The 144,179-nt window shown below is 43.6% G+C and overlaps 4 protein-coding genes across 8 annotated transcripts; all 4 read left to right on the top strand.

Annotated features, from left to right (window-relative positions):
* Nucleotides 1-26,956: 26,956 nt before the first annotated feature.
* Nucleotides 26,957-110,828, top strand: LOC144700041 (coiled-coil protein). Of its 2 annotated transcripts, XM_078571418.1 has the most exons (25): nucleotides 26,957-27,413; nucleotides 31,428-31,595; nucleotides 33,752-33,826; nucleotides 45,414-45,492; nucleotides 47,215-47,279; nucleotides 58,811-58,900; nucleotides 59,107-59,196; nucleotides 59,302-59,388; nucleotides 59,677-59,760; nucleotides 61,930-62,049; nucleotides 95,909-95,937; nucleotides 102,835-102,967; nucleotides 103,488-104,027; nucleotides 104,384-104,913; nucleotides 104,982-105,045; nucleotides 105,155-105,251; nucleotides 105,344-105,516; nucleotides 108,341-108,466; nucleotides 108,610-108,680; nucleotides 109,422-109,484; nucleotides 109,574-109,646; nucleotides 109,970-110,089; nucleotides 110,189-110,266; nucleotides 110,407-110,457; nucleotides 110,550-110,828. In XM_078571418.1, exons 1-25 carry the CDS (start codon nucleotides 27,207-27,209, stop codon nucleotides 110,658-110,660), a joined length of 3,324 nt encoding a protein of 1,107 aa, XP_078427544.1. In that variant the 5' UTR covers nucleotides 26,957-27,206; the 3' UTR covers nucleotides 110,661-110,828. The 2 variants fall into 2 exon arrangements, with proteins under 2 accessions (XP_078427544.1, XP_078427545.1); XM_078571419.1 differs by lacking the exons at nucleotides 26,957-27,413; nucleotides 31,428-31,595; nucleotides 33,752-33,826 and having other exon boundaries at nucleotides 45,447-45,492; nucleotides 47,215-47,292.
* Nucleotides 110,829-118,541: 7,713 nt separating this feature from the next.
* Nucleotides 118,542-119,731, top strand: LOC144715586 (uncharacterized). Its single transcript, XM_078590531.1, has one exon. It carries the CDS (start codon nucleotides 118,655-118,657, stop codon nucleotides 119,555-119,557), a length of 903 nt encoding a protein of 300 aa, XP_078446657.1. The 5' UTR covers nucleotides 118,542-118,654; the 3' UTR covers nucleotides 119,558-119,731.
* Nucleotides 119,732-130,255: 10,524 nt separating this feature from the next.
* LOC144700039 (uncharacterized) lies at nucleotides 130,256-134,213 on the top strand. Of its 2 annotated transcripts, none has more exons than XM_078571413.1 (8): nucleotides 130,256-130,632; nucleotides 130,813-130,998; nucleotides 131,071-131,193; nucleotides 131,274-131,311; nucleotides 131,396-131,567; nucleotides 131,713-133,578; nucleotides 133,677-133,771; nucleotides 133,845-134,213. In XM_078571413.1, exons 1-8 carry the CDS (start codon nucleotides 130,552-130,554, stop codon nucleotides 134,026-134,028), a joined length of 2,745 nt encoding a protein of 914 aa, XP_078427539.1. In that variant the 5' UTR covers nucleotides 130,256-130,551; the 3' UTR covers nucleotides 134,029-134,213. The 2 variants fall into 2 exon arrangements, with proteins under 2 accessions (XP_078427539.1, XP_078427540.1); XM_078571414.1 differs by lacking the exon at nucleotides 130,256-130,632 and having other exon boundaries at nucleotides 130,981-130,998; nucleotides 131,396-131,436; nucleotides 131,496-131,567.
* A 57-nt stretch (nucleotides 134,214-134,270) lies between these two features.
* On the top strand, nucleotides 134,271-139,888 carry LOC144700040 (uncharacterized). 3 transcript variants are annotated; one of them, XM_078571415.1, is made up of 7 exons: nucleotides 134,272-135,422; nucleotides 136,412-136,527; nucleotides 136,909-137,526; nucleotides 137,593-137,866; nucleotides 137,939-138,122; nucleotides 139,267-139,369; nucleotides 139,435-139,888. In XM_078571415.1, the coding sequence occupies exons 1-7, from the start codon at nucleotides 134,481-134,483 to the stop codon at nucleotides 139,550-139,552; spliced, it is 2,355 nt and encodes a 784-aa protein (XP_078427541.1). In that variant the 5' UTR covers nucleotides 134,272-134,480; the 3' UTR covers nucleotides 139,553-139,888. The 3 variants fall into 3 exon arrangements, with proteins under 3 accessions (XP_078427543.1, XP_078427541.1, XP_078427542.1); XM_078571416.1 differs by having other exon boundaries at nucleotides 134,276-135,422; nucleotides 137,957-138,122; XM_078571417.1 differs by lacking the exons at nucleotides 139,267-139,369; nucleotides 139,435-139,888 and having other exon boundaries at nucleotides 134,271-135,422; nucleotides 137,928-138,067.
* Nucleotides 139,889-144,179: the final 4,291 nt, after the last annotated feature.

The raw sequence follows: 144,179 nt of genomic DNA, 5'->3' as shown, positions 1-144,179 counted from the left end.
TGAGAGCCCTCCAATTTCGCATCTCTCGTCGCATGAACGAAACAAAAGGCAGAGGTCCCTTTTGAGCTTGGAAGCAAGACGACGGTGTTGTGACAACGCTGGTAGCGGTGGAAGGCTCTGGAAGGCTTCGGAGAAAGTCGAAGATTGCTTGATTCTGTGCCAGCAAGGGAGAGAAGAAAAAGGGAAAACGCATACCGAAGCTAGGCAGCGGCGATCGGCGGCCGCCATCCCTGTTCTTTGATCCACGGCAGGATCTGGTAAGTCTGATTCCTTCTCAGTTGACAATTGGATATTCTGATACTTTAAATTGATTTAAGTTTGGTTCAGATTGAAATTTAGGCACGTTGCTCTGAAGATTTATACCACATTTTTTGTCGGGCATTTCATCGAACACCTCACGTGTTCGATGAATATGTCTTGATTTACCTAAGTTTTATCCCTCAAAACTTTATAAAAATACAAAACAAATATATCTTCTTTTGGGCATTCTGTCGAACACCTTCCAGGCGTTCGACAGAATCCACCCTCTCATCTTCTTTCGGGAATTCTGTCGAACACTTTTACAGCGTTCGACAGAATCACCCTGCTAACCTTCGATTTCCTCTACAAAGGCTATATAAAATACTTAAGAAAAATCATATTATAAGTAATTACTATATATATCTCTCTTTCTTTGATCTCTTAACGGGCATTTGGTCGAACACCTCTCAGGTGTTCGACTGAATCGTCCCTTTTCTTTCTTGACTCTTATAGTCTATAAGTCCATAAGTAGTACTCTATAAGTCTCACCTATCATATCGTTATATAAACCCTTCTTCACTTCTAGTAGTATCCTCCATATCTTCCTAATATCTCTTTACACTGCTTAAGTTCTTACTTAGCATATTAAAGTTAGATACTATTAGATACCTACTTCTTCATCAATCTCATTAATATATATATCTTGCTCTCTTCCCTCTAACCTCTCTCAGTTTATATACATATATATATTGATCTACATAATTCATCTTCATTCTTCTATCCTCTTACTACTAATTAATCTTATTAAGTACTCTATATCTCTTCACTAGTTACCTAGTATCTTAATTCCTTATTACTCATAGTAACTATAAAAGATATAACAATATACTCTCTTCTCCCATATTCTTATTAAACTAATATTCTCTATACTCTTTAATTGCTTATCTCGTCTTATTCTTATTATCTTTAGTATTATTACTACATTTTAGTAAAGATAACTCAATTATTGAACTTAATCCTAAAGGCTAGTCCTTATTGAAACGACCTTACTCACACTATACATGAGTAAGTTTCTATACATTTTATAAATTTATTTGATTTTAGGCAAATTAAAATCACAACGACCATTAAAATTAACACCCTAATTTGCCTTCATCACATCCCTAATAGGGTTTCATAATTAGGACGAGCTCTATGAGAAATCGAGGCATGAAAGAAATGTGTGTTTCTGTCGACTTCTCATAGTCATTGGATACAAAATTTTTGGAGGTAGAAAATCTCATGCCGTCGCATGGCCTCCTCAAGGTATTCACTAAGCATAAGCTTGCACTCCCCCACTTCATATGTTTAAGCATCTTGTAGCCGTCACTCGAGAGTTGCAAGCTCCGCATTGAGCTCTTCGATCTGTGTACGCACGTCCCCAAATACATGTCTATACCACCATTTTAGGTGGAACTTGAGGTTCCTTAGTTTGTAACTGAGGTTCTCCATGGAAGATTTAGAGATCACACCATGCCAGTAGTGATGCAGAAAGCTTTGAAAAGCTTAATATTCCAGCCAAATAGATTGGAATCGGAAAGGCGGCTTGCAGACATGAATACCTGCGTTTGGGAGAAGACGAATTGGTGAATGATCAGAGTGATATCACAATAGTGCAATACTATTTGTGATGCAGCAGGCAAGTCATTCATACATATGTGCGTCAGCCTAGCGCTTATTGCACCACGTCCATCTCTTGCCTATAGTGGGGGGCTCCAATAGTGAAGTTTGATGAGGAAAGTCGTTGAACATTTGCATGGATCTGAACCTAGGCGGCCGACCTCCCTGGCATTCAGTGATTGCTCAAACGTAGACACGTATGAGTGTGTATATGTTGGGCAAGTTCCTCCTAGAGGGCCTCTTGCTGGAGATATCTATGCAAGGCAAAGACTACGGTGAGCGTGTATGGCACCGGGAAGAGCTGAACGACAAAGGTGACATATTGGGTCCCTTCGTCAAGGAGCTACAATGAATAGTCTCGTGTCCAAAATAGCTATAGCTTATTCGAGGAGGACAATAGACATGATCTATTCTTAGTTTCCTCATAATGGATTGTGTGTGATCCGAGGTAGTCATAAATTCAATAAGCCCAACTATTCCTAGTTTGTGCTTATAGATGAGTGACACATGTGAGACTGCGCAAGATGGTCGCCTATCCCTTGACAATTCCAAATGATACTTGGAATCATAAAACTATCGTATCGCGTGGTGCACCATCGATCTGGTGTTATATATGCAACGAGTCTGAGGTATATTTGAGTGATGCCCATGAGGTGGTGGGGTGTTCGTATCCGAGTCCTCATATATGGAGGCATCGTCCTCCTCGCCCATGGAAGCAAGTCCACTAGTGTCCCCACATGTGTCATCGCTAGGGAGAGAGGCTTGACTTTTAGTCAAGCATTCCTCCATAGTCATTGGTATGTGGGATGGGCGGGGATCAAGGAAAGTGGATGTGTCAAGTGGGTGGGCGAGTGGATCGAGGAGTGAGGGTGAGTGGGAAGGTGGGTGGTGAGAATAGGGAGAGTCTTGGGAGGTGGGTGACGAGGAAGGCATGGGCTGGCTAGGAGGCATGGGCTGGCTGGGAGATGGGTAGCGAGGGGTACGTGTTGTGGAGGACGTTGGGACACGTCGGGGAGAGGGGGGACAAGGTGGGGAAAGTGGAGAAAGAGAATGGCTAACAGGAACCGGGGATTGGGGTAAAGGGCAGGGGGATGGATGCTGAGTAGGGGGTGGTTAGGCATGGTTGTTCTGTTCGCTTTGTGCAAATTTGTGCGATTTGTGCATTCTATTTGGATTTCCGAACTGAACAAAAACGAAAACGAACAGAACTTTGCATAGACCCCTGTAGGGTTCATTTGTCCGAATTGTTTTTTCCTTTTTTGAAGTATCCAGCCTCTTCGGCTCTTCCTCCACTGGTCTCCTTCTCGATTTTTAGGTCTTCTTCAATCTACAGCTCCCTTCCTCTCTTCGACGCTCTCCCAGCCCCTACTTAGCTGCTCACCTTCTCCCTCCATCCATCGTGCCATCGTTCTCTTTCTCCGTTCCTCGTCGAGCGTCGCTCTCCCATTCCCCCGCTGCACTCGTTGTTTCGGCTGTTGGCTCACCATCTGCAAGGTACACACTCTCCCGTTCTCCCCCTCTTCCTCTCCCTCTCCTTCTCCCTCTTCTTCTCTCTCACATTCCCTCTTCCTCTCGCTCTCGTCCCTCCCCCTCTCTCTAATCTTCTTTCTTCTCATCGATGTCCACTCATTCTCTCCTTCTCCCTCTCCCTCTTCTTCTCCAATGCTCTGTCTCCCCCTCTCTCAATCGCTCTATCTCTCCCTCAACCTGTTCCTCTCCAATGCTGTCTCTGCCTCTCTCAATCAGTCTATCTCTCCCTCTCCCTCTTCGTCTCGATGTGTCTTTCCCTCTCACGGTCTCTCCTCTCCTGAAGATCTCTGTATCCTCCCCTATGAATCACTCTAGCTCTCACTCTTCCTCTCCCTCTCCAATGCTGTCTCCCCCTCTCTCAATCAGTCTGTCTCTCCCTCTCCCTCTTCATCTCGATGTGTCTCTCCCTCTCATGGTCTCTCCTCTCTTGAAGATCTCTGTATCCCCCCCCCCTGAATCACTCTAGCTCTCACTCTTCCTCTCCCTCTCCAATTCTATTTCTTTCCCTCTCCCGCGCCCCGTTCCTCTCCAACGCTGTCTCCCCCTCTCTCAATCAGTCTGTCTCTCCCTCTCCCTCTTCATCTTGATGTGTCTCTCCCTCTCACGGTCTCTCTTCTTCTGCAATTCTCAGTCTCCCCCTCTCTCAATGACTCTATCTCTCACTCTTCCTCTCCCTCTCCATTTCTTTATCTTTCCCTCTCCCTCCCCATCTTCCTCTCCAATTCTCTATCTCCCCCTCGCTCATTTACTCTATCTCTCTTTCTCCCTCTTCATTTCTATGTCTCTCCCTCTCTCCCTTCCTCTTCCTCTCCAATGCTCCTTCTCCCTTGCTCTCATTCACTCTATTTCTCCCTATCCCTCTCCATTGCTATGTCTCTCCATCTCACGGATCCTCTCCTTCTCCAATTCTCTGTCTCCCCCCTCTCAATCACTCTTCCTCCCACTCTTCCCCGCCCTTTCCATTTCTATATCTCTCCCTCTCCCTCTTCGTCTTCCTGTCCAATGCTCTTTCTCTCCCCCTCTCAGTCACTCTATCTCTCCCTCTCCCTCCCCCTCTCCGTATTCTTCTTTCTTCACACGCATCGTCTCCCCTTCCCTCTCCCTCTCTCTTGATGTCTCCACACTCTCACTCTCGCTATGTGGTTTGCGTTGGCGCCCAGCATACTCACTGTTCTTAGGGAGCATTTCTGAAGTCCTCCATAATTCGGGTTGCTTAGTTCTTGGTAAGTGTTCCTCCTTCAATTTGATTTTATTTCGTGTTGATTTGCCTATTTTTTTCATAATAATTTCATCTGCTCTAATTTTTTGGTGGTATTGATCATCACTTAATAAGGCGTCTTAATCTGAAAAGGATAATATGGCACAAACGATGCTTAAAGTAAGTTATTTGTTCTTGATTCTACTTTTGTGTTGTCTTGAAGTCATTCAATACTGATGTTTGACCCATCAAGTAATGATCTCTTGGATGAAGCAAAGTGTTTGTCCTGCATTACATAAATTAAATCAGATAATGTCTTCCAAACGTTTATGCTGCTTTCTCTCTATCGTTGTCTCCCAGTTGATTTATCTACCTTTATCGTCATTTAGGATAAACTTGTAATTGAAGATGCCCAGAACACATCGATCGCATACCTCTGCTTCATCCGAGAGCTTTGCATCGATAGAGGGGAGTGTTGGCCATGGCAAAAAAAAGAGGAAGAGAAAGAACGAATGCATTGCCGGGATACACTGCACAGAGGTGGTGCCTAGGGTTTTCACATGCAATTTATGTGCGACTCGGACTAGGGGTCGTGCAGCGACAGTAGAGCAGAACAAGTATAGCTGCAATACAGTGCTATGGCGACATTTGCTAAATGTGCATCGTAAAGAGTATAACAAACTGAAGGTTCAAGAAGGGAGCTCTTCCATCCAATCGTAAGTGGCGAACATTTTTGATCGACCAAGTACAGAAAAATTGTACTTCACTGGTCGACGTCGGAGACGACAAAAGAGGAGCTCGTACGGTTCAACTGTCTGTCAGCCGCACCATAAAACATTGTATGCATGAAATACTTCATACGACTACTGTGATACATCGCACAGGAGGAGATTTTGATTCCATCGACAAGGGGTGTGAAGGAAAAAGCTTTCAAGCTTTACACTGAGTTGAAGATTGGTATTCGTGACCGACTAGAGGGTGTTGAAAAAGTGGCCATTACTTTAGAATGTTGGACTTCTACCAATCGAATCTCATTTTTAGGACTCACCGTTCATTGGATTGATACAGAATGGAAGATGCGTGAATGTGTCCTCGCTATACATCAGTTGGAGGGCTCGCATAGTGGGGAGTGCTTGAACGAGATTGTGTTGGAGATTCTCGCCAATTTTAAGTTGAGCGCAAAGGTCTGCGCGGTGACGACGGACAATGCGTCGAATAATTCAACAATGATGGCGACATTAGAACGAGAGTTGCGCTCAGTGAACATCTGTTTTACTGCAAAGAGACACGTGTTCTGTATTACGCACGTGATCAACTTAGTTATGCAGGCCAGACTTAAGGCGCTCGATGTCGTCGACGATGGCCCCAAGGCAACCTTCATTGACGAAGTAGACTTTGCAAACATTGACAACGTCTTCGATGCAGAGGAGTCGGCTACTCCTATAATTTCCTTAGGTGACGTTGTTTGGCGCCTGAGAGAGGTGGTTGTCGCTATACGAGGATCGTCGAAGAAAGAGGGAAAATATTTTTCCTACTGCCGACAGTTGAATATGGCAAACATGAGAAGGATCTCGATAGATTGCCCTACAAGGTGGAGCTCAACTTTCAAAATGCTCCGCGGATGCATTGAGAAGAAATTAGTCATCGATATGATGATGTCAAATGTGCTTCGCAAACGTTCTTTACTTGACGTAGAGTGGGACCTCATTGAAAAATTTGTCGACTTACTCAAACCACTCCAGCACGGTACTTTTGTCGCTATTCAGAGCAAGTCATCGACGTCAAATGAGGGTATAGTCATTATTAAGGGTTTGATGAGGCACCTTGAGCGTATTAGAGTGGGAGTTATGGACTCCTCCATGCTTCCTGTTGGACACGCTATGTCTGCTAGGCAAAGGAACACTTTATCTAATGTATGTTCCACTATGCCGGCGAAGTTAGATAAATATGTCTCCTTACTGACACAAAATGAGGCTTTCACTATTGCCTCTCTACTCGACCCATCCATGAAGCTTCGCTTGATTGATCCACATGCGAATAATGATGTTCTCTCTACTGTTCGCAATATCATGGAGTCCCATTCGGTATCTAGGAATGTTGGGAGTCGATCCACCGAACGATCTGCTCTATCAACGACGAGTGATTTCATACAAATGGAGCTATAAGAACTACTAGATCCCTCTGAACTACCACAAAGAGTTGATCCTATTGAAGAGCTCGGTGTATATGCGACATCCCCCCCACCTTTCGGCACAGAGGTGTTGCATTGGTGGAAGACGACAGGTACCATTAAATTTGCATTTTTCATATTCTTATTCTCTTGCCTCCCTGATTGCATATCAAATTAATTTTACTCTCATAACAGGTCAGCTTTCTTACCCAATGTTAGCGTTGGTTGCGAAGGAATTCCTAGTTGTGCAAGCGACGAGTGCGGGATGTGAGCGTCTGTTCTGAGAAGGTCGCCGTGTAATCAACTACAGGCGATCACGGCTCACAATAGAGAGCGTAGAAGTCCTAATGATGTTGAAGTCATGGTACAGCAATGACGATTTGAGAGCGGATGAGGACAACGATGGTGATGAAGATGATGGGCCATTCGACACTCGTGTCGACGCACCCTAGAAGAGCAACATGAGTGTTTCTAACTCAAGAACTTCCCTCTAACAGAAAGTATGCCACAAATCTCATCTATGTACATCAATGATACATTGACTATTGATGTTCTAGCTCAGAATGTTCCTCAATAGTTATTGCTGCTCCAACTGAGAATGTTCATATATCCTCATTTATTTCTCCTTTAAATGCTCCTCGACTATTATGTTTGTCTGTTAAGGTGTGGTCCACTCTCTTTTAGTCTCCCTATTTGTTTCAAGCACAATTATTTCTGAATATTTTTTAGTGACATCAATAGTCATCATTCATCACATACATATTATGACGTCTCCCACAAAATGCAGGTACATCCACAGCGACGCAGAGGCAATGGAGGGCGCAGGAACCAGATATAGGGCGTAGGAGCCAGATATAGGGGCGCCCCACGGAGAAGTGTGCGACTTCAATGACGACAACTGCAGAAGCAACCCCAAGACCCGACTATTACTGGCATCAGCTCGTACTCTGAACAGACGGTGATGATGTCAATACACACACAAACAATACAAATGGGGGAAACGCAGAACAGTTTTTCCCCATTCAAGAAATATTTATTATGATAGGTACTCAGTGCATGCTTACAGATATTGTTGTTGTCCTAACAAAAGACTTCAACCCTACGACAAATGTAAAAAGAGTTTTGAATACTCAATGGGACGACAACGAATTTCGTAAGGCTGCAATTTCATTCCAGCAATGATTGATGCGGTGAAGAAAAACATCAGTCATTTTGCCTCCCAGCTTTGATGTTTATGAAACTAATTTGGCAGAACATCTTTTACGTTTCCTAAATGCACTTGGACTTTTCCATCTATAATCGTTTCCTAAATGCACTTGGACATCTTTTACGTACCAATTGTTGTTGTTCGTAGACTTATTAATCTTGTCATTTTAACTTCCAATGAGTAATAACAAGTGTAAAGTGAACTACTTTAAGCTTAAAAATAAAAACTCAAAAATGCCACATTTAATTTTTTCAATTAAACAACTGTGGTGAATTTGCAAGTACCAGATATCTGTAAAAAGAATTTTTCCGCTTCTTTATCATTTTACTCATTTTTAGTTATAACTCTCAATTTTTTAAAAAATAAATTATCACTCACTTATAAATTAATACTTCCTCTACCACTAAAATTTCTATTCTTCTTATTGTAATGTTAATTAAAATTTCCCTTTGCACTTGTCATCTTTGAGAATTTGCCACCATCTTAGATAATTAATTCATCATGACAACAAACATACCGTACTAACTATCCATTTAAATTATTATCCCCCTCTTTTGTATATTAGTAAAATATACAATAACTTTGAATATTTTTAGCTCATTATACTCTCCTACATACAGAGCAATGTTTTCCCAACTCTGTGCAATTTTATGCATTTTACAAGCAAAATATGCTATTTTTTCACTTCATGTGCGAATTGTGTTTGTTTTGTGCGAATTTGTTCCTTTGTGCGAATTGTGTTCGTTTTGTGCAAATTTGTTCCTTTGTGCAAATTTGTGCAGATTATGTGATTTTGTGCGGATTGTGCAAATTTTTTCGAACATCTGTTCTTATTTTCGCACATAAAACGAACAAAACAGCGAACAGACCCCTGTGCAGTTTGTTTGTGCAAATTTTTTGTTCGTTTTAAATGAACATAACAGAACAACCATGTCTAGGGGTGGTATGGAGGGCTGAGAGGATATATGCCGAGAGGAGCTAGAGGAAGGAGAAGTCGGAGTATGTGGAGCACTAATGTGACTCACCCCTACCTTAGTGCGGCTGTGAGTGCCAATCCATCTACTACCTCTAGAAGGGCAAATACATTCGAGGTTAGTGTAGGGGACTGAACCTCTTTCCTTTTGCCCGATAAGTGGCTAGTAAATGGGTCATCTCGTGCCCTAGGTGGGGTTTTGGGGAACTTATCAACACCCTTCTTCACCCATTGTGCAGCTGTAGGTGTAGGCCGAACACAAGTAGGTTTGATCAACACGGGTCACCGGCCTAGGGAGGGCGGCACACTCGACACACCCTGTAGTTTGGTAGGGGGCATGCAATAGGCGGTGGTCGTTGGTTAGGGTGATGCCCCTAGGTAATATAATCATGCCTCTGCTATATAATCATCATAGGGAAATGGGGGAAGTTATTCCGTCTAGGGGGCTGAGGTGGCATGCGTCGCCTTTTGGCAATACGTGTAGATATTGTGTCCCAAAAGTATGCAGTCTGTATAGAATTTTGAGAGATTCTCATATACTACGGATTGGATAAGTATCATGTAATGAATAGGGGCTAGTAGATCAATCTCCACATAAACTCGCGCATATCCTGGTCGGTTGAACAGATGTTCGTCTTTGTCAAGACGTATAAATGTTCATACAAAGCTGGCTAATGACTGCAAGGGGGGGGGGCTTGAAGAGATGAGGCTGTAGTCCTAGGAAGCCTATCCACACTAGAACAGAGTGAGTGTAATGATCAAGTGAGGTGCTCGTCTGCTTTGCCATCCATCATTACGTATGCATAGTGGAACCAATAATATTATTGGTGGTACGGCTCCAAGTTGTCCTAAAATTGGCTTCTAGTTAGAAGAGAATATACACACTCAGATGGTTGCGCGCGCCAATGACCACCGGTTTGAGGAAGTGCCTTGGTGCCAAGTATATGCATATGATGTCATCTGTACCGGGCCACTTGGTAGCGAATCTCCCTATTAGGGTGTAGGCGAATGGCGCTACAATTCTCATAACCTCCTCTATGGAAAATGCAACAAATTGCACTCCCTCAAATTTGGTATAACCTCGCATCGGGGTCCTCTCATCATAATGTGGGGGAAGTATAGACTTCGGAGTGGTTGTGCAGTAGTCGTGCTTGTAGGTACAGCAACCCTCACGTCCCATCACATCGGTGGTGTTGGTCTGTGTGTCTGTCAGTGTCTCCCTATCCCAGCACGTGCGAGTCCAAGTTGTACAACTCGTTAACTCATAGTCTAACTAGGTCTACTCGTATGTTTGACCGGATCAGCATAGGCAACATCGGTCTCGGGGTCAACCTATACAGTCGCGTCGGACCTGATCGAGCCTTGCAGGTCGACCCGGTTAGGATCGGCTAATTCGACCGGATTAGACCCGGTCGAGCCGGTTGGGTTGACTCTGGTTGGGTCGACTGGGTTGGCCAGATCAGGCCCAACAATTTTGGTTAGGTCAATTTGGACGAGGTCGGTAGGGTTGATTGGGTCGGCCGGGTTGACTGGGTTGATTGGGTCAACTTAGTTGACTGGGTCAATTCGGTTGGCTGAGTTGACCAGGTCAGAACTGGTTGATTCGACCGGGTCAACCTTGGCTAAGTCAACTGAGATGACCAGTTCTACCATGTCTAACTCAACCAGGTCAACTAGTAGCTGAGTGTCTACCAACCACATGTCTGCCACTTCGGGCAGCCAGTTGGAAGGTCCTTCGATTTCAGCAGCCTGCATTGGATTGCAGGCTGTCAAAAACTCTATTGCAATGCATAATATAAAGAATAAAAATCATGTTCATGAAATCAAAATCTGGCAAAGAAATGGGTACCTATGATTCAGCTCAAAGAAGCGATTGATTCAAGCCCATATATGACGAAGTTTGGGCTCCAAAATCGTGATCTTTTTGCAAAATAAATTTTGAAGATGAAAACCTACCTTGGATCTTTGATCCCCTCCAAAACGAGCCATATTACAATGTTTGAGATCATTCTTGGGTCATTTCTAATAGATTTCAACCTTCCAAATCCAACAGGAGTAGTTTCAGATTGATCTGAGCTCAAAAAAGTTATGACAAAATCATCAAATTTTGTCGTGCTCCTTGCATTCATACAGAAGGCGTCCCATGTTCCTTTACAAATAGAGTAAAAGGTCCTGGAATTTGTCCCTTATTAGACTATCCACCATAATACTTGCCTCCTTTATTAGATCGAACTAATTTGATGGATTTATGTTGTTTTTCTACCTCTGATTTGAAATCTTTAAACATCGTGAAGACTTCAAATTTCTCACGGATGAGGCATAGATATATGGATTTGGAGTAATAATCTATGAAGGTAACAAAGTAGTTTTGGCTGGTGAAGCGAGGGTCGAAAGGTCTGCACCAATTAGTGTGAATCAAATCTAGAAGATTTTGGCTTCTATTAGCAGATTTCTCGAGGGCATTAATTGTCTTAGCCTTTATACAGTCAACACAAGTGTGCAACTTAATGAAATCTAAGGAACTTAAGAGTCCATCCTTCACCAGTCTTTCTACTTGGGATATATGTCCCAACCTCCTATGCCATAGAATAGTAGAATCTTGTATAATTCTTGTCTTCTTAAGCAAGCTAATCAAAGAAGTGGGTGATTCAATTGAAGCTATGTTAAGCTTGAAAAATCCATCTAGTATTAATGTACCAATAGGAGTATTTCCCCTCATTAAATATTTCCAGATGATTCAAAAGATACTTTATAATTTTCTTTAACTAGATTAGTTACATAAATCAAAATCAGCACTTTTCTAGTGTCCCGAGTGAGGCGATAATCTTTCACAAATTTGACATGCGACCAGGTCCTTTTGCTAGAGATGACGAATGCTTCGCTTTCATTTGGGGTTCGCCTCTTCTGGAATCCTTGAAAGGTGGTTAAAATGTGCAAAGTGGCTCCAAAGTCAATCCATCAACTGGATCGAGAAACAAGTGTTAGATTTGATTAATGCGTAGTAACATAGTCAATATTACCTGACTAACGCTTGGCCAACCATGCCTTTCTCTTAGTGTAGTCTTTCTTGGTGTGACCGAGTTTTCTGCAAAAGCGGATTTCACTTTAGGGGCCACCCTCTTGGCTTTTGTGTGTTCCTTTGTTGCATGGTTCTTAGTCTACAAGGTTCTTGACTGCAAGGTTCTCGCTGTTCATCTTAGACTCAAGAATACTAGCTACTGGATGTTCCTCTTTTAGGCATTTGACACTTAACTTGTTAAGTGACCATAGTTCCTTGACCGCATTGTAGGAGATTTTGAAAACGCCAAAGGTTGCTGGTAGCATTTGTAAGACGTAGTGAACCACATATTTCTGTAGCATGTGCATATCAAGCTCAACCATTTGCCCGACGATGTCACAAATTTGCATAATGTGTTCACGAACGCTTCCCTATCCAATGTAGCGAGTGTTGTTGAACCTTTGAATTAGCTCTCTGGCTTTAGCTTTCTCATTTCCAATTAATTTTTGTTTTATCATGTTTAGATATGTAGAAACCAGACAACCCTTAGAAACAAGACCCCTAATGTCTCCTGGAACGTGTTGCAACATAAAGGATATGGACAATTTGTTGGATTTGACCCATTTGATATGATGTGTCTGAGACTCTACATCGCCCTCCTTAGTGGGATTACTTGGCTTAGTCTCATTGAAACATAATTCTAAGTACGTGAATTCTGATTGAAAGAGCAACATGAGAACCTGAATGCCAATGTGCTATGTATAAGGTGATAAACAAAATACAATTTACAATGTAATATTCAACACGATAAATTGTAACTCCATGTAGATGGATGACAGGAATAACTCATTATTAAATTTAATATGGATCTATTGAGTTATGCACAATAAATTTGTAAAGCATAGTACCGTAGGATACATTATACTTTATATTTAATGCACATGCTCAATAGTCCATCTATGTTAATACAAGCATAGAAGTCTCACCTAGGTGAGTACTTATTAATCTCAATTATTAACAGACAAGTTTTAAAGCCTTTTTTTGTAGATTAAAATCAACTATATGTAACTTACTAAATAACTGCTCTTCTATGGTGCCATGTATGTGATTGCGCCCAATTGTCTTGATTAAATTTGAGATTACTTGGCATTATAATTTGCAATCACACATGTTCGAATATTGCAGCATGAATTAAAATTTAACACGTAGAAAAATTCATCATAATAATTGTGGAATTAGAAGATTACAAGCCCATGTATGGAAACAAACAATTGGAATTACTTAATAGGTAATTATGCTAAATCCAAAGAAATTTCGGTAAACATACATGAAAGCAGTATGATTTGATTTAGGGTGCAAATAATTGGGCTGTAAAATTAAATTGTTAGGACTCCTTAAAAATTCTAATGATTTTAAGGACCCAACAGTTAGTGGGACGCACTAAGTGGCAGCTCAAATGGGTTGCCCAGCGTAGGCCATATGGAGCTTATGCTTAGCAAGCCCCGTAGGGCATAAGCTTAGCAGGCCACGCTAAGCGACAACCTAGTTGGGCTGCCCAGGTCCAGGCCCTATGGGCCTGTGTTAGGTTCTAGAGGCCTTGACATGGATGAAGATGAGGATTCCACGCAGCGAAAGACACGTAACAAAATCATAACGTCATTGATAAAACCATGAAACAAAGTACCTTTGCACGGGTCACATCTGTGATTTCTTGGATCCTAGAGTGAGACGAGGCGAGTTGCTTAAGTGTACAGCCTCTAGACGTATCCACACGATCCTCGTCACGTCGAATCTCCTCCTTGTTGACGAACCCCGTTCTACATCCACCATCGTCGTTATGTCGTTTCGATGGCATCGGGTATAGAAAGGGATGTTGGGAGACGGGAGAAGAAGGGGAAGGCCCCTGAACAATTCTGGCCTGGGTGAATTTTGTTTAGGGCCTTTCCCTTATTTATACTAAGTGGGTATTTTTCATAAAAACCCCCAAAAATTAAGTATATCTTTTGACGTCCAAAAGACCATTTGTGTGTGACCCTCTAGGCCCATGTATCAGGCTAGTTAACGACTCTAGTGTTCCAATAACCTTTATTGGCTTCCAAATTAATTAACTTTATTATCATATAGATTAATTAATGTTGAATCCATTTAACCCAATCGATAGGTCGAGTTTCTAACACGTGGGGTGCCAAGCTATACCTCGTGTTCTAGGAGATACAAAGGAGTGTGTATCAACTAAGTTCATGGAACCTGTTCATCATTTGGTTACCGTGTATATATTATCCCTTATCCACTTGACACTCCTTGGATGACTTAGGGTATGGTCAAGTGTCAAACCCTAATCAGTCATCCGAGTTAGCAGTGATGCATTTAGAAATCATCGGAGAACTCTTCTCCAATATTTCACTGCCTTCGCCAAAGATTTTATCACAACATCTTCCTAGAGTTGTCACCTCTTATACCGAGGGTGAACGATCCCATCTTGACCACTCGATCGTCTTCGTGAACGTCTTAATGTACCCAAATAAAGACCGTTCAGAATCCCACGATTAGAGACTCGTTGGCCACAACCAAAGTACAACCCTCTATCCACAGGATGCCTTTGGTGTCCTAGGTCTAAGGACCACGTACACAACCGTGACGTAAATCTACCTCATTGACAGTTCGGTATAACACCATTCAGGGATTTGTACGGATCAATTCAGTGAACTCTTTCCACTAAAGAGCACCCATTATCTATCCTTAGTGTTGCCACACTAATGGCTATGGGACCAGCCATACTCATCATATGAGTGAGGATAGATAGTGCTATTCTATTCATGATTGTTCGATATCCTTCTCACGTATCCGTCAAATAAGAATGTTTATAACACATGATTAAAGATTAGTGATCTGCATATTACGATCTCATCATAATTCACTAAGTCCGATCATGTATTCATCGACTTTATTTTAAGCATCACACATGCACTATAATGAATATGTTCTATTAAAGAACATGGAACGAGATGTGGAATGTGTGATTGGCATGCCGGCCACATATATTTCCATCATCCCATAAAGCGGAAGTCTCATAGGGCGTGTGCGTAGTGGCAGCCCAATTATGCCGCCTAGTCACAGGTCTATGAAACCGCGCTTATCAGGCCGCGCTAGGCGCGATTCAGCTCGGCTGCCCAAGCACTAGCCCCTTAAGGGGATTGTGCTTAGGCACACCTGATACATGTCCAAGGAAATTCCCGAACAAGGTTGTCATCGCCAAAACAGCAACAACGACATGTAGGGTTCCTCAAACTTCTTCCAGATATGAACGCATGGCTTTGATACCAATTAATGAGACATGGAGCATGCATGTAGGTAACATGACAGCTAAATATGTCTACATAAACTCCTTGGATTATCTCTAGAAGCTATGGACTATCTCCAGCAAGCATGCGGCTCCCTCTATGGTTTAGAGCCCTAGAATACCAAGTAAGCAGCTCGAGAACACGACGCCGGTAGCCCTATTTTGTATGCCTTTTATAGGGACGAACCATAACACTCTTTAGCATACTAAACCCTATTGTGTTATCATCTTCTATGGAAAGACAATGATGCCCTAACATGAGGCTAGTCAATAAGGTCAACATTCAACAAATCTTGATCGAGATGGTTGATTGAGAAGCCATGAATGTAAGGAAGGATAGAATCTGACAGAAGTTTTAGCAGACCAGACTGAACTTGAAATCAGTTTGCTTTTTTAGGACTGACTGGACACTCTGGCTCGGGTTTGCATTTTGAACTGGACCAAAGACCAGAAACAAATAAAATATATTAATAGTATAGTAATGCAACAGTTTGCAGGCCAGCCAGCCTCAACTGGTTCGCACACCGCACATTATTCCTCACCTGTCGCGATCCATCCATTCACACATCCAATACAGCCACCACTGCTGCCACCAATAGTTGCCGCCAACACCAACGCCATGCCCAACTTGATCATGCCACCACCTTCCTTTCTTTCTCCCTCTCGCTCTCCCTCAATCTTGCCCCATGACTCTCCCCCTCTCACTCTCTCACTCTCGCCCTTTCACACTCTTCCTTGTACACTCTCAGTCTTGCCCTCTAGCTCCCCCACCCTCACTCTCACTCTCTCCCACCCTCCTTATCACGCTCACTCCCTTTCACACTCTCTCCCTATCTCACTATCTCAGTCTCTCCATTTCACTCTCCCTCTCTTCCTCTCGCTTTGTCCCTCTCGCACTCTTTCATGTACTCTTTCCCCCTCGCACTCGCTTAGCCTCACCCTCTCACTCTCCCTCTCCCTTGCACACCCTCCCTCTTGCACTCCCTCTCTCATTCTCTTCCCTCTCCCTCTCCCCCTCCCCCCCCCCCCCCCCTCTCTCCCTCTCGTCCTCTCTCTCATTCCCCCCCCCCCCTCACGCTCTCTCCCTCTCCCTCTCTCTCACTCCATCTAGCACTCTCTCTGTATTGCAGTCTCTCCCTCTCTCTCTCACTCTCTCCCTATCTCCCTCTCCTCACTCTCAACCCCTCTCTCCCTTCCTCCCACTCTCTCTCTCTCCTTCTCTCCCTCTCTTCCTCTCACAGTCTGTCGGTCTCGCCCTCTAACTCTCACACTCTCCCTATCACCCTCTCCTTCTTCACTCTCACCCCCTCTCTCCCTTCCTCCCACAGTCTCTCTCTCCCTCCCTCTCTCCCTCTCAGAGTCTGTCGGTCTTGCCCTCTAACTCTCACACTCTCCCTATCACACTCTCTGTCTCACCCTCTCGCACTCTCCTCCTCTCACTCTCACCCCTTCCCTCACTCCCTCCATCTCCCACTCTCCCCCCCTCTCCCTCTCTTAGTCTCTCAGTCTCACCCTCTAACTCTCACTCTCACTCTCCCTATCACACTCTCTGCCTCACCCTCTCTCACTCTCCTTCTCTTACTCTCACCCCCCCTCTCCCTTCCTCCCTCTCTCTCCCTCTCTCCCTCTCACAGTCTGTCGATCTTGCTCTCTAACTCTCACACTCTCCCAATCGCACTCTCTGTCTCACCCTCTTGCACTCTCCTTCTCTCACTCTCACCCCTCTCTCACTCCCTCTTCCTCTCATGTCTCTCAGTCTTGCCCTCTCACTCTCACTCTCTCCCCCTGTCACTTCACTCTCTTCCACTCCATACCTTTCTCTCTCCCTCTCTCCCTCTCCTCCCTCTCTTCCTCTTACATTCTCCCCATCTCACCCTCTCACTCTCACACTCTCCATCTCACCCTCTGGCACTCTCCCTCTCTCCCTCCCTCCCCTCTCACTCTTTCCCACTCTCCCTCTCACAGTTCTTTATTTCTCACAATCTCACCCCCCCTCTCTCACTCCAACTCTCTCTCATACACTCCCCCTCTCACTCTCTCCCTCTCCCTGATTGCCTCTCCCTCTCAACACTCCCATTTTGCACTCTTTTAGTCCTACTCTATGTCTTACCCTCTCACTCTCCCTCTCTCCATCTCACACTCTATCTCTCACACTCTTACCTTCTATCTCACTCTCTCCCCCTCTCACACTATCCCACTCTTACTCTTCCCTCTCGCACACACTCTCCCACTCTCACTATCTCCCTATATCACTCTTTCAGTCTTGCACTCCCTCAGTCTCGCCCTCTAATTCTCCCACTGTCTCTCACCCTCCTCCTCTCCCTCTCTCACTCTCACTCTCTCTCACTCCCTCCATCTTACTTTATCTGTCTCTCTCCCTCTCCCTCTCTCATCCTCTCCTCTGACTCTCACCCTCTCTTCCTCTCTCAATCCTTCCATCTCACTCTCGCCCTCTCTCCCTTTCTCACTCCCTCCATCTCACACTATCTTCATCTTGCCCTCTCACTCTCTACTCCTGAGTCTCTCCTTCTCTCGCCCTCCCCATCTTAATCCCTCAGTCTCACCCTCTCACTCATCCTCTCTCCCTCTCCCCTTATGACCCTCTCACTCTCCTTCTCTCACTCTCTCACTCTCTCATTACTTCCCTCTTTGTATGTCACACTTTCACTCTATCTCTTTCTCATTCCCCCACTCATTCACTCTCTCTCTTTCTCCTTCTCTCACTCTCTCACAAGGCAACGTTCAGATGAAGTCTAGTTAGATGCAGTGAGACGACCAAGAGGAGCAAGGACAAGTTAAGTAGGAGAAACAGATATCAATTTCAATGGATACCTATAAATAGGAACATCATATTTTCCAAGTTTTCACTTAAATTATTTCCCAAGATTGATATTGACTTGTCAAGTTGACTGGACAGGACCAATACCTGACCAAGATCGAGACTAGATTGAACTTCTAGTCTTGGTTTATGTTTTATCTAAAACCAGAACGAGAACATACCATATTATTCCCTTGCCATGATCAAGATAGTTTGTCACTAGGCATATTCCCATTGGATGAATCTACCATCTGGATTGGATCATCCAACGAGCACAAGAAAGATTCACACCCCATGATCGATTCACTAACTTGACTAGATCAACTTCATGGATTGTAGGATACATCAGGCTAAATCGACCATTTATGGAAATTAATGAAAAGTTCTTCTTTGATTAAAGAACAAAGACTGACTTTTAGAACCTCACTCTAACCCAGTACAAGCCTCAAACAAAACAGAGCATCTCAAACAAAGAATCTTATGGGACCAGGCCTTATTTTCATGTTCGGCACCCATCTTCATTTACTACATCTAGGGAGCTTTACTGGTACCTAGTTTGTGATGTGTCTCTACTGTTACTTATCCGTCAAGAGATGTCTATTGTTTATGCACATCCACATGCATAATACATAGCCAAACACGAAGGAGAAAATCATTTGATAGAAAGAAGAGGAGATCAAGTGCTCTAAAGATTTCATGGATACATCTAGATGTTGGATCTTTCAACGGCTTGAAGATGCTCTTTTCAAGAACCAATAATCATGAATACTCAACTATATTTTGGTGTTCAGACCTATTTTTGCAATCGAGAATTTGGAATTTGGTTGTGCAATCGAGTTGGAATCATGTCAGTTGAGCCTTGAAAGATTCCCTAAATTTACAACTCTCTTAAGTAATAATAGCCATCTCAACCCTAAATCTCAGACTCTTCTCGGGTTGAACCAAGTTCATTAATACTCGACTGACCCAAAAACCCTCATCACAGATTTTTAGTTGATTTTCCTTGATAATACTTTTACATTTAATTTGTGTTTCAATATGACTAATATGCATAATCAGAATTCTGGGTCATGCTGAATGTTAGGTTTAGGTTAAAAAAAACTTTAAAAATATCTCCATTCCTTAGCTAAAATCGGTTTCCTATAAAATTCTATCCAGTTTCAAGATGAAACCTAATCAAATTTCAGTGCAGGTATGTTTTTAAAAGCATATTGGTTCTAAAGAGACCTAAGAGATCCGATAGGTTTAATCATTTTATTGATCAGATCAAGCATTGTATTCATCAAATTTGATTTATGATTGTTACTCCACTACACAATGGGTCAGGTCATGGATTATGATCACACTTAACGGATTAATCAATATGTTGATCAATATAGATTATGATCTGCAGACAATGCAACTATATATGAATAAAAATTATAAGGTTAAAGATTATGAAAATAACAGATCAATAAATTGCCCCTGAACTTGCCAAGGAGATGGAATTCAATCCATGCAGCTCACCACACTAGTGTAGATATATGTTTTGTACAACCCTTTTTTGGATGAACTTATCATAAATTCTGAAGGCATCTTTTTTCGTCAACAGAGGAGTGATTGCTAAATAACTTCTTGATAAAAAAATTGGTATGAGTGACCTACATATTAGGAATACTAATAACAAAATTATTACATAAATATCATGAATTTTGTATCTTTATTTTCATTAAATATGCATCCTATCCGGCATAAGGTGTTTTAATTTATTTTTGAGAATGATATTCTAATTTATATAATTTTTTGGATTTCCTATCATTGTATCCATAAAGAAAAAAATAGTCAAAGTATGTTTTAGAATTTTATGCTTAATTCATAGACATTGTTGTTTGTAAGTCCAGATATATTTTCTTAGAATTTATCATAAATTATATTTGACTTTTCAATGGATTTTTCCATTGTTTAATGCTTTGATGCATTTTTCCATCTGATTATTTCAACTCTGAATAATCCATGATTTTTTCAGACTAGCTCTGCTGGTCATTGAAAAAAAGAAAGAGTAGAATAAAAAACCATTACGCCATAATTGAGCAAATTCATGATGCTTCATGAAAAAATTAAGTAAATTCAAGAATTATGTGAATTTTAGGGGGTATTCTATTGTCGTATATTGTGTTGATCTTGGTAGAATACAAGAAGATGAAATGAGTTCCTTGCACTTACTTTCCCATCTTCTCAACTTACATTCATATCTATCCTTCTATCAACATCTATCCATATAATATTCACATTTGATCATTGATGGAAATATATGTGGCCGGCAAGCCAATCATGCATTCAATATCTCGTTGCTCTCTCATTTATGATTTAAACTTTTCTAATACAATATATTTAAACTTATTACCAGTAACTCTAACTCCTATACACCATTTTAGAAAAATGGCTAATTTCTTACGAATTTCTTCGTTAAATGGCTGATTTTAGACAGTCGTTATCACTATGTCTAAAATCCTGGTTCTAAGGGTTTTTTTGCTCTTACAGAACCGTTCTTACCTACCTATGATGCGAGGGGTTACTAGGGCTGAGAACACACTTATTTTCTGTTCTCATAAATTTTACCCCTTATTAGAAGTCGATTATAGGGGTAAAATTTATGAGAACAGAAAATAAGTGTGTTCTCAACCCTAGTAACCCCTCGCATCATAGGTAGGTAAGAACGGTTCTGCAAGAGCAAAAAAACCCTTAGAACCTGGATTTTAGACATAGTGATAACGACTGTCTAAAATCAGCCATTTAACGAAGAAATTCGTAAGAAATTAGCCATTTTTCTAAAATGGTGTATAGGAGTTAGAGTGACTGGTAATAAGTTTAAATATATTATATTAGAAAGGTTTAAATTATAAATGAGAGAGCAAGGATTGGCTGTGAGGCTTCGCCAATTGAGAAATCCTAAGCTTAGTGCTTGGAGGCTTCGCCGATTTAGAACTCCTCAGCTAAGTCCAAGGAGGCTTCGCCGATTGAGAACTCCTCAGCTCAGTCCAAGGAGGCTTTGCCGATTGAGAACACCTCAGCCAAAAGGCAAAGGAGGCTTCGCCGATTGAGAACACCTTAGAGGCTTCCCCGATTGAGAACACCTAGAGGCATCGCCGATTGAGATCACCTCAGGCTTCGACAAGGTGTCGGGGATCCAACTACGCGGTCAGTTGGCGGGGGGTCAAGGGGGGAGTCGCCCCCTTGCGGGGTGCGGGGCAGCGCCCCGACACCTAAATGGTATGTGCGGCGACCTGTGGCCACGAGGGCATCGGGGGGCACAACAGGCACAAGCAAACGGGGGGCGGCCGACGCAGGCGGCCAGGTGAGCAGCGGGCACGGGCGGCCGGACGTGCAGCGGGCGCGGGCGGCCTGGCGCGAGGCGCGCGGGGGTGGCTGGACGCGTGCTGGGCGCGGGTGGCCTGCGCAGGGCCGGCGCTTGTGGGGACGAGCGCCTTCATGGGGCAAGCGCTTGTGTTGGCTGGCCTGGCGCACGGCAGCGGCCTAGGGCACGGGCCGGCTTGGGCGTGGGCACGGGCCGGCTTGGGCTAGGGCACGGGCCGGCTTGGGCTTGGGCCAAGGGCACACGTGGCCAAGGAATAGGGGCGCCAAGGCCAGAGCGCTGGGCACGGGCGGCCGAGGCGTAGGGCGGTGGCCTAGGGCGTAGTGGCGATCAGCGGGACGGGGAGGATGGGGCGAGTCTTCAAAGAAGAAAAAACTTCAATTCTTGAAATAAACTTGCTAAGTGTTTCTTGCAACATTGACCTTCATGTAGGCCTTGGAGGAAATAAAATATGAGAAATAACATAAAATAAAAGTGGATGACGTGTAATCGTGTCACGTCAAAGGGCAGTTCTGGATCTATCGTTGACGACGTGTCATGATGCGGGATGTCTCGAGAGGCGGTGGTGGCACATCCAAAGATGGTGCATTCGTCGTCGGTGCGCTGATTTGCTCGTCATTCTGGCGATTCTTTAGTTGATGTCGATGACGAGTCGGCATGTGAGGCGTGTCGGATGATGTTGGTGACGCGTCCAAGGTTGGTGCGTTGACGTCGTCACCACCAAATTTTTGGCCTCTTACATAGGGGGAGATTGACTTGAGGAATAGAGTTAGATCCCTCCACAAGGTAGTGGAGGTGCTAGAAAAGATTTATCCAATGATTCCCATTGTATGTAAGTTTTTTTTATAAAATATGGGTTAATCAATGATTAACCATACCCTAACTATTAAAGAGGATGAATTGGATGAATTATTATACATATATCGTAACCAGTTATGAAAAATATCCATCAAGAGAGCCTAAACACTACTATGCATCTTCTAAAGTAAGAGGTATAGTTTGGTCCCTCACATACTTGATACTTAAATCATCAATTGGGTTAAATTAGATTTTTAGTTTATTAATCTATGTATATATTAATCAATATAATTAATAATCATTTTGGACCATAGAAGTTACTATATCATTAAAATATTAACTAGACTGATAAATTAGTCATAATGGTCACACACATAGTATCTATGGACATTGGTTTATATACTCAAAATATAAGCAATTCTTTTGAAAACGCCTTGAATAAGTATAAATAAATGAAAACACCCATTTTAGGTGCCCATGCAAACCAAATCCGGGTGACCCTTTTATTCTCTTTTGTTCCTTCTACTCGGTCCAAAAGGAGATCCATAGTCGCATCTATTGCATAAATGGTGGATTTTGTTTCCAACAAGGTAAAATAAAAATTTGTGGTTTTATAGAAAAAAATTTAGATGAATTAAACATTTGATTGCATGAAAATTTTATTTTAAGAAATCAATCAAAGTCATATAACCTAACACCTATAACTAGTTAATCATATTTTAGGAGTTTGTTTATAAATTTTATTATTTTAACTCAATCATCAATGACCTGTTAAACTACAAATCTATAAAGATACATTAAGAATTGTTGGGAATCAGCAATATAGAAGATGAGTTCACTTACATTATTGATGGAGATATATTTGACTGTGAAAGTAATCACACATTCTATATCTGATTATATGTTCATTATAATATTGTACTCATTATAACACACACTTGATGCTTATAATGAAGTACATTAATGGATGGTGAGACTTAGTGAATTATGATAAGATCAAAATATGGAGATCACTAGTCTTTGAGCGTGTGTTTTAAATATTTTCTATTCAAACAATATCCCAAAAGGACATTGAAGTATTTGGATAGAATAACACTATCTATTCTCAGTCATTTGATAAAGATAGTTGGTCCCCTAAATATAGTGGGCTATCTTTAGTAGTAAGTGGTCCTTAGACTTGAGACACCAACGACGTCTTGTGGACAAAATGTAGTACTTTGACTATGGACAATGGATTCCTAATCATAGAATTCTAAATGGTCTTAGTTGGGGTGCATCAAGAAGTTCATTGAGATGATTGAGTGGTCAAAATGGGATCGTCCGGCCTATGTATAATAGGAGACAACTCAAAGAATATGATGCAATGAAGTCCTTTGCCAAGTCATTAAAATATTAAAAAGGAAATCTTAATGATTTTCAAACACATCATTACTGACCTGGATGATTGATTATGATTTAATAATTGACCATACCTAAAGTCATTCTAAAGGCATCGAGTGGATGGGGACTATATGTAGACAATAACCAATGACGAACATGCTCCATAAGTGAGTCGATGCACACTCCCTTGAATCTTTGATTGCACGAGGTGTGGGTTGGCACCCCACAGGCTGCACAGAAACTCGACCTTTTGATTCGGTCAAATAAATTCCTTATTAATTAATAGATACAATGATATTGTGAATTAATTTGAAAGGTCCATAAATTTTATTGTGCCATAAGAGTCCTTACCTTGACTGATACATGGGACTAGAGGTCTTCACGACATTGGAATATACAATTAATTTTGGTGATTTCATTAAAAATAACCTCTTAGTATAAATAAAGGGAAGTCCCTAAAGAATTATTTAGGGTTCTTCCCCATCTTCTCCCTTAAACTCAAAGATCTTCCTCATTTATGAAGTGATTTGGATAATGTAATGGTGGCGGAGCACGTCAAGGTGAAGGAGGAGATTCAACATGTCAGGGAATACATGGATACATCTAGGTGTTCTACACATGAGCAGTGATAAACCACAATTTGGGTTAAATATGTCATTTTAAGGAAGAGTAAAATCCCATTATAAATATATTTTAAAATTATTCTTTTAGGTGAATTTATATTTTTTATGCATTTTTAAGTTTTGTTTTATATATGTTCTAATAATTAAGTGCGATTTTTTAAAGGAATTTTGGGATAATTTTAAGGTCAAGAAAGAAGTTTTAACTTTAAAGAAAACCTTCACCATATATTGTGGGCGGTAGTGCTTTGCTGGGCAAGTAATAGACTAAAAACACCACAACTTTTGCTATAGGAGGAGTTTTGGTTGCTGTTTGATGTGTTGGAAAGCTTGATGTCTAGGCTATCAACTAGAATGTTTGTCTAGAGAAAAAGGTGAAAAAAATTAGATGAAACATTATGGGGATCACACGAGCCTTGTTACCACTTCCCCATGGCCAAGTGAGTAATTTCCGCAAGAATCTTGATCACCCTTGACCTCTCTCTGCCACACTCTTACACAAGAAGAATGATCAAAGAAATATGATTCAGAGAAGATAATAAATAGAAGTTCACTAACTCCCCAAGTTGTTGGATTTAATGACAAGGGTTTGGGGGGCTAGGAATTTTGGATTTCTAGCCCGGACCCACGTTCCCCCCACCATATTTTAAAATAGGCCTTTCAAATTCAAATTGTTGGTTTGTTCCACAATTCTTGCCTTTAGTTGACCTGGTCTCTAAGGATGTTTGAATGAACTTCTAGACTAGGCTTTTTGTGTGTTGGCTTCCTCTTATTATCTATTACATTGCTTAGGTTTCTACTTTCCTCCCATTTGTATATCAAATTCACTACTGTTTTTACCTAAGTATTGTTTTTCAAATAAAACTCAAAGAAGATGTAAGAAATATACCTGACTCGGAGTCAAGTGGGGTTAGTCTAAAAAAACTATAAAATATATACAAATAGATATTATAAAAATAAATCATAAATTTCTCATTTATCCTTAAATGGTGAATAATGCTAATGTAAATTCTAAACGTGCCAAAAATGAAGTAAAAAAACAAATATTTATTGATTTAACTTGATGTTATCAAGCAGCTCGACTTGTTTTGCTCCAAGATCCAAGAAATCATGAATGTGATTCATGGAATTTTTACCATCATTGGTTGATGTACGTGTATAGGCTCCCAAGTGACTAGGAGCATAGTTGAAGCCTAATTAATCATTCTTGTGATTATTAATGTATGATGTCAATCATTAGATAATATCTCTGATATTTCTACAACACTAGCTAGGGATTTAATTGTACCTTATTGTTTGAGCCAATCTCCTCTAACATCAAGGGGATAGTCAAAACATAACCGTCCATCCATCCATTATATATCTTTGGTATCTCAAGACTGAAGACTGAAAACATAAGTTTGTTGTGAACGAACTTGATTGACAGCTACACATAATACAATTCAAGGACTCATACAAATCAATTCATAGAACTCCACCAAAGATCATTCACTATCATTCCTTAGTGTCTCCACACTAATGACAACATGATCATGCTTACTCCCCATATGAGTGTGATATTTAAGACACACGTTTAAGTTATAGAGGTCAGTTTAAAATGATATTGTTATAATTCACTCGGTCATTGTATGTGGATGAACATAAATCAGACACCGAAGGAGCTTGCATGCCATATATTATCCATTAATGTCTAAGGGTATCATTCACTTATTGTCCCTCATCTATCAAATCTTTACCTAATCTGAACATGGGATAGCCATTTGCAGCCACGAAATAGTCAATGTTTTGTAATTTCTAACGTCCTATCAGAATACTAAATGTGTCCATGTGTGGAATCCCTTGGGCTAACTATCATGGTAAAACTTTAGCTTCTTTTTTCAATCTATCCTTAACAAATGATCTCGAATAAAGTTTCAATCATGTCATCAAAATTTCATAACAATCATCCAAATAAGCATCAAGCTCTAATCATATAAAGTTAACAAATAATCTAAATAAGGAGACATGACGCTTAAATTTACATCCATACCACGGTATGGCTAAATGAAAGAAAGTATATGCCAATAATAGTAAAAAACCGAAGAAGTCTACTCTGGCTTTCACTAAATTCTACTCTCAAGAGTAAAACCCATGGATTAACCTTCAGAACAAGTTAAAAGAAAGGCCAATGCAAAATATCAAGTCTGATCCAAGCCTACTGTAAAAACTTTAGCCTATTTCACGAAAGCATTTTGCACACATTGTTATTGTGGGCTAGATTGTCGATCTTCTGTAACGACCAATCTGACCCCCTAGTGTGATCACGATTAAGTCATCGATTGATCAAGAAAATCAATGATCCAATCTTTGGATCAACTGATGAAGGTATTATCATAATTTAATCATCTGATCCAATCAATTATGGCTCCCAGATAATCCAAGGTTCAACTCCATATAATGGGCCTGGTGCCCAATAACAACACACGCCCATTAGTGAGCTGTAATGGGCCAAAACAGAGTATCCAAGGACTTCAGTTGACTCTATCAGTTGACCAATTAAAACAAACACAAAATTTCCAGAAATTTTCTTCCTTTGGTAGCAAGAAAATGAGATTTAAAATACTCTTCAGTGTTTTTTTTTTAAATTTAAAGCTCGCCACTCGACACTGCTCTTTTTTATATTTCTCAGGAAATCTCTCTGTCTCTCAACTATCTCTTTCTCTCTTCTTTTGGGCGGCCGGAACTCGGAAGATCATTCAACGCCAGAGACCGAACTCCCAACGATAAATCTTAATCCGGACGGAGAAATTGGAGATGGATTTGATGCGATGATCCTCCTCGGTCCGTGTTTGTGATTGTTCAATGAGCGGAGAGAAATGCCGATGTTCGTGGTTCTAACGGAAGGAACTTCGGGCGATGGATCTCTTCGCTGTTTTATGCTGAAATGCGGCCTGATCTGCGATATGCACCGTCGGTGATCGGAGGTAGCACGGTCGAGGGGTTTGGGAGCCCGGGGGTTCTGTTTTATCTTTCTTTGTTCGTACTGCAAGAAGGAGGTATGGATCTGTCCAAGGTCGGCGGGAAGATTATGAACTCCGTGCGGTCAGCGAGATCCCTCGGATTTCTGCCTACTACATCCGACCGGCCTGAGGTAACGAGATAGTAATTTTAGGGAGGAGATCTCGATCGAGGCTTCGTTAATTTTAGTTTTCTTCTTACGAGCGTTGTAACCGCTGGGCGGATCAACTCTAATTTAGCTCGAATTGTTCTGTCGTACGATTTGTACGCCGTTGTACGCCGATTACTTTGCGAAGAGACTGGCCGTGATTCACTGATTGCGGCAGCTGGAAACATGAACCGTTACTTCCAAACTTGGCTTGAAATATATATAAATAATAATGCTGCATTGTTTCGTCATTTGGGTATATATATCTAGTGTCTTCAGTGTGTATCGTTGTAATGTGTCATTCTGAGTAATTTATTTTTTAGTTTATTGCCAGCCTTTTAGATTCTGTTCTTGATACATGTCTTTGAAAGCCTTTATTTGATTTCTCCCCTAACTATAATTTCGTTATTTTGTATGCTGAGTTTTTCTACCATGGCCCATGGCTAGGTTCCCATGTCATGTGTAATTAGGCTTCAGACAGTGCTTGATATCTATGTGTATCAAAATAACAAGAATCTATGAAGAGAATTGAACTCACAGTATGGAGTTTCCACTCCACTTAATGTTGCAAGCTCTTCTATGTCTTCAAAATACCACAAAGCCAAGAGGTGTGGTTGAACTCTAATGCCAAATGCAACCGCCGAACTCCAGAGACTGCTGAGCCCTTCAAGTTGACCACATGCCAACTGAACCCCCTGGGTGTGGGACTTTTTCTGTGCCAAGTTAAGCGATGGATCAGTATTTCAGTATTGGTTGCATGCATGGCCACTGTAAGGCATGTTGCTTGAAGCATTGCCTCACTTATATGGGCTCACATGGAGCCCTAATGCCAAGTTTCGGGACTGTTGGGATGGAGTGTGGAATCTGATCTTAGTTGGTGCCCTGTTGGACCAGAGGGTTGCCAAATTCTTGGACATACAACAGTTCCTAGCCAACAAGATGCAGCCAACAAGATGGCTGGACATGATTCAACGGGCCTTTTTCAGTCTGAAAGTCTTTCATGAGGATCCGAGAGGGGCAAGAAGGGGGCCTGAAGTATTGCTGAAGATGCAGATTTTTTCCTGACTTCTATTATGGAGAGGACTAATGTCCCTTGCCTTTCACAAAAGGCTATACTCAGATTCATCTTCAGCATGTGTGTTATACTCAAGAGGGGAAGAAGACTACCAACACCTATTTTTCGAGTGCCCCTCATGATCTGGGGTAGCCAAAAGATATCAATGGTGGGCGTGAAGTCTGATGAGGCTTTTTGGGGCTTAATCCAGAGCTGCGGGTGCAGAAGGAAAGAAGAAGGAGGGTGGGTCCATGCAGCACTTCGGGACATATGGCCTCATAGGAACGAGGTGCTGTTCAGGAGAAGGAAAACTTCTGTGGATGGGGTTATCCATGAGTTGGAGGGACTTGAATCGTGGAGTGAGGAGGGTTTCAGCATCTTTGGATAGACCGAGATGGGATTATAAGGCTCTACTGGGAGGGTCACTGACTCGTCAGATGATTGTCCCTTTTAATGTTTTAAAAAACCATCCCCTGTTCTCTCCTCTTTATTTATAGCCTTCCTTCATACCCTCTCTTTATCAGTGGTCAAGAACTGGTAGTTACATTGTCAGGTCAGTGTCATCAGAGCCATCTGGACCTGTGTCTCCCTTTTCCGTGGTCTTGTCCCTTCTTTCATAAACTCGTGTCATGATCGTATCAGTGCACTTGGGTTTTATTGAAAAAACTCATAATTAAAATGGCTTTGTCTGATACCCTGGTCTCTCAGTGTAGTACTGTGGTCCCTGTCTTGTTTGTTCTGACACCCTGCTGTACTTCTCCAAATGGGAGCATGTGATCATCTCTGTTATCCTCTTGTAAACATGGTTTCTAAGGTTTTCAAAACTCGTGCTGGATGATGAGCGAAGGTGAAAATTAGCTTAGTGATCCCTAATAAAGTCCCTATTCTGCTTCTTGGTGGTGGCAGGGTAGATACCTCAACTTGCGTAATTCAGTGGTAAATAATTTCAGAGGTATATTCGACGGAAACTTTACATTAAAAGTATCTGTTACATAAATGAGATATGTTAAATCATCATGCTGTTTTTCTTGATGAAATAATTATTATGGGTATGTCTCCCGTTTCTTCTATCTCTTCTGTGAGAGTACTGGTTTTTTTTTTGAACTATAAAAAGGGATGAACACCCAACGAATAGGTGAACCTCCCGTCAGGACCTCACAGGCCCTTTACATGCTTATCAGTCACCATCAAAACCTCCCTTCACTTCCCGTCGCTCGCAAGGATCATGCTGCCTTAAGTCCTGCTTCACGTATAGCTCCATCGGTAGACGCCCTTCTGTCTCTGAACACCACCTCGTTTCGATGTAGCCAGATGGCCCACAACACCGCTAGTGCTCGGCTCCCTTCCTTGTTTCTTCTTCCCACGTAATTCTGTGCCGACTACGAAAAGGCCTGTTCAGATGTCACCTTTATCCTTGAAAGTAACTGGCTGGCCCAAACTGTGCGAGCAAAGGAGCATTCAAAGAAAAGATGGTTGCAATCTTATTCCCCATTCAAACACAGCACGCATGGCAACGAAGTATCTGGGTATAACTTTTTGTGAAGGACTCCTGTCATTAATCTTTTCCTTGCTAGCAGCCACCCAAAAACCGCACCTTCACTGGGACTTTTTGGTGCCATATGAACCTGAATGCGCTGACTAGTGTCATGTCTTCCTCTTGTCCTTCTCGGATCATTGTATAAGCCTTATGGACCTAGAAGAGGCCATTTGTCCATGTCCAACTATCTCTTTCTCCATCTTCTGTCGTAGCTGAAATAGGGATTGTTGCATATCTGTGAGGGTACTGGTGTGAAAGAAAAAAGAATCACATTAATGAACCATGTGTGTTTTTGAAAATTATTGGGGAAGCCATTGGAGCTAGAAAGATCCTCCAGAAGTGGTTGGTGCATGGTCTGAGACTTGAGCATGTATGAACAATGCCCAATAAAATGGTTAGCATCAGTCGGAGTACTGGCTGGATTCTAGTTACCCATACTAGAAAATTCCAATATGACCATTGTTCAAAAAAAAAATAAAATCCAATACGGCCATTTCTGGTGGCTTGCTGTGTGGTTTCCACTTTCAAGTCTCTTTTGTGAGTCTTGAGACTGGAGTTTTAACACTAAAGAGCAGTTGACTGACTGTTCTTCTCTTTTGGGCGACCTGTTAAACTTCCAAGGTGGTGTATTTGTTCCTGAATGCACTGAGGGTATCATTCTGGTACGTTCCCTACCAGATCAAGAACTGATTTGTGAAAGAAAAGAAATACTTGCAGGAAATGGTAAAAATGTCGATCCTCAGACGGGTGGAAATTCTTACCCAGACTATAGGTGGATACTGACTTCAAGAGTGGACCTGGCGTACTGGTCTCGATCGATGAATTGCAGAGAGTCTTTGATCACAGGATGCCAATCAAAGATAGGCTAACCTGTGCGTGCAGCACAATTTGGAGAAGATGGCCTTTTAATTCGGCATGCCTGGCTTGAATACCATGTAATGATTCTCCTGTAAGAAGTGGCTGATGCTTATGCTGATACTGATGCTGTGGCACAAGCTGATTGATTTGCATGCAAAAAACATTATTGATGTATAGATTTAGGGGAAGTTACCTACCAGCTGACAGGGGATTTAAAGGGCAAAAAGTATATCAGACATCTCTCTTAGAACATATTTCGACGATAATATTTTATTTGTAGTCTGGCCACCATCTAAATAGTTATGAGATTCTTACGGTGGAATAGTATTTTATGGAAATCTCTCCCTATGAAGACAAAGGTTCCGGTGCCTTTTCAAAGAGTATGATACTTTTCTGTACACCTAAGCTTTTCTTGTATTTAGTTATTTGTGTTTGGAGAGCACAAACCATTTTATTTTATTCTTTTACCTGACTATAATGGATCTTTCAACGAAATGCAGAAATCAGAGACCTTAAAATTTCAGTGTTGGAATTTTCAATTTTATGCCAGGTTCCCGATCGTGCAGCAGCGGCAGCTATTGTTGCTCGTGCTCTTGCTGGAATTCCTCCTCATCAAAGACAGAACATATCATCTAGCTCTAAAGAGTTGGTTTCAATATATGGTGGTCGACCTCCTGGTGAAGTCACTATTGATCTCGAGGAGGAATTCTATGAAGAGGTAATCTTGTTTCTTTGATCAATAACATTACCCTGGGTCTCTTAGATATCAGATCTAATGATTTATTTGCTTTAAGTTGTTTCCTTTAAAATGCTTATCTTTCAATTTCTTGATACTTGGTTTATGACTACGTTCTCTTTACTACTACATGAATTCATCGCTTCTTCTTTTAAAGAGATAGTAGGATCATGCAACAGATTGTGTGAAAGAAACATTTTACTTCCTTCAAAGTGGTCAACACTAAATTTATTAAGAATCAGTTTATGTCAATGTTGTCTTTACTGCTACATAAAGATGTTGCCTTTTCTTTTAAAAGATAGCTGAATCATGCTATGAATTGTGTGATATTACAAGTTGTGGGATACTTTTTCTATATTTTGTTAAGATCAGTTAGATGGGACTACACATTTCAGAAGTTTTTAAAAGGGGTTTCTATATATCTCATTTGTATCAGTTGGAAATCAAGTTGGTGAAGTAACATTTGTTTTTTGTGAAAGAGTAAATCCCCAACTAGGGGAAAATGTATCTCATTTATTATCTCCACTACAAACCAAAAAATTTAGCTGTAACCATTATTTATGTTGTGAAGGTTGATGTAGCTTTAGCTGGGAGGGAAGACTTCAGACAGCAGGGCAAGCCTTCACATCACAGTTGGACCAGGAACAATGTGCCCCCGAACTTGGTGGCATAGTCTTTTGCTGGTCCACTTGTGATGTGAAGGCTTGCCCTGCTCTCTGAAGTCTTCTCTCCAATCTATAGGTACATCAACCTTCACTACAAAAATAATGGTCACAGTTACATTTTTTGGATTGTAGTCGAGATAATAAATGAAAGTAATTTTCTGCTAGTCTTTGCTGGTCAGCCTAGTCTTTTGACGAGACATCAGAATGGAAGGGATGCCTATATGAAGATTAGAGAGGGAGTTGCAGAGGACTTGAATCAGGCACCACATGTGCGTTGCTGTAGAAACAGAGAGTCCATCCCATGGTACGGACCTCCAGTTGGCTGTTGAGGGGTGGCTACTGGTGACCCAAGACTTCTGAAAAAGACTGGTCCTGGTGGCCTCAATAGAATGCCGTCTGTGCACAATGGGCGACGAAGACTGTTCACACCTCTTCTTCACATGTCAGTTCGCCCAAGGAGTATGAACATCATAGCAGATTTCAGGTGTGGATGTCTCTTCTGATGAGGCCTTGTCGGACTCTGTCAGGGTCGACATATAAAGGAGCAAGCTGGAGTGGGGGACGCTTCTCTCGGTGCCATGGGCAATCTGACTGCACCCCAATGAGGCGGTGTTTAGGGGAGGATGGTCTCAAAGGATATTGTCATTCACAACGTGAAGAAGCTAATGTCCTACTTGTTTCGAAAGGGGTGAAGAGAGGACCAATTCAGTCACTATGTGTATGGATTGTTAATATATTTTAATAGCATCAGGTTGATCATCGGTCTCAGGTAGTCGTGAATGGCATTATTCAAGACAAATTATTCAAGAAAAACGACTAGGCCACCACATGAGTATTCAAGAGAATCACACGGGAGAAGAGAATGAAGAACCGATTCGTCTATTCCATGGGTTCACACCCTAGCTTTGTACAATGTAGTCAGTTTCGCTATCCGTTAGTGAGACCCCTTAGGTTTATGATGGTAAAAGAGGGCAAAAAGACATAGGAGCAATTATCCTAACTTCTAGGGTAAAATAGAAAAAGGCCAAAACAAGTATCTTTGTGAACATGTTGCCGGTTCAATTTTTTTGACTAGTCAAGAGTTGAAAATAAGAATTATTTCTATTCCTTAATTTCACCATTTAAGAATATCATTTAACTCATTTCCTAGAGAGTATTAGTTGCAGGGCGACAAAGCACATCTTTTTGTAAGTATAATGTGAACATCTGCTGAACTGCTGTTCGTGCCTTCTTTGGATGGAAGACTGCCTTCTATTCTCCATACTTTAGGTGTTGAATCATGGATTTGTGTTCTTTTATAGTTTTGAAATTTTCATTTTTGGGTAGCTTTCACTTGATCTTGTTTCTTTGATTGAGATTCTTTCTTGCCTTCTTTGGATGCTTCAGTATGGACCCCGCGGTGTCCATAAGGCATTAAATCTACGGAGAACCTGATATCTTTTATTTTAATGGTTATCTTGTTGTGGTTCGCAGAAATTTGATCCAGTGAAGCATGTTCTAGAAAGAATTCCTTCTGAAGAGACAGATGTAAAGTATTTTGAGGATGAGGTAAGTATGGCCACAGAATGCTTGGTTTCATTTGATTTTTGGTATAGATATAAACCTCATGTCTTTTACACCGCTTGTGAAATTAATATTACAATCATCCTTATTTTAAGTATTTTTAACATGCACTTCATGAGAACCTACAATTGAGGCTTCCTAGCTTTTGACTGAGTCAGTTGAGTCTTTCTAGAAACTTGAGTTTTGGTTTTCCCCAGAATGTTGAACATTTCGTTATATCTCTTGACTAGCTTAATAAACACTTGACTCCACGTGCTGCATGCACATTATCAAGAATCAGCCGAAAAAATGATAAACTATGACCCATTACCTCCAGACCCTAAGACTGTTCCGGGTTTTGTAAATGCTGATTCATGGGCTGCTTTAGATTCCAGCATTAGAAGTTAGTTGGCCAAGGTTGTCATCTTGCTCCATGGCTGATCGGCATTTGACCTAGCCGCCAGTCAAAATGAGAGAAGGAAGCAAGAGAGAAAGAAAACTTCGTTAATTCATTCCTAGGATTTCTCTGGTTTAAAAACGAGAGACTTACAAGTAAATGGGCCGGGCCCACATATAAATGCGCTAGCAGATTGGTGAGTTTGTGGGCCTCTTAAATATGGGGCCCACATTTACAGATAAACAAAAAACGGTAAATGAAAACATAAATGTAAGTTTGATTATTCTTCTGCTAACATTATAAGTTAGTTGGCCAAGGTCCAGTAATTTTTAGTGTCTTATTGTGGAACTATTAGCACATATGACTGGTTGTGGAAGCAGAAAGTTTGCAAAAAGGTGCAGAGTTTTAGTTGATTGTTGATGAGGCAGCAACTAGTGACACGAAACATCTAAAAGAGAATGTTTCCAGGGACCTCGGCATAATACGTATGTGCAGAAAAGTCGAGGAGGGCAGTTCTGATGAGGTAATATGGGCTTCACGACAGATCCTAGGGGTGGATGTCTCTTCTTACGAGGCCTTCTGGGCTTGGGTCATGGAAGGCAGATCCAGTGTGGAAGGCTTCTTGTGGTGCTGTGGGCAATCTGGCTGTGCTGCAATGATGTGGTGTTTCAGAGGAGGATGGTCTCAATGGAGAACATTATTCATAATGTGGAGTCTCTTTTGGCATATTGGTTTGAAGAGGGAACCATTTTGGTCTTTGTGCGTATTAATTCCTCATCTAAGTTAATAGCATCAGGTGATCATCAATCTCGGGTGGTCTTCCTTTCTTTCTTCAAAAAAAAAATTTCTCCCATGTGAGAATAAGGGACTACAAGAAAAGACATGTAGGCCATTTACAGCACGTGGCCTGCTTAAAAAATCCAAAAAAATCTGTCTCATGCCTCACCAAATGGTAGATTCTGACACAGCCTTAGAACACAAACAGTGCAGGAACAGGACTTGAATCCACAAGTCATGCTCTACTTGAAAGAGCCAAGTCCTGAATCCACATAACTAGCTTCTCCAACCATTGAGTCCACAAGGGGTTTGCTTGAATCCACAAGCAGCTAAGCACTCTCTAGCAAAGAGAACACTCAGAGGAGAGAAACAACAGTTTCAACAGGACAATAGATTTCAATAATACTCATTCAGGGGTACATGGGAGCCTTATATAGGCTACACCAAGTGCAGGGTCATTCATAATGACTGTAACCATGAAAAGATAAGTCAAAAATTGAGAAAAACAATTTTGACGAGCTAAAACAGAGGATAAGCAGCCTGACAGGCCTGAGCAGAGATATCCTGCAGATTCTAGGGCCTCTAGAAGCTGTGAGGAGATATTTGTGTGCCCCAAGAAGATCCTGATAGGACAAAACAGAAGATATGCAGCTCTAACAAGTTAGAGCGGAGATTTTCTTCAAAAAAAAAAAGTTAGAGCAGAGATCCAGGCAGAAGAAGAATCTGACAGAGGGTTCTGTCAGAAGATCTTGTCAGAGAAAATGTTGTCAGAGAAAATCCTGTCAGAGGATTTTGAGGGGCTCTAGGTAATTTTCTGTAGGTCCTGTCAGTTCTAGAAGAATCTCCTTCTTGGGTCACAAGTTGCCAATGGGCCTCAGAAAATGGGCCTCTGGGCTACATCAGATTCCCATCAGACTAGAACCACACGGTTCTCCCAAATCAGCCCCGTGCCATAACTGTCCTTTAGGACATACATGGTCAGATCATCCAACCACAATTCTGTCCGGCATTTTTGTCACCAGTGCCAGGTTCATGGAGTGTAATTGGATAACCCCAACCTCTAATCCACGGGTCTTTAAACCACGTCTGAGGAAACCAAATACATCCCATTGTCATTCCTTGACAGGAACCTTTTTGAAAAAAATCCTCACGAAGCCTCAGAGACGCTTTTGAACACTTGTAGGCATATTAAAGATTGAGAGGTAGAAGATCGTATTGGCGAAAAGGCCAACTGCAGCAGCACCACGTGGCCCCCTTGTACAACTCTGTTCTGCCTCTCAAATCTCCTCTCCACCTTCTCAATCTCGGGCTACTAATCAATGATGTTGAGTCTTCTGCCATCAATGGCAGGCCAAGATAACACGTAGCTTGATTTCGGGTAATCTTTCCTCTTTTCATTAAAAAAAAAGAAGATAGCACCTAGCTATGATCCGATGGGTGTCCTCAGGGCTCTAGAGCATAGTGCCTCATTTGATGATTTGACTCGATTGATCTGTAGGCTGAATTATTTGCAAATAGGTTTATAATGTGGATAGTGTTAATTTTCAAAAAAAATAAAATAATGTGGATAGTGTTGAATGAGATTCTTTCTTTTTCTCTTCTCAATCTCTAAGTAATAGCCCACTAAAATGGACCCATTTCGGACTCTCTCTCCTCTCCACTATAAGTACCATGTAATGAACCCTAAATTAGACTTAGGAGGTTGATCCTCTTTCAATTCTAGGTTTCTTAATGGTATCAAAGCCACATCTAGGAGTTTTCCTCCATATTTGATCTTCTATCAGGTCGCTCAGGATCCGCCACGGTTCACGTAGGCTCTGCCTCAGCTCCGCCTCAGCTCAGGCCGTCTCCATGGCCATCCATTTCAGTTCACGACCATTTGAGCCTTCTTCATTGCCGTTCGTTCTGGCTCTGCCTCCGCTCGTGCTGGCTTCGCCGCCATTCGCGCCATCCTCGACAACATTCACGATGGCATTGCCTCTGCTCGCTCCAGCTCCGCTGGGGCTCTCATCAGCTTGGTCGTCGCTCACATTGGCTCGACCGTTGCTCATGTCGGCTCGCCGATACTCCGTCGGCTCCGCGGGCATTGACCGTGTCGTTTTGCCTTCGGATCTTGTAGTTGATCATCTTTAAGCTGCTGCTAGGTTATCTCATGGCTCATAACGACTCCACTTCTTCCGCTGCTAATCTGCCGCCGGCGCCGCCTACTCTCTCAACGCTAGAATTGAGTCATTGGCATTATCCTCTGCCTCTTATACCTCCTAAATTTCGTTTTACAGGATTGAATCTTCTTCAGTGGTGTTAATATGTTTAAATCACTTGAAAGGAAAGCTCATGAAGCATCTTGTAGAAGAACCGCCGTTCCCATTGCATCCCATTATGGTCATTGGCTTGAGGTCAAGGACATTGTTCATTGTTGGCTCCTTGACAGTATCAGTCCATCTTTTGGTGCTGAATTCTTATCTCTTGAATCCACCAAGGAGATATGGGACGCTGCTCAAGAATCTGACTCGAAGAGGAACAACGTGGGCATTGTCTAGGATCTTGTGACTTGCTCCACCAATTTGGTCCGAGGTCCGCAATCTGTTTGGGAGTATCACATCGAATTGACTTTTGTGGGCTGAGCTGGATCCCTGCATGCCTCCAAACCCCCACTCTATTGATCGTCGGTGCGTACTTCAACTTTTTGTGTTCAAATTTCTCAAGGGATTGAATCCCCAGTATGAGCCTCTATGGTGTCAGCTCATCCATCAAGAGCAAGCTCTGACCTATCAGTAGGCCCTTCAAATTGTTCAAATTGAGGAGTCACGTCATGGCATGTTCTACCCATAATTCTCATCTGCAATGGCTCTCCAACAGCTTGGGAACTCAGATCCTCCACATCTAGGGAGGGCCATCTCATATGCCCTTTGCTGCAGTGACACACCCTCACATGGCCACCAGTCTTGAAGTCTGTGCCACCGGGTCAGGGGACTTATGGAGTTCCTTCTCTCTTCTTGAAGTATTGCAAGAAACGTGATCATTCCAAGGACACTTGCTACAAGTTGCAACCGAAGAATGCTCAACAAAGCCTCTTGGTCAGCATTCCAATGTCTCTTGCCTCATATCGGACACTCTCCTGCTGTACCAATACCGGACACTCTCCAGCTATGCTGCATCATCTTCTTGCAGGGGTACCCCAACCAACAGTTGCTGATGCATAATCTTCTATGGGAATTCAGCTCAGGAATGACGAAACCCACCAACTCTGCCTCTCACTTCAGTCTAATGTGGTGAGCTCTACTTCATTGGTTTATGGAAGTAAAATTTTTGTCCCTTCCTCTCTTTTGTCTTCATGGATGCCATGGATCGTTGACTCGGTGCCACTGCCCACATGATCCCTGGGTCCTAGTGTTTCCTCACCTATAACCCTCTCCTAGTTCTCTTAAAGTTTGTACTGCGTTCGGTGACCTCCTCACTGTCTCCGGGGTGGGGTGCATCCAATTCTCCTCCCACCTTACTCTCACCCATGTCCTTCATGTTCCACGTCTTACTATTAACCTCCTTTCACTTTGTCACCTTGTTCAAGACTTGGGCCAAGATTTATCCTTCATACCTAATACCTGTTTCTATCGCGATAATGTGTCGGGGCAGATGACTACACTTGTTGAGTAAAGAGGTGGTCTCTACTTCCTCCATCGTTCTCCTTCGGTCCCTGCTGTTGGAGCTGCTCTCTCCTCTGTGACGCATGACAACCTTTGGTTTCTTCACTGTCGTTTGGGTCCTCTACTCTGAAATTGATGTTTCCTTGTTTGTTTCATGGACGTCCTGTGGAGGGGTTTGTTTGTGAACAATGTCGTTTGGTTAAGCATACTCGGACAACATATCCTCCTTCTGATCCATCTTCTCGTTCACCTTTTCCTCTCTCTCACTCGTTCATAGTGATCTATAGGGTCCTACCCTCATCCCTAGCATGCAGGGCCTGCGATGGTTGGCAATATTTGTTGATGGTTCCTCCCGCTTCGCGTGGGTTTATATTCTAAAAAATTAATCCTACCTTTGTCAAACTATCATTTCATTTCATGCCCTCATCCAAAATTAGTTTGCTATGTCCTTATAATGCTTCCGCTCCGATAGTGTGCGTGATTACATTAGCTCTACCATTTCCACCTTCAACTCACATTGCATCGGTACAAAATATAATGTCCATATACTCCTCAATAGAACGGTCTTGCTGAAAGCAAGTTTTGTCACATCTTTGATACCACCCATGTTTTTTTCTTAACATGTACATGCCCAAATATTTCTGGGGTGAGGCTTCTCTTAGCGCAGTAATCTCATCAGCCGCCTTCCCTCCAGCGTCCTTTCCCACATTCCTTCCCTTGATGTCCAACATCGAGCCTATCCCTTGGTTTCCTTGAAAACTAATATTATTCCTTGCATTTTTGGGTGCATTTTCTATGTCGCTAACTGTTGAGAAATATGTGCCACATAAGTCCAAGCCCAGAGAGAATGGCCCAAATCCAATAGGAGATCTATTGGGCCCACTAAAAAGGAAGAACCAGGAGATAGTGGGGCCCACCGCAAAAGCTAACGGCTAGTGAAAACTAGCCGTTAAATAGCCGTTGGGCGACTGCCCAAACGGCTGCTATAAGTACTGATGAAAAACCTTATTTCTCGTACTATTTTTGTGTGAAATAAAATTATCTTTTCTTACTTTTCTCAACTACTGCACTTCGACGATCTTCAGCATCTTGACACCAACCATCACCTTTCTCGAGATAAGTGCAATGCTGAAGCGCTCCATTGTGTCCTTGTGGGTTACACTTCTCAGTAAAAGGGTTACAAATGCTAACATCCGTCTACTTATTGCTTCATTATGAGTAAAGATGTCATTTTTGATGAGTCTACTCCCTTCTACTCTGCTAGCCCTTCCTCATCCTCTTCCCCTCCTTTTCTACTTGTCAAATCTTTTGATTATTTTGTTCCTCCTATACCTTCGTCCATACATCCCCCCTGCTGCTCCTCTGTCCGCTATCCCTCCCTCTGTTACTCTACATAAATTTGATGGGATCACTAACTATCGGCACGCACGTCCTCCATTGGTAGTCTCTACCCCGCCACCTACACCTACCCTTGAGTACAATCGGCGCGCCCGTCCTCCATTGGTAGTCTCTGCCCCGCCACCTGTACTTACCCCTGAACCACCTAAACCTCTCCCCGCCACCTACACATACCCCTGAACCACCTAACCCTCTCCCCGCCAATGTTGATCTTCCAATTGCTCTCCGTAAAGTCCCTCAGTCATGTACCTCCAAACCACTTTATCTTTTGGCCAATTATGTTTCCTCCCAGTTGTCTCTCCCCTTTTTACTGTTCCTTTCTCATGACTCTTGATTCCATTGTCATTCCAAAGACTGTGGATGCTGCATTAGCTTCTCCTAAGTGGCGTCACACCATGGAAGAGAAACTTGCTGCCTTGGAGAAAAATCAGACTTGGGATCTTGTTCCCTTGCCTTTTGAGACATTTGGCCCTGTTGCTAAGATGAACACTGTTTGTCTCCTTATTGCGTCTGTGGCTCATCATGATTGGTCTCTTCAGCAATTTGATGTCAAGGATGCCATTCTTCATGGTGGTCTGCATGATGAGGTTTATATGTCCGTGCCTCCAGGCTATGCGGCCCCTTCTTCGGTGTGCCCTTTGGTATGTCGTCTCAAGAAGGCCCTCTATGGCTTGAAGCTCCTTGGGCTTGGTTTGGTCTCTTTACACACTATATTAAATTATTTGGCTATTCTCAGTGCAATGATGATTATACCCTTTTCTATCGTCATTTCCCATCTGGGGTAGACACTTCTTCTTGTGTACTTGGATGACATTATAATTATGGGGAATGACTCTCAGGCGGCAACTCAGTTGGTTTCACATCTTGATGGAGAATTTGACATCAAACATCTTGGCCAACATTGATTCTTGGCATTGAGGTGGCATATTTTGCTACTGGTATTTTTCTTTGCCAGTGGATATATATTGCTGACCTTCTTCAAGAGCTCAAAAAGGAGGATTCACAACCCCTTACCACTCTTTTTGAAGTTAGCCATCGGCTATCTCTGGCAGAGTAGGAGTATGTTGATCAAGGAAGGTACCAAAGATTTGTTGGTAGGCTGATATATTGCACTCACACTCGCCCCGACATCGCTTATGCAGTGGGTGTGTTGAGCCAATTTATGCATCATCCGAAGATGTGTCATATGCATACTACCAACCGTGTGCTATCTCAAAGGTACTGTTGGACTTGGTCTTCAGTTCAATCGTAATGGTGATCTCCATTTGGATGTTAATATGGATGGTGATCATGTGGGTTCTCATGTTGATTGATGCTCAACTTCAGGGTATTGCACTTTTCTTGGAGGCAACCTTATAGCGTGGTGCAGTAAGCAGCAATCCATCGTTTCTCGATCCAGTGCTGAAGCAGAGTTACAGGCCCTTGCACAAGGTCTCTGTGAGGCATTATGGCTCACCAATCTTCTTGTGGAGTTGAAGTTATCGTGTGATCAACCTACTCAAATTTTTTGTGACAATAAGTCTGCTATCAGCATAGCCCATGATACAGTGCAGCACAGCAGCACTAAACATGTTGAAGCTGATTGACTCTTCATTAAAGAGAAGCTGGAATCAGGATGACTTTGCACTCCGTACATCCCTTCCGCTCGTCAGCAAGCTGATATCTTCACTGAAGGCCTATCTGCAGTCCACTTTCAAGAGTGGGGGAGAATTCTCGCAATACTGTGGGCGGTATGGTTGCACCGAAACAAAGCGGTGTTCAAGGGAGGAAAGGCTTCAGTCGAGAGTGCCATATTTGATGTTGAGGCGCTAATATCTTTTTGGGGGGTGGGGGGATAAAAGTAGGATGTACAGTCATAACTGTAAATGATGTGTACATGACTTTGTTTTTTTAATAGTATCATGTGTTCCACTGGTTTCGGGTGGTCTGCCCTATTTTCTTCAAAAAAAAAAAATATTGTAAATATTTTTACTTTGATTTGAAAATGGGGGGCGTATATACTTCTTGTGTTTGATCTGTTGAAAAGACACACAAAACATAAATATTAGTCACTCTTAATGTCTCAGGCTCTCCAAGGGTGCACTTTTAGATATATATTCATAGGCTGTTTCATAACATCTGGACCTGGGTCTCTGAGTCGCTGGTTCTTTTTACCTGAGAATCCAGAATAGGCGACACACACATACCTATATACTTCCATCATCCAGAGAAACTCCAGCATAAAATTCACATGGTAGTACTGATATCAGATTGGTATGTGCCTGGATGAGCTCCGATGTTTCTTTCAAAGACCAGTGATGTGTTGTGGACAAAGTTACACTTGGAAGAAAGGGGAGGGATAAATGAGAGACTAAAGTAAGTAATCACATAACCTTATGGAGGGAAAGGGATCCAACACAGCTAAGATTGTATTTGTCCCATGGTATAGGGACCATACCTTACCGGATTCTTAAAATAAGAGCAAGAAAGGAGGGTTAAACATAAAAATTCAATCGAATGGAGGGAGTATGGTGACTCAGCCTATCTTAGAACAGATTACACCATAGAAAGTTTTTGATTTATTTGGAATATGAAAAATAACTGTCAAGAGAGGAAGGAAGAAGATAATGACATAACTCAATAGAGTACATGGCTGGGTATACATATACCCTAGGAGGGAGAGAATGATAAGAGGGCTAATGGGCTTATAGAATAGGGCCCATTAGCCCATAAGGCTGACTATCTCACTAACAATAACTATTACAGTTCTTTTTTTTTGAAATATAAAAGGGTGAACACCCGATGAATTGATGAACCCCCCGTCAGAACCTTACAGTCTCTTCACCATCATTCTGATCATATTCAAACCCTCCCCTCTCCGCCTGTCACCTTCTGGAGCCATGTCGCCTTTAAACCCTTCGTTTCGTGTATGGCTCCATTAGTAGAAGCCATTTCCCCTGAGCAGCACCTTGTATCGGTGCAACCAGATGGCCCACAACACTGCCAATGCTCGACCACCTTCTTCATTTTCTCTGACATCTACAATTATGGATTGAGTCCCATAAAGTCTTTTCAGATGTAACCTTCACCTTGATAATACCTGGGTGGCCCAAATCGTGCGAGCAAATGAGCATTCAAAGAAGAGATGATTGCCGTCTTCTTCCACATTAGAGTACAGTAGGTATTCTGACGTTATGTCCGGATATAGCCTTTTGCAACAGACTCTTGTCATTAGTCTTCTTCGTGCTATCAGCCAATCAAAGTTTCCTCACCTTCAGGGGGACTCTTTGTTGCCATATGAATCTGTATGCTTGGATTAGCAATCTGTCTTCCTCTCGCCCCTCTCGGATCCTCGCGTTGGCCTTCTGGACTGAGAAAGGGCCATTTTTTCTTACCCAACCATCCCTCTCTCTGTCATTCGGTTTTAATTGGATTACGTATTGTCGCATGTCCATGAGTTCAAATCCTTGCTGGTCAGATAAGGCACCCTGTATAATTAGTGCTCATGCTCCATCCCAATTGTCCCGAACATTAGCATTTTGATTGTATGCGAGCACGTACAGACAGGGGAAAATGTCTCACTCAAGATGCCTCTGCCAACCATGCATCCCTCCAATATTAAAAAGTTGCTTCGTCTCTTACTTGGTAGAAAAGAATCCTCGTACTCATGGAAAGATCTGTCTAAGCCCTTGCTAGGATGGTGATGCCCCATAATATGGATCTGCCTCTCTGTCCCAATTCAGTCCCCTGCCGTGGATGCCTCGCAGTAATTTGATGACAAGATCATCTTGTGGATTCATAATTTTCTCCACCCATAATTTTTTTTGGAACTATAACAAGGGATGAACACCCGACAAATCGGTAAACCTCCCGTCGGGGCCTTACAGGCCTTTTACCCCCTTTTTCACTCATCTTCAACATCTCCCTTCACCACCCATCGCTTGCGAGGACCATGTTGCCTTAAGACCTTCCACTTCATGTATAGCTCCATCTGTAGAAGCCCTTCTTCCTCTGAAAAACACCACATTTCTATGCAATCAGATGGCCCACAACACCGCTAGTGCTCGGCCACCTTCCTTGTTTCCTCTTCCCTCGCAATTCTGAGCCGAGTCCCAAAAAGCCAGTTTCGATCCCATTTGGATAATAATGCCATGTCCATACTCGGCATGCGCAGGAACCCTAGCCTACCACTTTGTTGGACGCCATACCTTGTCCCAAGCCACCATTTCAAGTCCCTTGCTTTGTTCGGGCCCAAATGATCTACATAGAAAGCGCATTATCTAATATCTTCCTGACTCCTGTTGGCATTTTGAATACTGAGAAGTAGAATATCGGAATGGATGAGAGTACAAACCGCAGCAACACCAATCGACCCCCTCTTGATAACACCTTAGCTTGCCACCCCTCTAGTCGTCTTTCCACCTTCTCAATAACTGGTTGCCAATCTATTCTTGCCATCCTCCCCTTTGTCAGTGGTAGGCCCAAGTATTTCATTGAGAGTCCCCCAATCAGTGTTCTCATTATTTCTGCACTCTGTGTCTCCTCTTCTGGAGATAGGCTGTTGCAGGAAAAGGCTGATTTGCTCCAGTTGATTTGTAGTCGGGAGAAATCTACGAATAGATCAGGTTATGCTATTTAGATTTTTTGTTTCCCTTGTTGAACCTTCGAAGAAGAAGGTGGTGTCATGAACGTACTTGAGCAGCGAATCCCATTTTGGTGGCTGGATAGTTGATAGCCTCGCAACAATCCTTGTGCGCATGCCTGATCAGTACAGCGTTACTTGTCTATTAGAATTACTAGTCTAAATAATAGAACATCCCTTTACATTCTCAATGGTGAGGGGATACACGAATATCACAGAATACAGACAGAGATCTTGGCTCAACAGAGAACCTTCAAAATTTAAAAAATGTCAAAACAAGAGTTATTACACTGGACACTCATAAGATGTGTTGCTTTGAAAGTAAAAGAGGGATGTGCAAGAGAATGAACAAGCAAAAATTATTTATTTTGTGTTTAAAATCCTTAAAGATCAGGCATTTCTCTACATCCACGTCATAAATTCATACAAGTTAGTTTGTTTAAAATCAATGTTATATCATGTTAGTTCGTAATTTTGATCTGAGTTGTAGTCCATTATTAAAGTTCAATTTGTTGATTGTCACTATCCGTAGTGCAGTGGTTCTGGAACATGTTAAATGTGCTTCCTTGTTATGGGTAACATGATCACTTTATTCATTATTTTGATAGTTTAGATGATAGAGTTTTTGAATGTGCATGGAAACTGACAAAAATATGACCTAGTTGGCATAAAAATGGGTGTGTCAGGGTCTCTACTAATTAAAAGTGATAGGTATTGAATTTTCCTTTTGATAATTTTCTCCATTGAGTTTCACAGGCAACTGTCCGCCTTTCACAGCTGGATAGGATCACGGAACGCCTTTCACGGCATGTTATGGAAAATCATGAGCAAATGGGTAAGCTTTTTTCTGGAACAGTTGAAACATCTCTTTCTTTAAAATGTGTAAAAGTTTGATTGAGTGGTTTACCTTTAAGTTTAGTTATTATGGGCAATGGTGGTGTCCATCAATTTCATATTCTTAACTATGCGGAGCATGTTTTGTGCGTGGACCTGTCAACTGTTTTGTAGTGGATGGATGTTTCCTGTATTGGCATAAGACTTTATCGAGAAATAAAAGTGGTCTTGCTACTTATATCTTAGGGTTAATACATTGTTACATAAGCTGTACAAAAGACTGTCACGTCCTGTAATCGGAAGTATGTCAATGGCCATATTTTCTCAGATTGTGTGCTACATGTGGGTATGACATGTAGGCCCTTCATTGACAGTTGCCATTCCAAAATCAAAACATGCTGAGGAATGGGCTTGGGGTTGAAGCAAACAGGCCAATGTTTGCTCTTGTTGGGAAAAGGCAGTACACGTGAGAAGGAATGCTTCAAAATGATTCTGATATGCTTCTCCTCGCGGTGAATTGTAATACGACTGTTCATGGACTAGATGATATTATATTATTTTACTGTCATGGATTCCTATGTACCACATTGTGCTTATAAGATTATTGTCCATGCTGATTTCAAATGATATTAATTTTTGTAGTACGTAATGAAAAGATCTATGATCCTTAATGAGGAGAGGTATTTTGTATAAGAATCCTCCTATAAAATTTCCTCCAACAATTTTGGATGAGGCAGATTCTTTTGTTTTTGAAGAAAAAAAGAACATCACCCGGAATTGATGATCAACACTGATAAGGTAGATTCTGGAAATTTGTATTGAAAATTTCCATACGGGGTTTGTTAAAAAAATCTATATAGGAGTTTCCTTGGATGTACAAGACATGTCAAAGGGCAAGATTGTTAAAGTCAACTTGCAAATTCTTCATGTTCATTTCCCTAAAGTTATCAATCTACTTGTTAATTGTCACCAACAGTGCAGCTCCAATGCTTTCCCCGATGATGTTTCACCAAAATTTTTTAACATGGAGATGAAGGAAAAAAACTCTTTCTTTCTTTCCTTACAGAATTATGTTGGCCTACAGTGTGGGCCACTCTTATTGAGTGGTTCTTACTTGGCCTTCTCAAAAAGGCCTTTACATGTGATACTCATAAGGTGATAGGTTTCCCGTGTCTCTCGAGGGCATTCTCGTCATAATTTCCTTTGTGTTCCTTTAAATAGCACAGCCCTCCTTCGGGGGAGGGCAGACTTGGATTTGGTTATGAAGTGTAGTGGTTTCCCTTCCCCACTCGTCTCTCCTACGTCTACGCGCTTTCTCCCTCCACGATTCCCGTCCTCGTGATCGTTTCTACTTCACCGCGTCTCCAGGCGGCTCGCCCCTCAGCCGGTCCCTATCTCCCCAGCTCGGCCTCCTCTCCTACCCTTCCCGTTTCACCTCGCAACCCTGGGAATTCCCTTCTCGTCTCACCCTCTTCCACCTTCAGATACGGACCTTGACCAAGGATCTTATCATAAGGGTACATATACCATTGTTAAAAAAAAGGGTACATATACAAATACGAAAAATATAAGGTATGGGAATTCGTCTGAGACTAATATGGGTTTGTGAAATTTAAAAAATCAGGATGAATTATACTGTGAAGAGATTTCGTCCTCCACATTTTATGATGAACTTATTTTGGTAAATTCTTCGGCAATGATGTTCATAATCTTCCCTTAACAGTTAAGGGAATGCAGCTGGTGACAGAACTGGAGCAAGATTTAAAGGTTGCAAATGTCATATGCATGGTAAGAATAACAAGTAAGCATCTACAGTAGAATAGCTTAGCTTGTAGATTTTCCCAAAAGTTGTGTTTGACTTTAATCTTTCATTGTTAGAATTGAGTCTTTTATCTTACTGTAATGGGTTTTTATTTAAAACATCTTGGTTGATCTGCATTTAGTTAAATTAATGTGTGGATCCAAAATTTGCTACAAGTGGTTAGTCACAAATTTATATTCTTCAGTGTTTTGCGTTCGGACTATATCATGGTTATCCTTTCAAGTCTATCTTATGCTTTCTGTGTAATTTTTTCCAGTCACTTTTGAACTTGTGAAATTGTACTATTTACTTTCAGTAGATTCATTTGGTGTCCAGCCAACACCCTACTTTATTTGTAAATGGCGACCCTGGCCCCTTAAGTTTTTATAACCCATATTTTAGGTGGGAAAAGCATAATGAATGACTGAGTTTCGTTCTTGAAACTCACTCATTTCAAAGTTGGATAAAGTTGGATATAGTAAAAGAATCTTGTGATCCTACTGAAATTATGGTTGGTGGGAGGACAGAGGGCTGACCTAATCTATCAGCATCTAGAGAGTGTGAAGAAGGAATCTTCCAGGTCTAATGCAGCTGAGGGATCTTCATCTATGATCAATGCTCTCTTCAGTTACACCTGAATGAAACATGGGCCGTGTGATACCTTTATGAATAATCCAGAAAATTTGTGATTTAGAGGGACGGATCTCCATCGGTTGTATTGATTCGTGTTGTTAAAACTCATCAAATGAGGATTGACAGGTCATATGACTGACGAACCTACGGCTTGCACCGGTCCAAGGTCTAAAGCATGGAAAACCGAGTAGGTGAGTTATCCATATTTGTCTTCTGAGTCTTGTGACTTCAGAGATTAATGAAATCTTCATTAATCTCTGAAGTATTATGAGCTTCTCAAAGAAAAGCTAACAGATGAAGTTATTATGAGCTTCTCAAATATTCCCAATGATAGGATGACCGATGTATTTATAGCCAGGGTAATGCATCTATCTCAAGAGAGTTGTCCATCACAAAGTATGCCAGTTATATCGTAAAAAGTTAACTGCTTTGATCTGTCAATAACCCAACTCTGTTGGGTTGGATGCAAACACTGAAGCACTGGTTATAAACATTTTATGGACTGAAATTCTGGATGTGCTAGTTTCAAGAGTCAGGTATTGCATGGCGAGAAAGTATCAGATATGATACAGTGAGAAAATAGTTTGAACCTGGGGACATTGTGCCCTTTTCAAAGAAATCTAATCATCTTTCTTAAATAAGAGTAAAAAGGTGTAATCTTTTGTTTTTGGAAGAAAGAGGGAAGATCGCCCGATAATGGTGATCAACCCGAAATCAATAATATAAATGAATCTGAAATATACAGTCAACTGAAATGTTCGTCTCTCTCCCCATCCCTGCCTGTGAAACCAGTATGAAATGAAGCAATCTAGATCATGTAGAATGTTATCCTCCAATATTACCCTGCCCTTCAACACCACTACATTGAGGTGCAGCCATATAGTCCAGATTATTGCGAGGACTCTTCCCCAGTCCCTACGTCCCCTGCATGCGCCTTCCCAGATCAATCCCCAGCTGGATCATTGAATGCCGCATCCACTTCGGTGAGTTTCTGCAGTCTCCAGATTGTCTGTGCAAACGAGCCCTTGAAGAAAAGGTGAGAGCAGTCTTCCTCACCGTGTGTGCTCATGGACAAACTACCGATGAATGTGGGAACATAATTCTTTCGGAAGACTCTAGTCATAATTCTTCTCCTCATCTGTAGCCAACGAAAAATCTTCACTTTTAGGGTACCTTTTGCTTCCAAAGGAGTTTACATGTACTGACAATAGGTTCCCTTTTGTTGGGCCTTATAAGTCTTCTTGTATGCATCCCTCACCAAAAAACTGTGTCTTTCCACCCCCATCCATCACGTGTTCTGTTCAAGGGCAATAAGTGTAGTAATACCTGCTGTGTGCTTATCACTTCCTCTACCCACTGGTCTGAGAGGATGCCCTCCAGGATTGGGTTCCATGTGTCATCCCAGCATTCACTAACCGTTGCATGAGGTTTCCTTGCCAGGTGGAAGAGGGGTGGAATATCCTCCCATAGCCTCCCTTGAGTCGACCAGTCATCCTTCCAATATCAAAATAGGGAACCGTTCCCAATTCTGGCTTCAAAGGACCTCTAGAGGTGGGGAAAAATCTTTCGCATGCTTTACCACAATGAAGATGCCCCTCTAAATGAGGCAGACTGCTACTCCCAGTTCATCTCTGTACCATAGGTGTCACACATGACCTGCATGACCATATCCTTGTCTGGCCCCATAATCCTGACCACCCATTTTGCAAGCTGTGCCTTATTCATGTTATACAGGTTTAACATGCCCAACCCCCTTGCTCCATAGCCCAGAAAACCACCTCCCAGGAGAACCTAGCGGAGCCTCTGTTGTTCTTGTTGCAGTTCCTTTCTGGATAGAATTTCCTCATCATGGTCCCCGGGCGCCTTTTGATTCCCAGCGGCAACTTATATACCGATAGATAGAATAATGGAATCGTGGAGAGCACCGATCGAAGCAATACCAAATAGGCCCCCTCTCGTCGCCATGTGCCTTTGCCAGCCTCCAGCCTCCTCTCCACCATCTCAATCGCTGGGTTCCAATCTGTGTTCTAAAGTCTGCCCCTCGCCAGTTGTAATCCCAAGTAACACATAGATAACATCCCAATGGGTGTCCCTAGTATCTCGGGGCACGAATCTCTTCCTCTGATAGGCCAAAACCAATACAGGCAGATTTTGCTTAGTTTTTTTTTTGAAACAAAATTATGGCGGTCACCCGACAAAGTGACCACCACACGAGAAGTACATGTATCGAGCCCCGTGGCCCTATTCATGCATGATCAACCTCTTCCCCCTATGTACACACCTTGAGGGAACCATGCCCCAAGTGGAACCTTGATCTCATGGGCGAGGCCATCTATTGAAGCTTTCCTCCCCCTAAAGAGTACTTCATTGCGATGTAACGATATTCCCCAAAGCACTGTTAGTGCTCGGACCCCTTCTTCTCTTTGACTAGGACAGGCTCTCTGCATGGAATCCCAGAAGGCCTCAGCTGATGTCGCATACATGCCCAGGTGTGCTTGGGAGGGCCAAATCGTGCGTGCGAAGGGGCGCTTGAAAAATAGGTGATTACAGTCCTCATCACCTTGTGTACCCAAAGGACATGTGGCCGAAGTATCTGGGTACATCCTCTTGTTGAAAGCTTGAGCCACTAGTCTCCAACAGCGAAAGAGCCACCCGAAAATATTTAACTTTAGTGGGACCTGTAGGCATCAAATGGCTCGACATGCCTGAGTAGTTGTTTGGTCCTCCTCATTTCCTTGGCAGATCCCTGCATAGACTTTTCGAACTGAGAAAGGAGTGATATTCCAAAATCAACTATCTGTTTCTACAGGTCTTGGACGGATCTGCTTCAAAGCTTGTTGCATGCTCAAGAATTCCGCTATTCTTTGGTTTGAAAAAGGCACCCTCAAACCTCGGGTTCCATGTGTTGTCCCTACATTGTCCCACTATTGCCTCGGGACATGAGTCGAGTGCAATCCAGATAAAGAGAAGTGGGGGGCATAGTGCTGACAGTGCTTTAGGGAATTTGGTGCCACAGAAATGAAGTGATATTTCGAGGTGAGACCGCCTCTACGAACGGGCTAGCCCGCGAGGTGGAGGGACTCATGGCGTCATGGTTCCCCTTAGGTGGGGATGAAGGGGAAAGCAGATGAATACCTATGTAAAGGAGCCTTAGGGCTCGAGGCATGTAAATGTTGGGTGGTTACCGATCTTTTCAGGTGACTGCCTATTTGTTTTTTCAAAAAAATAAAACATCGGGCGTGCGCAAATAGCCACTGGAATGCCTGCAAAGGGCCGCTCAACGACCAGTGACTTGCCCAGAACGGAAATATAGAACCGTCTCCTACTTGAGCTGAGTAGAACTCACGGACTTGGGGGAAAATCTGTCTAAGGCCTTGCCAGAATGGTGACACCCTTTTGAATGGGGATGACTAGGTCCTCACTAGGTTGCATGATCCTTGTCACCCATTTTGTAAATAGTGGTGTACTCATGCTTTTTATATGCAAGACGCCAAGACCTCCTTGTTTAGTTGGCCTGCAGACAGTATCCTATGCCACTAGTGCCAATCCTCGATTGTGGTCATTTCCGGTGCCTTTCCATAAAAATTTTCTCATCAAGTCTCAGACCAATTCCAATAGGCAGCTTGAACACTAGAAGGTGAAATATGGGAATTGCTGACAATACTGACCTCAGTTACGCCAGTCGGCCGCCTTTGGACCACCGGTGCCTCTCCACCTTCTCTCCCACCGGTTCCCAGTCCACCTTAACCATTCTCCCTCTAGTCAGTGGCAGGCCCAGGTATCTCATTGGAAGTCCTCTGATCGGTGTTCCCTACACCTCTGCACATTGCCTCTCCGCCTCTTGAGATAGACTGCTGCTCACAAAAGCTGACTTTTCCCAGGTGATTTGTAAGCCAGAGAAATCTGAAAACATGTCAAGTAACATGGATAGATTTATCGCTTGAGACCCATTTCCCAGACCATCTGTCGACCATCTGGCTATCTCCTCCTTGAAACCCTTTTGCAGCTAAGATATGTCCATCTTAAAGTATGTGGGTTGTAGGTTCCTCTCTCGTTAATGCCATATTATTGAGGTGTGGTCTAATAGAGGTCGAGGAAGTGACTGCACATTGACCAGAGAAAATTGCTCTCAGACCTCCACTGAGCATTGGAAGCGGTTCAACCGAAATAGAGTCATAGGCCTCGCTGAGCTCCTCCATATGCATGTACAATCAACTGGCCCCATTTCCTTCAGAGACGCCTTTATGATGAGTTCACAAAATTCTTTGGTTTCCGAATCACATCCACCCTCACCATTAGGTCTTTCTTTTGCCTCCTATGTTATGTTGAAGTGGCCGCCAAAAAAGGGAAACCTTGGAATTTAGTAACTACAACTGCCAACACTGATAGAGATGTCCTGAGAATTGGGTTCATCTGCTCATAAACTGAGATGACAATCACCTGAGCACCGTCCCATGTCCCTGTGTCCCTTCCAACACTTTTCTTTAAAGAGAAGGGTCTCATTCCAGGCCACCATCAATCCACTGGATCTTCCACCTGCATTCATGAACACGTTGTTGGTGAGGAAGTCCTGACTTGTAATTTCTCAGTCCCTGGCCTCACATCGTTCCAACATGGACTCCTGCAAGCATAACACTTTGGCTCCCCATTTGAGTAGGTCTATTCCCACTATCCCTCTTCTCCGCTCGTCGCGAAGGCCTCACAGATTCCATGAGGTGCATTCCATGGGCAGACCATATCAGCCCCCTCCAGCCTCTGCTCTCACCAGAATTCTGTTCCATCTTCTACTGCTTGGTTCACCCCTTTCCTAGCCCCCATGCTGGTCATCTGTGGACATCTAGTTAGTGGGATTCTTACCTTTCCAGTCTGTATCTCTGTGGCCTGAACTTGCTTTATCTTCATGCCCTAACTCTGCCTCCTTCTAACACATCTCATTCTGCTCCTTTTTGTTTTCCTCGACAATACTGTGCTGGTTTTCTTGGTCTTCATCTTGTTCCAATATTTGACCCGCCCAATCTGACTCGATGAGTTAGAATGAGGCTTCCTCCTTTCCTGTCTACCAGTCACAGGTTTGTACCTGTCTGATCTTGCATGTACCACTGTTTCCATCTATACCTGATGAGTTTGACAAATATATCTCCCTTCATGACAAGCCTCCCTATGTGTAGTTTTCTCGATGATCCAAGTTTGTTTCCCCCCGCCACTTTAGCTCCCACCCTTGCGGTCACCCTAGCAAACCATGGTCTTTCATGTCTTCGACTGGCTGTGTGGCATGATGTCCATCAGCGCTGTATTTTCTTGAGATGATTGTGTTGTTGTAGATGCCCACGAGGTTAGGGTCTCATTGAGATCATCACCGTTGGTGACCCTGTAATGTTGGGTTCATCATTTGGGGCCTCCATCATGAGAGGAGTCTCCGGCAGTTGCAGATTGGTGACAGGTTCCAATGATGAACCACAATTTCTATGCCACGTCTCGATTTCTACGACTGCCTCTCTGTGGCCTCCTCCCCTTGTGTCTCAAGTGGCGTTCTAATACCCTCACCTTGCATGTAGCTTCCGGTTGTCATAGTGTGAGCCAGGGTGGTGGTGAGACACCCCTGGCCACCTCAGCCTCCAGTACTGCAAGATTCGGGTCCTTGGAGTCCAACCCCGTTGATATGATATACAGGAGTCGGCCGAAGATTCGAACAAGGGCTGGTAGTTCGGCCCGTCTCTGGGATATCATCGGCATCAAGCGAAACTCCAAGATGTCTGTTTGTCGATCATTGTGCGATGTTCCATCACTCAGCTGCATCTGACACCATCTTATAAATTCAGGTTTGCTGACTAGTTGTATCCATCAACTTGTTGACACATATGCCATCATGAAAAATTCTTGTAAGAAGAGATCTGCTGTGTCTAGTCCCCAAAGTTCCGCCTCTTCTAGTTGCTGGATATACCTCTATAGCCTGCTCTTGATCACTTCGAAGTCCCAAGGAATTCCCACCATTTTGCCTATTACACAATCTTGGAGTGAATGTCTGCGTGTTTCTGCCCTGCTCTCCATCTCAGTCTCTTCTAGTGGGGTCCGTTTGTCTTTTCCTTGCACTTCAACTCTTGGGATCACCTTTCTTGTTTCTTTGTAGCAAACCCTTGGGCAGGAGTATTGTTGGTGTCCAAATCCCTTGCAAGGCCCACATGCTAAAGGTTCCCTCCAGTCGAAGGCAAAATGACCCCTGGCTAGGTGGCGGAAGCAGCTTGGTGCCCAGTCTTTGTCCTTGTTTGTTTGGGTCTCATGGTAGGGTCTTCATGATGTCTTCTACTGAGACACTTCGGCCACCCCTCCTGATGGTTTACTGCTTTATGCTGGACTCCATGGTCTCAAGGGGATGAGATAGTGTAGTTCAGTTCTCTCAAATTTATCCTGTTCCCCCCATTCCCTGGTATCCAGGCTCCACTTGGTTGGTGTAACATTTGTCTAATTTTTCCCCATGGTCAATCATGGAGGGGCCGAACAAAACCCTCTTATAGTGACAAAGGCCGGAGCTGCTGCCTCCGACATTGTCTCGAGCCAATTCTTGCATTAAAGTCCATCGATTGGTGGGTCTAGCATAGTGATTTGTCTCGTCGACTTCTCTTTCCCTGCTCATGCCGATTACGACTTGTGCTTCTCGTTGTTTGTTTGGCCTCTACAATGAGGTGTAATCAGTTGGTGCTTCTCTAAGGATTCTAGGATCTTGGTAAGGCCATGGGGCTAGGAGTGGGGTTGGTTCCCCAGTAGCTTCATATTCCATCTCTGATGGTCCACTCCTCCTGCCAAGCACTGCATGGAGAATTGAGTTTCACCAATTTATGGTGAGCTCTTGGGGGGAAGAGTAGAGTTCTTCGCACCAAGCACTTGCCGCCAGCAGTTGCCATTGAGAGCCCTATGCATTGATGTTGTTTTGTGTGCGCTTCCCATGGCAGTTTATTGGAGCTGCGTGTTGGGCTCCCACAATGAAGGGGTTTTGTTGGGGGTTTTGGGGGTCAGGCTCCCATAGAGGGGAGGGGTGCTCTATGGGTCGAGCTTCGGTGGTGGGGTGGGGTTGAAGCTTTGGGGAGTTGGGGTGGGGGCTCTACATGTTGGGCTCCGGTGGTGAATGAGGGAGACTATATCTCAAGAATGAGAATCTCTTGTTTCTGTCAGATGATGTTGTCCGTATCCTGTTACCTCCACTGGCGCCGGTGTTGTGTCTGTTGGGCTTCAGTTCTCACCTCCATAGGCTTGATCTCTGACTGACATCTGATTGCTGTTGGACGTCGACTTCTGATGGATACCTGCCTTATACCTAATTTACATTTGTTTGTGGATGCATGCCTCCTCGACATCTTGGCCTCTATCTCTTGATGTAGATCTGTCATGAGCCTTTCTGCAACAAAAGCCCGAAGGTTGTCCCTAACATTCCCTGCCTCCACATTCCTCAAGCCAGCTGTATCCTCAGGTAACTTGCTTCGTGCGTCGGTTCCACCTGCTCTCCGTGGTGCTGGCAGGACAGGTCGCACCATCAATCCGACCTCTCTTTACCTCCAGAACCCCCACATTGGAGTCCCAAATGCCAATCCAGTTGAGATGATATTTTGGCATCGCCTTAATGGCTTGGACATACCCTCCAACTTGTGTCGTGTCTGATAACCCATTGGAACTCTCTGGATTTGATGAAATGGGTCATTCCCGATCACCCCAAATGCATATCTTCTTGTATCGACAGTTTCCACCTCAACTTTGTGTCCCCTTGGACTCTATGCGTCCAACCACAAAGCACTATGTATGATGCCATGGAGATGCCTTGCAGAAAGAAAGATCCACCTCAAGCCTTGGAGAAAGGCCAATTCTTAGGGCCGGAGTCCTTCATCATCTCTACCTCCAAGACCCCGACATTAAGGTCCCCAAATGCCAAATCAGTTGAGATGATATTTCAAAGTTGCCTGAATGGCTTGGACATAGCCTCCAACTTTTGTTGCATCAGATGGCCCATTGAAACTCCCTGGCTTTGGTGAAATGAGTCATTGCTGATCCCACCAAAGTCCCATCTTCTGGAAGCATCCGTCATCACCTCACCACCGTGGACTCTCTGTATCCATGCACAAAGCACTACATACGCTGCCATGGAGATGCCTTGCAGAAAGAAAGCTCCTGCCTCCAACCTCAATATTTCTTCACTCCTCACTGTCAGAATTTGTTTCAATAGCTCTTGGTGGATGACAGTGAGAGCAAGGATATCTTGACCACGTCCTCGATTAGGTACCCTGAAGTAGGTTGCTTCTTGATTCTGCCTGCCCCACCACTTCAGAGTCCCTTGCCTCGCGTGATAGACCTGGCCCTGCTACCTGCAGCCCCACAACAGCCTATTGTTTGACCTCCGTTCTCTTTGTGGGTAGACGTAGCGCTGATGTCCCACGCCTTTGCAGCCCTGAGAGATCAGCGGCTCCCTATAATCCCTTACGTAATGGCCCACGATAGTAACCTGAAGGATACACTTTCCCCCTCATAGTGCTTCTGTGTCATGTCTCCTCTTTTGGATCGTGCAGCCCTGGTGCACCAAAATTCAACAATCACCCAACCCTCCTCAATTGCTGCCTCAGTCTCTGAGTTGCCCCTCTGAGACTCGGAACATCTCTGGTGGGCCCTTGGTGAAGATGGCCAACATGTGCTCTCTGCCTCGGGCTGAAGACCCCAAATTGTGAATTGCCATTCTTGTGGGATCTGGATGGAAGCAACCAATGTCTGTGTGGTGGTCATATAGATGCTGCCTCGATCATCACTCTGGTGCGTGTTTCGTCTCCCATTTGGTGAGCTATGGACAAACTTTCATGCGCCATTGGCCCTGCCTACGCCACCTGTAGGCAATAGGCTTTTGTTCCTTCATAGTGGTTGTCGTCTCTGTCATACTGTTGCACCTCATGCCTATTCTGGTGTCCTACCGCCAGGGCGTCCCACCTCCGTCTCTGCTCCCACCAGATTTCTCTCTGACCACTGGTTCTAGAGAAGAAGGGGGGTGTAGTTAATGGTACTGGCTGCAGAGTGTGTCAGACTACGGTCTCTGTTGCAGCAGCCCTTGCAAGTACTGTAATGAGTGTGGCCTGTCCTTGCAGCAACCCTCACGGTGAGAAACACTTCACCACAATATCATCAGTAGACCTTATCGCAGGCACACTCCTCTGGCAGCAATTTTCTAATTGTTCTCCTGCCCTTGTCATGTACCATAACCCTACACCAATCACCTTAGGACTGCGCAACCCCAACCAATTTCCTTCCAACTGCGCTGCCCTGCACAAATCCTCTTTGTCGTGCAACCCTCCTCGTTGGGCAACCCTGTTGAAGAGCCCTCCTCGCACGATTAGTCCGTCTCTGCCATCACACTGTCGTGCCAGTTCCAGTTGCCATTGTCTCAGCTCAATTGCGCCAGCTCAGTTAGGCCAACTTCGTCATGCCAGCCCTGGTTGCCGTCCCTAACCCTTACCCTCCTCGCACCGTCCTGGCATTGTGCCAGCACCGTTTACCATTACGCCGACACACAAGTTGCTGCTGTCATGTGGTTACCACTCCCATGCGCCGCCGCCATCACACTTATCATTGTTGCCACTGTCGTCCCTAACCCTAATCCTCATTGTGCCATCCCGCTGTCATGCCAGCACTGGTTGCCGTCATGCTGTTGCCAGAAACCATTAAAATTCTCAAAACCCTTGAAATGTTGTCTTCACCGTTTCGAAATGGTGTAATCTTGTCCAACCTACTGCGTAAGGGAGGTTCCTGAGGTTGGAGACCAAGGATCATTTGTGTTGTTCATATTGCAATTGGACACTGAATATAAAGGAGATCAATTGGAAATTGCACAAGGTTTTAACAACAGGGAAAAGCAAATATGACAACTTTCAGTCATCAGAGAACACAAAAGTTCAACCTCGTTTGAAGGAAAAATAGTTCATAGCCGATCATCATAGGATACAAGCTTTTATGAAGACCCTTTTTTTGTGACAAGTGGACAAAACCAACTCTTTTAAGATCTCTATGCTGGTTGAACCATTACAGGATAGTCATCCAAAAATCTGTGAAAATTTAAGATTGAAGAGATGAATCAGAGGAGAATCAAGGGAGAAAGCAGAGCAGGGCAGCAGGCAGAACCCCTCATGAAAGAGAGAAATGCCAGACTCAATTAATATTGGAGGTTCCCTAACTTTAAGTAGTTATAAAACCCATTAGAAAGCTGAAATTACAAGACACCCCCACTTCCCCCAAATGTGATTAAGATGACATTATTTTTCAATTTATTTGTTTCATTATTACCCTCTATATTTTCTGTTAGTTTAATATACCTCTATGCTGGAACATTAAATGTTTCAGTTTTGTCTCCTATCAAATCTAAAAGATCAATTTCAGGGTAAAAATATTGAGTCATTTTGGTGTTTATTGCATTCTGGTATATACTTTTTTCCTCTTAATCATTTAAAGGTTCTTGAATATGGCCTCTTCTTTCCCTTGTGTATATGCTTGAAAACTCTCAATTTTTTGTGAACAGTTTATGCGTGGTATATTTCAGCGGTACCATTGCGCTACTCTTTTTGTTTTCCAGTCCTCTTTCATCCAGATAGGTTTCTATTAAGTCTCATAAGTACTCTGTAAACAATTTTGAGAATTGTCAGAAAAAGGGTTGAAATTTGAACTGACAATAATTTGTGTGCTTCATATGCTAGTGACTCTAGCTTGTTCTTTATGGTTTATAAGATATTAATGTCATGTTCTGATGCTGCAAACATATGCTGTATTAAAGATTTCTTAATGTAGTTAGAATTCTTTTTCTGTTTTCCCCTGTATTTTATATCAAGGCATGCAGCTATTCTCACATATATATGACACATTCTTGCAGAACGGAAGAAGACATATCACATCTTCAATGCATGCAGCTTCACATGATCTTGCCGTAAATGCTAATGCGAAGAAAAAACAGGTTCTTCTGGTGGGTCACTTTCTATTTTTCATCTTTGACTTTTTCTGTATAAATCTGAATGGCTCTTTAGGATATCCTCCCGGTGTTGTATAAACATGTTTAAACTGTAAACATGGATAAATTTTAATTTGCTAACCATAGAGCACTAAATGGGTTAAAAGTTTTGAGGAATGTGTAATCACTATGTAGCTTTGTAATACATTTTCGTTTTGCAGGATCTTCTTCCTTTTCTTTCAGAGCTTCGTAATGCTTTGGACATGCAGGTGGAACTTGAGACTCTTACTGAGGAAGGAAACTATTTCAAGGTTCTTGATATTTATTGTCCTGGCCTCTAGTTTATTCTCTTATGATGAAGATCAAGTTTTTAAATTTTACTCTTTTCAATTCTCACCGACAGATGTTGTTTTTAGGCGTTTCAAGTGCTATCAGAATATCTACAAGTTCTTGACTATTTCTCAGAGTTGACAGCTATGCAAGAAATGAGCCGGGGAGTGGAGGTCAATTTATACGTTTCCTGTCAAATCTTCCTCTTTATTTAATATCATTAGGTTCTCTATTTTCAATTTTTATCTTGTACACATAATGTAACCTTGGGACTGTGGGTTCTGATGAAAGTATTTACATTTGTGATTCCAACCATGACTAGGCAAACCCTAAGATAGTCTGGGGAAAACTTATGTTTTAATGGCTTTATTTTAGTAAATGTCTTTGATGTAACCTTCTATTTTTTGTGTACGTTGTTATGGAGTTAAGTTTTTTTCTCACATTGAGCTTATTTTTTCCAGTCTTGGTTATCAAGAACACTCCACAAGCTAGACTCTCTCCTACTTGGAGTATGCCAGAGTTTTAACCAGGAGGCATACTTAACGGTCAGTGTTCCACTTACAATTTTATCATCATAGCGAAAGTTTTTTTATAGGCCATATACTTTGTCTAATGTGCATACTGTATTTGTCAATGATTTTGTCTGGATTTTGTGTCCGTTGTGATACCTGAAAAATCTGATGTAGGCTGTGCCTTAGAAATAACTTAACTTCCTCTCATTTTAGCGGAAAAATTTGAGCTGTTTTTCCAGAGCATGACTCTGAATGGTGCCAGAGTTTTGCAAGGGCTCTCACAAAAATGATTGGCCAAGGATAGAATCTTTTTTTTAAGTAATACCCAAAGATAGAATCTAATCTGCTGCCGGATAGTTGATGATTTTTCAAATATCAGATCCAACACAAGATAGGAAGAAGACATTACAGAATGTAACCACTTCTTGTACCTTTGTGCTCAGTGAGAATAACTGGTATCTTTACAAGTATCCTAATGCCATTGTATGCAAGTTACTAAACAGGCCTACGAAGTACACCCTTAACTCAAAGCAAGGAATGATTGGGCATCAGGTATCCAAAGGAAGCCAGGATGATGAAGTTTTGACTCATTTCTTATTTCTATGTTGTGGACAGCCCCCTGTCTTCCATAATGATTGGGTATGAGAGTTATTGTTTCTCCTTTTTGTTAGCCAGTGTGCCCTTGAGGATAAAGGTTGCAGAGAAGGTGGCCATCCTATCGGATGTAGGCATGCCTTAGGCCTGAGTATGAGCATCCTGAGAGATTTTATGCCTCTCAAGTGCTAATCTTCATTTGAAAGAGCTCAAGTGGATCTTTCTGTCATTTTATGTGACTTTTTCTTTGATTTTTAAGTGTAAAGCTCTTCTTTCTCTCAAATAAAAATAAAAATTAAAATAAAGGCCATCTTTTGAGGGGTGAACTAGTCAAGCTAGTTATTCCATTTTCTGTCTCATTTTATCCTTGTGAATGGACTCTGAGAGGAAGTCAAAGTGCATACATGCACATTCCAGTTGAAATTCTATGAAACTCTGAAGGGCATTGATTTTGTCTCCTCGAGATAATCTCGTGTTTGACCTATCCCACCCACTCAATTTCACTGGTCTCTGTTATATCATATCAGGTCATCTCTCTTTGACTCATTTGATCCCATTTGATCCTCTAAATTTGATCATCTTGGATCAGATCCTCATTATCCCATTTGCTCCTTTAAATTCCTGCATTCCCCATGGCATTGATGAACTTCTGCACGATTTTTTTGTGGGTACGCTTTCCCTTTATCAATTACTTCTGCATGATTTTGTTGTGGATACACTTTCCCTTTATCAATTACTGCAGTAGGATTTTCTGGTGGTAGGCTTTCCCTTTATCTATTACTTTTTCCAGATGATGTTGACACGCTCTTCTGGAGATTAAAATTGTATGGACTGGATTTAATCCAAGAATTGCATAGAGTAGAAATAGGTTTCAAGAACAGATGCATTCAAGAATTGGAAAAGATTATCAAGAGAAGAAGGCCAATAGAAGAATGAAAGAAATAAAACGCAGAGACTAGCTGGTTCAGCCTAGTCTACCTCTAGAATGGAAGGATCTCCCACAGTCCAGCCAGGATCGCTGCAGTAACATACTTCAAAGAAGATCCTTGCCTCCCCGGTCGATTACCCCTTGATTCATAGGCAGATTCTTCCCATAATCACTGCTCTTTCTCACATGCTGTTTGAATGGGCATGTGTTTGTCTAACAGGCTTCCTCAGTTATTTTTGGTGTAGGTTCATATCCGCATCTTTGAGAGGGTCACCAATTTTTTGTGCGGGGTTCATAATGCCACACACATTTTTTAAATAGGGCTGTCCTCTGAAGATGATATGGCTACTTTCAATGTCTTATGGTTCTACTTTTAACAGCAGAAGGATGTGTTTTTGTGAATGATCAACATTCTTTCAGCATTTGGCTTTCTTTGGTCTAGCTTTGTTTTTTTTAATTACACTTTAAGATTTTCATCATGCATCTCACATGGGGTCATCTTCTGGGGAAAATTTTAATAAACTTTTAATGAAACTTTGTTTAGTAGTTTTTCTTGGTCATCTTTTGTGCAGTTAGATGTATACATGAAATTGTTATGTGTGGAATGCAGGCATACGCCGATGTTCATCATAAGGGCAATATTCAGTTAAAGTATAATTTTTTTGACCAAACTCTTGCAGGCTCTTGATGCATATGCATTAATAGGTGACACCTCTGGACTCGCTGAAAAAATTCAGAGTTTCTTCATGCAGGAAGTTCTTTCCAAAACACATTCTGTGCTACGAAGCATTGTCCAGGAAGTAAGTTATTTTAGGAACAAACCCTTCTTTATGTATCAAATGGGTGCAATAAGTTTACTAAATGTAAGATTAGATTCATTTCACAGATTAGTTTAATCTTGCTTTGAGTAATTTTTTTAAAGATCTTCTAATAGTTCTGATACATTCCCGGGTGTGGAAACTTTATTGACCTCACTTTTAACCTTGATTTGCACAAAAAATGATCTGGTAATATCCAAAACCATCCAACATAGTAACAGAGAAGAGAATGAGAAGGAGCGAAAGATGAGAGAAGTTTGCAGGGAAAAAGAGGAGAATGGGAATGACAAGTGGATGGTGAAGGAATGCCAACACTTGGTATTGAGACGGCGTCAAACCTGCGAGCACTAGAGGATGAGAATTGCGACAGAGAAAGGGCAATGGGAGGTGATTCTGCGAAAACTCACTGTGCAGTTTCCTGCCCTAACCTCCGTTGAGGCAGGGCCTAAGTAGATGCCAAAGCAGGTTGGGCCGGCATGTCTGGGCCAGGCTTCTGAAGGGCCTTCTTCCATTCATAGTCCCGACAGCATATCTTTGTTCTTGATGGCCTGGGATCCCCACTAAACTAGATCATGATTTTGGGATAGAAAACTCTTAGAAATGCTCACCTTTCTGATACGACCCCAATGTATCTAGGGTCGTTCATCATTCATCCCAATTGGGGCATTTAGGTCATTTGGACCTGTTGTAATCCCTTTAAATAGAGCAGCCTTCCCTTTAGGAGGGTAGCCAAGAAGTATACAAAAGATGTGTCTGGCTCCCTCCAGCGACTTCCATTCCGCTGGACCCCTCTTATAGGTGATGTCCATTCCACCTGCCCTCATCCTGCCGTAGTCCATCCCGGCACGCCGACGACCATCCCGGTGCCTTCCCCCTTCCTTACCGTCTTCTCTCCGATATGAACCAGCAAGTTTGTATCACTTTCACTCCATTCTATCCCTTTAATTAGGCAGAAATGTAATAATATTTATGAATGTCAAATACATGAAAGAACAAAGTGATCTTCATCTGACCCTTCACTTCCTTTAAAACCAGTATGAAGTAAAACTATCCATGTCCTGGTGGATGTTATCTGTTTGGATAACCCACAACACCTCAATGAGCATTTACCACTCCATACGCCCCCTGTGCATGCCATTTGGGATATAAAGCCCCAGCAAGCCTTGTCAAATGCTAGATCCAACAAAATAAGCTTCTATGCATCCCACCTTGCCGGCAATGGACACTCGACGAACAGGCAAGAGCAGTCTTCCTCGTCTTGTATACACATCAGGCAAACTATGGTGGCGTTGGGAAGCATTTGCTTCCGGAGGAATCATGTGACCATACCCAGTCTTAATAGTAGCCAGTAAAAAATTGTCACCTAGAAGGGAACCATCTGCTTCCAATGGAGTCTATAGGCAAGGATTGATGTCCCTTCCTTAGTTGAGCTCTTTCAAATATTCGTGTGGGCATCTTGAACTGAAGATGCTAGGCCCATCCACACCCATCCATCCCTCATCCCCATCAAAAGGCATCCACGTAATAGAGACTGCTGCATGTGCAACAAATGGCCCAACCTTTGATTTGATGACACACCCTCCAACATTAGATTCCATGTGTCATCCCAGCAATCGCGAAACGATGCCTAAGGAGAACAGGCGTGGGAAATCCTTTTGTAACGTAGTCCGAGACAACCAGGTATCCGTTCTATAACAGAATAATGAGTCATTAACTTGTTTGGTTTTAAATAACACCCTGGTTTGTGGAGAGATCTGTCTCATAGCCTGCAAGAAAGTAGATTCAATGCTGATTGGAACCATGTGATGCTCCCAGTTCAGCACCTTACCATAACTATCTTTTAAGACCTTGATAACCAGGTCCTCCTCGGACCCCATAATAGTGTCCACCCACTTTCTCAACAACTCCTTGTTTTCGGCTTGTAGGAATAACACCCTCAGACCCCCTCGATACATTGGCCTGCAGTCTCCTCCCTTGAGACCAAAGCAGTCCCCCTGCCGTTGCCCCTATCTTTCCAAAAGAATCACCTCAATGAGGCGTCCAGACGCTATCCGATATCCTCGTGCAACTTAAAGGTAAAATATCAGAATTGCAGAAAGCACTGATTGCATCAATCCCAGAGAGCCCCCCTTCAGCTCTGCCATCACTCTAGTCTCCTCTTCACTGTCTCGATCACCAGCTGACAATCTGTGCTCAAAAGCCTTCCCCTCAGCAGCTGACAATCTACAAATTCTGATTTGGCTGACATAGAAACCTACTCGGCATATCTCCACTGGCTTTTTGGCTTGTTTGGCAAGTGCTCAAAAGTGTTCCACCAGAGCTACTTTAGTCCTACCACACCTAAGGCCAAATTCCTAGTTCCCCACATGCAACCTCGTGATTTATTCCATTCCGCCCCTTCTGTTTTCCATGAGGTGAAACTATCTAATGTTAACGTCACCTCCTTCTAGCCACTCTTGCCATGATCTTTGTCTCCAGTCCATCTCGATTTTCCTCTCCTCTGCAACCAAATCTCTGTAGCCCTTTTGATCGCTTTATATCCTATTAGACGAGGCTCGCACATCTTCTAGGTCATCCAATTATTTGATGCCTAATAAGGCCTCATTCCGTGTTCTTTTCCTCTCCTCCCTGATGCGTATTTTGACCTCCATGGGATGACTTTGTAGCCCTGCTTGTTTTGTAGCCAGCTAGACCATGACGTGTAGTAGTGGTTCCCTGGGCTTTGAGAACCACTACTACACTTCTTTCATGAATCTCTGTCCTGAAGTTAGGATCTGTCCATCTTGAAGTATGAGCCTTTGTTCTGTCCCTCCTACCTGTGACATAAAATGGGGGAGTGGTCAGACAATGGCCTGGAAATGAACACACATCTGCCACAGCAAGCGCTCTAGCATTTCCACTGAACGTACGAAACTGTCAAGGTGAGACCGTGATGCGATCCAAGGCAAAGGCTCCCCCTGAAGGCGAAGGCTCAATAGCCGGGCTTACTTAAGCCAGCTATTAGACTAGTGGAGTTGGCTTTTGACCTAAGTAAGTGCTTGGACACTACTTGTTTTAGATCTTCCAATGCATGGCCATGCCAGAGAGAACCTCCAAAGGGGATAAAATATTGGCTCTACTGCATTTGTACCTTCTTGTTCTTTTTCTTCTCTTTCGACCTTCCTGTTGCTCCATTGATGAATTCAGATGAATGATCAAATCCCACATATCTTGTCTCATTTTGTGGAGTGAAATAAAAGAAGGCAAAATGTAGGGCAAAGGCAGACCCCAGCCGTGGCCCAAAATCATGGTTTTGGTCCAGAAACAAATCAGAAACTCGCACATTTCATTTCATACTGTCTCAAATAGGTGTATAGGTGACCACACATTTTCATAAAATGCCCTACTAAAGACTCAATGGCCACTCTCATTATGCTGAGTGACACTACCCTAAAGCTGTTTAATAAAGTACCTTATCTCCTTCTAGTCTCCCTCTCTTTCCACCCCATCTCCTCCCTTGTTCTCCTCTGATATGATTCGACAGTTATGAATAGTATCGATGCCAGGTTTTATCCTCCATGTACAAGCATGCTGGAACCATTATCACACTTCTTGAGCCTCCTAGGCAACTGTCTCAGTCTCCCTGGAAGCCTCCTCGTTCTGCACGACTACCATTATGGCCTCATGGATGCCCTTACTGCGACTGCTGTTGGGGTAGTCCTTAAGTACTTGTAAGCTGCATCAGGCCTGGGGCATGGGGAAGTCAGTTGGTGCCCCAACCAGGGAATACCCTGATGTGGATGGGATGATTTCTTTGTACATGTCAAAAAACTGTCCAATCTAAAACCCCTGGAGGATGGATGCAACAACATTTTCCTGGGGCTCAGATTCTGCAGAAGCTACATTAGAGTCTATTATGGTTCAGCTCAGCATACCATCCGCAGATGTATGTACAAATTCTATGAACTTCTTTTCCCTTGTTTTCTCTTCATGGAACTTTGGAATGGGATGAGCTTACGCATGATAAAAAATCACTGGACAAGGACAAGGACGAGGAGGCCCATCTTGATGTCTTATCATTCCCATCCTGGACTATAGTGCACTTTATGTGGGAGAACCACTTCTCTGGTGCAATACCTGTGGACCAGCATTGCCAGGTGCTAGATCACATGCTTTCATTCTGCTCACCACCCATTGGCTCAATACCAGAGAGAGCCAGCTTCCTTGGGCATCAAGTTGGAAAGCCCCTTGAGTTGTTCCAACTACAACAACCATTGAATACTGTCTGGGGCTTTCTATCACCATGTCCCGAATGAATTGATCATGTGGTGATTTCTAGGGCAGCAGTAGGCCCCAATGATATGATCCTGGCTAGATCTATCAAGGCAAATGTGGAAATCAGATTGAAAGCACAATGCAAATTTTCGTCAGTAGGTACGCAGGAGTATCGATCTCAATCAGATTGAGAAGAAAAATCTCAAGGACACTAAAAAAGTAGCAGCATCAAGAAGCATAAAGAATTGGAGCGGAAGACCATATCAGCTCCTTGCTTGCGTCCAGATTAGGAGGATCTCTTGGGCTCCAGCATCCACCCCAGCAATTCGTTGGTTAGCGCCATTTGAATGGAACCTCCTTTCTTCATAAAGGATCAGATTCCCAATATAAAGAGTCTTTGGACCCTGCACCCATCGATCTGAGTCTCACGTGCTGCCTTGTGTCTTCTTGCTTGCTTATTCTGATAGGACCTGTGAAGGCTCCAATCACTTGCCTATCTTTTGCCGCCATTAGGGCTCTTAGTCAGCAGCCCCAAACCATACTCTGATGGTATTGATTATATCAAATGTTTTGTGAGAGAGGAACAAGGGTGAAGGCGAGAGTAGGATATACTAGAAGGAAAGTCTTTGTAATTGACCAAATAGAAAATTATTTCATGACTTCTTCCCTGCTTCTTCATAGCTTAATCCTGGTATTTATTGACTCAACCCCAAAAATGCCAGACTATTCTCTGGCCCCACATTTTCCTTCCTATGGTGTCATATCAGCAGACAATCTGATACATTGTTCAAAGGATACTATTGGAGCTTCCACTGCATTTTTGTTGGCCTTGATTTCAGTATTTATTTCAAAATAAAAGATTCTAATGTATTTACTCACATGAAAATATCCATTTTGTAAACTGATATACTGGTAAGGAGGCCCTCGCTTCCTTGTATATCGGATCACCCACAGAAGAAACGTCACTTCAATTTGAAGAAAAATAGAGGAAGACACAATGTCTGTTGCGATGGCTAGAAGGGGAGAAAAAAAGGGAAGATAGATCTAAGAGAGACTCCAGGGAGTTCTCCCACCACTGGCCGTCGGGAACGCCCTTCCGACTGCTCCAGCTCCTCGTCCGCTCAGGGTCTAGAGATGACTTCGGTGTCCCCCTCGTTGCCCCCTTGCTCGTTATTTGACGTCGCTGTCTGACGCTTCAGCTTTTGTCAAGTGTAACCGTTCCCGCCTTTCTGAACCGCTTCCTCTGGTATGCTTTGCTAAAATACTTATCAATACTCCCCCCGTTGAGATGGAGCTTGTCCTCAAGCTTGAAATTTGGGAAGCTGTGATGAATGTTGCGGGCATCTTCCCAAGTTGCGTCGTATTCTGGAAGTCCTTTCCACTTAATTAAAAAAGAAAGGCCCGCAGGTGTCACCTTGGAAGTGAGAACTGCTTCGGGGGTAACCTGCCATTCATAAGTGTCAGTTAAAAAGGCGGAATGGGGGTGGCTGTAATGGTAGGATCCAATGCTGGTTTAAGTTTGGACACATGAAAAACGGGGTGTATGGCGGAGGAGGGTGGAAGGTCCAGCTGATAGGCCACTGGTCCAATCCTTTTGAGGATCTTATATGGCCCAAAATATTTAGGACTGAGTTTTTCATAAGGTCGTCTAGCCACGGTTTTCATTCGGTAGGGACGAATCTTGAGGTAAACTGAATCTCCTTCTTGGAATGTGAGATCCCGACGATGTTTGTGAGCCTGATTTTTCATCTGGTTCTGGGCCTTTGATAAGTGTAATTTGAGAGTGTTAGTGAGATACTACTCCCTATTATCACTCTCTCTCTCTCTCTTAGGGTATATATACCCTCCTATGTACACTCTTAGGGGTTATGTCATTATCTTCTTCTCTTCCTTCTTAACATGGTATCAGAGCTCCAGAGCTCTTCAACCTAGGGTTTGACATCACCCTCTCGCTGTCTAGCGAACCCGGGGCGTGACCGACGGATCAGCTGCAGCCAGATCACAGCCAGGTCGAGGAACCAGCCAAACCCTAGGTTTTTCTAGACCATCGACCCTGTGCAGGACGAGCTGCAGCCAGCCCGCGGAGCTACCGGAGGCGTCAGCCGCAGCCGCCGCCAGCCGCAGCCGCAGCCAGCCGCAGCCGCAGTCAGCCGCGGACAGCCAGCCGCAGCCGCAGCCGCAGCTAGCCGCAGCCAGCCAGCCGCAGCCGCAGCCTCAGCCAGCCGCAGCCGCAGCTAGCCGCAGCTGCAGCCGCAGCTGCAGCCGCGGCCGCCGCCAGTCGCCGCCGCAGCCGCAGCCGCAGCCAGCCGCAGCTGCACCGGTTCTGATGTCGGATGACCTCCACTCCACGGGTCAGACACGTCAGCTGGCCTCCACATCTTCGCTGATGTCCAGGGGCTTCACGGATGCAGACTTCCAAAAGGAACCGTTGTCACACAAGGTCACTCATCCACTGCCCTTGGTTCCCGACTTGATGTGTCTCCAGGGACCGAATCTGCTCCAGTGGCGTCATTTTGTCGAAACCACTCTCAAAGCCCGCCAACTGTTCAAGCATTGTATGGAGGATCCTCTTCTACCGACCCATCCACACTATGCTGCGTGGGAAGCCGAAGAACATTTTGTCCTCGGATGGCTCTACACAAACACCCTGACTCCCTCGCTCCGTGAACGCTTCCCTCGCCGCTCGACAGTGAAAGGGTTTTGGGACCAGGCGAACACATTTTGTGGACGAGAGGGGGACAATTGGCGTCTCTTTATGCTGGTGGCCAGGGCCACCAACCTTCACCAGGGGGCGATGTCCATCTCGGACTATGCATTGGAACACAAGAAACTTTGGGACGAGGTGGACTACTATTTGCCGCCTGATGATCCGACGTGCAAGACGTTCCAGAATGTCCTTCGCCTTCGCCTTCTGGGGTTCCTCCACGGTCTCAACAAGGAGTACGATGACACTCGTCGACGTGCCCTACACCGCAAGGAAGGACTTCCCACGATTGATGATCTGGTGAAGGAACTCCAGGAGGAGGAGAGCCACTTTCAGATCCTTGGCACTCTCCCATCGGAGGCGTCTCGTGACTCGACAGCTCTTCTCACTCAGCCTCCCTCTCCAAACCCTACCTCCACTGCGGAGCCGGCTGCCTCCGGGATTGTTTGCTCATACTGCAGCAAGCCTGGACATCTTCGCAAGTGGTGTAAGAAGCACTGATACGACAACCGAAAGAAGGAGGTCGCAGAAGGTAAAGCTATGGTCGCCCAGTCCACGTCTTCCAGCTCCAACAGCACTGGTTCTACTACGACTCTAGAGCAGCTCCAGGCAGATTTGGCCCGTCTCCGCGACCAGATGGCTACCATGCAGACTCCGACCCAATCCACGGCACATTTCGGCGGGTTCGGTGCATCTCATTCCTTTCCGTCTGATCAGTGGTATTGTGGTCATACGGCTCTTCACTCGTCTCTCGTGACGGATACGACCTGGGTTCTTGATTCGGGGGCAACCAAACACATGACCCCGTTCAATGACCGATTTGTATCCTATGAGAGGCATAGTGGGAACCGTACAGTTCTCACCGCTGGAGGTGGACGTCTGCGTGTGGCCGGTATTGGGGCAGTCTTTGTAGATGGCCTCGGTGTGGTCAACAACGTTCTTCATGTTCCTGCCTTGCGAGCTTTACTTATGTCTCCTCAGCGTTTGGTTGATGCACTTTCGTGTTCACTTCACCTTCAGCCTGACGGGATGTTTCTGTCTGACAAGGTGGGCCGGACTACACCGATTAGGCGGGAGAATGGGCTGCTGTTGTTGGACGATGGGGGTCGCTCTCAGTGCTTTCTGGTGCATCGCCCCCTCCGGTCGGTCGATGCGCAGCGCATAGGACGTCTTCAGTTGGCTCACCAGCGGCTGGGTCACCCGCCCTTTCCCATTTTACAACGTCTCTTTCCTTCGATGTGTACCGGATTGGACCTTCAGACGATTGTGTGTGACGCTTGCCAGCTGGCCAAGCATCGTCGTTCATCTTTCTCTCCGTCCACGTCTCACTCATCGACTCCGCTGTTTCGCATCCACAGTGATGTTTGGGGACCAGCCCCGCAGGCCAACCTAAAGGGCCACCGCTGCTTTCAGATCTTTGTTGACGAGGCTACCCGCTACACCTTGGTATACTTGCTGACTGCGAAGTCCGAGGTCACCCTGACAGTACGCCATTTCTGCGCCATGGTTCACACACAGTTTGGTCGGGGTATCCAGCGCTTCCGCTCCGATAATGCCCGGGACTTCTATTATGCTGATTTGGCCGCGTACTTCGCCGATCATGGGATTCTACACGAGTCCTCTTGTGTGGCTACACCTGAACAGAATGGTATGGCAGAACGTTGGATCGGGTATGTCACGTCGACCGCTCGTACGCTTCTGCTGAATTATAGTATCCCGTGGGCTTATTGGGGTGAGACAGTTTTGACGAGTACCCATCTCGTAAACCGTATCCCCTCCCAGCCCCTCGGGTTCAGCAGCCCCTTGGATCGGCTGACCGCGGCTTTTCCGCAACTCTCGTTGCGGACTGGGCTTCTACCTCACGTCTTCGGCTGCACAGCGTATGTCCACGACACGGCTCCATCTCGCACGAAGCTCGATGCTCGGGCCCTTCGGTGCATCTTTGTGGGGTACGCCTCCCTCCAGAAAGGGTATCGTTGCTATCATCCCCCGTCTAGGCGGTTCTTCATCTCGGCAAACGTCACCTTTGCCGAGCATGAGTCTTATTTCGGTGGCTCTACCTCGTCCCGCCTTCCGTTGGATGAGGTTTCCTCGACTCCTTCCTTGGAACCCTTCCCGTTTGTGGAGACCACTACTCTACCGTCGTCATCTACCTCTCCGAATCCGTCTCCCCGAACTTCTTCGTCTGCTCCCGTGTCCTCCCCTGAGGGGTCTTTGGAGTTAGCTTCCACTTCTCCACCTTCGCCTCCGGCCTCCTTGCAGACTCCTCCTAATACTTCTTCTCCCGGTGAATCATCTCCTTCCCCCGGTGCATCATCTCCCTCTCCCGGTGAGTCCCCTTCCCCTCCCGGGGAGTCATCCTCTCCTCTCGGTGCCACTTTCCCATCTCTTGCTTCCGCTCCTCCGTTGGCCGACCCATCCCACCCACCTACTGGTGACGATGCTCAGTTGGGATGGCCTATCGCCCTTCGAAAAGGGGTTCGTCAGTGCAGTCGCACACCCCTCTACCCCTTATCTCACTATATCTCCTTCGACCGGCTGAGTCCTCCCTACCGGCTATTTCTTGCTCACATCGAGTCGGATCCCATTCCCCGCGACCTAGCCGATGCTGTCGCTTCTCCTCATTGGAAAGCGGCGATGGACGAGGAGATGCAGTCCTTGCTCAAGAACCACACTTGGGATGTCGTTCCCCTCCCTCCTGGCAAGCTGGCGGTGGATTGTAAGTGGATACATGCCAAGAAGCATCATGCGGATGGTACTCTCGAACGTCTCAAGTCTCGACTTGTGGCTCGGGGGTTCACTTAGTCTTATGGCGTGGACTACTTCGAGACGCTCTCTCCCGTGGCGAAGATGGAGACCGTCCGTCTTCTCTTAGCACTTGCGGCTCATTTCCAGTGGATGATCCGGCAGTTCGATGTGAAGAACGCCTTTCTCCATGGTGATTTGACGGAGGAGGTGTACATGCAGCAGCCCCCCGGGTACCGTCTGTCGGCTGCGGAAGTCCCTTTATGGACTGAAGCAGTCACCGCGGATGTGGTTCGGCCGGTTCTCTTCGGTCATGAAGACCGATGATTACACTCAAAGCAATGGGGATGCCTTCCTCTTCTTCCGCCACAGTCCTGCTGGTGTCTCTATTCTGGCCGTGTACGTCGACGACATTCTCATTACGGGGTCCGATTCTGCCGAGGCCAGCCGCCTCAGCTCTGCGTTGCCCAAGGAGTTCGAGATCAAGGCCCTCGGGCCCCTTCGCTACTTCCTCGGCCTTGAGGTGGCATACTCCCCCCGGGGGATCTTTGTGTCGCAGCAGAAGTATGCCGTCGACTTACTGGCCTTGACAGGCATGACCGAGTGTGCGCCGGTGAGTACTCCCATTGATCCTAACGTGAAGTTGGGTAAGGCGGAGGACTCGGCCCCGGTGAACGCCTATCAGTACCAGCAGATGGTGGGGAAACTCCTCTACTTGACGCACACTCGGCCAGATATCAGCTTCGCCGTCAACCTCCTCAGTCAGTTCATGCACTCTCCGCAGGAGATCCATCGCCAAGCTGCCAACCGGGTACTCGCGTACCTAAAGGGTTGCCCCGGGAAAGGCTTGCTCTTCCCTCGGAGTATGGAACGGACCGTGAAGGTCTACACTGATGCGGACTTTGCCGGCTCGATTGTGGACTGTCGTTCTACCACGGGGTACTGCACATTTGTCTTCGGCAGCCTCGTCAGTTGGAAGAGTAGCAAGCAGGACAAAATGTCCTGCTCCAATGCTGAAGCCGAGTACCGAGCACTTGCCGATGGGGCCTCTGAAGGCCAGTGGATTTACGGGATCCTCCATGATCTTCGTGTGGAGTATTCTGGTCCGATTCACTTCTACTGTGACAACAAGTCGGCAATTGCTCTGGCCAAGAACCCTGGTCAGCAGGGCCGGATCAAGCACATGGAACTCCACCGCTACTTCTTCAAGGAGCGCATGGACGAGGGGATCTTTGATCTGGAATTTGTTGCCTCAGCTGATCAAGCCGCCGATGTCCTCACCAAGGGACTTTCTCGACCACTTCTCCAGCGTGCAGTGTCCAAGCTCGGCATGGACGACATCCATACTTCACTTGCAGGGGGGTGTTAGTGAGATACTACTCCCTATTATCACTCTCTCTCTCTCTCTTAAGGTATATATACCCTCCTATGTACACTCTTAGGGGTTATGTCATTATCTTCTTCTCTTCCTTCTTAACAGAGAGCTTGCAGAATACTATCTCGGTCAGTTAGCATTTTATCCACAGCATCCACTGGGGAAGCTGGTGATCCATAGCGCAATAAAGATGGGGGATCACGTCCATAGACTGCTTTGAAGGGAGACATGCCAATGGATGTATGGGAGGAACTGTTATAGCTGTATTCTGCCCAGGGAAGAAATTTCACCCACTGCTTAGGGTGTTCAGCTGCAAAGCAGCGCAGATAGCACTCAAGCCCACGATTAACTACTTCTGTTTGCCCGTCGGTTTCAGGATGGTAAGAAGAACTAAGGAGGAGACGTGTACCTTGCAATTTGTGTATTTCTTTCCAGAAATGGCTGATAAAAAGGCGACCCCGGTCTGATACTATGGAATTTGGTGTGCCATGTAGACGAAAAATTTCTTTAATGAAAAGATGTGCGATCGTTTCTGCTGAAAATGGATGCTTGACCGGAAGGTAGTGACTGTATTTGCTTAGACGGTCAACAACCACCAAAATGGATCATACCCGTCTGATTTTGGTAGTCCTTCGATAAAATCCATACTGATGTCTTCCCAAATTTGGCTTGGTATAGGCAAGGGTTGAAGGAAATCAGCCGGCATGAGAGTGGAAGACTTGTTCTGTTGGCACATGTCGCATTTATCAACGTAGGACTTAATATCTTTCCGCATGCCTTGCCAGAACACTTGCTGTGAAATTCTTTTATAAGTGCGGTGGAACCCGCCATGGCCTCTAACCTTGGAGTCGTGGAATTCCTGGAGGATAGTGGGAATTAATGAAGAATTTGGAGTTAATAAGATATGACCCTTGTAACACAGAAGTCCCTGGTGTATAGTATATGAAGGGCACTTGGACGGGTCTGAGACACAGTCTGCTTTAATGTTAGAGAGTTTGACGTCTGCTGAAATCTCACGGTCGATTGTTGTTCGATCTCGCCAGTGACTAACCAGAATTGTGTTAATTTGTTCTTCTGAATCTTCCATAGATCTTGAAAGGGCGTCGGCTACAATGTTCTTTTTCCCCGATTTGAAATGAATCTCAAAATCAAGGCCCATTAGCTTTAGTACCCATCGTTGATACTGGAGGGGAATTTCCTTCTGGTCAGTGAGAAACTTTAGGCTGAACTGGTCCGTGTAAATGAAGAATCTCTGGAAGAGTAAATAATGCTTCCATTTGTCAACCGCCCTTACTACAGACAGAAATTCACGTTCATAGGCTGAGGTGAAACGGGAGGTAGGCGAGAGCATTTGACTAAAATACGCAATCGGATGAGACTGTTGTAATAACACTGCCCCAATGCCACTACCTGATGCGCCTGTCTCAATAGCAAAGGGTAGTGAAAAGTTTGGGAGGGCGAGAATGGGTGTTGTTGTCAGTGCGGACTTTAAGTTCTGAAAAGCCTTCTCAGCTGAATCAGACCAATGAAACGAATTCTTTTTTAGCAAATTGGTCAGTGGTTGAGCCAAGGCTGCAAATTGAGAAACAAACCTACGGTAGTAGCTTGCCAAGCCCCGAAAACCCCTGAGATGCCTGATTGTCTTTGGAGTGTGTTGGGGAAGAGAAGAAGAAGATAATGACATAACTTGAACAGAGTACATGTAAGGGTATATGTACCCTAAGAGGGAGAGAGGATAATAGGGCTAATGGGCTTATAGAATAGGGCCCATTAGCCCATGAGGGATAGTCTATCACTAACACCCCCCCGCAAGTGAAGTATGGATATCTTCCATACCGAGCTTGGAGACGGCACGTTGAAGAAGAGGGCGGGAGAGTCCCTTGGTAAGGACGTCCGCTGCCTGGTCGGCGGATGCAACAAAGTCCAGGTCAAAGATCCCTTCGTCAACTCGCTCCTTGAAGAAGTAGTAGTTGCGCTCCATGTGCTTGATGCGGCCCTGTTGTCCAGGGTTCTTGGCCAACGCGATCGTCGACTTGTTGTCGCAGAAGAAGTGAATCGGGCCAGCATACTCCACGCGAAGATCGTGAAGGATGCCGTAAATCCACTGGCCTCGGAGGCCCCATCGGCGAGTGCGCGGTACTCTGCTTGGCGCTAGAGCGGAGACTTTGTCCTGCTTGCTACTTTTCCAGCTGACGAGACTGCCAAAAACAAGCGTGCAGTAGCCCGTGGTAGACCGATGATCCACAACGGAGCCGGCAAAGTCAGCATCAGTGTAGACTTTCACCGCCTGGTCAGTGCTGCGAGGAAGAGCAGGCCCTTTCGGGCAGCCCTTCAGGTGCGCAAGGACCGGTGGGCGGCCTGATGGTGAATCTCCGTGGGGAGTGCATAAACTGACTGAGCAGGTTGACGGCGAAGGCGATGTCGGGCCGAGTGCGCAAGTAGAGGAGCTTCCCACCAGCTGCTGATACGGTGGGAATTCGTCAGCGGCGAATCCTCCCCTTTGCCCAACTTCACGTTGGGATCAATGGGAGTGCTCACCGGCGCACAATTGGTCATCCCTGTCAGTGCCAGTAAGTCGACGGCGTATTTCTGCTGCGAGACGAAGATCCCACGGGGGGAGTAGGCTACCTCAAGACCAAGGAAGTAGCGAAGAAGGCCTAGGGCCTTGATCTCAAACTCCTTAGCCAAGGCAGTGCTGAGGCGGACAGCTTCGGCAGCATCAGATCCCGTGATAAGGATGTCATCGACGTACACGGCAAGAATGGAGACACCGTTCGGGCGGTGACGGAAGAAGAGAGAGGCATCTCCATTGCTCTGAGTGTACCCTTCGGTCTTCAGAACAGAGGAGAACCTCCCAAACTATCCCTCATGGGCTAATGGGCCCTATTCTATAAGCCCATTAGCCCTATTATCCTCTCTCCCTCTTAGGGTACATATACCCTTACATGTACTCTGTTCAAGTTATGTCATTATCTTCTTCTTCTCTTCCCCAACATGGTATCAGAGCTGCCGAAAGGGGAAGGGCAGGTAACGAAGAAGAGGTAGAGGACACGTCCAAGGACCCCGCAGGAGGAAGTGAGGAAGAGGAATCAAGGGGAGAAAGATCCGGAAGTGAGGAGGGTGGAGTGGGAGTGGTGGACTCCACGATCGGACTTGGCCCCAAGGGGGGGGCCGAGGGAGCCTCATCCAGCGGAAGGCGTGATGAGGTAGAGTAGTCCCCAAAATAGGGTTCATGCTCGGCAAAGGTGACGTTTGCCGAGATGAAGAACCGCCGAGAAGGCGGATGATAGCACCGGTACCCTTTTTGGAGGGAAGAGTAACCCACAAACACACACCGGAGTGCGTGTGCATCAAACTTCGTGCGTGTGGGAGAAGTATCATGGACGTAGGTGGTGCAGCCGAAGATACGAGGCAAGAGTCCCGTCCGCAAAGAAGCATTTGGGAATGCCACAGTCATCCGGTCTAAGGGGCTGGAGAACTCCAGGAGTGGGGTGGGGATACGGTTAACGAGGTGAGTACTCGTCAAAACCGCCTCTCCCCAATAACGCCCCGGCGCCTTGGAGTCCAACAGCAATGTCCGCGCCGTCGAGGTAACATAGCCGATGCGACGTTCGGCCATGCCATTCTGCTCGGGCGTGGCCACACAAGAGGACTCGTGGAGGATGCCCCGGTCGGCAAAGAAGGAGGCGAGGTCAGCGTTGAAGAAGTCCCGAGCATTGTCGGAACGAAAACGCTGGATGCCTCGACCAAACTGTGTCTGTACCATGGCGCAAAAGTGTCGAACATTCTGCGCAACCTCCGACTTCGCAGTCAGGTAGACCCACGTATAGCGGGTAGCCGTCCACAAAGAGTAGAAAGTAGCGGTGCCCTTTCAGACTGATCTGCGGTGCCGGCCCCCAAACATCACTGTGGACTCGGAACAGCGGGGTCGATGTGTGAGACGAGGTTGAAGTAAAGGAGGATCTGCGGTGCTTGGTTAACTGACAAGGTTCACAAAGCATAGTCTTAAGGTCCACGCCCGAACACAACGAGGGAAAAAGACGCTGTAACGTGGCGAAAGGTGGGTGTCCAAGTCGCTGATGCTCCATTAGAAGGCGTTCCCGACGCTGCTCAGCCACCGAGAGAAGAGTCCGGTGCACCATGAAGCACTGGGAGCGGCCTCCATCGTCCAGCATCAGCAGTCCGTTCTCCCGCCTAATCGGTGTAGTCCGGCCCACCTTGTCAGACAGAAACATGCCGTCAGGTTGTAGGTGGAAGGAGCAGGAGATAACATCAACTAAGCGCTGCGGAGACATAAGCACGGCCCGCAGGTCAGGGACATGGAGAACGTTGTGGACCACACCGAGGCCGTCCACATAGACTGCCCCGATTCCGGCCACACGGAGACGTCCACCCCGGCCGTGAGGACAGTGCGGCCACCCGATGCCGCTCATATGATACAAACGGGCATTGCTCGGGTCATGTGTTCGTAGCCCCGAATCAGGACCCAAGTCGTATCGGAGACGACAGGCGAGTGGAAGGCCGTATGGCCACATACCATGCATCTGAAGATGAAGGAAGGGAAGACGCACCAAAGCCGCGAAGTAGGCCGTGGGACGGATTCTGCAGGGCAGCCATCTGGTCACGGAGGCGGGCCAAATCTGCCTGAAGCTGGTCCATAGTCACTGCGGAGGGGCTGGCGGAGGAGGAATCAGAATGGGCCACCATGGCCTTGCCTTCTGCGGCCTCTTTCTTCTTTCGCCAGTCATTCAGGCGCTTCTTGCACTTGTTCTTCCCGTGGCCCGGTTTGCCGCAATACGAGCAAATCGTCGTCCCAGATGGAGGAGCGGCGGAGGTGGGCGTAGGGAGGATTGACGGTGCCTTGCCGCCTGAAGGGAGGGCAGAAAGTAGTGCGGTCGACTCACCCGGGGGGCCGGAGGAGGGAGTCCCATGGAGGAGGAAGTGGCTTTCCTCTTCTTGAAGCTCCTTCACCAACTCCTCGAGGGCAGGAGGACCTTCCTTGCGGTGCAAGGCACGATGACGTACGTCATCATACTCGCGGTTCAGGCCATTGAGGAAGCCCATGATCCGCAGAAGAAGCACATTCTGGAACGTCTTGGACGTCGGATCGTCGGGCGGTAGGTAGTAATCCACTTCATCCCACATCTTCTTGTGGGCAAGTGCATATTCAGAGATCGTCAACGACCCCTGACGGAGATTTCTGGCCTGACTTTCAAGGGAATAAAGACGCCACCAGTCGCTTTCCCAGCCACAGAAAGAGCACACCTGATCCCAGAAGCCTTTCACCGTTTTCTGATGCGGAAGAGGTCTATCAATTAAACCTGCTGATCAGAAGGAGGTCTATCAATTAAACCTGCTGATTGCGTGCGAGCTCGATAGTTGGAATATGACAACGATCCGGAATTCCCCTGGGGCTGTCTTGGACGAACCTCCTTTTGATTGTTCGTGTTAGGATCATGCTGCACGGTTGGCCAAGTTTGCCACATTACGGCCAAATTTGTTTCAGCTTCGATCGAGACATCCATCACTTGCTGAATACCCATAGGTCGATATTTTGGAATTTCTGCACGAATTTCTGGCTTCAACCCATTCATGTATGCTGTTTCCAGGACATCTTGATCTAACGGCGGAAGATAAGCCACTAGCAATTCAAACTCTGCTCTATAATCTGATACATTGCCGAGTTGTTGCAGGTTGAATAGCTTTTGTCGAAGAGTCTTGGACGAAAAACCATATCGGCGTTCAAATTGCCATTTGAAATCGACCAGTTTTCAAACCCAGGCTTGGGCAGATCCTTCTAAGTGTAGGGAAATGAGGTTGAGCTTCTCCAGATCTGTCAGTGTATGAACGAAGAAGAATCTCTCAACACAGTTGAGCCAACCTGCGCTTGTTCTCCTGAAAATGTTGGTAGATCCCCCTTGCGGAATGGCGTCTTGACTTCCGCGGATTTTCGCGGCGATCGGGACGCGGCCATACCGCATGGCTCCCGCTGTGACTGCTGGAGTTGCCGTGAAGCGAAGTCGCTGTACTCCTCTCGATTTAGAAGTGCATCAGTGACAGTTGCTCTAATATCTGTGACAGTGCACTCGCCACTTGGTCTGGCTCTACTGGCTTTCCGTCGGCTTCCATCCGACGTTCCTCCATAGCGTTGATCGTCGGAAGAGGTCCAACGGATCAGAAGGAGGTCTATCAATTAAACCTGCTGATTGCGTGCGAGCTCGATAGTTGGAATATGACAACGATCCGAATTCCCTGGGGCTGTCTTGGACGAACCTCCTTTTGATTGTTCGTGTTAGGATCATGCTGCACGGTTGGCCAAGTTTGCCACATTACGGCCAAATTTGTTTCAGCTTCGATCGAGACATCCATCACTTGCTGAATACCCATAGGTCGATATTTTGGAATTTCTGCACGAATTTCTGGCTTCAACCCATTCATGTATGCTGTTTCCAGGACATCTTGATCTAACGGCGGAAGATAAGCCACTAGCAATTCAAACTCTGCTCTATAATCTGATACATTGCCGAGTTGTTGCAGGTTGAATAGCTTTTGTCGAAGAGTCTTGGGCGAAAAACCATATCGGCGTTCAAATTGCCATTTGAAATCGACCAGTTTTCAAACCCAGGCTTGGGCAGATCCTTCTAAGTGTAGGGAAATGAGGTTGAGCTTCTCCAGATCTGTCAGTGTATGAACGAAGAAGAATCTCTCAACACAGTTGAGCCAACCCTGCGCTTGTTCTCCTGAAAATGTTGGTAGATCCCCTTGCGGAATGGCGTCTTGACTTCCGGATTTTCGCGAAGCGATCGACGCTGCCATACCGCATGGCTCCCGCTGTGACTGCTGGAGTTGCCGTAGACGAAGACGCTGTACTCCTCTCGATTTAGAAGTGCATCCGTGACAGTTGCTCTAATATCTGTGACAGTGCACTCGCCACTTGGTCTGGCTCTACTGGCTTTCCGTCGGCTTCCATCCGACGTTCCTCCATAGCGTTGATCGCCGGAAGAGGTCCAACGGATCAGAAGGAGGTCTATCAATTAAACCTGCTGATTGCGTGCGAGCTTCGATAGTTGGAATATGACAACGATCCGAATTCCACAGGGCTGTCTTGGGCGAACCTCCTTTTGATTGTTCGTGGTAGGATCATGCTGCACGGTTGGCCAAGTTTGCCACATTACGGCCAAAGTTGTTTCAGCTTCGATCGAGACATCCATCACTTGCTGAATACCCATAGGTCGATATTTTGGAATTTCTGCACGAATTTCTGGCTTCATCCCATTCATGTATGCTGTTTCAGGACATCTTGATCTAACGGCGGAAGATAAGCCACTAGCAATTCAAACTCTGCTCTATAATCTGATACATTGCCGAGTTGTTGCAGGTTGAATAGCTTTTGTCGAAGAGTCTTGACGAAAAACCATATCGGCGTTCAAATTGCCATTTGAAATCGACCAGTTTTCAAACCCAGGCTTGGGCAGATCCTTCTAAGTGTAGGGAAATGAGGTTGAGCTTCTCCAGATCTGTCAGTGTATGAACGAAGAAGAATCTCTCAACACAGTTGAGCCAACCCCGCGCTTGTTCTCCTGAAAATGTTGGTAGATCCTTGCGGAATGGCGTCTTGACTTCCGCGGATTTTCGCGAGCGATCGGGACGCCGCCATACCGCATGGCTCCGCTGTGACTGCTGGAGTTGCCGAGACGAAGACGCTGTACTCCTCTCGATTTAGAAGTGCATCAGTGACAGTTGCTCTAATATCTGTGACAGTGCACTCGCCACTTGGTCTGGCTCTACTGGCTTTCCGTCGGCTTCCATCCGACGTTCCTCCATAGCGTTGATCGTCGGAAGAGGTCCAACGGATCAGAAGGAGGTCTATCAATTAAACCTGCTGATTGCGTGCGAGCTCGATAGTTGGAATATGACAACGATCCGAATTCCTGGCTGTCTTGGGCGAACCTCCTTTTGATTGTTCGTGTTAGGATCATGCTGCACGGTTGGCCAAGTTTGCCACATTACGGCCAAATTTGTTTCAGCTTCGATCGAGACATCCATCACTTGCTGAATACCCATAGGTCGATATTTTGGAATTTCTGCACGCAATTTCTGGCTTCAACCCATTCATGTATGCTGTTTCAGGACATCTTGATCTAACGGCGGAAGATAAGCCACTAGCAATTCAAACTCTGCTCTATAATCTGATACATTGCCGAGTTGTTGCAGGTTGAATAGCTTTTGTCGAAGAGTCTTGGACGAAAAACCATATCGGCGTTCAAATTGCCATTTGAAATCGACCAGTTTTCAAACCCAGGCTTGGGCAGATCCTTCTAAGTGTAGGGAAATGAGGTTGAGCTTCTCCAGATCTGTCAGTGTATGAACGAAGAAGAATCTCTCAACACAGTTGAGCCAACCCTGCGCTTGTTCTCCTGAAAATGTTGGTAGATCCCCCTTGCGGAATGGCGTCTTGACTTCCGCCGGATTTTCGCGAGCGATCGGGACGCGGCCATACCGCATGGCTCCCGCGTGACTGCTGGAGTTGCCGTAGACGAAGACGCTGTACTCCTCTCGATTTAGAAGTGCATCAGTGACAGTTGCTCTAATATCTGTGACAGTGCACTCGCCACTTGGTCTGGCTCTACTGGCTTTCCGTCGGCTTCCATCCGACGTTCCTCCATAGCGTTGATCGTCGGAAGAGGTCCAACGGATCAGAAGGAGGTCTATCAATTAAACCTGCTGATTGCGTGCGAGCTCGATAGTTGGAATATGACAACGATCCGAATTCCCTGGGCTGTCTTGGACGAACCTCCTTTTGATTGTTCGTGTTAGGATCATGCTGCACGGTTGGCCAAGTTTGCCACATTACGGCCAAATTTGTTTCAGCTTCGATCGAGACATCCATCACTTGCTGAATACCCATAGGTCGATATTTTGGAATTTCTGCACGAATTTCTGGCTTCAACCCATTCATGTATGCTGTTTCCAGGACATCTTGATCTAACGGCGGAAGATAAGCCACTAGCAATTCAAACTCTGCTCTATAATCTGATACATTGCCGAGTTGTTGCAGGTTGAATAGCTTTTGTCGAAGAGTCTTGGACGAAAAACCATATCGGCGTTCAAATTGCCATTTGAAATCGACCAGTTTTCAAACCCAGGCTTGGGCAGATCCTTCTAAGTGTAGGGAAATGAGGTTGAGCTTCTCCAGATCTGTCAGTGTATGAGCGAAGAAGAATCTCTCAACACAGTTGAGCCAACCCTGCGCTTGTTCTCCTGAAAATGTTGGTAGATCCCCTTGCGGAATGGCGTCTTGACTTCCGCGATTTTCGCGAGCGATCGGGACGCGGCCATACCGCATGGCTCCCGCTGTGACTGCTGGAGTTGCCGTGAAGCGAAGACGCTGTACTCCTCTCGATTTAGAAGTGCATCAGTGACAGTTGCTCTAATATCTGTGACAGTGCACTCGCCACTTGGTCTGGCTCTACTGGCTTTCCGTCGGCTTCCATCCGGCGTTCCTCCATAGCGTTGATCGTCGGAAGAGGTCCAACGGATCAGAAGGAGGTCTATCAATTAAACCTGCTGATTGCGTGCGAGCTCGATAGTTGGAATATGACAACGATCCGAATTCCCCTGGGGCTGTCTTGGGCGAACCTCCTTTTGATTGTTCGTGTTAGGATCATGCTGCACGGTTGGCCAAGTTTGCCACATTACGCCAAATTTGTTTCAGCCGATCGAGACATCCATCACTTGCTGAATACCCATAGGTCGATATTTTGGAATTTCTGCACGAATTTCTGGCTTCAACCCATTCATGTATGCTGTTTCCAGGACATCTTGATCTAACGGCGGAAGATAAGCCACTAGCAATTCAAACTCTGCTCTATAATCTGATACATTGCCGAGTTGTTGCAGGTTGAATAGCTTTGTCGAAGAGTCTTGGACGAAAAACCATATCGGCGTTCAAATTGCCATTTGAAATCGACCAGTTTTCAAACCCAGGCTTGGGCAGATCCTTCTAAGTGTAGGGAAATGAGGTTGAGCTTCTCCAGATCTGTCAGTGTATGAACGAAGAAGAATCTCTCAACACAGTTGAGCCAACCCTGCGCTTGTTCTCCTGAAAATGTTGGTAGATCCCCCTTGCGGAATGGCGTCTTGACTTCCGCCGGATTTTCGCGAGCGATCGGACGCCGCCATACCGCATGGCTCCGCTGTGACTGCTGGAGTTGCCGTAGACGAAGACGCTGTACTCCTCTCGATTTAGAAGTGCATCAGTGACAGTTGCTCTAATATCTGTGACAGTGCACTCGCCACTTGGTCTGGCTCTACTGGCTTTCCGTCGGCTTCCATCCGACGTTCCTCCATAGCGTTGATCGTCGGAAGAGGTCCAACGGATCAGAAGGAGGTCTATCAATTAAACCTGCTGATTGCGCGTGCGAGCTCGATAGTTGGAATATGACAACGATCCGGAATTCCCCTGGGGCTGTCTTGGACGAACCTCCTTTTGATTGTTCGTGTTAGGATCATGCTGCACGGTTGGCCAAGTTTGCCACATTACGGCCAAATTTGTTTCAGCTTCGATCGAGACATCCATCACTTGCTGAATACCCATAGGTCGATATTTTGGAATTTCTGCACAATTTCTGGCTTCAACCCATTCATGTATGCTGTTTCCAGGACATCTTGATCTAACGGCGGAAGATAAGCCACTAGCAATTCAAACTCTGCTCTATAATCTGATACATTGCCGAGTTGTTGCAGGTTGAATAGCTTTTGTCGAAGAGTCTTGGACGAAAAACCATATCGGCGTTCAAATTGCCATTTGAAATCGACCAGTTTTCAAACCCAGGCTTGGGCAGATCCTTCTAAGTGTAGGGAAATGAGGTTGAGCTTCTCCAGATCTGTCAGTGTATGAACGAAGAAGAATCTCTCAACACAGTTGAGCCAACCCTGCGCTTGTTCTCCTGAAAATGTTGGTAGATCCCCCTTGCGGAATGGCGTCTTGACTTCCGCCGGATTTTCGCGAGCGATCGACGCGGCCATACCGCATGGCTCCCGCTGTGACTGCTGGAGTTGCCGTAGACGAAGACGCTGTACTCCTCTCGATTTAGAAGTGCATCAGTGACAGTTGCTCTAATATCTGTGACAGTGCACTCGCCACTTGGTCTGGCTCTACTGGCTTTCCGTCGGCTTCCATCCGACGTTCCTCCATAGCGTTGATCGTCGGAAGAGGTCCAACGGATCAGAAGGAGGTCTATCAATTAAACCTGCTGATTGCGTGCGAGCTCGATAGTTGGAATATGACAACGATCCGGAATTCCCCTGGGGCTGTCTTGGACGAACCTCCTTTTGATTGTTCGTGTTAGGATCATGCTGCACGGTTGGCCAAGTTTGCCACATTACGGCCAAATTTGTTTCAGCTTCGATCGAGACATCCATCACTTGCTGAATACCCATAGGTCGATATTTTGGAATTTCTGCACGAATTTCTGGCTTCAACCCATTCATGTATGCTGTTTCCAGGACATCTTGATCTAACGGCGGAAGATAAGCCACTAGCAATTCAAACTCTGCTCTATAATCTGATACATTGCCGAGTTGTTGCAGGTTGAATAGCTTTTGTCGAAGAGTCTTGGACGAAAAACCATATCGGCGTTCAAATTGCCATTTGAAATCGACCAGTTTTCAAACCCAGGCTTGGGCAGATCCTTCTAAGTGTAGGGAAATGAGGTTGAGCTTCTCCAGATCTGTCAGTGTATGAGCGAAGAAGAATCTCTCAACACAGTTGAGCCAACCCTGCGCTTGTTCTCCTGAAAATGTTGGTAGATCCCCCTTGCGGAATGGCGTCTTGACTTCCGCGGATTTTCGCGGCGATCGACGCAGCCATACCGCATGGCTCCCGCTGTGACTGCTGGAGTTGCCGTAGACGAAGACGCTGTACTCCTCTCGATTTAGAAGTGCATCAGTGACAGTTGCTCTAATATCTGTGACAGTGCACTCGCCACTTGGTCTGGCTCTACTGGCTTTCCGTCGGCTTCCATCCGGCGTTCCTCCATAGCGTTGATCGTCGGAAGAGGTCCAACGGATCAGAAGGAGGTCTATCAATTAAACCTGCTGATTGCGTGCGAGCTCGATAGTTGGAATATGACAACGATCCGAATTCCTGGGGCTGTCTTGGACGAACCTCCTTTTGATTGTTCGTGTTAGGATCATGCTGCGGTTGGCCAAGTTTGCCACATTACGGCCAAATTTGTTTCAGCTTCGATCGAGACATCCATCACTTGCTGAATACCCATAGGTCGATATTTTGGAATTTCTGCACGAATTTCTGGCTTCAACCCATTCATGTATGCTGTTTCAGGACATCTTGATCTAACGGCGGAAGATAAGCCACTAGCAATTCAAACTCTGCTCTATAATCTGATACATTGCCGAGTTGTTGCAGGTTGAATAGCTTTTGTCGAAGAGTCTTGGACGAAAAACCATATCGGCGTTCAAATTGCCATTTGAAATCGACCAGTTTTCAAACCCAGGCTTGGGCAGATCCTTCTAAGTGTAGGGAAATGAGGTTGAGCTTCTCCAGATCTGTCAGTGTATGCGCGAAGAAGAATCTCTCAACACAGTTGAGCCAACCCTGCGCTTGTTCTCCTGAAAATGTTGGTAGATCCCCCTTGCGGAATGGCGTCTTGACTTCCGCGGATTTTCGCGAGCGATCGGGACGCGGCCATACCGCATGGCTCCCGCTGTGACTGCTGGAGTTGCCGTAGACGAAGACGCTGTACTCCTCTCGATTTAGAAGTGCATCAGTGACAGTTGCTCTAATATCTGTGACAGTGCACTCGCCACTTGGTCTGGCTCTACTGGCTTTCCGTCGGCTTCCATCCGACGTTCCTCCATAGCGTTGATCGTCGGAAGAGGTCCAACGGATCAGAAGGAGGTCTATCAATTAAACCTGCTGATTGCGTGCGAGCTCGATAGTTGGAATATGACAACGATCCGAATTCCCCTGGCTGTCTTGGACGAACCTCCTTTTGATTGTTCGTGTTAGGATCATGCTGCACGGTTGGCCAAGTTTGCCACATTACGGCCAAATTTGTTTCAGCTTCGATCGAGACATCCATCACTTGCTGAATACCCATAGGTCGATATTTTGGAATTTCTGCACGAATTTCTGGCTTCAACCCATTCATGTATGCTGTTTCCAGGACATCTTGATCTAACGGCGGAAGATAAGCCACTAGCAATTCAAACTCTGCTCTATAATCTGATACATTGCCGAGTTGTTGCAGGTTGAATAGCTTTGTCGAAGAGTCTTGACGAAAAACCATATCGGCGTTCAAATTGCCATTTGAAATCGACCAGTTTTCAAACCCAGGCTTGGGCAGATCCTTCTAAGTGTAGGGAAATGAGGTTGAGCTTCTCCAGATCTGTCAGTGTATGAACGAAGAAGAATCTCTCAACACAGTTGAGCCAACCCTGCGCTTGTTCTCCTGAAAATGTTGGTAGATCCCCCTTGCGGAATGGCGTCTTGACTTCACCGGATTTTCATGCGATCGGGACGCGCCATACCGCATGGCTCCCGCTGTGACTGCTGGAGTTGCCGTGAGACGAAGACGCTGTACTCCTCGATTTAGAAGTGCATCAGTGACAGTTGCTCTAATATCTGTGACAGTGCACTCGCCACTTGGTCTGGCTCTACTGGCTTTCCGTCGGCTTCCATCCGACGTTCCTCCATAGCGTTGATCGTCGGAAGAGGTCCAACGGATCAGAAGGAGGTCTATCAATTAAACCTGCTGATTGCGTGCGAGCTCGATAGTTGGAATATGACAACGATCCGGAATTCCCCTGGGGCTGTCTTGGGCGAACCTCCTTTGCTTGTTCGTGTTAGGATCATGCTGCACGGTTGGCCAAGTTTGCCACATTACGGCCAAATTTGTTTCAGCTTCGATCGAGACATCCATCACTTGCTGAATACCCATAGGTCGATATTTTGGAATTTCTGCACGAATTTCTGGCTTCAACCCATTCATGTATGCTGTTTCCAGGACATCTTGATCTAACGGAAGATAAGCCACTAGCAATTCAAACTCTGCTCTATAATCTGATACATTGCCGAGTTGTTGCAGGTTGAATAGCTTTTGTCGAAGAGTCTTGGACGAAAAACCATATCGGCGTTCAAATTGCCATTTGAAATCGACCAGTTTTCAAACCCAGGCTTGGGCAGATCCTTCTAAGTGTAGGGAAATGAGGTTGAGCTTCTCCAGATCTGTCAGTGTATGAACGAAGAAGAATCTCTCAACACAGTTGAGCCAACCCTGCGCTTGTTCTCCTGAAAATGTTGGTAGATCCTTGCGGAATGGCGTCTTGACTTCCGCCGGATTTTCGCGGCGATCGGACGCGGCCATACCGCATGGCTCCCGCTGTGACTGCTGGAGTTGCCGTAGACGAAGACGCTGTACTCCTCTCGATTTAGAAGTGCATCAGTGACAGTTGCTCTAATATCTGTGACAGTGCACTCGCCACTTGGTCTGGCTCTACTGGCTTTCCGTCGGCTTCCATCCGGCGTTCCTCCATAGCGTTGATCGTCGGAAGAGGTCCAACGGATCAGAAGGAGGTCTATCAATTAAACCTGCTGATTGCGCGAGCTCGATAGTTGGAATATGACAACGATCCGGAATTCCCCTGGGGCTGTCTTGGACGAACCTCCTTTTGATTGTTCGTGTTAGGATCATGCTGCACGGTTGGCCAAGTTTGCCACATTACGCCAAATTTGTTTCAGCCGATCGAGACATCCATCACTTGCTGAATACCCATAGGTCGATATTTTGGAATTTCTGCACGAATTTCTGGCTTCAACCCATTCATGTATGCTGTTTCCAGGACATCTTGATCTAACGGCGGAAGATAAGCCACTAGCAATTCAAACTCTGCTCTATAATCTGATACATTGCCGAGTTGTTGCAGGTTGAATAGCTTTTGTCGAAGAGTCTTGGACGAAAAACCATATCGGCGTTCAAATTGCCATTTGAAATCGACCAGTTTTCAAACCCAGGCTTGGGCAGATCCTTCTAAGTGTAGGGAAATGAGGTTGAGCTTCTCCAGATCTGTCAGTGTATGAACGAAGAAGAATCTCTCAACACAGTTGAGCCAACCCTGCGCTTGTTCTCCTGAAAATGTTGGTAGATCCCCCTTGCGGAATGGCGTCTTGACTTCCGCCGGATTTTCGCGAGCGATCGGGACGCGGCCATACCGCATGGCTCCCGCTGTGACTGCTGGAGTTGCCGTAGACGAAGACGCTGTACTCCTCTCGATTTAGAAGTGCATCAGTGACAGTTGCTCTAATATCTGTGACAGTGCACTCGCCACTTGGTCTGGCTCTACTGGCTTTCCGTCGGCTTCCATCCGACGTTCCTCCATAGCGTTGATCGTCGGAAGAGGTCCAACGGATCAGAAGGAGGTCTATCAATTAAACCTGCTGATTGCGTGCGAGCTCGATAGTTGGAATATGACAACGATCCGGAATTCCTGGGCTGTCTTGGGCGAACCTCCTTTGATTGTTCGTGTTAGGATCATGCTGCACGGTTGGCCAAGTTTGCCACATTACGGCCAAATTTGTTTCAGCTTCGATCGAGACATCCATCACTTGCTGAATACCCATAGGTCGATATTTTGGAATTTCTGCAATTTCTGGCTTCAACCCATTCATGTATGCTGTTTCCAGGACATCTTGATCTAACGGCGGAAGATAAGCCACTAGCAATTCAAACTCTGCTCTATAATCTGATACATTGCCGAGTTGTTGCAGGTTGAATAGCTTTTGTCGAAGAGTCTTGGACGAAAAACCATATCGGCGTTCAAATTGCCATTTGAAATCGACCAGTTTTCAAACCCAGGCTTGGGCAGATCCTTCTAAGTGTAGGGAAATGAGGTTGAGCTTCTCCAGATCTGTCAGTGTATGAACGAAGAAGAATCTCTCAACACAGTTGAGCCAACCCTGCGCTTGTTCTCCTGAAAATGTTGGTAGATCCTTGCGGAATGGCGTCTTGACTTCCGCCGGATTTTCGCGAGCGATCGGGACGCGGCCATACCGCATGGCTCCCGCTGTGACTGCTGGAGTTGCCGTAGACGAAGACGCTGTACTCCTCTCGATTTAGAAGTGCATCAGTGACAGTTGCTCTAATATCTGTGACAGTGCACTCGCCACTTGGTCTGGCTCTACTGGCTTTCCGTCGGCTTCCATCCGACGTTCCTCCATAGCGTTGATCGTCGGAAGAGGTCCAACGGAGCAGAAGGAGGTCTATCAATTAAACCTGCTGATTGCGTGCGAGCGCGATAGTTGGAAGATGACAACGATCCGGAATTCCCCTGGCTGTCTTGGGCGAACCTCCTTTTGATTGTTCGTGTTAGGATCATGCTGCACGGTTGGCCAAGTTTGCCACATTACGCCAAATTTGTTTCAGCGTCGATCGAGACATCCATCACCTGCTGAATACCCATAGGTCGATATTCTGGAATTTCTGCACGAATTTCTGGCTTCAACCCATTCATGTATGCTGTTTCCAGGACATCTTGATCTAACGGCGAAGATAAGCCACTAGCAATTCAAACTCTGCTCTATAATCTGATACATTGCCGAGTTGTTGCAGGTTGAATAGCTTTTGTCGAAGAGTCTTGGACGAAAAACCATATCGGCGTTCAAATTGCCATTTGAAATCGACCAGTTTTCAAACCCAGGCTTGGGCAGATCCTTCTAAGTGTAGGGAAATGAGGTTGAGCTTCTCCAGATCTGTCAGTGTATGAACGAAGAAGAATCTCTCAACACAGTTGAGCCAACCCTGCGCTTGTTCTCCTGAAAATGTTGGTAGATCCCCCTTGCGGAATGGCGTCTTGACTTCCGCCGGATTTTCGCGAGCGATCGGGACGCGGCCATACCGCATGGCTCCCGCTGTGACTGCTGGAGTTGCCGTAGACGAAGACGCTGTACTCCTCTCGATTTAGAAGTGCATCAGTGACAGTTGCTCTAATATCTGTGACAGTGCACTCGCCACTTGGTCTGGCTCTACTGGCTTTCCGTCGGCTTCCATCCGACGTTCCTCCATAGCGTTGATCGTCGGAAGAGGTCCAACGGATCAGAAGGAGGTCTATCAATTAAACCTGCTGATTGCGTGCGAGCTCGATAGTTGGAATATGACAACGATCCGGAATTCCCCTGGGGCTGTCTTGGACGAACCTCCTTTTGATTGTTCGTGTTAGGATCATGCTGCACGGTTGGCCAAGTTTGCCACATTACGGCCAAATTTGTTTCAGCTTCGATCGAGACATCCATCACTTGCTGAATACCCATAGGTCGATATTTTGGAATTTCTGCACGAATTTCTGGCTTCAACCCATTCATGTATGCTGTTTCCAGGACATCTTGATCTAACGGCGGAAGATAAGCCACTAGCAATTCAAACTCTGCTCTATAATCTGATACATTGCCGAGTTGTTGCAGGTTGAATAGCTTTTGTCGAAGAGTCTTGGACGAAAAACCATATCGGCGTTCAAATTGCCATTTGAAATCGACCAGTTTTCAAACCCAGGCTTGGGCAGATCCTTCTAAGTGTAGGAAATGAGGTTGAGCTTCTCCAGATCTGTCAGTGTATGAACGAAGAAGAATCTCTCAACACAGTTGAGCCAACCCTGCGCTTGTTCTCCTGAAAATGTTGGTAGATCCCCCTTGCGGAATGGCGTCTTGACTTCCGCCGGATTTTCGCGAGCGATCGGGACGCGGCCATACCGCATGGCTCCCGCTGTGACTGCTGGAGTTGCCGTAGACGAAGACGCTGTACTCCTCTCGATTTAGAAGTGCATCAGTGACAGTTGCTCTAATATCTGTGACAGTGCACTCGCCACTTGGTCTGGCTCTACTGGCTTTCCGTCGGCTTCCATCCGACGCGTTCCTCCATAGCGTTGATCGTCGGAAGAGGTCCAACGGATCAGAAGGAGGTCTATCAATTAAACCTGCTGATTGCGTGCGAGCTCGATAGTTGGAATATGACAACGATCCGAATTCCCTGGGGCTGTCTTGGGCGAACCTCCTTTTGATTGTTCGTGTTAGGATCATGCTGCACGGTTGGCCAAGTTTGCCACATTACGGCCAAATTTGTTTCAGCTTGATCGAGACATCCATCACTTGCTGAATACCCATAGGTCGATATTTTGGAATTTCTGCACAATTTCTGGCTTCAACCCATTCATGTATGCTGTTTCCAGGACATCTTGATCTAACGGCGGAAGATAAGCCACTAGCAATTCAAACTCTGCTCTATAATCTGATACATTGCCGAGTTGTTGCAGGTTGAATAGCTTTGTCGAAGAGTCTTGGACGAAAAACCATATCGGCGTTCAAATTGCCATTTGAAATCGACCAGTTTTCAAACCCAGGCTTGGGCAGATCCTTCTAAGTGTAGGGAAATGAGGTTGAGCTTCTCCAGATCTGTCAGTGTATGAACGAAGAAGAATCTCTCAACACAGTTGAGCCAACCCTGCGCTTGTTCTCCTGAAAATGTTGGTAGATCCCCCTTGCGGAATGGCGTCTTGACTTCCGCCGGATTTTCGCGAGCGATCGGGACGCCGCCATACCGCATGGCTCCCGCTGTGACTGCTGGAGTTGCCGTAGACGAAGACGCTGTACTCCTCTCGATTTAGAAGTGCATCAGTGACAGTTGCTCTAATATCTGTGACAGTGCACTCGCCACTTGGTCTGGCTCTACTGGCTTTCCGTCGGCTTCCATCCGACGTTCCTCCATAGCGTTGATCGTCGGAAGAGGTCCAACGGATCAGAAGGAGGTCTATCAATTAAACCTGCTGATTGCGTGCGAGCTCGATAGTTGGAATATGACAACGATCCGAATTCCCCTGGGCTGTCTTGGACGAACCTCCTTTTGATTGTTCGTGTTAGGATCATGCTGCACGGTTGGCCAAGTTTGCCACATTACGCCAAATTTGTTTCAGCTTCGATCGAGACATCCATCACTTGCTGAATACCCATAGGTCGATATTTTGGAATTTCTGCACGAATTTCTGGCTTCAACCCATTCATGTATGCTGTTTCCAGGACATCTTGATCTAACGGCGGAAGATAAGCCACTAGCAATTCAAACTCTGCTCTATAATCTGATACATTGCCGAGTTGTTGCAGGTTGAATAGCTTTTGTCGAAGAGTCTTGGAAAAACCATATCGGCGTTCAAATTGCCATTTGAAATCGACCAGTTTTCAAACCCAGGCTTGGGCAGATCCTTCGAATTGTAGGGAAAGTAGGTTTAGCTTCTCCAGATCTGTCAGTGTATGAACTAAGAAGAATCTCTCAAAACAGGGGAGCCAACCTGCGCTTGTTCTCCTGAAAATGTTGGTAGATCCCCCTTGCGGAATGGCGTCTTGACTTCCGCCGGATTTTCGCGAGCGATCGGGACGCGGCCATACCGCATGGCTCCCGCTGTGACTGCTGGAGTTGCCGTAGACGAAGACGCTGTACTCTCTCGATTTAGAAGTGCATCAGTGACAGTTGCTCTAATATCTGTGACAGTGCACTCGCCACTTGGTCTGGCTCTACTGGCTTTCCGTCGGCTTCCATCCGACGTTCCTCCATAGCGTTGATCGTCGGAAGAGGTCCAACGGATCAGAAGGAGGTCTATCAATTAAACCTGCTGATTGCGTGCGAGCTCGATAGTTGGAATATGACAACGATCCGGAATTCCTGGGGCTGTCTTGGACGAACCTCCTTTTGATTGTTCGTGTTAGGATCATGCTGCACGGTTGGCCAAGTTTGCCACATTACGCCAAATTTGTTTCAGCTTCGATCGAGACATCCATCACTTGCTGAATACCCATAGGTCGATATTTTGGAATTTCTGCACGAATTTCTGGCTTCAACCCATTCATGTATGCTGTTTCCAGGACATCTTGATCTAACGGCGGAAGATAAGCCACTAGCAATTCAAACTCTGCTCTATAATCTGATACATTGCCGAGTTGTTGCAGGTTGAATAGCTTTTGTCGAAGAGTCTTGGACGAAAAACCATATCGGCGTTCAAATTGCCATTTGAAATCGACCAGTTTTCAAACCCAGGCTTGGGCAGATCCTTCTAAGTGTAGGGAAATGAGGTTGAGCTTCTCCAGATCTGTCAGTGTATGAACGAAGAAGAATCTCTCAACACAGTTGAGCCAACCCTGCGCTTGTTCTCCTGAAAATGTTGGTAGATCCCCCTTGCGGAATGGCGTCTTGACTTCCGCCGGATTTTCGCGAAGCGATCGGACGCGCCATACCGCATGGCTCCCGCTGTGACTGCTGGAGTTGCCGTAGACGAAGACGCTGTACTCCTCTCGATTTAGAAGTGCATCAGTGACAGTTGCTCTAATATCTGTGACAGTGCACTCGCCACTTGGTCTGGCTCTACTGGCTTTCCGTCGGCTTCCATCCGACGTTCCTCCATAGCGTTGATCGCCGGAAGAGGTCCAACGGATCAGAAGGAGGTCTATCAATTAAACCTGCTGATTGCGTGCGAGCTCGATAGTTGGAATATGACAACGATCCGAATTCTGGGGCTGTCTTGGACGAACCTCCTTTTGATTGTTCGTGTTAGGATCATGCTGCACGGTTGGCCAAGTTTGCCACATTACGCCAAATTTGTTTCAGCTTCGATCGAGACATCCATCACTTGCTGAATACCCATAGGTCGATATTTTGGAATTTCTGCACGAATTTCTGGCTTCAACCCATTCATGTATGCTGTTTCCAGGACATCTTGATCTAACGGCGGAAGATAAGCCACTAGCAATTCAAACTCTGCTCTATAATCTGATACATTGCCGAGTTGTTGCAGGTTGAATAGCTTTTGTCGAAGAGTCTTGGACGAAAAACCATATCGGCGTTCAAATTGCCATTTGAAATCGACCAGTTTTCAAACCCAGGCTTGGGCAGATCCTTCTAAGTGTAGGGAAATGAGGTTGAGCTTCTCCAGATCTGTCAGTGTATGAACGAAGAAGAATCTCTCAACACAGTTGAGCCAACCCTGCGCTTGTTCTCCTGAAAATGTTGGTAGATCCCCTTGCGGAATGGCGTCTTGACTTCCGCGGATTTTCGCGAGCGATCGGGACGCGGCCATACCGCATGGCTCCCGCTGTGACTGCTGGAGTTGCCGTAGACGAAGACGCTGTACTCCTCTCGATTTAGAAGTGCATCAGTGACAGTTGCTCTAATATCTGTGACAGTGCACTCGCCACTTGGTCTGGCTCTACTGGCTTTCCGTCGGCTTCCATCCGACGTTCCTCCATAGCGTTGATCGTCGGAAGAGGTCCAACGGATCAGAAGGAGGTCTATCAATTAAACCTGCTGATTGCGTGCGAGCTCGATAGTTGGAATATGACAACGATCCGGAATTCCCCTGGGGCTGTCTTGGACGAACCTCCTTTTGATTGTTCGTGTTAGGATCATGCTGCACGGTTGGCCAAGTTTGCCACATTACGGCCAAATTTGTTTCAGCTTCGATCGAGACATCCATCACTTGCTGAATACCCATAGGTCGATATTTTGGAATTTCTGCACGAATTTCTGGCTTCAACCCATTCATGTATGCTGTTTCCAGGACATCTTGATCTAACGGCGGAAGATAAGCCACTAGCAATTCAAACTCTGCTCTATAATCTGATACATTGCCGAGTTGTTGCAGGTTGAATAGCTTTTGTCGAAGAGTCTTGGACGAAAAACCATATCGGCGTTCAAATTGCCATTTGAAATCGACCAGTTTTCAAACCCAGGCTTGGGCAGATCCTTCTAAGTGTAGGGAAATGAGGTTGAGCTTCTCCAGATCTGTCAGTGTATGAACGAAGAAGAATCTCTCAACACAGTTGAGCCAACCCTGCGCTTGTTCTCCTGAAAATGTTGGTAGATCCCCCTTGCGGAATGGCGTCTTGACTTCCGCCGGATTTTCGCGAGCGATCGGGACGCGGCCATACCGCATGGCTCCCGCTGTGACTGCTGGAGTTGCCGTAGACGAAGACGCTGTACTCCTCTCGATTTAGAAGTGCATCAGTGACAGTTGCTCTAATATCTGTGACAGTGCACTCGCCACTTGGTCTGGCTCTACTGGCTTTCCGTCGGCTTCCATCCGACGTTCCTCCATAGCGTTGATCGTCTGCGAGCTCTGATAACAGTTGATATACTGGTAAGGAGGCCCTCGCTTCCTTGTATATCGAATCACCCACAGAAGAAACGTCACTTCGATTTAGAAGAAAAATAGAGGAAGACACAATGTCTGTTGCGATGGCTAGAAGGGGAAAAAAAAGGGAAGATAGATCTAAGAGAGACTCCAGGGAGTTCTCCCACCACTGGCCGTCGGGAACGCCCTTCCGACTGCTCCAGCTCCTCGTCCGCTCAGGGTCTAGAGATGACTTTGGTGTCCCCCTCGTTTCCCCCTTGCTCGTTATTTAACGTCGCTGTCTGATGCTTCAGCTTTTGTCGAGTGTAACCATTCCCGCCTTTCTGAACCGCTTCCTCTGGTATGCTTTGCTAAAATACTTATCATAAACACTATAATCTTGTTCAGCCAGGCACAATCTTTATGTGCTGTCAAAAACATTACTTGCACCGGATGTTGTCTACTACTTTTTCTCTTTTGTATTATACTAGTTTCTTTGAAATATTAAAAGAGAAGCGCATTACTGGTTGAATACTGTTTCTCACAGAAAAGTTTGCAAGATTCTAGAATTAAGCTTGGATGCAATTTCTTTTTTGCAGGAATTAGGGTCCGGTACGAACACAAACAGGTACCACAAATTTAAATGCAATCTTTATGTGTTTGATCTCATCTTCCAATGTCACCAGTGGATTAGGACTTTTTGTAAGGGTGTGATATCAGATAAAGATAAAACTGCGAGAAGAGGAACTTGCTGTGGTTGGAGTCTATTTTTTTCTGCTATGGTTATGGAGATACTCTATTGAATTCTAGAAAACTTTGTCAACAGCTGAAAGGACAATGAAGAAAAATCTCACGGAGAAATCCCGAAAGATTGCATTGGACCTGTTGAGTAAATCTCTTTTTTATTTAGAAAGGGTACTGAAGAGTGCAAATGAGAGTGCAGCCTTGTAAGATTTATTTTCTACAACGGAGAGATATAATAACATAATACTCTTCTAGACCATGGATTTATTCAGGGCTTAAAGTTAATCTCAAGTTTATTTGTAATGATACCAGTCAACTACTGCAGATGCACCTTATTATTACAGGATCAGCTAAACCTTGTTAACCTTGATAAAGTAACAAGTTTTGCATCCATGTTCTCCCCTTGGAAGCCGATTCCCTTGATTTATGTACAAATGCGTAAGTTCTCTCTCATGTCTCTACCCAAAGTCCTGGTGATCCTTATGCCATGTACTCTGAAGTATGAGCTATGAACTTAAAGCCTGTCAGACATATATTCTTTTTATTTCTATCCAAACCTTATCAGGAATTCCCCCTTTATATAAGGTACACTTATTTCGTTTAGAAACAAGGAAAAAAAAGCGCATGAATTTCTTTCCAGGGAAGATGGGCTTCCGCCCGAAAACTTCCTCGTCGTGTTCTATACACCCTCCCTATTATAGCACTGAACCTACGTGGTTGTGATTTATGTATGCAAATCTCTTGCTGGGTAATTTTGTTGCAAGATCGTCCCTTAATTATTACTAAAAGCATTTTGCCTCAGCTGACTATGAACGAAAATTGATTCACTAATGGTACTTTCAGACTGAATTGTCCCTGTTCATGTACAAAAGATGCACAATTCAAGTCAACATCAAGTGTACCAGTAACCCAGTGAATATGAGATTTCAATGTGGAGACACCTCGTGGAGATGCCAAAAGAATCCTGTCAGGCCTGTTTTTGGTCCTAGCATGCAGAGTGTTTCTTATGGGATTTGAACCTGCCACCTGGGTCTGATACCATGTTAGATTTAAGAGCTTACCAATTGTGCTAAAGGCTATAGCTAATAGCTAGGGCGCTACTTTTCATCTTTGAGCAGGATGTTGTATTTCAACGCTTACCTTTAAAGATCAAGCCAAAAATGTTCCCAAATTTGCAACCCTGAACTACAATTATCTTGTGTTAGGAACCCGATGTAACAGATAAAATTTAATTAAATCTGGACCAATGTCATGTCAGTCAAAGAAATTATTTTGATAATTTAATCCACTTTATGCATAAACCACAAATTCTTGGATTTTTCAATGTTTGAATTTTGTTTTGTGTTGGATGCCCCAAAACCCCTTATGGTTTTATTTAAATATGATCCTGGTGATTTAATTTGTTGGCCATTGGTGAACTCTATTGTTGTTTTCGCTAGAATCTCAGCATCGGCTAGTTGCAGAGTGACAATGAGAAAGAAAAAGTCTTTTAAGGGAATCAACAAGTACAAAGAGAATAATCATTTTCTATTCCATTCGAGTGATGTATATGTACAGAGATGGAATTACAATGGCTAGTTTTAGGTTACTAAGCATATCACATGACTAGAATGCCCTGCAAGCTAGGGAGTGGATATTATCCTTTCCCAGCTTGGAGCGAAGATAATCATGTTGGAGTTTGGTTAAGCCCTTCGTCAGAAAATCCTCTAGTTGATGCTTGGTAGAAACAAATTGAATTTGAAGAGACTGCTGCTCCACATGTTGCTTGGTGAACTGATGCGGATACCCATTTGCTTTGTCCGTTCATGTTGAACAGGATCATGTGCAAGGCTAATAACGGACTTATTGTTACAGATGTAGCTTCCATTTGTGGAGAAGATTCTGAACCCAAAGTATCTCACAGATGCCTTTGACTAAGGCACAAAATACTGCTTCAGTGATCAAGAGTGATATGGCTTTTTGCTTCTTGCTGCATCAAGTGACTAAATTTCCGCACACGAAAGAGCAATACCTAGTAATATATTTCTGACCTGTGAACAAGTAAAGTTAGTGTCAGTATAGACTTCAAGAAGGTGAGGCTTACCTCTTTGGAAGGTCAGCCCAAGACCTTATGGGCGAGCGCGTCTGTGGAAACCTTGCGCCCCCTAAATACCACCTCATTACAGTGTAGCCATATTGCTCAGAGCACTGTCATTGCTCGGCCCCCCTCTTCCCTCTTCCTAGGGACGCCTCTTCCTATAAACTCCGAGAAGACCTCCTTTGATGTTGAATTCACTGCCAGTGTGCTTGGTTGGTCCCCGCCTCTACACATTGCATTTCCTCCTCTTGTGAAAGGCCGATATTTACAAATGTTGACTTAGCCTGATTGATCTGTAAGCTAGAGAAGTCTGCAAATAAGTTGAGTAAGGTGGACAAGTTTTTGGCCTCCTCCATAGAGCCCCTTCGTTAAAATGATGGGGTCGTTCACGTACTGTAGTAGCAAAACACCCTTGAGATAGCTTGTTGTATGGTATTCCTTGGAGAGACGGTGGGAACATGCTAGATTGGTGCATCTAGCGACTACATCTACCTCTGGGACAAATAGTAGAGGGACGAGCGTGCATCATTGTCTCACCCCCTTTTGCAGTTGTAATGTATCTCTTCACATGGTGATCCATTTCCTCGGGAAACCCCTCCTCTTCACTGATGCATGCGGGAAGCCCCAGTCTAGTGAGTCGTATGCCTTGGCAAAGTCGACCTTCCACGTGAAATCCCTTGTACCGTGCCTTTTCCGTGAAGCTAAGATCTCACCCACCGCAATTGCGTTATTGACCAATACACGACCTGGTATAAATGCTGATTGAGAGAGTCAAACGAGCTCCTGGAGCGCCTCTCTCAACATGTTCACCAAGACCTTAGCAGTAATTAGGTAAATGGAGTTGGATAGCGAAATCAGTCTGGAATCTTAGATTCTTTCAGCAACTTGTGGCTTCCGTAGGAGAAACAGGTATGCCATGTTAGTTCTCTTCATACTGCCGGTACCTTGGCAAAATTCTTCAGGCATGGTCATCACGTTTGGCCTCACCAATTTCCAAAACTCTTTGTAGAGGACCACCGGCAGACGATCCGGGCCAGGCATCCCTTCACTGTTGAGTCCTTAAGTTGCCTCCTTGACCTCTTCCTCTGAAAAAGGATGTGTCAACTCTGCTTTGTGAACTGGATCCAATGTTCATGCATCCATACAACACGACATCCAGCTGTCACGTTGTAACTTCTTGTAAAAGGAGTGGAAGTGTTCTGCAACATCATGACCCACAGAGTGTTCCTGGCCTTGCACCTTCAGTTTCTGAATGTTGTTGATCCGTCGCCTCCGGTTTGCTACTAGATGGAAGAATCTCGTGTTTGCATCCTTTGATTGTTGCCATAGCTCTTTGGACCTTTGTCTTGCGTCCATCTTGAACTTCTCGTCTTCCTGTGTGATCACACTCCTCCACTTCCGTCATTCCTTTGCTTCCTCTTCTTTTAAGTCCCAAGTATCCTCCAGGTCATCTAGTTCTTTGATTCTGTTCAAGGCCTCTCTTTTGGTCTGCTTTCTGTTCTCACGTATGTGCTTGCAGACCTCCATGGGGTAATAGCCTGTAAATTCTGGAGGCTAGTGTTTCTCTCTTAGATCTAAATCCGGCTTGTGCTGTCCACTTACTCTGTACCTCGTCCTTGAAGCCAGCCTCCTATAGCTACAACCTGTCTAGCTTGAAATAGGTGGCCTTCTGACCTACTCGTTTCCAGCCCGTAAAATTCAGGTATGGTCTTATAGTGGGTGTGGGAGTGATCTCACTTTCGCTAAAGGGAACCACTATGCCTGCTCTACTGAACACAGAAATCGGTCTAATCTCGACATTTTGTTGTGGCCAATTGTGCTTTACCACTTTAAATGCAGTTAGTGGGCCCCATTTCATGCAGTGATGACTCCGAAATGAAAGCCCAAAAATCTCTCAAGTCGGCATCTCGTCCTCCAACATCATTCTGTCAGACCCTTGCTTCTAATATCACATTAAAGTCACCTCCTATCAGTATCAATCACCCTTCCAATGTGCCCACTAGATCAGATAACACTTTCCATAATTGACCAAGAACATTAACTGTATAAGAAATATCTGGCCTAGTGTGAGTTAAATTTATTAGTTTTCTCCACAAGTCACTGATAAGCAAGAATGTCAGCACCAGGTTCGTCAGCAACTTGAGTGAGTTTTAGATTGACCTCCATAAGGGTCGACACAGATCAACATTGAAGATGACCAGTTTCATTCATAAGATCATAAATGTACTTTTGTTGGGATAGAGTGATGCAGTGAGGAGTATAGGCCCACGTATAGGATCTACGTAGACAATTAGAAGAATAATCTTGCCCAAATATTTATGTAGTATATGATCACCGTCACTTCTATCTTTATTTTGAAGAAAGATGGGGGAAATCACAATCACAATCACACTGCGCATAGTTAAGGTCTATCATGGACTTAGTGAATTTTGCAAACCAGGGATCTGGAGATTGTTTCAATTCATAAAGTGGCTTGTGTAGGCAACAGATTTGTACAAACGATTGGTCATACCTGGAGGCAGTTTCATATAGAGTTCTTTGTGAAGTTCACCATGTAGAAATGCATTTTTTACAGCATATTGGGTCAGTTCCCAATGGTGCCAGGCGGCTAAGGAGATAAATATACAGGTAGTATTCATTTTAGCCACATGGGCAAAGGTTTCTTTGTAGTTGATACCATATTGTTGAGTGTATCTCTGGGCAAAGAGGCGTGCTTACTTCCATTCTAGTTGACCATCTGCTCTGTATTTCTCAGTGTCGACTCATCTACAGCTTAAAGCATGTTCTCCTGCTTGTAAGGAGTGAGTTCCCAAGTTTGATTTGAAAGTAGAGCCTCCATTTCAGAGTCCATAGCAGTTTGCCATTGAGAGAATAATCACTTGTTGTAGATCCAAAGGAAATGCTTTATGAGCTGATGGCAGAGCTGATGACACTTGTTCTGGTAAGTGAGAATATAACTCAAAGGAAAAGGAGTGATGACAGAGCTGGGTACTATCCTGAATTGGCATAATTGTGTTGAGGCAGCGGCTGGTCCGTTTGATGAAGAGGCAGGGTCTTCGAAACTCTGCAGGGATCCATGGAAGTGCATTTAATCATCTGGATGGTGTTCCCCGCGTAAGTTGGGAATACACACAGCTTAGAGTTGTGGCGTATGATCCACTCATATAGGATCTCCAAGGTTTCCAGTCACAGGACCAACATCCTTGTGTGGTAGTCCGGAAGTCATCTTTGGAACAGAATTCTTCTGTTTGTCATTCAGTTGGTGTAAGGGGGATAAATAAGTAGGTACGAGCGACAATGGCTTGGATAGGTGCTGTTGTCGTCAGGCCGAGCTTGTTGGGAATAATACCATTTATGTTCATTAAATGTAACACCTTTAGATATAGATGTGTGTCTTGTACAGGAGTGGTAGCGCTTATGTCCTTTTTGAGTACTTGAGTATCCAACAAACACACAAGTGATGGCCTGTGGGGCTAACTTGTTGGTCTGGGATGGGTGTAGATTAATGTAACACTCACATCCAAAGAGGCAAAGCTCCAGTTTGGATTCTAATGTTGTGTTAGGGTAATAGTTAGTAACTATCTCTAAAGATGTTTTACCTTGGAGGGTACGAGTGGCTCGGCAGTTGGTCAAGTGGACAAAGGGCGTGGCAGTTTCTCCTCAAAAAGTTTCAGGGACAGAACTCTGAATACTGAGGGATCTTGTCTTTTCCAGAATGTGTCCCATTTTTTGCACACTGTTTTATGAGAGGTGTAAGGACATTAAGGTTCATGGAGGATTCTTTCACCAGTGAAGAGAATTTCCACGTCAGAACTTAAAAATTCACATCAATTATCAGTGTTGAATCTCTTAATTTTGACCTCAATAACGCTCGTTCTGATGTCGATGCCAATGCCCCACCTTAGATGTTGATTTACCAGTTAGTCAGTGATGTAGTTCATACCGAATAGAGGACTGTCGACGTCGAAAATATGAGAGAACTACTGTAGTCACCAATGCTCCTTGTCAGATGTTGATCTACCAGCTGGTCGGTAGATGCTGTTCCCGCTGAAGAGTACGGATTCTGCTGTGACAAAAAAATCCTGGTTATCTAGAGTTTAATGCAGTTCTCAGTCGTGGTATCTCTGTTGAACTATTGGTAAGTTGATAGATGCAGTAGGGGATGTCATGGTATTTCCATCAGTCTATCTGTTAGTTGATAGATGCAGTAGGGGATGTCATGGTATTTCCGTCAGTCTATCAGTTAGTTGATAGATGAGACAGAGAACTTTCCAAAGGTGCTTCCACTGTTGTTTTCAGTCGAGCGTCAAAGTTGCCATTGATGAGAAAAAGTGATTCCGCTGCTGTTGATGAGAGAAACCACTTCGGTTGCTGATGAGAATACCTGGTCAGAGATTCTTACTGCTCTGATACCATGCGAGAATTTCAGTTTCATCTAGATTGCATGATTGTATTAGAATGGATAGTTTTAGGTTCCTAAGTGTATCATCTGAGTGATATGTGATAACTGTTTGTTATGTCGTGTCATAAAATAAATCACCTGCCATGTAAATCCAATTGTATTTACCTTCACCAAAACCAACTTAGTCTTGATGGGTGCCTCTAGCGTCTTTGTGCTCCCTATGACGCCCTATTCATGAATAAAATTCATTTTAGTATGTTTCAATTGATTTTTCATGATCATTTTGTTTTTGAATTTTACAGACTTACCTACAGTGACATATGCATGAGGATTCCTCAATCAAAGTTCTATGAGTGTTTGTTAAGCACCTTGGATACCTTGTTTCAGTTGATGTGTTCGTATTTCAGAATCATGAGTTTTTTCCCTGAAATAAATGTAAGTCTAACCTTAAAACATCCTAGTGTCATCTGAGTCTTTCATTAAGTTTCTGTTTAGAATCTTGTGGCGGTATTTCTATTTTCCAATAACAAATATATCTTTTAAAATTCCAAGTAACAAGTTCTCAGAGTTAAATATTATATTGGTATATCTGTTTTACACTCTTCAAGGAAATCATTTTTTTTATATTTTTAGTTCATTCTATAATTTTATCATTTTGAAAACCTGCTTTTCAATGAATGCTGATATTTCTTGTAAGTGGGGAATAGAGCAATGCATTCAGATATTAAATGTAATCATCGTCATTGAATGACTTGTCCTGTGTTTTGTTTTTGTTTTTGAAAGAATGACTTGTCTTGTGTGTTTCTTGCATCTTGGAACAATTGAAGAAGGATAGAAGGATACCTATCTCTTTTCATGCTTTCGGTTTCCTACTGTCATTTTTGTGATACTTTGGTCTTTTCTCCATAAATAACTTACAAGCCTACACTTCCTGTTCTATGGATGTTTTTAACAGAGTTCAGATGCGTCGCCCAAAAGAATCGAGATGGAAAGGAATTATACTTCGGAAAATCCACATTTGGCTTCAAATTTGACAGCAAGCAACTCGGTTGTACCACACGAAGAGTGTGATTCTCTCTCTTCCACCGAGTCTCAAATGCAATCACTTAGGTCGCCTGACTGCATTGTGACTAGCTCTTCCTCTGGCTCTGATACTCACAAATCTGTTGATGGAGAATGTAATTCGGGCATTCCGTCAAGTCATAGCTACCCCTTTTACTGCCTAAGAAAGGATTCTGCAGTTTTTGTCTCTCAAGTTTTAGAAAGAGGGAGGAAGAATCTTTGGCAGCTTAGTACAAGTCGGCTGTCAGTTTTGCTTTCATGCCCAGCAGTTTGCTCTACCAGCATACATAACTTTCTCAGAAACTATGAAGATTTAAAGGTTTTCATATTGGCTGGAGAAGCCTTTTGTGCTGCTGAAGCTGTTGAATTCAGACAGAAGCTAAAGACCATTTGTGAAAGCTATCTGGCTTCTTTTCACCGACAAAATATCTCAGTAAGGGCCAAATGTCCTAAAAAAATTCTTATTTTGTGCTTTAAAGTTCCATATAGTCAGGACCCAGTAGAATATCTTATTTCTATTGCTACATCTATTAAAATTGGATATTTTCTGATGCTGCGTAACCTTGTCTTGTTCATTACTTCCTTTAGTGTGATATTCCTTTCTTGTCTGTTGATTATAAATTTCTCATCTCTTTCTTTACAGTTCTTTGGTCAATTTCTTGACGTTGTGCCCTCCGGTGCATAATAATTCCTAATTCTTCCAATCTTAGGGCTTGCAGTTTTTCGTTTCAATGATACTTATTAGAAGAATACGTGAAGGAATCCATTATTATTCAATTTATTTTTCAGGCTCTTCGTATGGTTTTAGAGAGGGAGACATGGGCAAAAATACCATCTGAGTCTCTGCAAACTATTAGCTTAGCTGGCCTTGTAGGTGATGGCGCACCTATAATTTTGCCTAAACCAGACTCAGACACTACTCATTCCAGGAACAACACTGATCAGAAGGCCAGCGGCTACCGAAAAAAAGGATTTACCCATTGGGTTGAAATCCCCAACCCTTTTGAGACAAAAATAACACAGAACACAAGGGAACACTCACATGACCCTACTTCATTAAATAAGACAATGGCTCATTTCCATGATGGTGATGATCATTTCAATGGGAAAGAAACTGGGGTTAACTCAAGGCTGACTCAACTCAATGTCAGAAGTGTCATTATGGATGAAGAAAATGAAGATTTATTTGCTGACTTTATCGACGAGGATAGTCAGTTGCCGAGCCGAATATCCAAACCCATTCCTATGAGGGACAGATCTGCAGGCTGGAAAGATGAGGAGATAAGTGCACAGACGGGATCCTCCATATGCCTCCTCAGGTGAGAGAGTACAATGCAGACTGTCTCTTATTCATTTCTCTACAACCAACTTTGGTCTTGTGCTTCAGGTTGATGGATAAGTATGCGAGACTCATGCAGAAGCTAGAACTAGTCAATTTTGAATTGTTCAAGGTCTGCTCCACCATTTAAGTTTTGAATCTTCAACCTTTCCTGTGAAATGTCATTTCGTAGTTATTTTTTTCCCCAACCTCATGTTTTATCTTCTCATGATTTTTTTCAGGGGATTTGTCAACTCTTTGGTGTCTTTTTTTATTTCATATTTGAAACTTTTGGACAGCTTGATACATCTTCTTCTGGGAAAGCCATAACGGATTCCTGTAAGGATTCTGTGTAAATTCTAGGCTCTATGATTACTATATGATTTTTCCTCATTACTACTTTTATACGGCTTACTTTTTCTCTTTTTCAGATCGACTTAAGCTTTCTTTGTCTAAAATAAGTCAAGATTATGATATGTGGATAAAACAACTGTCCATGGTTAGTTCTCCATCAAAGGCTTCATATGTTCAAATGGATGTTGCTCCTACAGTTCCAGCAAGCACAATATTCGGGCATCGTCCAAATACGTCATTATCATTGAAGGTAAAATATGCATGAGAGGTTTTATTCTTTTCGGGCTTACCATCATCCCATGTGTTTCTTTGATTGAAAATTATCGTAATTGCGCATGATGCTACTTAGACTTGGAGAAGTTAACAAGTGTAAGCTTTTCTGGCTCCAGTCAAGTGATAGGTCACCAAAAAAACTGGCCTAGCTATGGAGATGAGAGTCGTGGCCTACATTTTCATTCAGTAGTGGTGCTGGCATTCAGAAGTGACTGTTCTGAGAGGAATGCAACAGAAGTTATGCTAATTTACCTCAAATATTATCTGCCCAGCTCTATGTAAATCCTAGTGCGTCTTGATACAGACCTTCTAGCTCAATGCCTAAGGCTTGCAGCTTGATTTCTGATATTTTCTTTTCAGAATGTACCAAACGTGTTATGATCTACTCCCTCTAGTAAATCCACTAGAGGCATTATTGTTTTTCCAATTCCATCTCGCTTTTTCCTTTAAATATGTAGCCCTCCTCGTTGGAGGGCAAGATTTTGAATGAAAAGTAGAGTTTCCCCTTTGGTATCTATTATCTTCCCCCCCTGACGTCCACTCTGTCGGTGTTCATTCCCTCCAGTGACACCCACTCCGCCGCACCTCCACCACCCTCGTCCCTCGGCGTTATATATTCTGCCAGGGCCGGCTCCCTCCTTCCTTCCGGATACAATCCCCAGCTGGGATTGTATCACAACATGCCACTTACAGGCCTCAGTAAGTTGGTCGCAAGTATGGCATTGACTATAAATAAAGGGACTGAAGACAGAGAAGGCGTCATTCAAGCATGCAGTTACTTTTTAGGCAGCTATTGCTGAGACTGGGGTGTGGGAGGCACCTGCAGCCAGAGGGGGAGGAGTTATCCACCTTCTCCATCTATATATTCTATATCCCTTTTCTATTCCTCTATCTTCCAGTTCATCATTTCTGTCAGGTTTCATCATCTGAAGTGTTTTGTAGAACATTGGAATTATGAGATGCCTTTCTTGATATTGTTGGAATTATTGCACCACTATCCTCGTCTGAACTATTTACCTCAAGTTTTTATTTGCATGAATTTATGTAAAACCAAGGGTGCATTGAGACAGACCTTATGGTTCAATGCCCAAGACTTGTGCCATGATTCCACAGAGTCACTCCATTACTTAAATATCCCTCCCTACTGACCCTCATCTCAATTACCGAATGTACTCTCGGAACTCTCTTGTACCACATATTGTATATCATTTCATCTGAGCCCCTTTCCAATAGCTTAGCTCTATTATCTCACAACAAAATTACAGATGATTTTTATTGCCAAGCTGAAGTCCTCTGATTGACCCAATCCTTGCTCTAGTAGATGGACACTGTAAAGTAACTGATTTCTTGAATGCCTCGTATGAAGTAACTTACTTCTTAGAATCTGGTGGCAGGCCAGAGGTGATAGAGAAAAAAATTAGATGGGGCTTCCGCATGTAACACATGAGAAATTAGAACTTCATTATGTTTTAGAGTTAAGATGCACCTCTGTTGTGTTACAGAGATCATGACATTAAAATCTCATGGAATAACGCTATAAAAAAGACAATGGCATGCACCATTGATAAGCTTCACAAAAGGAATCTTCAAACCTTGGGGTACTACTTTCACACAAGGCTTTGCAAATCCCCTGTGTCATCGTTCTGAATCCTGCCCTCTGATTTGACCTGAAGACAATTTACTGCTTGTTTCTTATCTGTGTGATTCGATTTCTTGCAAAGAAAGAACAGTACCCACTGGTTGACCGTCGTTTAACACGCGCCAAACATTGTCTGAATCTGTGATGATCCTGTACTGAGCTGAACTTGCCTTTGTAAGCACCAATCATAGTCTGGTTGTACCTGATCCATCAGCCCTGGGTCGATTCTGAGACAATCCTGAAGATGTGGTGAGGCAGAGTCGATCCTGAGGGATGGGGATTGCAGAGGGGAAGAGGGGATGTAGACATCATGAGGAGAGACAGGGGAATCTAACTTCATTCTTCTTGGCTGCGCCTGATACGATGTGATATCGTAACTCGATGATTCAACCAAATTCAAGAAGATAATCTTTCAATAGCCCGGTACTTCCCAAAAAATGATAAATCGGTGCTGAGCCAACCTCAGTTATGGAGAAATCTGTGAGAGATGAGAAGAAGATAGAAAGAGAACAGATGAGAGAAGAACTTCGTGATCCTCCCTTTTCTGGTTGCAGACACTCCCACTCCCAGCATAATATTGCCTACTCATTTGTAGATATATTTTTTAAAAAAATACTGCATTTGTAGATGTATGGGTAACATCATCAAATCTTTGGGTTAAACATGAAACTTCACTATGTATGGGGGTCAAATGCCCTTTTGTAGGGTTCTACAAGTCATGATTACAAAATGCAATTGTTAGACTGCAGGGTTAAAATGTCACTCCTTGCTCTAATAGTGAGTAACATTTAGAAAATCTTTCAGTTTATCTGACTACGTAAAGCAGATAGAACACGAATAAAAGTGAGCTATTTCTACTGATTTTCTTGGGTTTATTCCCTTGCCCTCGGCATGGGGGGCTTCTCCCTTTGTGCTCTCTTCTCTCTCTCACGCCATCAAAGTTGAAAACAGTCTGATGGAGTTAAGATGTAAAAAGGCCATGCCATGCATTTCTGACACGCATCCTACTTCAGGAACAGGTCATCTCTGCTCCATTTTCTTATGAAAGGGGTTTTCCATGTTCTCCATTTTGAGTTACCTTCTCATCCTCTTGAACATATCCAATTAATTTTGGTCCCTCCATCGGGTAGTTAGCATTAAAACTGTATTTCTGGTGTTACAGGAAAGATGTGCAGCAGTGGAGTCCATAGCTCTTGTTGCTGGAGTTCTGGGAAGATCAAAACCTCATCTCCAGTCACTGCTTCTTCAGAAGAAGACTGCTGGGATCGAAGACTTCTTTGATAATTTGGTATGTTCCGTGATGTTTATATCTGTCCATAAGAAATTCGAAAGCGTCTTCTTCAAATCAGATGATCACTATTGCTACACAGATTTCACCTTTCCTCTTTCTTTAAACAAACTATAGTGCATTTATGCAGTTTCTCCTTTCAGGTGGGCTCTGTTTCAGATCTTACAGATCATGTTCACAAGACTACAACTAGGCTATTTCTTCATATCAACGGGTTTGTATTTTGCCGAACATCTCTTTCCCCAATTACTATCCATGATTACTTTCTATATCTACAGAGTTTCTTCAATGTTGGACTTCCATTTCCATTGTTTAATGTGTGTTTCAAATATGCATGTTATTAATTTGGGGGATTAAAGTAGGTAATCATTTGCATAAGTGTAGAGTATATTTAAAATTAGATTCAGCACGTGGATGGCTCTGATTGGTCTTGTTAGATTCACTGAAGTGTCAGATTATGTAATGCAGGAGGAGCTCTGAGGGTGGGGATAGGAGAAAGAGAAGAAAGGAAAGTGAACTTCTTATGTGGCCATAACTTTATGATGAGAGCTAGAAGATTAGGAGGCCGAGAGGCAGAAAAACTGCGAGACGATGAGGAATGATTTAATACTAACAAGAAGATGCGAGAAGATTAGATTCTGGGGAAATATAATGCTGGAGGAGCCATCACAAAAAGGATAAGAGAAAGGAGAGAGAGAAGAAGAAAAAGTAACATCTTACCTTAGGGATTCTAGGGACTAATTTGTTAAATAACAGAGATGTAAATTGAAAATTAGTCTTTTGTTTTGATGGTCAGAATTTGCATTCAGGAACACACTTGGCCTTGTTTGATTCCCTTTGGTGATGTATCCTGCGCCAACATGTTATTTTCTTAACATGGCTTTTCTGACAAATATTTGCAATGATTGATAGCGCTACACGGTATTATTCACAGATTTCTGTAACATCTTTTCAGGTATCCTGACAGGATCGCTAACACGAAATGGGATGTAAAAGATCTTGGAATAGATCACAATGGGTATCTGAATGGACTTAAGAATTAGACTTAAACAATAAAGTTATTCTCTTGAAAATAAGTGAATTAGACTTAGTATCTTGATGTGGCAGGTATGTCGACTTACTTCTTGGAGAATTTAAGCATTTTAAGACACGTCTGGAGCATGGAAACATAAAAAGGGAGGTATAGCATTCAGTAGAAACTTCAGAATGCTTTAATAATCAACTGGGAGAAGTTCTTTCACACGTTCTAGTTGATTTATTGATTTTCATAATCTCTCATTGACGTCCTTTCTTTCTTTTACAACCTTTGTGTACCCCTTCCATGTGTAACCTATGTAACTTAGTTACCACGGGGGAGATGTTGTATAATTTCATATTAGTATAGGATATTTACATAAACTGTGGCTACTTTTGGATCAAAAATCTGCAAATGAGTTTCAGGAGATATTAAACTCCAATTTATTTCATGTGGGATAAATTCAACTGGATTTTTTTGTATCATAGGCTCAAGACCGGCTTCTAGAACATGGCTTAGAAAACGTCGCTGAAGTTCTCGTCGAAGGTCTCTCACGTGTGAAGAGATGCACTGATGAGGGACGAGCTCTCATGTCATTGGACCTCCAAGTCAGTCAAGAAAATACAAATTCCATTATTAATGAATAAAATTTCCATTCTCCCTTTAAATTAAAAAAATAAAAAATTCTCCTCTTCTTCTCACCACAGGTCCTGATCAATGGCTTGCAGCATTTCACCCATGCTAATGTGCGGCAAAAATTCCAAATTGTAGAGACCTTTATAAAGGTATCTATTTCTTAATTCTATTTCCAAGTCATTGTTCTGAATGTCCAATGAAATCTGTCTAAATGTATTTTACTATAACTATTATATTTCCAAGTTTTCCTTCTGAATGATGAATGAAATCTGGCACTTCTCATGAGCAGGCCTACTATCTTCCTGAGACAGAATATGTATACTGGGCACGATCTCATCCCGTGAGAATCTAAATCATTCGTAATTTCAATTATTTATCTTGCTTAAAAGCTATCTCCAGGTTTTAAATTTTCTATTGCACCATTGACTGCAGGAGTACAGCAAGAGCCAGATCGTTGGTTTGGTAAACCTTGTCTCATCAGTTAAAAACTGGAAGAGAAAGACCAGGTTAGAGGTTTTAGAGAGGATTGAAGCCAGCTCTTAAACTATTTTTCTTTTGCCATCCTTTCCTTATTATTTATTTTTATCCCTGTATCATTGTACATTTACCCTCCCTCTTCATCATCTTATAATACTGACTGAATAAGCATCATCAGCACATATGACATCAGTAATATACAAAGTTACGAGGTCAAGGAAAGCCCTTGCAGCAGTGGCAGCATCGTGGTGCCCTCTTTAATACTTGTTTTCCTCTGCCACATGTCCCTCAGAGTCTAGCGGAAGGTCTAGTCTGACTGGTCCCTGGTCCAAAATGCCAAACCCAACTAAAACCCATACATACCTCATAATATATGAAACTTTGTATACATAATGAAGATATATATATAGTTTCTTAACCTAGCCATGCATTCAGTAGCGCATACATACTCGTGCACATTAGATGGGAATGTTAATGAATTCAATGATCTAGTCCAATTGTATTTTATTCTCTGATATATAAATATTGTGGTTAAAATTGAGCTCATTATAGTCTATCATAGATGAGGTATTATATATGATATGCTTGCAGGGAGAGAAATAGATAGGTGTGCTAAATTAATCGATGAAGGGATAGACATATGCTGAGAGAGAGTTTGATAGATTGATAAACATAGGCAAAAAAGGAGATATAAGGGTCTGCAAAAAAAGCAGCACAGAGAGACAGAGAGCATGACAGAGAGCATGATTGAGAGAGATAAAGAGAGCAAGAGAGAGAGTATGAGTGAGAGAAAGAGAGCAAGAGAGAGTGCATGAGTGAGAGAGAGAAAGTAAGCCTGATTGAGAAAGAGAAAAAGAGCATGACAGAGAGATAGCATGAGCGAGAGATAAAAAGAGCATGAGAGAGATCATGGGGGAGATAAAGATAGCAAGAGAGAGATCATGATAGAGAGAGAGAGACAGAGAAAAAGACCATAACAGCGAGCAAGAGAGAGGGGAGAGAGCACGAGCAAGAGAGAAATACCATAAGAGTGAGCAAGAGAGAGGTGAGAGAGAAAAATAGCATAATGCTATGTTTAATCAAAACTATGTTTAGTCCTTACTATGTTTACACCTGAATTGAAGCCTAACCGCTATTCTCTTAACGAGTAAATGGGGTATGTGTTTCATTTGTACAAGCTACTCTTTATTAGAAGTCCTATTGTTTCATCTATTTGCATAAGGCTTGCAATAGCTGAATTGTCTGGACTTATAACTAAGATGTATTTCATGTAAATCAAAATGAAAATGGGATCATGCTGAAGTTTAAAATATAAAAATGTGCCTGTTTTTGACCCATCAAATCTGATGTTATGAAGAGAGGAAGTTAATTTTATGAACCAGGCTTGTGAAGATTGTTTAATTCCATAAAGAGATTTACTAAGATGGCATAAATGAGTGGGGAATGTTTTGTCTTTAAAACCTGACAGTTATACTATAAAGATGATTTCATGTAAGTCAGCAAGAAGGAAATCATTAGATACATCAAATTGATGAATCTTCCAGCGATTACTAACAGCTAATGACAGCAGCAGGTGAATAGTAGTGTGTCTGATGAAGGGGTTAAAGGTTTCACTCAAATCAAATCCTTCTTGTTGATTATATCCTTTTTCTATTTCATGAGTGTGGTTATACTTCAATAACATGAAAGTTAGGAGTCATATGAAATAACTTCCACGTGTTGTTATGCATTAGTGCCTTATGGGGCCTGCATCCAGTTTTGATTTTTAGATGCAGCAGTGTTAGAAGAGGGTTCTACAAATTCGTCTCAGGTTGTGATCAGACACTGTGGAATGGGATGTCTAGTTGAGCAAATAAATAATTGTTTTGGATGGGGTTCTAAGTATTCTACACCTTCTAGTCGGTAGATATATTGAAGATGTTTAATTTTCAAGATAACATCAGGTTCAGGAGTATGATCTAGAGTAGGAATGATATCTTTATATTTTGCAAACAGGGTATGAGGATTTTTTCAAGGTTTTATCTACAGATGTTGACTTATGAGTTTCTGGCATAGGAGAAGGAAGAGATGAATGGTTGGGTGACTGAAAGGCATATTTTGATTGTGGGGATGTTTCAGGAACTGATAATGATGAAGAAGTTCCTTGATTTTCTATGTTGGATGAAAAAGAAAAATAATCCTCGTAAAAGACAACATGTTGAGAAATAAAAATTTTACCTGTTAGTAAATAAAGGCATATGTAACAGATATGCATTGAACTACAGCCCAAAAAAATGCCTCTTTCTGATCTCGCTTCAAGTTTATTACAAGTTTTTGGTCTGAATTAAGGATAGAATAAGCAACCAAATGTTCTGAGTAAAGAGTAATTTGGCTGAATTTTAAATAACAATTCATATGTTGACTTACGGTTAATAACATAAGTAAACAAATGATTTATTAGAAATGTAGCTGTGGCAACAACTTCATCCCAAAACATTATAGGCATACAAGATTGGTTTAAAAATGCAAGAAAAGTTTCTATTATATGTCGATGTTTTCTCTCTGAGATTCAACTTTTTTCTGGGGTATGAGGACATGATACCCTATGAAGAATTCTTTGAGTCTAAAGCTGTGAGTGGAGAGATTGATACTCTCCACCCCAGTCTGACTAAAAATATTTAATTTTAGAACCAATTTATTTTTCTATAAAATCTTGAAATCCTATAAACATGTGCAGTACATCGCTTTGCTTCTTCAATGGATAAAGCCATGTGTATTTACTCAAGTCATCAATAAATATAACATAGTATGAACAACCAGAACGAGAGACAACAGGATAAGGATCCCAGAGATTTGAATGGATAATTTCCAAAAATTTGTTAGCAACATGATTAATTTAAGTAAAAGATAGTTTAGGAGATTTTGAAAGATGTTGCATGATTCACATATAAAATGGATATTTGAATGAGAACTGGAAGTCCAAACTTTTTTGATGATTGAGTTTAAGACTCAAAATTGTGGATGTCCAAGCATAGAGTGCCAGGTGTATGTAGATGCCTTCTCTCCAAGAAATACAGCTTTCTTTGGAAGATGTGTCCCCAAGTGCCACGCGGTCAAATTCCGAGTTAGGACAATTGCTCGAATCTGGCGTGTGTTGGCCTTAGTGTTTGGAGCAGAACACTAAGCAGCCTTGATCTCTTGCCACGGAAGCCTTTCGCAATAGCTTAAGATAACATAGAAGGGGTTAGAGGAGCAGGTGGGGATGCAACCCCGTTGAGGAATAAGGTCATTGTATTAATATCATAAAAGAGTTACATAGTCGTCCCAAGTGTTAGATGGGAGAAGACCAGGGTTGATACCGAAGTAACGAGATGAGACGGGGCGCGCCTTGGTAGGGGTGCTCCTGCGCCCTGAGGCCTGCATCCTAGCACGCACGCCATCCGACACCACCCCTACATGCGTGCCCCCAGGCCGGGCGCCGCACGCCCGTGGGCGTGGCGATCAGACACGCCACCCCAGCCGTCGAATGATCACACATGCCCTAGCACCCGCATTGACACCTTTTACTTGGTCTGCTCGGACGTTGTCATGCTCGGCTCCCCAAGCTAGGCGCCACGCACCCCGCGCTACCCACGAGGGCGCACCGCACCCCAAGCCATCTCGACGCTCACTATGCGCCAATTGTCTTAGTCTCCTAGCGAGATATCTCCCGCCTCCCGCCCCGCACACGTGATGGGCGCGATGCTTGCACGCAGCCGCCCTGCTCCCCGCACAGCTCCATGCACCACATGCTGCCCGGCCTGTGCGTCTTGCGCACGCGCGGTGCTTGGCGTGCCTGCACACGCGCTCCTGCCAGCCTGCGTGCTCTAGTGCGCGTGGGTCACCCTGATCCGCCGCCTCGAGCACCGACGGGCACGCGCACCATCCATAGTGTGTTACCACTTATGGAAATATATGTGGCCGACAAGCTAATCACGCATTCCACATCTTGTTCTATATTCATTAATAGTTTGGACTTCTAGGACATGAGGTGTAGCTTAGCACCCCACGTGTCGGAGACTCAACCTATCGATTGAGTTAAATCGATGCGACATTAATTAATCTATATGATGATATAGTTAATTAATTTGGAAGGCCAATAAAGGTTATTGAGCCACTGGAGTCATTAACTAGACTGATAGATGGGCCTAGAGGGTCATACGCAAATGGTCTTTTGGAGGTCGGAAGATATACTTAAGTTTTGGGGATTTTATGAAAAATACCCACTTAATATAAATAGGGGAAGGCCCTGAACAAAATTCACTCAGGCCAGAATTGTTCAGGGGCCTTTCTCCTTCTTCCTTCTCCCCACACCCCCTCTCCAATCTCGATGCGATCGGCACGACGTAACGACGACGACAGAGAAAGAACGGGGCTCGTCAACGAGAAGTAGGAGATCCAACATGCCGAGGATCGCGTGGATACATCTAGAGGCTGCACATTTGAGCAGCTCGACTCGTCTCACTCTGGGATCCAAGAAATCACGGATGCGATCCGTGTTAAGGTACTCATTTTAATGGTTTTAATGATACACAGTTAGAATGAAGAGTGAACCTGAATGGACAATGGGATTCCATATACGCAAGGTATTGAAATATCATCAATTCCCTTGGTATCTGATCATAAATATGATGGAAGATTAAGACTTGTATGAGCCTTAGATGAGGAAACAATAGCAATGTTGTAGGGAAGAGGGAGGGGGGAAGGGGTGAACCATGACTAGAGAGAGAGAGGGGTTGAGAGAAGAAGAGAAGAAACTATTCGTGGGTGCAAGAGAGGTGGAGAGGGAAGGGGAAAACTAGACAAGAGATAGAGAGAGAGACGTCGATAGAGGAAGATAAGGGGCTATCATGAGGAGAGAAAATTGAGGGGGTTGTTTGGTTCTTTACCTTAGTTCAACCTTGGAAAACATGGTTCCCATGATGCGGAAGCGTGTTATGGATCTATAAAATCAATACATCACATGTACCTTATGGGGAACTTAGTCCACCCTTGACCTCCACACTTTGAGATTGTTCTAAAGCCCTTAACATGTATGGCCTCTAGAAGTATCCACGCAATCACATTCTTGGATCTCTACCTCTTTTTTTTCAATTCTCCTTGAAAATCTTGAAGATCTTCTCACCATGAAGACAGTCTCCTCGGTTGAGTAGAGACGAGTGCAGAATGGAGAAAGGGGGAGCTCTTAATTCTATTTAGCCTGGGTAATTGAAATGAGTGCCCCTTCCCTACTTATATTTTACTTAAGTTTTTCTCAAAAACTCCATAAAGTAAAATATATTCACCAATGCCCCGATGAACGAAATTCACCCATGCCAAAATTGTTCAGGGGCCTTCCCCTACTTCTCTACTCTTCCTACACCCCCTCTCCATGCCCGATGAGATCATAACGGCTTAACAACGATGGTGGAGGTAGAACAGGGCTAGTCAAGGAGAAGAGGAGATTCGACGCGCCGAGGATCGCGTGGGTATGTCTAGAGGTTGCACACGTGAGCAGCTCAACTTCTCTCACTCTGAAATCCAAGAAATCACGGATGCAATCCATGGAAAGTTACTCGTTTAATGGTTTTGTTGATGTCGTTCGATGTGTTCAAGTCTTCCGCTGTAAATGATTTTGTTTTGTTCACCATGTCAAGGCCTCTAGAACCCAACAACCACTAGGGGGGCGATGGCCTAAAAGATCAGGGTTGAGTGTCACCACCCTTAGTGCTCTGCAGCATCGCACTAAATAGTACTCAGTCGTTAAGTATCGTGAGTCAACCGCCAACACGTCCTCCCAATAAGCACGCATGCCTCTAGGCAGGGGTGTCGCCAAGTTAGGGGCGAACACCAAGTAATATAGTCCATCCTTAATTGCTCCTCGGAGTAGGGTTCGACAAGTTGACTTGTCCATCACAAAGTAATAGAAATAAGGAAACTCGACAAATACATTGTTATCCTTGGTGAGTCTATGAATTGATGGTAGATTTTTGGTAATTTTGGGCACGTGAAGAATGTCTTTCAGGTAGAGAGTTTTATTTGAATTATAAATTTTAGAAGATCCAATGGATAAGATTCTCACAACAGTTCAAGTACCTATTTGTAGTTGATCATTGTTGGGATAGGCTTACAGATGGGCAATCGTGTTTTGGTCAGCTGTTACATGGTGTTGTGTCGTTGTTAGGATACCATACCTGATTTTATGACGAATTTTCTGCATAAGCTTGAGCATTTGTGGCTTGGTCCCGAGTTGCAAGTGTACAGTAGAAAATTTCTTTAAAGATCAAGACACTCTTTAGATCTATGCCCAAAGTGGGAACGGAGTTGACAACATGGTTGATATCTTTGGCTTTGTCCCTCACTCGTCCTTTGTTCTAAGGACATCCCCCTGTTTTGATTATATTCTCCATGATAAAAAGGGGATAGATGTTGAAACCTTTGAGTCAGAATGTTATTTTATATGGGAGGAAAAGAAGTTTCATCTTCTTCTTGTGAGAATTGCAAGAATGTTTCATGTGCCTCTAGATTAGCTATGATCTCATCAAACTATAAATGATATACATTTGCAGTGATGCTGACAACAAACTGAGCATAGGCGGATCCTAATCCGCTTAAGAATGTAAAAAATAATAAATGATTCATTTACTGGTTGTCCAACAAGCTCTAGTGACTCAACAACTGACATGGACTATCTGATATACTCGTCAGTATCAATGATCATTTCTTTATGTTGTGGAACTATCTTTGGAGCTCCATTGTTCTTCCCTAATTCCAACTGGCAAATATGCTTTCCAATTTTCCCATGCTTCCAGAGATGATTTTGCTTTACTGATGTATGACAGTATGAATTTGGATATGGTTTGGTGAAGAAATCTGAGTAATTGTTGATCAGTTCTCCACCACTTCTTGAATTCTGGATTTTGTGTTACATTTCCTTGTGTGTCTACAAGAGAAATGGGAGGGGGAATGCCTTCTATAAATTTCATCAATCATATCAGTCTAAAATTAGAAGCATTGCTGATTTCGTTGGTGAGCTTTGGATTAACAATAATCTTGGTCGGTACGACCACTGAAACTTGTCCCGCAGTTATCATACAGATCCCGCTTGATGATCCATTGGGAATGACGATTGAGGAATTTGTCATCTCGATTTTGTCGTCAGAAGCTCTAATACCATTAAAGGATCTGAAAGTGCTCAAGAACAAGAAGAGGCAAGAAGATAACGAAAAGAGAGCGAGAGTTCTATCAAGATCGTTATTATCAAATCCCACAGATTAGTTGTTACATTTGTTCATACTTATATAGATTATGATAGCTATAATAGGTAATGTTGCATGTAATGACGTAGCCATTAGAACAGATTACAGTGGCTATATCATCTTGAATACTGACTGTTAGATCCTAGTTATATCTATTGGAAAGAACTCCAGAAGATAACGCAAGAAATCTTTCTCACTCACACAGAAAGAGAAAGTCAAAAACACTTGTCATCATGATTTATCTTTGGTCCACACAGGTTTTTATACAACTCATGGGGCTACCACCTTGGCAGGCCACTTAACCACCAGTCAGCTAGAATTATCTACGTGTGATTATCTGAGCCGTCCATTCAGAAAGAAACAAAAAAACAGAAGAAAAACTGTTCTTAGAACCGCGTTCTTCTAGATTACTTCTATCAATATCTAATCCTATATTGAATCCTATCTTGTTCATATAGTATATGGGTTTCATTAAAAATTTTTTACTAGCTACACTTTATTAGAAGTCCTTTTCCTGAGATGTCAGTTGCGAGTTGATGATCTCATTTGTAGCGAGAGAGAGACAGAATTTCAATGGCGGTGTTCTTGGGAAAAACAAGTGAAGTTCTTTCAACGTGCAAATAAACGTTGAAAGAACAAATTCCTGCCATCTGTCATCATTATCATGATGAATTCGCCATCGTCAATGTCGATCAGTAAGCAGATAGATCGCTGCGTAAACTTTTACTCTCAAACACTTGTCGAAGCGTGAAAGCGACACGACTGTTTGCACGCGTCAGTAGTTATCGTCTCGTCCGTCTTCTCATGAAGGGTCATCCTGCTTCTTCACACCCTTCTAGAGAGAGAAAGAGAGAGTTCGACAGAGAGATGGCGCCCAAACGTTCGAGCAGAGTGACGAGATCGACGGTGAAGACGACGAGAAAAGTGGTGAGAGAGACGGTGGAGATGTCCATAGAAGACGAGAAAGAGGCCGTGGCGGTGGAGAAGAAAGTGGTGGAGATTACCGTTCAGGAGAAGACCTCTGAAAAACCAGAGGATAATCTCCCACGAGAAGGACAGAATATCGCACCAGAGGATAATATCCCACAAGAAGGACAGAATATTGCACCAGAGAAGCGCGCTGCGGAAGAAAACCCAGAAACGGAAGAAGAAACGCGAGAGCCGCAGAAGCAACGGAAGAAGATTGCACAAGAGAAAAAACGCGCGGTAGAGGAAAGCGCAGAAACAGAAGAGGAAACGCAACCGTTGCAGGAAGAAGAGAAGAAAGAACCGCAGAAACTCGCTGAAACGGAGGAAGAAGCGCGACAGAAGACCTCCGAAGAAGCAAACGAAGAACTCGCCCGTCCGGGAGAGGAGAAGAAGAAGAAGAAGAAAAAGAGAAGAAGAAGCACAAGAAGAAAGAGCTCGGCTGGGGAGAAGAGGGAGTATAAGAGGTACGTGTTTAAGGTGCTGAAGCAAGTTCATCCGGAGCTTGGCGTGTCGTCCATGGCGATGGCGGTGTTGGACAGCCTCGTTAAGGACATGCTTGAAAGGCTTGTGAACGAAGCGGCGAGTTTGTCTAAGTGCACAGGAAGAGCGACGATGTCGGCGAGGGAGATTCAGGCGGCGGTTCGTCTTGTTCTTCCCGGGGAGCTCGGACAGCACGCTTTAAGGGAGGGCAACAAGGCCGTGTCCAACTACAAGACGGCGGAGAAAGCCGCTCACTAGAACATCTTCTTTTCTTTTCTTTGATTTTGCTCGGCCTCCGCGTCTCCAATTTTGGATCCTTGTACATGGCGGTCTCATGAGACGCGTTAAATTAGTCTGTTCATGCAGACTTCTTTTTCCCTCCTTACCGTCCTCTTTATTCATATACTTATGCGCTAGAAGAACATATTAGTAATTTTAATCCTGCCCATGAGCTATTTCCATAATATTTTTGTTACAAGTAATGAATTAATTGTTTCTCTTTACGATTTACTGCAGCCACGGTTCATTTTCTCTCGTTTGAAATATTTTGCACTGGCGTCTGCGTCTTCAATCTTGGATCGTTGTGTATGGAGGCTTCCCCCTCCATCCTTGTACTTCACTTATATTTATGTCCTAGACGATCATAATTGTTTCATGAGTAATTTTATCCCAGTAGTTGAGAAGAATGGTCATTTAGCTCCATGGATCTTCTCTGATGACAATAAAATTGCTCCAGCATACCCGCTCCCTCTATTGCTAGTCAATAAGGTCCTGACTGATGCCCAATATATTAGATGTCATAATCACAATTATATTATATGATCATGATATCTCTTGTAAAGTCGTACTTGGGACTTTCATAATCACAATCAAATATAAGTCCCAACTGTGCACTAAATACTTTCAAAGCATAAGACATTAATATCAATATCCAAGATATTGGATGAACTCATATTGTCATAATAGTTATTCGAGTTTCATTCCAAAACTCTAGCAAAAAAGATTATGATTGATATATAATCCTTGAGAGATAAAAGGGCTATAATGTAAATATATCATTATCTTGAATGATAACTCTTGCCACACTATTACGAGATAAAAAAGTGATATCGCATAAATAGATCACTATTTTGAGTGAGACAATAATTAAGCCATGAACCCAACAGGGACCAGGTGGCAGCATATTAGTCTACATGTCAGCTAGCATTGAATCAGTCCCTATGTTCTTAATCAATATCGGTCCATCTCTAATATTCTCAGTCACAAGCTATAAATTTACCTCCATGCACCTATAAGCACTTGAGCTCTTGTTGTTATAGAAAACCTTACGGTAACTTCATTATCTCAATATCAGTATGTGATTCGTTATATAGTAAACATCTTCACAATGTAACATGAACTTCTGCTACCAAATATCTTGAGAAGATGTGTAGAAATAAACCACATTGTCGAATTCCATTGTAGATACCACAGTTATTGTCTGCTTGGTACTAGACCATGAGACAGTTTCCCGACCAAGTAAAAAGATATAACCAGATGTAGATCTTCCTATATCCAAGCGTCCAACAAAGTCCAAATCTGAGGATCACATGACTTAGAGACGATATGTTCGCTTGTATATAAGCATCATATCTTTTGTTCCTCGAACATAGGATGGAACATTGGTTGCAACTTACCAATGCATGAATCTGGGGTCACTTTGGTATCTTCCAAGATACCAAGTGACGAAAGAAGGATAGATCGTGATACACATTTGCGCATAATTGAGCAACCAACAACTACATCATATTTTTTTTTCCATCATACCTTATCGGAATGAGGGCTTTCTAGTTTACTTATTATGTCACCCTTGATGATATGTCTCTTTCCTCAAGCAGTTTTCCATCAAAATTGTCCGCAAAAAATTTCTGATAGCCTTAGGGTGCTTAGGAATCTATCTCTGTGCATTTAAATTTTAATAACAAAGTGGGCTTCACTCATGTTCTTGATATCAAAATGGTTGGATATTAAAATTTTGGTTTCCTCCAACAATTTAAAATTGGAATATAAATCAATATGTCATCAATATAGAGCACCAAAAAACCTAGGTATTCCCACTTCCCTTAAAGAAAATATACATTGATCAACAATATTTACCTTAAAACTGAAAGTGGTGAGGATTTCATGTAATTTTAAGTACTTTAGCCCATATATTCAGCGTGCAAAACACTTTTTCTTTTTCATTCACCTCGAAACCTCAAGGTTATTATTGGTACACTTCCTCCTCAAACTCAACATTTAGGAAAGTCATTATCACGCCCATCTGATGTAGCTCCAAATTGAAATGAGGTACTAAGGTCATTACTATTTGAAATGAGTCTTTTGATGAGAAATGTGAAAAGGTCTCATAATGGTTAATGCATTCCCTTGTGTAAACCCTTTCACAACAAGTATAGCCTTGTATCACTTGATAGTTACATTAGAATTAAACTTAGTCTTGAAGGCCCACTTATAACCATTTGGATTCTTCCCTAATGGTAAGTCCATAATTTCTCATACTTAGTTGAAGTCCATCCATTCAAGCTCCTCCATCACTTAAAACCAATTACTAGAGTTTGTAGAGTTCATAGTTTATGAAAATATACCAGGGACATTTTCCCCTTAAACAGCCAAATATTGTAATCAAATGCTTCTATGAGGAATGTGTGGGCTGCATCAAGGAACCTCCCATTTTTAGTGATTGTATCAAAGGTCGTACAGGTAATGGTGCACTCAGAGGAGATGTGATAGTGTATTCTTCTCGAGTGCCGAGTGCATTCGTGATTTGTTTGATAGTGGAGTGCTCAATAGTATTTAAGATAAACACTGTACAAGTGTGCGAAAATCCAAATAGCATTTGACAATAGCTGATCCTTCCATTTGACAATAATATCCATGGTCAAGGGGTCTCTCATGTTGGGATCCACGGATATGAGTTTGTCTAGGGTTTTTGGTGGAATAGAATGCTCTAGAGGTAGACTAAGAATATTTATAGAGTGTTGTAGGAAGCGGCCTTAATTCTGGGACCTGTAAGGAAAATCAGATTATTTGGTACAAAGTGAAATTAGAGATCTTAAATGTAGAGCTGATACCCCAATGACATAGACAAGGGTATCCATGGTAAAGGGGTGGCTCGAGTTTAGGGTTTGTGGTGGGAAAGAATGTTCTCGAGGTGGACTTAGAAGACCCAAAGAGTGTTGCAGGAAGGGGCCTTAAGTCTAGTTCCCATGAGAAACATCAGGTTTGATAACACAACATGAAAGGTCAGAGAATTAAATGTCAAACTAATGCCACGATGACATAGGCATGGGGAACCATCTAAAATGGACCAACACTTTCAGTTCTAGAGGATTACTAGCTCATTATCATCAAAATCCATGGAATAATGTGTAGGGTTTGAGGAATCAATCTGGATGAAGAACATAGAATGATTCACAATGTAAGACTTAAATGGAATGATAAAGATATCAATAAAATATGAGATGAATCACCTCGACATAGATCACATCTCTGATTCTTTCGATCGTCGAGTGAGTTGCGTGGACATGTTCATGTGTGAAGCCTTTAGAAGTATACGTGCAATCCTTATCACGTCAAATTTCTTCCTTCAACTTGACAAGCTCCGTTCAACCTCCATTAGCATCATTACGATGTCCTAGTTGTGTCGGAATGAAGATGAGCTATGTGGAAAAGGGAGAATAAGGGGAAGGCCCCTGAATAATAGTAGCCTGGATGAATTTCAGTTAGGCATTTCCCTATTTATACTAATTTGATATTTATATCTAATTCTTTCGATCCCGTGGGCTGCCAAACTTCACTTCGTGCTCTAAAAGATACAAAGGAGTGTGTATCGACTCACTCATAGAACTAGTTCATCATTGATTATCCCATAAGTATAGTCCCTCATCCACTTGATGCTCTTATGACAACTTAGGGTATGGTCAACTATCAAACCCTAATCGGTCATCAGAGGTAGTATTGATGCATTTAGAAATCATTAGAGAACTCTTCTTTGATATTCATCGCATCGTCTTTCTAGAGTTATCTCCTCTCATAAAAAGGGTGGATAATCCCATCTTGACCGTTCAATCATCTTCTCGAACTTCTTAATGCCCCCCAACTAAGACTGTTTAAAATCTTATGATTAGGAACTATTAGGTCATAGTCAAAGTACAATTGTCCGTCCACAAAATATCTTCAGGGTATTAGGTCTAAGGACCACTTACACAATTGTGATGTAAATCAATGTGATTAAGAGTTTGGTATAATAACATTCAAGGATTTGTATGGATCAATTTAGTGAACTCTTTTTGTTAAAGTGCATCCACTATCTATCCTTAGTATCTCTAAACTAATGGCTATGATATCAGCCATACTCATCATATACGTGAGGCCAGATAATATTATTTATCTGGTTGTTTCAATGTTTTTCTTAATTCTCCTTCGACTAGGAACATTTAAAACATGTGCTTACAGACTTGTGATATTTGTACTACAATCTCATCACTATTCACCAAGTCCGATCATGTATTACTTCATTATACACATCACACGTGCACTATAAGGAATACATTTTATGAATGAACAAGGAACAAGATATTGAATGTGTGATTGACTTGCTGACCACTTATATTTCTGTCAAAAGGATGAGCACTAGCAAGGGCTTTATACACTTGACACTTTGACAATATATTCCCCTACTGTTGTATTGATCTTCTCGAGCTATTGGCGGTTGGTGGCTTTGATTGCAGAAAGCAGAGTGTCATCGTTGTTTGAGTGTTGAAGAGTGTCGGGACAGTTCTCCTCCATAATTGATAGTTGATCTCCATGTGTGATAATATATCAATCATCATTTGGTGTAGAGTATGAGCCCATATAGGCATACCTATGTCAATCAAAATTAGGGAATGACACCTTGGGGATGTGACGCCCCGTACGTGATGGGACGGATGACAATCCATGATGAACAGTGACGTGATGAAAGTTTCATCACGTCACCGTCCCGTCACACATCCTAGGATTTTGGAAATATCTGTCACATTCGCGTCATCATCATGGTTTACGGCATCCCCATCATATCCCCATCACCGGACGGCATCATCGTCACATGTGATGGGAAAAACAACCATGTGGAGGAGAGAGAATTGGAGGGAAATAGATCCAATTATCTTTGGACAACATCCTTTTGCGTGCGCGAATTAATGGAGGGACTTTTCTGCAAATACCAAGAAATCGAGTTAGCGACACCACGTGGCAAAATCTTGGCTGTTAAAAATCTTAAATCTAACATTTTAAAGCTTTTTTGGTCATTTTTAAAAATCCGTCACTGCCGTAATCCGTGACGACCGTCCTGTCACGTCACTCGTCCGAGGCCCTTCGTCTCCATCGTGTCACTGTCATGCCCAGTTCGTCATCCATCACCGTCACCATCACGGGCCTGTAATTTAGTCACTGTCATCGTCATGTTGCCGTCACCGTGACGTGTGACATGATGGATGACGACTATCGTCCCCTAATCAAAATTGTCGATGTTGGATCACAACATGACTTCAGAGGCTAGTAATAGTGGATGGTCCTGGATTTTCTTTGAATTTTGGGATGTCATCATCTTTCTAATATGATACAAAGTAATGTATGTGATCTACCGATGCAGCTGAAGTTTCCAGTCAAAACCTTGCTCATTGCGTAAGAGGTTGTATTTCAAATGGTGAGAACAAATAACAAATTAAAAGGGATGGAGGTCAGTGATGGAAATATATGTGGCCGGCAAGCCAATCACACACTTCTACATCTCATTCCATGTTCATTAATACAACATATTCATTATAGTGCACGTGTGATGCTTATAATGAAGTCCGTGAATAATGATCGGACTTAGTGAATTATGATGAGATCGTAATACGGAGATCACTAGCCTTTAAGCATGTGTTCTAAACATTCCTATTCGAAGGATATGTGAGAAGGACATCAAAGTATCTAGATAGAATAGCACTATCTAGCCTCACTCATACGATGAGTATGGCCGATCCCGTAGCCATTAGTGTGGAGACACTAAGGACAGATAGAGGGTGCTCTTTAATGGAAAGAGTTCACTAAATTGATCCGTACGAATCCCTGAATGGTATTATACCGAAATGTCAATTAGGTTGATTCACATCATTGTTGTGTAAGTGGTCCTTAGACCTGAGACACCAAAGACGTCTTGTGGACGGACGATTGTACTTTGGCTTTGGCCAACGAGTCTCTAATCATGGGATTCTAAACGGTCTTAGTTCGGGTACATCAAGGAGTTTACAAAGACGATTGAGTGGTCAAGATGGGATCGTCCACCCTCGGTATAAGAGGTGATAGTTCAAGGAAGACGATGCGATGGAGTCCTTGGCCAAGGCAGTGACCTATCGATTGGGTTGAATCGATACGACGTTAATTAATCTATATGTTGATATAGTTAATTAATTTGGAAGGCCAATAAAGGTTATTGAGCCACTGGAGTCATTAACTAGACTGATAGATGGGCCTAGAGGGTCATACGCAAATGGTCTTTTGGAGGTCGGAAGATATACTTAAGTTTTGGGGATTTTATGAAAAATACTCACTTAATATAAATAGGGGAAGGCCCTGAACAAAATTCACCCAGGCCAGAATTGTTCAGGGGCCTTTCTCCTTCTTCCTTCTCCCCACACCCCCTCTCCAATCTCGATGCGATCGGCACGACGTAACGACGACGACAGAGAAAGAACGGGGCTCGTCAACGAGAAGTAGGAGATCCAACATGCCGAGGATCGCGTGGATACATCTAGAGGCTACACATTTGAGCAGCTCGACTCGTCTCACTCTGGGATCCAAGAAATCACGGATGCGATCCGTGTTAAGGTACTCATTTTAATGGTTTTAATGATACACAGTTAGAATGAAGAGTGAACCTGAATGGACAATGGGATTCCATATACGCAAGGTATTGAAATATCATCAATTCCCTTGGTATCTGATCATAAATATGATGGAAGATTAAGACTTGTATGAGCCTTAGATGAGGAAACAATAGCAATGTTGTAGGGAAGAGGGAGGGGGGAAGGGGTGAACCATGACTAGAGAGAGAGAGGGGTTGAGAGAAGAAGAGAAGAAACTATTCGTGGGTGCAAGAGAGGTGGAGAGGGAAGGGGAAAACTAGACAAGAGATAGAGAGAGAGACGTCGATAGAGGAAGATAAGGGGCTATCATGAGGAGAGAAAATTGAGGGGGTTGTTTGGTTCTTTACCTTAGTTCAACCTTGGAAAACATGGTTCCCATGATGCGGAAGCGTGTTATGGATCTATAAAATCAATACATCACATGTACCTTATGGGGAACTTATTCCACCCTTGACCTCCACACTTTGAGATTGTTCTAAAGCCCTTAACATGTATGGCCTCTAGAAGTATCCACGCAATCACATTCTTGGATCTCTACCTCTTTTTTTTCAATTCTCCTTGAAAATCTTGAAGATCTTCTCACCATGAAGACAGTCTCCTCGGTTGAGTAGAGACGAGTGCAGAATGGAGAAAGGGGGAGCTCTTAATTCTATCTAGCCTGGGTAATTGAAATGAGTGCCCCTTCCCTACTTATATTTTACTTAAGTTTTTCTCAAAAACTCCATAAAGTAAAATATATTCACCAATGCCCCGATGATCTTATATGGCTGACCCTCTAGACCCATATATCATTGTAGTTAATAGCTTTAGTGGCTCAATAACTACTATTGATTAGCTGTATTCATTAACTATATCGACATATAGACTAATTAACTAAGGATCGATTTAACCCAATTGATATGTTTAGTTTCCAGCTCGTGGGTGCCAAGCTATACCTTGTGCTCTAAAAGATATTGAGTAGTGTTTGAACTCTTTCATCCAACCTTTACCGTCATCATATTGAATATATATAATCCATCATTCAGGAGAGATTCTCAAACGACTTTACGTATGCTTGATCGTCAAACCTGAATCCATCATTTGATCAATATTGATGCGTAATGGGGATCATTGGAGACCAATATCCTCACTACCCTCGCTAGGGATTTTTTGCATCGTCTTCCTTGAGTCAATCTCCTCTTATATCGAGGGCGAATGATCCCCTCTTGACCACTAAATCACCTTTGTGAGTTTCTTACTACATCCAAGCTATGACTTATTTGAATCCCATGATTAGAGGCTTGTAAGTCGTGGTCAAAATGTAGTCGTCCATCCACGAGAAGCCCTTGGTGTCTCAAGTCAATGGATCACTTATACAATTGTACCATGAATCAACTTTATTAATGTTCATGTATAGTACCGTTCAAGGATTCTTTAGATCAATTCAGTGAACTCTTTCTCCAAAGAGCACCTACTATCTATCCTAAGTGTCACCTTACTAATAACCACATGATCAACTATATTTATCATATTACGATCATTTAGTGTTATTCTATCTATATAATATAATGTCCATCTCAATTATCCATCAAATAAGAATATTTTGAATACACGTTTAAATACTACTGATCATTGTATTATGATCTCATCATAATTCACTATGTTATTGCACATATTGATGGACTTCATTATAAAAATCGCACTAGAATAATAGTGAACATATTATTTTATTTAATGAACTTAAATACATGGTGGTGTGATTTGGTTTGATGGCCACTTAATATCCATCAAGAGGGGAGGAATAATATAGAGAGATATGAAAATAAACGATCAAAATGATTTCCGATGAATCCAAACTGAGTTCTTCTCCCATATGCTCTCTGCTTCACCTATTCTACAAAAAAAGTGGGAAAGATAGTAAAGCTAGATATGACTAGCCTTACCTACTAGAAAGCAAACATTTACTTTACATTAAGCTTGAAACTCCAATGGTGTCGTACTAGCGCCCTCTCTCTCTGTCTTTCTTTCTCTCTCTCTCTCTCCCTCTATCTCTATTTCTCATCCTCTCTCTCTCTCTTAGTCTCTCTATCTCCATGGGTCTCTCTCAGAGTCTCTCTCTTTATCTCCGTCTCTCTTTCTCTTGCTCTCTCAATCTCTCTTTCTCTCATCTCTCCCTTTCCCAATCTCTCTCTGTCTCATCCTTTCCCAATCTCTCTCTCCATCTCTTTCTCTGCCTTTCTCTCTTAGTTTCTCTCTCTTTCTCGATCTCTCTATCTCTCTCTCGTCTTCTCTTTCTTTCTCTGTCTCTCAGTCTCTCTCTCTCTTGCGGTCTCTCCTTATGTTGTAGTTTCTCCCTCTCCCTCATGGTTTCTCATTCTCTCTCTCTCAGTGTCTCCCTCTCTCGTAGTTTCTCTCTCTCCTTTGTGGTTTCTCATTTTCTCTCTCTCTCTCTTAGTATCTCCCTCTCTCGTAGTTTCTCTCTCTCCCTCGTGGTTTCTCATTTTCTCTCTCTGTCTCGGTCTCTCCCTCTTTCGGCTTTTCTCTCTTTCTTTCTTTCGGTCCCTCCCTCTCTCATAGTTTCTCTCTCTCTCCCTCGTGGTTTCTCATTCTCTCTCTCTTGGTCTCTCCCTTTGTCATAGTTTCTCTCTCTCCCTTGTGGTTTCTCATTCTCTCTCTCTTTTGGTCTCTCCCTCTCTCTTGGTTTCTCTTTCTCTCTATTTCTTTCGATCTGTCCCTCTCACATAGTTTCTCTTTCTCCCTTGTGGTTTCTCTTTTTCTCTCTCTTTTGGTCCCTCCCTCTCTCTTGGTTTCTCTTTCTTTCTCTCTCTCTCTCTCTCCCTTTCTCTCTGTCTCTCCCTCTCTCTTTGTTTCTCTTTATCTCTCTCTTAGTGTCTCCATCTCTCTTGGTTTCTCATTCTCTCTCTTTCTCCCTCTCTCGTGGTTTCTCTCTCCCTCTCAATATCTCCCTGTCTCGTGGTTTCTCTTTCTCTCTCTCAATCTCTTCCTCTCTTAGTCTCTCTCTCTTTTGGTCTCTCCCTCTCTCTTGGTTTCTCTTTCTCTGTCTCTCTCAGTCTCTCCCTCTCTCGTGGTTTCTCTTTCTCTCTGTCTCTCTTGATCTCTCCCTTTCTCTTGTTTTCTCTCTCTCTCTCTCTCTCTCTCGGTCTCTCCTTCTCTCGTGGTTTGTCTTTTTCTCGCTCTCAGTCTCTCCATTCCTCGTGGTTTTGGCTTTCTCTTTTTTCTCTCTCTCTCTCTTGGTCTCACCCTCTCTTGTGGTTTGTCTCTCTCTCTTTCTCTCAGTCTCTCCAACCCTGGTGGTTTCTCTTTCTATTTCTCTCTCTCTCGATTTTCCCTCTCTCCTGCTTTCCCATTTTTACTCTCTCTCGCTCAATCTCTCCATCTTTTGTGATTTTTCATTCTATTTCTCTTTTTATCTCTCTCAGTCTCTCTCTCCTGTTGGTCTCGGTCAGAATGTTGGTCTCTCTAGTTTTCTCACCCTGGGGTTTATAATGTATCATTCATAATTTATATCATTTTTCTAATTATTTTTGCATATTATTATTCATAATTTACATACAAAAATCTTCTATCCATTTTTGGTATCATCCAGTACTCAATAAGTTCTATACGTCTTTATTAATGATCAATCATTCAGTTGTTTTTTTTATGTAATAGACCTTATCAAATTTAAAAATATTTTTAGTGTCTAACTTCTTATTTCTATTGTAGACCATCAGATCTCCCCTATTTATTCTAAACATTAACCAATCTTATTAACTTCATAAATCTAAATATAAAATCCCGTTACCAATATTCCTTCACAGTATCCCTGATGAGTATCTTTAACATCATCAGTCGCCTTCACATCATCTATTGAGCTTCAGTTATCGTGACGGGACGGATGACGTTTACTGTTCCCAACCTTGAATTTATCCAGATGAGACCCTCATTTTCAAAGAATGTGAGAGTGACAGCCTTGACACCTGTCAATAATTATTAGTACATACCAACTTAAAAGCGGTGACGGGATCTACAATTAAGGGAGCCCAAGGCGGTGACCGGATTCGCGCAGACAAACTCTCTTTCTTCTCGCAGTCTCCGTCTCCGTCGAAGTCTTTCTCAGTGACGAAGAACTGATAACGAGATCGATCAGCGAGATGAACACAGAGAGAGATGGAGGAAGCTCTCGGCCTTCGCTGTTCCTGCTTTCCATTGCTACGAACAGAGTTGTTGAGTTGTAGGATTTCTACAAAGATCTTTTCTTCTCCGATCATCGCCATGTCTTCCGAGTCTTCGCCGTTTCCGGAAGGTTTTTTGGGTGTTTAGAGGAGATCGACTCGTCGGAGGATGCTCAAGCTGCACAGGCACCGGATTGGCAAGCCTGGAGAGAAGATCGAATTCAGATTCTCCCATTTACGTGTCTCCAAGGTAATTCCAGACGATTTTGTTGAGAAATCCAGTTGCGTGTCCGTTTGTTCTTGATAGAATCTCGCGATGCCGGATTTTCTCTTCTCTAGGTTTGAAATCAGTTGCTGTTCTCTTGTGATCGGACAAAACATTTTATCTAATTAGGGCGTTGAATCATGTGACATTGTTTTCTTGTTACAGATCCCGAAAGGATGGGATAGACTGTATATTTCGCTGATCTCCGTGGGAAGTGGAAAGACACTTTCAAAGACCGGCAAAGCTTGGGCGAGCCATGGAAATTGCCAATGGACAGATGTTTTCTCTGAATACAGATCCCTGCCTCGAAAAGAACAAGACGATTTCGTCTTCAAGTTCGTTGTCTCAATGGTAAGAACAGTAAACTCTTGTTTCAATCTATCCCTCGCGATTTTGATTATTTGCATCTTTGTTTCTCCACAGGATTCAGCAAGAACTTGTAGCCTTGGAGAGGCTACACTCAATCTAACGGATCATATCACGCCACGAGATGCTGTTCCTGTATCTCTACCGTTGACAGCATACAGCGAGGGTCCGATTTTGCTGGTAATCTTCGCATTTTTTTATGCCTGTTCAATTGGTTTTTAAACTTCGACGTGGGCAATCGATTTTTCTTTTTTTTTCAGCTTAATGTCGATTGCATCACTCCGAGAACGAAGCACAGGTTTGTCATTTCCCCAACAGAACCTTGATAAAATGTTTAAAAACTTACCATAATCAAAAAATGTTTAATGCATTGTCTGCTCAGCGACGGAAGTCTGTGGAGAGAAAGAGCCAGCAGTCATGCAGGTAAGAACTTTCATGATGCTGAGGCGGATGATAGATTAGATGAATCCGGCATTGTACAGAGCGCGAGTACCGGATCGTCTTCTGTCAACCGCATGCCGGGCAGTCCATACAGAGATGAATTTGGTAACAAAGTGAGCTCTCATTTACTGATAATAATGCATTTTCCCTTCTTTTTTCTTAAAATTATGTTTCCAAGTGGTGAGGAATAAGCCTAAATTTGCAAGTGAAAGAAGTAAATGAATTGGCTGTAGAATGAATTCCATTTTCTGCTTTCAGGAGACGAATCGGTCGGCGTCAGGGTCGCATCGAAGCTCAGACTCTGGGGACAGCTTCATGGGAAGGGGAAAGCTTTCTCCCATGAACAGTGTAAATGGGTCACAGTGCAGCTCAATGAGTGTCCCCGCCGAAGACGGTTCCAAAGGGGCTGGGCCGAATCGGCGGCAAGATCGAAATGTAGATCCTTCTAAGGTCCTTCTCGAGGCAGCGCAGGAAACAATAGAGGAGCTCAGAGGAGAGGCCAGGCTGTGGGAGAGGAAGGCTCGAATGCAGATGGCCGAGCTTGACGCCCTGAAGAAAGAAAACAGAGAGCATGCAAGGCAAACGGAAGAAGCCGATAGGCGGCTCCGGGACGCCCACATCGAGAGAAATGACTTGAGAATTGAAATTGAACAGTTGAGATCATCCATGGAAGGGGTTCATCAAGAAGAACAGATTCACAAGCAGAAGGAACTCGAGGAGGAGCTGAAATTTCTCCGGGAGTCGAACGCCAGCTTATCGATGCAGCTGAAGAAAACCCAAGAATCTAACATCGAGCTCGTCTCCATTCTACAAGAGCTCGAAGAAAACAATGAGAAGCAGCAGCAGGAAATTGCCTGCTTTTCAGAGAAATCATCATCCCCAGATCTCGAAAGAGAGAATTTTCATTTAAAGGGCAAGATTCAGGAGCTAGAGAGAGAGTGTGCAGAACACACTCAAGAGAACCTTGGACTAGTGATCAAGATGAAGGAACAGAAGACTGATGAAGTATCAATCGGGTGTACTCCGCAGATCTTTCTTGGGAAATTTTCTTCCAGCGATCCCGGATCGGAGATTTTTCAACACATGGCCAAAGCTCATCTTACAGGAGTAAATTCGGGCGATAAGGAGTCTGAACACTCCGTCCTCCAGTTCAAAGAACTTGAGAAGAAGTGCGCTGGGCTTGAGCTTGAGCTGGAAAAATTGAAGGATACTGCTTCCGTCCTTACAGATGAAACCGAATTACAGAAGAAAAATCTTGAATTGAGTGATCTCATGAAGACTTTGAAGATGGATCAGCAAGAAAATAAACCAGAGATTGACAGAAGGGCTTCACACGGTCATAAGTTGGTGGAATACTTGGGAGTTGCATTGGTGGACTTGAATATTTCGTCCATATGCTTAGAAGATATGGAAAAGAGCAAGGATGAACTAGAGTTCCACGTATCAGATCTGGAAGAAGAAAATGTGGGTCTCTTAGAACGCATAACTGGGTTAGAAAACCAGCTGCGCAATTTGATGAACACCAACGAATCCAGTCGGTTGGAGCTGGAAAAGTTTAGAAATCTGGTGTTGCAACTCAGGGGAGAAATTCAGAAAATGGCTGCTGGCATGGAAAAAGAAAGAGGAGAGCAACAAGAAGATAAGCTGAAATTAGAAAGCAGTCTTCGAGAGGCTCAATCCAAGGTTAAGTTATTGGAAAAGCAGATTGAGAATGTCAGGCAAGAACTGGGCAGTAATATTCAAAGTTTGATTGGTCTTCTAAATGCATCAAAGGAGAGCGAGGACATGTTGATGGCTGACATTGGGCGGATGAAGATGCAGATCGAGAAGATGAGGTCTGGTGAAGAGAAGATCAAAGAGTTGGCCGAAGAGCTTCAATTGAAACTCAAATCGTCAGATTTTGAGAAGCAACAGCTCACGGAAGAGGTCTCTAATCTGCAGGCGCAGTTGACGAAAATAACACAGTTACAAGATGAAATAACTGCCTTGAATAGCTTCCTGGAAGAAACAAATCTCGAGAAGGCTAAACTAGAACAATCACTCGAGATGATGACAGAAGAGCGCGAGAAGTTAAAACTCGAGATGGAAAGCAGATCCAAAAAAGCAGAGCATTCGAGTTCCGAGGTAAGAATCAAACATCATCTTCAGATTTGAACTTTATTCGAATTACAACTGTTTTTTTTATTCATCATCTCAATGCCGATTCTACGACGACATTGCAGAATGAAAACGATCTTCAGAAGACTATCTCATCCCTGCAAACGGAGCTTTCCGCGGCGGTGGAGGCGAATAACGCTTACAAGGATCAAATCAAACGGTAAAATCCTCGAAAACCGAAATTTCCAGCGGGATCATCGATAACACGACGTATAACTACATCAAACTTCCAGATTTCTTGCCGAGAAAGAAGCTTCACCTGGCGTTGGACGAACGGATCGACTCGAGATCGAGTTGAAGGAGATGCGCGATCGCTACCTTCAAATGAGCCTCCGCTACGCGGAGGTCGAAGCTCAGCGAGAAGATCTCGTGATGAAGCTCAAAACGACCAAGAAAGAGAAGAACTGGTTCTCTTAAAGCCCTTATTGGGCCGAGAATTCTCGTCCCCAGGCCCATTAGCCGACGTGGACCTTCTCCGGTCCCCAATAGAGACAGAACGAAGCCCAAAAAAAATGTTCAATAATTTTTTAAAAAAATCCTGGGTGGACCCCACCGATATCTCGCGCGAATATTAATAAATAAAATATACTTGCCTTTTTTTTTGGGTTCTTGGTAGCCACGCGGCGACACAAGACGGCTTTCTTGAGGGATGAACCTTCCTCTTTCTTCCTTCCCCCCTCTGCAGAAGTTGTCGGCAAATCGCTCGATCGATCGGCGTTGTTCTTCTTCGAATCGTGGATAATCGGTGTAATCCGGTCTGTTCCACTGCGATTCTTCGAAGGCGAGCTCGATTTTGCCATGGAATGGTCGGCAGGATCGTCTAGGGTTTGTGTTCTTCCCCAATTATCGCGGAGGGGGGGGTTCAGATCATGAACGAATTTCGGCAGAAGCAAGGAGACGGCATGGCGGCCGTCAGCGGAGCCGATTTCCGCCGAGGATTGGAGGAATTCGTGAGGGATCATCTCGATGTCTTCGCGTCGTGCTCCGCCGGCCGCGACGAAGACGAGGAAGACGAAATCCGCCGGCGCCGTCGCTCAGACCTAGAACAAGACGAAGAAGAAGAAGAAGAAGACGACCTAGCGGAGACGTCCGCCGTTCGATGCCGCCATTCGCGGCTTCTCAGTCGATGGGTCGCTCGGCAGGCCGAGGAGATGATAACCACGATCGAGAGGCGGAATCGGGAGTCCGAGCTCATGGCTCTCGCCGGGCTGCAGACCGTCTCCATGCTTGTATCCACTTTCCTTCGAGATTCGCCTGCGGAAACCGCTGGAGACGCCGCTCGGCCCCCGCAGAGGGATTCTTCTACGGAGATCGATGGAGAACTGGCGAGGAGAGATTTGCACGATGCGGAAGGAGAAGGGGAAGAGGGAATTCGAAGCTCTGGCGGGGATCAAGCGATTGAATTTGCAGAAGGAGATGGGGAGAGGGTCAGGCAGATTGTTCAGGGTTGGACGATGGAGAGCGGGCCCCGACAGCGGGAATCTCGGATGGCTTCTCAGAGGGAGGAGAGCCCCAGAGCTGAGTGGCTTGGCGAGACTGAACGCGAGAGGGTGAGGCTTGTGAGAGAGTGGGTGCAGATGGCTAGTGAGAGAAGGGAAGTTCGGGCTGCGAGGAGGGTTGAGAGAGATAGACCCGTTGCAGGCCGAGAAGAGATTCGGCCGGAGAATTTCAGAGGTGGGTCGGTGGGAATTCGAGGCAGGCAGGCTCGGGTTGATCTGATCAGAAGAATTGTTGCCGAGCGGCAGAGGGAGCTTCAAGGGTTGTCTGAGCACCGTGCTGTCTCGGAATTCCCTCACCGCAATCGGATTCAGGTCAGTTTATGTTGAATATCCGATTACATTTTGGTTTTTTGATCGTTTGAGTGGAATTTTTTGAAAACTTTGTCTCTTAGCTCCAAGAACAATCTTTGAGCTATTGAAAAATGAGAAGGCAATTATGATCTGCTGTTTGAATAATGGTGTACCTCGTGTTGTTCATGGCTGTGGTGAGATGCGTTTTTTTAATAAGATTGTTTTCTTGATTCCTCTCATAACATCCCGCTTTTGTCTAGTCTTGTTTTTTATGCTCTTGAAACATTGAATCTGATCGTTTGAGAGCATAATTGAGAAGTATGTTTTGTGATTCATGAAATCTACTTGAGCCATTTAAAATTATGAAGATAAGGATGAATCTTTTCAAATTGAAGAAATCAAGAATGAAAAGAGAGAGAATGAAAAATTGAAGAAATCAGTTATCATAATTCGTTTTAGGGTTCCATTACATGACACTTATAGTGTGGAGGAGAGAGAGCCCAAAATGGGCCGATGTTAATCGGCTATTACATGGAGATATAAGAGAGATAGAGAAAGAAGCCCATTCAACACATATTCTTGATATACCTTTTTCTGCCTTGGGTTATTCATGGCTGTGATAATCTACGCTTTTGAATTGGATTCCTCTCCTGATTTCTCTCAAAAAAGTGATTTTTTACACAGTTTTTATTCTTATTCATGTGCTTTCTATGCACTATCTGAAATACGGGAAACAAGATTATTTTATTTGAAAAAAAAACTGTGATATGTTTTTACCTTGATGACTAGTCTAGAATCATGTTTCAGTATTTAGCTTCTTCCCGTGGTCTGTTGTTACCTTGATGGTTCTCGCACTTTTCAGCCATGCAGGATATATATTTGGAATGGGTTCTTCAATATATATATATACATATATTTGGAATGGGTGTTGCCTTTGTGGTTATTCTGTTTGACCTTTCGTGCTGTTTTATCTTTCATAATAACTTAATAGATGTCTTTATTCTGTGCAGTCTCTGTTACGAGGAAGATTCTTGCGCAATGAGGCCCCTTTAAGAGAGAGATCACCATCTATGGCTACCGAGGAATTGGGGCGGCTAAGGCGAGGTCATTCTTTCTCAGTTTTGAGGTACGATGACGTTATTCTTGAGGGTGTTTTATGACTCTTCGGTTTCCAGCGTTGACTTTTCATCAACATTTTATCAACTCTTCAGCTCAAAAATCATAGAAAAAATTCTTCCCCACATGAAGTTAATGTATTGGCTCGCTTCAGAAGGAAGGGGGAAAGGCTGAAACCTTGCCCTGACACTAGCATTGGAATTATGAAGTCAATATGATGACTATGCTTGAAGACCCTGATTTCTTTTATTCAGCCATATACCTTACATATGATGTTTTATGTTTATTATTTATTGCATATATTTAAATATAAACATATTTTACCCATTTGCATTGCTAATTTATGTGGACAAATAAAGTTTTTGCTATGGTTGTGTTCATGCTTCGCCAGGGAGGGTTTTGATTCTGGCTCACAAGACGTCACAAGTGATCAAATGGTATCAGATTCTGATGATGCATCCTCTATCATACTTTCAAACATCAGAACTGATGAATCAGAAGAGATTGATCGCGTGCCAATTGATCAACTTGCCAATCCGATGATTCTGCCTGTGGCCACCTCAGAATCCATGACAGAAGCCTCTGGTCAGCCTCAGCCCAGAGACGATGCTGAACCTTTGCTTCAATTTTCTGAAGTGGAGAGAAGCACATCAGAGAGCAGTGATTCGTCAGATGTGGAAGAATTCTCAGCGCTTGTTAATGGAGAGGAAGACATTACAGAGCCCAACCAAAGCAATTTGCAGGAAATCACTGAATTTGAATCCGATGAAGCTCAAGATCTCACCGGACAGGTGTCGGATGAAATTTTGCAAGCTGACTTTGTTCACAACTCAGCTACGGAAACAGATTTGCATGAAGATAACTCTGGAGAGGCTGTTCACTATTGGGAACAGGGTACTTCCGATAATTCCTTAATTCAAGGGTCAAACCCTGTGAGAAGAGTAAATAGGTTTTTACCCCCTGATGATGAGAGTGTTTACAGCATGGAACTCAGGGAACTCCACAGCAGGTTGTGATTTTTGGACTTTCGTGCAAATTTCTCAGATTTTTTTAGAGATGTTTCTCTCTCTTGCAGGCGAAGTGTTTCCAGTCTCCTGCAGAGCGGCTTTCGTGAGAGTCTCGATCAGCTTATTCAATCGCACGTTCAGAGGCAGAGACCTGAAACAGATGACAATCCCTCGCCAACTGTGCCAGAACAGTCTGAGGTGGGACAAGAAGACCAAGTGGGTCCCACAGTCAGACGTCGCATTCAGATACCCCGGCCACCCATGGTTCCTCCTCATCCTCTATGGCACCGGGACTTGCACCGCAGCAATTGGGCTCGGGACAGCATCCGACGGTTGGAAATTGTGAGCACTCTCATCTTTATTGCCTGTTCGCTGTCGAATCAGAACTTATCCCGATCTTCAGCATTAATGTAGTGGGGATGTGCGACACAGGAATGGGAGATTATTAACGATCTGAGGGCTGACATGGCCAGACTTCAGCAAGGTATGGCTCACATGCATCGAATGATGGAGGCTTGCATGGACATGCAGCTGGAGTTGCAGCGGTCTGTGAGGCAGGAAGTTTCTGCAGCTTTGAACCGCTCTTTAAGAAAAGAAGGTCCTAAATCTTGAACACCACAAATTCCTGGAAAACCTGCTTGTCATTTTTTTCTTCTAATCTCCTCTCTTCTTTTTTATGAGTGCTCTGGTATTTTAAACTCTTCATGAGTTCTCTGATCTTACCTTTTCTTGTATACTCAGTTAATTCCATAATATTCTTATTTTTTCAGGTATTAAAAACCCCTGTGAATCAGGATTTCTCATAATCTGCATTTATCTCTACATATATTAATGTCGTACTATCTTGTTTTTGGTATAAAAACCATACAGACATGTTTTCTCATAACCTCCAATTCCCATGTAATATAACAGTATTGTGGTTCACAGGTTTTTTGCTATAAAATACCCTAGAGTTGATTCTTTCTCAAATTTTCCATTTATTTTGCATATATATCGATGTTGTGGTATTCATTTTTGGTATCAAAAAGCACACTAATTCAAGTCCAATTCTCATGTGATATGATAATGTCGCGGTGTGATATAATATGATCTCATCCTATCTAGGGTTAGTTTCATTATGTTTGCCCACTAGTTGCATTTTGGTCAGTAGGCCTATATGGATTTCCTTAAAATAAGTCAGCCCTCTCTCTAGGCAGACAGCCATGAAGTATCCATGAAGTTGAAGTCCCCTGTCTCTTCTCCTCTCAATGTCCAAGTCTAGTCTCTTCCTCCACAACCTTGGTCCTTCATGATCGTCTGTACTTCACAACACCTTCAGACGGTTCAAATCTGGGCAATCCCTGCTTCTCCCCATTCATCTCCTTCTCTGATCATTCCAATTCTACACTCCAACCCTAGGAATATATTCCCTTCTCCCTTCTCCTATTCCCCATTTACCGACACAAAACCTAGATCAAGGTTCATATCAGGACCTTTTTGTTATAAAAACCCCCTCAAGTCAATTTTCTATTTATCTTGTATTTGAATAATAATGTTGTGGTATCTTATTTTTGCGGTGTCAAGATCTCACTGATCAAGGTTTGCTGGTTATTTTCGATTATCACATGACCTATTAATGTCCTGGTAGTTTGATTTTTCTGTATTTAAAAGCCAAGTTACCCATGTTCGCTCTTACCTCCTATTTATCTTGTAGTATATTAATGATGTATTTAAACCTTCTGGGAAAAACTTCTCTGACTCAGGAACGGCGGAAGTGTTGGCTGGGATTGGATCTGAGTGGGGCCAAGCCAAGAAGGGCATTTGCTGCATCTGCTGCGACACCCACATCGATTCTTTGCTCTACAGGTCTTCACCATTTCTCAGTCTCCTTCTCTCTATATCCATCTACTTATCTTTCTATCTCTTTTTAGATGTGGGCACATGTGCACTTGTGCCAAGTGTGCAAAAGAACTAGCTCTTTCAGGCGGCACGTGTCCTCTGTGCCGGGCTCCTATCGTGGAGGTGATCAGAGCCTACACCGCTACGTAGAGACCTCCGGTGGGGATCCGGGAAAAAAATCAAGGGATTTATCCCTAGAACTAAGTCACCTGGAAACAAGTCCTGAGCTTAAATCCGGAGCAGAGTAACAGAGACAACCCACAGGGCCCTGAGCTTAAATCCGGCAGTGTCAGAGGAAGAAAGTGCAAACCTGAGGATAGTCGCAGCGATGTATGTCGATTCGACACTGTGGGGACACTCCAAGTGCGTTCTGGTCTGAATGTCATGTATATGTATGGAGCTAAAAGGCTTGGCCTTCTGTTACTCAAGTTGATCATCACCAGACGATTATGCATGATATTCCAAATCAAATACTATCCATCAAAATTCGGAAACTATTATCTCCTAGTCCAATTTCAAGAACTTCTACCTCCACCATCAAATGACAAAAGTGCCTGCACAGGACACTCTTTTCTAGTCCTGTGCCTATTCCAACATATCTCACATATATCAGTGTCAAGCATTTTCTGAAACATATAACCAGGAACCAAAAATTATATTGGACATCAGTGTTGCTGATAAGATGAATTGTCTCGAGCAAAGCGCCCTTATTCCTTGGTCTCCGTATCATTGTCTAAATTAGTCTTGGTTTGTACATGGGTGTTTACTATGAAAGTGGATTCCAATGGCTTAGTGCATCAGCCCAAGGCACACCTTGTTGCTGGTTGAATGACCTAAACATACAATGAAGATCACTAAAAAACTTCTCTACTTTCGAAGACTATCATTGGCATCATGTGATGCATTTATATCACACCATCGTTGACTAGGCCTAGCTAGTGGAACCCCTAATGCTTGGAATATTCCCCAAATCCACAAAACTTCATAGATCCCCAGTGCCAATGCTCTGAATTCAGCTTATGTACTTGATTGCAAAAAAAGAGCAATATCAAGTAAGAGACTGGCAGTCTATTACTAGCCACCACAATCAGAATCATAATAACTTTTTACAGTCAATGACTTACCCCTTTAGAAATTTAGGCTAGGCTCCATTGGCCCCATATGAGTATTGTAACGATCTACATGCGACCACAAGTAAGGCACTTTAGGTTGAGGTACATGTTTACTGAGAATGTTGAGGAAGTAGGAGATATCTGGCCAGGAATGAACGAGATAAATAATTTCGAGGCTTCGATCAACATGATCTGAACTCGATTGCAGCAGAATATGGAATCAAAAATGGATCTGAAAACCAACACATTAAAAACCAAAAAAATCACATTTGCAATTTCTTGGTTCCTCAAGTTAGCATGTTCACATTGTCTAGATGTCAGGCCTCTAGATGTATCCACATGATCTTTAGAGAGTTGGATCTCTTCTTCTTTCTACAAACTCTTCTAATGGAAATCTGATTTCCTCTCCATCTAGTCCCCACTGAAAGTTACAAGGGAAGAGAAAGAGAAGAAAGAGGGGGCACTCAAATTGACTCGCATGGATATCAAATGAGGGTGCCCCCACTATTTATACTAATAGAGAGATTTTCATAGAAGTCCCTAGGAAAATTTCATAAAAGTCTATGTCCTCGAAATAATGGATAAAAGTCCCCTTACTAAAGTATATCCACCAACATTCAAAAACCTTGTGCGTGTGACCCTTTGCGTCTCTGTATCAGTCTAGTTAATAACTTCAATGACCCAATAGCCTTTTATTGGGTTGACCTTATTAATTACCTATATCAAAGATAGATTAATTAATCAAAGATTGGTTAACCCAATTGTTTGGTTAAGTTGTCAGTCGTGGGGTGCCAAGCTACACCTTGTACCCAAGATGATTCAAAGGAGTATGTTAACTCTCATGAAACCTTTACCATCATCAGTTACCATATATGTATAATATCCTATATATACGAGACTCCCAAATGACTTAGGGTACAGTTACTCGCCAAATCTTAATCACTCATTCAAGTTAGTATTGATGAGTGGAAAAATCATTGGAAAACACCTTCTCTGGTATTTCAACTACCCTAGCGATAGATTTAACTCCAACTTCTTTGAGTCAAACTCCTCTAATACTGCGAGAGGACGATCTCATCTTGACCACATGATCAAATTTGTGGACTTGTTTCTGCATTCAAGCTAGGACAGTTTGGATCCCTGGTTAGAAATTTTTAGGTCATAGTCAAAACACAATCGTCTATCCACAAGGCATCTTTGATGTCTTAGGTCTAAGGACCACTTGCACAACCGTGACATGAATCAACTTGATTGACGATAAGTATAAAACCATTTAGATATTATCTGTCATTTATGTCTTCACATTAATAGTTTCAGGATCGGCCATACTTGTCGTATGAGTAGGGGTAGACAATTTTGTTCTATCCAGATATTTTGATGTCCTTCTCTAGTATCCGTCGAATAAGAACGTTTAGAACACGTTTAAATACTAGAGATCATTTTATAATGATCTCGTCATAATTCACATCGTCATCTCATGTATTTATAGAATTCAATCATAAGCATCGCAAGTGCATTATGATGAATATATGTCGTATCAATGAATATGGAACAAGACATGGAATGTGTGATTGGCTTTCAGGCCACATATATTTGCAACAAAGGGACGGGTACCAATTAATCATTTAAGATTTACTTCCATAATGGTAAATAAGGGTTGGCATTGTTGGTGACATGTTTTTTCCAATAGAATAAAAATATATTTCTATTGAGACATGATGATGAGCTTGGAAGAATGAGCCCCCTATACACCCATAAAAAAATTGTTCGACCTAGGCCCGTAATATCAAACCAGATTTTAAGTACCTGACTTAATTTAGTGGTCCCAAGGAATTAATTCCCATTGAGTGTCATAGCATATATGTAGATGATGAAGATATTGTCATTCTTAGGGGTAAGGGAGGACACAGTCCGGTCTTAGTCTGGTTTTAGCAAAAACCTAAACCAAGACCTAAACTTTGTTTCGGTCTTAGTCAAGGTCTCAGTCTTGGTCTAGTCTCAATTTAGTCAGATTTACTTGTTGATGTTAAAAGTCTACGTCAATCTTAGAAAATAATTTGAGTAAATATTATAAAAAATTGTAAGTCAAATTAGAAAATCTGATATTCCCATTTATAGGAATTCCACAGAATATTGACTTGAAGTGTAACTGATTTATTGGTGCCCTTTATAGTCAAATTGTCCACATAATGTTAATAATTTATTATTGAATGGAAGTGTAAATCATGCTAAAAATTAAATATCATAATATGAAATAAAACCCAATTATACCTCGTCTTTATCCAACTTCATTGTTTCTAGCAGGTTCTGTTTCTCAACCTGAATAGTATGAATAAGAAAATGAGAAAGCATCAAAGAGAGATGGCATGAGAGAGAGAGAGAAAATTGAGACAATGATGGAAAGAGTGAGGGGGAGAGATTGCGAGAGTGAGCATGAAAGTTAAAAGACTGAGAGTTTGAGAGGGAGAGAGGGAGAGTGAGCAGGAGAGAATGAGAGAAAGAGACGGAGAGAGTGGGAGACAATCAGCCAGGGAAACAGTGTGAGTATTAGAATGAATAAGAGAGGGAGAGAATGAGCGAGTGGGAAGAAACCACAGAGCTAAAGAATGATAGGATGTGAGAGGGAGAGAGGGAAAGAGGAAGAGAGTGAGAGATTGAGACCATGAGAGGTGAGAAATTGAGAGACTGAGCGAGTAAAAAAGTGAGAATGAATGAGAGAGTTAAAGAGCAAGTGAGAGAGTGAGAATGAATGATTATAGTGTTCAAATACCATCATCGATGTCAAAAAATTCCTTATATATAAAAAGATATATCGTTTTCCCTCCATCGCACATCATCGCTCATTTCTGTTTCTCCCAATGTGTCACCAGCCTAGGGTATTTTATTAAGATTCAAAGCCTTGATTGGCATGATAAAAATAGACTGCATAGAAAATTTCGAATTAAAAATGATCTCATTTACTGCTCCAAAACAACTTATGCAATCTCTAAGTTCTTGGATGAGTCTCTTCATAGAATTTAGATTTCTAGATACATAATTCATATTCAAGGTGCTGGATATCCTTATCAATACCTTGAACTATGTCACAGCAAATTTGAGTGAATTGTCTCACTATGTAGTCTCACGAGAGAAGAGGGAAGGACACTTAAAAATGATTCTCATGGGTAATAAAACTGGATTTATCCTCTATTTATACTCTTTGAGATAATTTTGTAAAGTCCCTGAGATAATTTTATAAAATTTCTCAAAGTTAGAGTATATCCATCAATGTCCAAAATTCTTATGCGTGTGCCACTAACAGAATGTGTTTCAGTCTGGTTAATGAAGTTGATTAACTATACCAACATATAAATTAATTAATCACAAATTTATTTAACCCACTCTAAAGATTGAATTGTGAACCTATGGGGTCCCAAGCTACACCTCGTGCTCTGAAAGGTACAAAGGAGTATGCAACTTTGTCATGAACATTTACTATCATCAGTTTCCATGTGTATAATCCCTCATCCGCGCAAGAATTCCAAATGACTTAGGGTATGGTTAATCATCCAACCATAATCAGTCATTTAGTTAGTGCTAATACATGAAGGAAATCCTCAAAGAAGACAATAAAAAATATATTTGCTATCCTGGTAACCGATTTAAATACATCATTAAGGGTGGAT

This window comes from Wolffia australiana, chromosome 2, assembly GCF_029677425.1.
Source record: "Wolffia australiana isolate 7733 chromosome 2, ASM2967742v1".
NCBI classification, from domain to species: domain Eukaryota; kingdom Viridiplantae; phylum Streptophyta; class Magnoliopsida; order Alismatales; family Araceae; genus Wolffia; species Wolffia australiana.
Note: the sequence above shows the minus strand (reverse complement) of the source record. Positions and strands in the feature narration are given on the sequence as shown.

Bases quoted from the DNA above. Each gene is read 5' to 3' on its own strand.
- LOC144715586 (XM_078590531.1), top strand. From the start codon at position 118,655: ATGAAGGGTCATCCTGCTTCTTCACACCCTTCTAGAGAGAGAAAGAGA.
- LOC144700041 (XM_078571418.1), top strand. From the start codon at position 27,207: ATGCGGCCTGATCTGCGATATGCACCGTCGGTGATCGGAGGTAGCACG. The intron at 31,596-33,751 runs GTAATCTTGTTT...TGTGGTTCGCAG, and splicing joins AGGAGGAATTCTATGAAGAG to AAATTTGATCCAGTGAAGCA. The intron at 47,280-58,810 runs GTAAGAATAACA...ACATTCTTGCAG, and splicing joins TTGCAAATGTCATATGCATG to AACGGAAGAAGACATATCAC.
- LOC144700039 (XM_078571413.1), top strand. From the start codon at position 130,552: ATGCTCAAGCTGCACAGGCACCGGATTGGCAAGCCTGGAGAGAAGATC. The intron at 130,999-131,070 runs GTAAGAACAGTA...GTTTCTCCACAG, and splicing joins TCAAGTTCGTTGTCTCAATG to GATTCAGCAAGAACTTGTAG. The intron at 133,579-133,676 runs GTAAGAATCAAA...ACGACATTGCAG, and splicing joins CAGAGCATTCGAGTTCCGAG to AATGAAAACGATCTTCAGAA.
- LOC144700040 (XM_078571415.1), top strand. From the start codon at position 134,481: ATGAACGAATTTCGGCAGAAGCAAGGAGACGGCATGGCGGCCGTCAGC. The intron at 137,527-137,592 runs GTTGTGATTTTT...TCTCTCTTGCAG, and splicing joins CTCAGGGAACTCCACAGCAG to GCGAAGTGTTTCCAGTCTCC. The intron at 139,370-139,434 runs GTCTTCACCATT...ATCTCTTTTTAG, and splicing joins ATCGATTCTTTGCTCTACAG to ATGTGGGCACATGTGCACTT.